This window comes from Rhinopithecus roxellana, chromosome 12 (genome assembly GCF_007565055.1).
Source record: "Rhinopithecus roxellana isolate Shanxi Qingling chromosome 12, ASM756505v1, whole genome shotgun sequence".
Taxonomy (NCBI): Eukaryota; Metazoa; Chordata; class Mammalia; order Primates; family Cercopithecidae; genus Rhinopithecus; species Rhinopithecus roxellana.
This window is the reverse complement of record NC_044560.1, coordinates 115,333,094-115,468,410: the sequence shown is the minus strand read 5'-3', so window position 1 is coordinate 115,468,410 and position 135,317 is coordinate 115,333,094. Positions and strand designations below refer to the sequence as shown.

At 56.0% G+C, this 135,317-nt stretch overlaps 11 protein-coding genes across 15 annotated transcripts; 8 read left to right on the top strand and 3 right to left on the bottom strand.

The window, feature by feature from the left end:
• Positions 1-2,632: 2,632 nt before the first annotated feature.
• Positions 2,633-11,870, top strand: ISOC2 (isochorismatase domain containing 2). Its single transcript, XM_010379195.2, has 6 exons — positions 2,633-2,908; positions 8,120-8,260; positions 8,995-9,204; positions 9,510-9,580; positions 9,739-9,856; positions 11,464-11,870. Exons 2-6 carry the CDS (start codon positions 8,123-8,125, stop codon positions 11,542-11,544), a joined length of 618 nt encoding a protein of 205 aa, XP_010377497.1. The 5' UTR covers positions 2,633-2,908; positions 8,120-8,122; the 3' UTR covers positions 11,545-11,870.
• Positions 11,871-21,406: 9,536 nt separating this feature from the next.
• On the top strand, positions 21,407-30,869 carry SHISA7 (shisa family member 7). Its single transcript, XM_030913760.1, has 4 exons — positions 21,407-22,077; positions 23,518-23,672; positions 26,761-26,910; positions 30,229-30,869. Exons 1-4 carry the CDS (start codon positions 21,407-21,409, stop codon positions 30,867-30,869), a joined length of 1,617 nt encoding a protein of 538 aa, XP_030769620.1.
• Positions 30,870-31,135: 266 nt separating this feature from the next.
• Positions 31,136-31,837, top strand: LOC104674772. Its single transcript, XM_010379193.2, has one exon. It carries the CDS (start codon positions 31,136-31,138, stop codon positions 31,835-31,837), a length of 702 nt encoding a protein of 233 aa, XP_010377495.1.
• Positions 31,838-56,741: 24,904 nt separating this feature from the next.
• Positions 56,742-63,613, top strand: UBE2S (ubiquitin conjugating enzyme E2 S). The gene is made up of 4 exons (XM_010379192.2): positions 56,742-57,303; positions 57,927-58,074; positions 60,354-60,544; positions 63,136-63,613. Exons 1-4 carry the CDS (start codon positions 57,301-57,303, stop codon positions 63,460-63,462), a joined length of 669 nt encoding a protein of 222 aa, XP_010377494.1. The 5' UTR covers positions 56,742-57,300; the 3' UTR covers positions 63,463-63,613.
• Positions 63,614-76,944: 13,331 nt separating this feature from the next.
• Positions 76,945-79,372, bottom strand: RPL28 (ribosomal protein L28). 2 transcript variants are annotated; one of them, XM_010379191.2, is made up of 5 exons: positions 79,331-79,372; positions 78,863-78,951; positions 78,609-78,732; positions 77,279-77,397; positions 76,945-77,081 (listed from the first exon to the last, which is right to left on the bottom strand). In XM_010379191.2, the coding sequence occupies exons 2-5, from the start codon at positions 78,941-78,943 to the stop codon at positions 76,992-76,994; spliced, it is 414 nt and encodes a 137-aa protein (XP_010377493.1). In that variant the 5' UTR covers positions 78,944-78,951; positions 79,331-79,372; the 3' UTR covers positions 76,945-76,991. The 2 variants fall into 2 exon arrangements, with proteins under 2 accessions (XP_010377493.1, XP_030798066.1); XM_030942206.1 differs by having other exon boundaries at positions 76,945-77,397.
• Positions 79,373-80,985: 1,613 nt separating this feature from the next.
• Positions 80,986-85,851, top strand: TMEM238 (transmembrane protein 238). Its single transcript, XM_030942205.1, has 2 exons — positions 80,986-81,571; positions 85,730-85,851. Exon 1 carries the CDS (start codon positions 81,037-81,039, stop codon positions 81,562-81,564), a length of 528 nt encoding a protein of 175 aa, XP_030798065.1. The 5' UTR covers positions 80,986-81,036; the 3' UTR covers positions 81,565-81,571; positions 85,730-85,851.
• Positions 85,852-86,891: 1,040 nt separating this feature from the next.
• Positions 86,892-88,124, bottom strand: TMEM190 (transmembrane protein 190). The gene is made up of 5 exons (XM_010379190.2): positions 88,067-88,124; positions 87,954-87,989; positions 87,377-87,502; positions 87,209-87,293; positions 86,892-87,120 (listed from the first exon to the last, which is right to left on the bottom strand). Exons 1-5 carry the CDS (start codon positions 88,122-88,124, stop codon positions 86,892-86,894), a joined length of 534 nt encoding a protein of 177 aa, XP_010377492.1.
• Positions 88,125-93,779: 5,655 nt separating this feature from the next.
• On the top strand, positions 93,780-100,019 carry IL11 (interleukin 11). Of its 3 annotated transcripts, none has more exons than XM_030942202.1 (5): positions 93,780-94,040; positions 95,627-95,799; positions 96,000-96,086; positions 96,207-96,368; positions 98,249-100,019. In XM_030942202.1, exons 1-5 carry the CDS (start codon positions 94,034-94,036, stop codon positions 98,417-98,419), a joined length of 600 nt encoding a protein of 199 aa, XP_030798062.1. In that variant the 5' UTR covers positions 93,780-94,033; the 3' UTR covers positions 98,420-100,019. The 3 variants fall into 3 exon arrangements, with proteins under 3 accessions (XP_030798062.1, XP_030798063.1, XP_030798064.1); XM_030942203.1 differs by lacking the exon at positions 93,780-94,040 and adding an exon at positions 94,328-94,868; XM_030942204.1 differs by lacking the exon at positions 93,780-94,040 and adding an exon at positions 94,378-94,464.
• Positions 100,020-100,945: 926 nt separating this feature from the next.
• On the top strand, positions 100,946-108,806 carry FAM71E2 (family with sequence similarity 71 member E2). The gene is made up of 11 exons (XM_010379189.2): positions 100,946-101,286; positions 101,470-101,624; positions 101,698-101,956; positions 102,793-102,817; positions 102,994-103,064; positions 103,135-103,238; positions 103,338-103,390; positions 103,474-103,550; positions 103,717-105,467; positions 108,372-108,458; positions 108,614-108,806. The coding sequence occupies exons 1-10, from the start codon at positions 101,137-101,139 to the stop codon at positions 108,397-108,399; spliced, it is 2,673 nt and encodes an 890-aa protein (XP_010377491.1). The 5' UTR covers positions 100,946-101,136; the 3' UTR covers positions 108,400-108,458; positions 108,614-108,806.
• Positions 108,807-108,911: 105 nt separating this feature from the next.
• Positions 108,912-110,204, top strand: LOC104682113 (cytochrome c oxidase subunit 6B2). Its single transcript, XM_030913427.1, has 4 exons — positions 108,912-109,049; positions 109,172-109,284; positions 109,836-109,936; positions 110,028-110,204. The coding sequence occupies exons 2-4, from the start codon at positions 109,173-109,175 to the stop codon at positions 110,079-110,081; spliced, it is 267 nt and encodes an 88-aa protein (XP_030769287.1). The 5' UTR covers positions 108,912-109,049; position 109,172; the 3' UTR covers positions 110,082-110,204.
• A 5,904-nt stretch (positions 110,205-116,108) lies between these two features.
• KMT5C (lysine methyltransferase 5C) lies at positions 116,109-124,351 on the bottom strand. 2 transcript variants are annotated; one of them, XM_010379188.1, is made up of 9 exons: positions 124,241-124,351; positions 122,154-122,408; positions 121,820-121,985; positions 121,348-121,457; positions 120,366-120,529; positions 120,230-120,249; positions 117,876-118,012; positions 117,543-117,727; positions 116,109-117,273 (listed from the first exon to the last, which is right to left on the bottom strand). In XM_010379188.1, exons 2-9 carry the CDS (start codon positions 122,261-122,263, stop codon positions 116,780-116,782), a joined length of 1,386 nt encoding a protein of 461 aa, XP_010377490.1. In that variant the 5' UTR covers positions 122,264-122,408; positions 124,241-124,351; the 3' UTR covers positions 116,109-116,779. The 2 variants fall into 2 exon arrangements, with proteins under 2 accessions (XP_010377490.1, XP_030769071.1); XM_030913211.1 differs by lacking the exons at positions 122,154-122,408; positions 124,241-124,351 and having other exon boundaries at positions 121,552-121,952.
• Positions 124,352-135,317: the final 10,966 nt, after the last annotated feature.

Sequence of the window (135,317 nt, the reverse complement as noted above, 5' to 3'; positions counted from 1 at the left end):
CCACAGAAGGTTTCTGCACAACCAGATCTGCAGGTGAGGGGCCGGTGGGAAGGTGGGAACAGGATGGGGAGGAGGAGGACGAGCAACCAGCACCCTTGGCTGGGGGAGACCAGGCACAGACAGAGGAGTAGCCCCCAGGGCTGGATGCCAGCAACAGTCAACATGCATTTATTGAGTGCCTACTGTGTGCCAGGCCAGTTAGCAAAGCAGCTAAAGTTCCTTGCTGTCGTGGAGGTTGTGTTTTCATGGGGGTGGCAGACGGTCAGGACTCACCAAAATAAATAACTAGCATGGTGTGATGCGACCACATGGGTGAACCTTGCAAACATGATGCTGGCCGGGGGTGGTGGCTCAAGCCTGCAATCCCAGCACCTTGAAAAGCTGAGGCAGGAGGATCACTTGAGTTCAGGCGTTAAGAGACCAGCCTGCTCACATCTGTCTTTACAGGCAGTTCACCAAGATTGAGGCCGCCACCCAGCGCCTGGCCCTCTCCATCCTGTCCCAGGAGGCACCTCCCCAGAGACCGTCGCTCCAAAAGCCACCCCCGCCGCCTCCATCCCCCTTCCTGGGAGTGGCCTGTGCTGTGGCCCCCACTGAGGCTCCCCACACCAGCGCCAGCCTGAGTCTCGCTGCCCTGGACACCTCTACCCTCGACCTCTTTGACAACATTGTGCTCACCCCAGAGAGTACCTTAGTGCCATGGGACCCCTCCTCTGGTCCTACTCCCCTGCCAGTGCCGGGTCTGTCCTATCGCGACCTGGGCCAGCCGGACCTGAGGCAGATCCCACGTTTCTGCGGCCCCCTGCCCCTTCCCCAGGATGCCCTGGGGGAAGAGGCTGATCTTGTGGCTCCCAACTGGGGTTGGGTGGACTGGTGGGAGGTGCCTCGTGCCTGGCATTCTCAGGGGATCCCTGAAGGTTGGGGGACCAGCTCCCCATAAGGCCAATCACAATCCAGCTCAGAACCCAGGACAAGCCAGAGGCCCCTCCATGACGGCTCTCCAGCCCTCTCCAGGAGCCCCCAACCTGTCCACTCCCTTCCTGGCAGCCCCTGGTAAGATAAACCAACCCAGACCCCCTCCTCAGACCACTGCCTCAGGGGTCTCCTCCAGGGCCCAGGGGCCCCACCTCCACCTCTTCTGGAGGCCCCATTCTTGCTTTCTCGCCTTCCCCCTTCCTTCTTCCTTGCCCCATCTTGGCATCCACCCCTCGCTCTCAGCCGGACTTACCTCTGCCTAATGTCTGCTGTCCTCTCATTTATTCCCAAAGATGTATGGAGCGCCTGCTAGGGGCCAGGCCCAGGTCTAGGATTTGAGGATTCAGCAGTGATTCCGACGGGATCCCTGCCTCAGGGAGCTCCCTGTTCTGTGTGCATGTGTGTGTTTTGGCGGGGAACTGACAATAAAAGAGTATATCCATGCATTTTTCAAAAAGCAAGATTCATTTCCAATTCAGATTGGAGTTAGCGCTGAAAAGAAAATAAAACACAAGGCCGGGTGCGGCGGCTCACACCTGTAATCCCAGCACTTTGGGAGGCCAAGGCAGGCGGATCACTTGAGCCCAGGAGTTCAAGACCAGCCTGGGCAACAGAGTGAGACCTCCGTCTTTACAACAAAATTAAAAAATTAGTCAGGTGTGGTGGCGCATACCAGTGGTCCCAGCTACTAGGGAGGCTGAGGTGGGAGGATCGCTTGAGCCCGGGAGGTTGAGGCTGCAGCGAGCTGTGATCTTACCAAGGTACTCCAGCCTGGTTGATAGAACAATTTTTTTTTTTTTTGATGTTTCAAAAAAATTAAAAACAGCGATCTGATGGAGAGGCTACCTGACACCAGGTGGTCAGGAAAGGCTTTGAAAGCCTGGAAGGCTGGGCCATGGGAAGTCCTAGGATTCCAGGCTGAGGAAGCACATGTGCAAAGGCCCTGCGGTGGGACATTGAGGGAACAGCAAGGGGAGACCCATGTGGCTGGAGCGGAGTGAGCAGGGGGAGTGGTGAGAAGCGAGGTCTGCGGGAACCAGGAAGGCCAACCACGAATTGGGAGGAGTTTGGGTTTATTCCAAGTCAGTTAGGAAATTCCCTCTTTCTCTCAACCACCATTTCCAAGCACAGAGTCTAAATTATTCTGAACACCACTCGAGGAGGCAGGTGCTGTACAGATGGGGAAACTGAGGCATCGCATAGCACAAAGGACAGGGGGGCGTCAAATTCCTCACTTGATCGCTCCCTCAGTCAGCCCCTTCCTGGAAAGTGCTTGGGTATCTTTGTAAGCCTCCGTTTCTTGACAAAGGGCCAGGATTCGAACCGCAGACATGCCTCTACTCTAGGTAAGACCCCTCTCTCTCTCTCTCCCGGCCTCGGCGACCTGTTCTGTGCAATGGGGTCGGCCCAGAAGCCCTCTCTCCAGCCAGGATCTGAGCCTTCGGAAACCACCGCGCGACTCTGCCCCGTCGGCCGCCACTCACGCCCTCTACGGCTCTCCATTGGCCGGACGCGCTGCTGCCCCGCCCCCACCGCGACTTTGCTAGCTAATCATTTTCTCGAGACTGACAGCCTTGCCGGCGCCCCCCCCGGGGCGGGAGCAAAGCAGCGGCATATGCGGATTGGTTGAGAAGCAGGGGGCGGGGAGAGTTGGTGAGCGCTGATTGCGGGCAGAGGCAGTGGCACATGCGGATTGGCCGGAGGAGGGGGCGAGGCAGCGCATGATGAGTGTCGATTGGACGGCTCGACCCAAGTGGGCGGAACAAGGACGGTGCAGGGAGTGGGCCACGTGTCCAGGCCTAACGAAACGGTAACCCGTCCCGAGAAGCCCGCAAAAGGCCTCAGCGGCGGCCCTCCGAGCGCCGAGAGGTGAGGGTGCCCCCGGCCTCACCTGCGGAGGGGCCGTTCCGGGCTCGAACCCGGCACCTTCCGGGTAAGTCCTCTCTCACTGCTGGCGCTATTTGGAGATCGACCTTCCCGCCTAACAGATGGGGAAACTGAGGCTCTGCCTGGTCGTCCCGGGCCAAGGTCACAGGACCAGAAGGAGGACTCCACCTGGCCCCGTCAGAATTGGCTGGCCAGAGACTCGAAGCGTCCCCGGGTCGCACCTGCCGCCTGTGTAACAGCGCTGCAGGGTGGGCGGGTTTAATCCCCATTTCTTTGACGAGAAAACTGAGGCTAAGACAAAGAGAAACTTGCCCAAGGTCACACAACCAGGAAGTCCCGGCTCCAAGGCCGGGTTTCCGAGACCGCGAGACCGCGTGGGGAAATCCACAGCCCTACCCCGCCCCCTGTTGCCGCCCACCACCAGCCACGCCCCCTTTGGCCTTGGGTACCCTCCACTCAGGCTGAATCTCTCCTCGTTCCCCGGGACACGCCCAACCCTCTCCAGCCCAGACCTCCCCTCCACATCTCTCTGGCTCACACACACATCCACTCTCACCCCAGTTTTTCATCTCCCAAAAACCAGTTCCCCTCCCCGGGATCTCCTATGAGTCTTCAGGTCATGCCCCTCACTCGACCAGAAACGGGGGGCCTTTCTCACCGACTTTCCCCACCGTCCCAGCTGTCCCTTCCTGTCTCTCCCCTGTCCCACTGGGCCCCAGCCCCGACCTCCTCCTCCCTGGCCTTTGCCTCCAGTTCAACCGCACAGCGGGGCCGTGAAGCCATCTTTGTATTTTGCATTTTGAACACTTTTTCTGGCATAATACCACATACGCAGAAAATCATACAGTTTGCAAATACACAGCTCAAATAAATATTTATAAAGGGAGCACCCTGGTGTAAACAAGTACCCAAAGAAAAAAGTCAAGCATGCGCCACATCCCAGGATCCCCGCCGTCGGGTTTCCGTCACAGTGGTCCAAGGGCAATCACTGTCCTGGCTTCTGACACCATAGATCAGTTTTGCTGGGTTTTGGCTTCAAGTAAACCCTTTATTGTATATAGTATTGACTAGACAACCTGTTGCACATTGTCCAGAATTCAGAAGAAACAGAGTAGGACCTAGTGAAAAGGCTCCTACACGCTTCCCCAGTGCCTGGTTCATCCGTCTGAGTCTCCCGTTTCTTGCTCGTTTGCCAGAGATAGCAGATATAGATATATGCAACACAGATACACTTTCTCTCCCTTTTTCCTTTGGCACAAAAAGGAGCATTCCACACACACTGTTCTGCTGCTTTTTCACTTCTCTCAAACATGTTTTCGTATTGTTACTTAAAGAGCTTCCTCGTCATTTTTTCTGGCTGCGAGGAATAACAGAGTATAGTTACGGCATAACCAGACTGGTTATTACATAACCGGTATACCCTCCTTGTGGACATTGATACTTACTTCTGCTCCTTTGCTCTGGGGAAGAGTCCGGTAATGAATAACCCTGTGTCGTGTCACATGAATGTCTGTAGGATAAATGGTTAGGAGCAGCTTTTGAGGTCAGAGGATTTGTGTATCCATCATTCTGAGAAGTGCAGCTGCTCGGCTGTCCCTAGGAGATGTTACAACCCACACTCCTGTCAGGCCAGAGGGGAGTTCCTGGGTGCTACAGATGCCTGTCCTAGGCTTTTGGACATGCTGGCCCCCAGATGCGCCCCTCCATGGCTCCCCACTGCCCTCAGCAGAGAGACTCCAGGGCCCTTGTGACCCACCTGTCAGCTCTCCAGCTCCTGGTTCCCTCAGAACCATCCCTTGGGGCCTGAGTGTCCCAGGTCCTGCCTCCTGCTCAGGGGAGGAAGAGTTAGCACATGAGTGGGTATGAGAGGGTCACTCCAGGGGGAGGAAACCGCAAGGGCTGTTTGAGAGGAAGGAGTGTCTGGGCTGAGGCTGAGGGTCTTCAGAGCGGTGCCGGGGAAGTGGGGGAAGGGGCGTCTGTATCTTAGTCCTGAGGACAGAGAGAATCCACGGGGGTCAGGGGACAGTTTGAGACGGGGGAGTAATAGTCAGCTTTGTGTTTTCTGAAAAGATCGTTTTTCTGTCTTCACTGCCTCTGGGAGAACACTGCGGCCCCTGCCAAGCTTGATCTGGCTCCCTCCAAATCCCAGCACTTATCACTGTTGTAATTATGGGATTAATTCACTGGTATTGTTTCAGAGGGAGTTTCCATTCAATTTTATTTAATGAGATAAAATTTGCACAACATAAAATTCACTATTTTAACCACTAATTCATTTTTAAACTTGAGATATGATGCACATAGAAAACATTTGCTATGGTGGATGGATTTTGTTCAAAGAATAATAGGCCAGGTGTGGTGGCTCACGCTTGCAATCCCAGCACGTTTCGAGGCTGAGGTGGGAGGATTGCTTAAACCCAGGAGTTGGAGACCAGCCTGGGCAACATAGCAAGACCCTGTCTCTAAAAATACAAAAATACAAAAATTAGCCAAGTGTGGTGGCATACACCTGTAGCTCTAGCTGCTTGGGAGGCTGAGGTGGGACGATCACTTGAGCCCAGGAGGTTAAGGATGCAGTGTGCTATGACTGCGCCACTGTACTCCAACCTAGATGACACTATGAGACCCTGTCTCAAAAAGAAAAAATGGTACAAGGAGGCCAAGGCAGGAGGGTTGCTTGAGGCCAGGACGAGAGAGAGAAAGAAAGAAAGACAATGAACAGCAGTGTCCTCACTACCCAGCTTTGAAAATAGCAGCTCCAGGCCAGGTGCGGTGGCTCACACCTGTAATCCCAGCACTTTGGGAGGCCGAGCCAGGTGGATCACGAGGTCAGAAGTTCAAGACCAGCCTGGCCAAGGTGGTGAAACCCCATCTCTACTAAAAATACAAAAATTAGCCAGGCATGGTGGCGCAAGCCTGTAATCCCAGCTACTCGGGAGGCTGAGGCAGGAGAATCCTTGAACCCGGGAGGCAGAGGTTGCAGTGAGCCGAGATTGTGCCACAGCACTCCAGCCTGGGTGACAGAGCAAGAATCCATCTCAAAAAAAAAAAAAGAAAAGAAAAGAAAAAGAAAATAGCAGCTTCTCATTGAGTGCCCTGCCTCCCTCAGCTCCCCAGAACACCTTCTGTCTTGCTTCCAATGAGCCTCCAGGGTCTCCCATTTCCCTGGTGAGTTAATGAATAAATGAGTTCAGTACAAATTGTACACACAGACGGGGAGAGAGCTGCAGACAAAGCGTAGCCCAAACCCTCAGTTGTGCAGCAAACTCGGGGACCCAAAAACACCAGCCTCCCAGGGACACAGTCCAAGACATGCTGAGACGGGGCCCCTGCGGTATAGACGCTGTGACCGAGTGGAAGTCAGGTGTGCCCTGCGTGGCTGCAGGACCTAGGACAGGTGAACGGGCTCTCTGGGTCGAGGTTTCCTCCCCTGCAAAATAATCGCTGGCCAGGTGGCTTCACTAGCCTGTCCTTTTTTTCTTTTTCTTTTTCTTTTTTTTTTTGTGGTAAAATGCACTTAACATAAAACTTACCCTTTCAGCCATTTGAAAATGCACAGTGGAGTGGCTTTCACAGAGTCACGCTGTTGTGCCACCGTCACCACCAAGCCCCAGAGTATTTTCAGCATCCCAGACGGAAACCCTACACCCCTTAGCGGTCACCCTGAATTCCTCGCAGCCACAAGCCCCTGGCAGCCACCCATCTGCTTTTTTTTTTTTTTTTTTTTTTTTTTTTGAGATGGAGTTTTGCTCTTATTGCCCAGGCTGGACTGGCAGTGGCACCATCTCTGCTCACCGCAACCTCCGCCTCCCGGGTTCAAGCAATTCTCCTGCCTCAGCCTCCTGAGTAGCTGGGACAACAGGTGTGTGCCACCACACCCGGCTGATTTTTTGTGTATTTTTAGTAGATACGGGGTTTCACTATGTTGGCCAGGCTGGTCTCAAACCCCTGACCGCAGATGATCCGCCCGCCTCAGCCTCCCAAAGTCCTGGGATTATAGGCGTGCACCATGGAGCCCAGTCTCCTTTTTTTTTTTTTGAGACAGAGTCTTGCTCAGTCGCCCAGGCTGGAGTGCAGTGGTATAATCTCGGCTCACTACAACCTCTGCCTCCTGGGTTTCAAGAGATCTTCTGCCTCAGCCTCCCAAGTAGCTGGGTTACAGACGCCCACCACTGCCTGGCTAATTTTTGTATTTTTAGTAGAGATGGGTTTTCGCCATGTTAGCCAGGCTGGTCTCAAACTCCTGACCTCAGGTGATCCGCCCGCCTCAGCCTCCCAAAGTGCTGGGATTGCAGGCGTGAACCACTGTGCTTGGCCCCATCTGCTTTCTGTCTGCGGATTTGCCTGTTCTGGGCATTTCAGGTAAACAGGATCTCACACTCCATGGCTTTTGTGTTGAGGTCTGTCCACACTATGGCTTGTTCAGGGGCCCCCTTCCTTCCTATGGCTGAAGAATATGGCCTCAGTTTCCTCTTGGAGCAGGGTGAGGATCAGGTGGGCCATTCAGGAGGCCCTGGGGAGTGGGCTGGCCCAACATAGGATGCCCAGCAGAGCCTCCATTTTGGGGCTGATGGTAACTGGAGCTGATGGTAACTGGGGCGGATGGTAACCAGGGCTGATGGTAACTGGGATCTGATAGTAACCAGGGCTGATGGTAACTGGGGCGTATGGTAACTGGAATCTGATAGTAACCAGGGCTGATGGTAACCGGGGCTGATCGTGACTGGGGCAGATGGTAACTGGGGCTAATGGTAACCAGGGCTGATGGTAACCCGGATCTATTGGTAACCGGGATCTGATAGTAACCAGGGCTGACGGTACTGGGGCTGATGGTAACTGGGATCTGATAGTAACCAGGGCGGGTGGTAACCAGGGCAGATGATAACCAGGGCGGATGGTGACCGGGGCGGATGGTAACCAGGGCAAATGGTAACCGGGATCATGAAACACTCCTTGACATTATACACAGTCCTCAGCAAGGAGAACACGGGGGCCGGGAGGGGGACACCTGGAGCCACATGTGGACGTGGCCCAGAAGGCTTCCCAAGGAAGTCACCTCCCTGCCGAATAGGACAGAAATAAGAAAGAAGCCCGTTCCAGGCTCAGGGAACAGCAGATGCAGAGACCTGGAGGTGGGAAGAAGGTTGGCAAGGTGCCCTGGGCCCTGCAAGGCTCTGTGTGCAAGGACCTGGATGCCAGCTGGAGACACTGAGAGGAGTCCTCGGGCCTGACCCAGCGCCCCTCTGCCCACCCCCAGAAAATGGCGGCTGCCAGGCCCATCCTGGGCCGAGTCCTTCCAGGATCCTCTATCCTGTTCCTGTGTGACATGCAGGAAAAGTTCCGCCACAACATCGCCTACTTCCCACAGATCGTCTCAGTAGCAGCCCGCATGCTCAAGGTATGACCTCAGCCCTCCACCCTCAGACCCGGGATCCAGGCTCAGCCCCCCACCCTCAGACCCAGGATCCAGGCTCAGCCCCCCACCCTCAGACCCAGGATCCAGGCTCAGCCCCCCACCCTCAGACCCAGGATCCAGGCTCAGCCCCCCACCCTCAGACCCAGCATCCACGCTCAGCCCCCTACCCTCAGACCCAGGATCCAGGCTCAGCACCCCCACCCTCAGACCCAGGATCCAGGCTCAGCCCTCCACCCTCAGACCTAGGATCCAGGCTCAGCCCCCCACCCTCAGACCCAGCATCCAGGCTCAGCTTCCTACCCTCAGACCCAGGATCCAGGCTCAGCCCCCCCACCCTCAGACCCAGGATCCAGGCTCAGCCCTCCACCCTCAGACCCAGGATCCAGGCTCAGCCCTCCACCCTCAGACCCAGGATCCAGGCTCAGCCCTCCACCCTCAGACCCAGGAGTCCAGGCCCAACTCTTCCTCCTTCAGATTCAGGAGTCCAGGCCCACTTCCTCTTCCCTCAGACCCAGGATTCCAGGCCCAGCTCCTCCTCCCTCAGACCCAGGAGTCCAGGCATAGCCCTTCCTCCCTCAGATGCAGGAGTCCAGGCCCAGCTCCTCCTCCCTCAGACCCAAGAGTCCAGGCCCAGCCCCTCCTCCCTCAGACCCAGGAGTCCAGGCCCAGCTCCTCCTCCCTCAGACCCTGACCTTTCTTCCCCATCACTGGCACAGGTGGCCCGGCTGCTGGAGGTGCCAGTCTTGCTGACGGAACAGTACCCACAAGGCCTGGGCCCCACAGTGCCTGAGCTGGGGGCTGAGGGCCTTCGGCCGCTGACCAAGACCTGCTTCAGCATGGTGCCCGCCCTGCAGCAGGAGCTGGACAGCCGGCCCCAGCTGCGTTCTGTGCTGCTCTGTGGCATTGAAGCACAAGCCTGCATCTTGGTGAGATGCTGACTGACCCCAGGGGTCCCTCATTCTCACCTGGGACCCCCATCCTAAATAGAACCTCCTTCCCTGACTGGAAACCTCCACTTCCCTGTAGGACCCACATCCTGACCTGGGCCCTGTCTTCTCACATGCGGTCCCCATCCTATCTTGGATCCCCTTCTGACCTGGGGGCCCCCTGCTCTGATCCAAGCCTCCCTCCTCCCCATTCTGGGCCCCTAATTCTGACTCAGCATCCCCAGTTCCTTACCCAGGACCCCTGTTCTTATCCGGGATTGGCTCTGACCTCTCTCTACCCACAGAACACAACCCTGGACCTCCTGGACCGGGGGCTGCAGGTCCACGTGGTGGTGGACGCCTGCTCCTCACGCAGGTGAGAGCGCCCTCCCTGGGTGGGTGCACTTGGGGGCCATCAGGGGCTCCCAGGAAGGGCCACAGGCGGCATTCTCATTCCCATCAGGGTGCCAGCATGTCTGGCTGTCTAGGCCGTGGCATCCACACCAACCTTCCCTCCCTCCCTCCTATTCACAGCCAGGTGGACCGGCTGGTGGCGCTGGCCCGCATGAGACAGAGTGGTGCCTTCCTCTCCACCAGCGAAGGGCTCATTCTGCAGCTGGTGGGTGATGCCGCCCACCCGCAGTTCAAGGAGGTAATGCCCTCGCGGCCGCCCCCACCTCCCCTGCATCTGACAAAGGTCTTGTCTTTGGGCTCTGGGAATACATTCCGGCACCACCAGGCTGCCGCCTCCAGGGGGAGCCAGGTTCTTGGAGGGGAGGCTGCTGGTCACTGTCGCCGCCATAAATCCATGAAAGGAGCCTACAGATGGACCACGAGGACCACAAAGAACGATGAAATGGGGGAGGCGATCCAGAGGGTCAGGGCACGGAGGAGGGGGTTTGTATTGGAGGGTCTGGGGGGCGTCCTGGAGCAGGTGACTTTAGAATGAACTGAAGGAGGGAAGGACCAGGCAGACACTGGGAAAGAACAGGTCAGCAGAGACCCTGTAGATAGAAACCCCTTGACCTGTCCACACCTATCCCCAACTCTCCATCTCCTCCGCCTCTGCCCCTTCCGGCCCGGGTGCCCCTTCTCCAGTTTCTCAGACTCCACACCCACCCCCGAGTGGCCGCCCTGCTACCAGGGTCAGCCAGGTACTGGGCCCCCCTGCTTCAAGCCCTTGGCCCTCAGGATGCTGGAGAGGCCCCAGACCTTGACATTCCCAGGCCCTCCCAGGTCTGCTCCTTGCCTGCCTTCTAGTTCAGCTCTGTGAAACATTCACTGAGCACCTACTCCATGCCAGCCACTGTGGTGAGCCCTGGAGTCTGCATCAATCCATGTTCAATCACACATTGTGACCCCCAGCTGAGGCGGGAGTTGCAGAGGGATGAGCGAGAGTGGCGGGGTGGCCCTGAATTCTGACCTGCAGGAGAAGGGAACATCAGGCTCTCAGTGTTCCCAGGGGAGGGGGACTGAGCTTTCTTTGTCCAAAGAGCTGTAGCAGGCCACGGTGAGCACTGGGCAGGAGGAGCCAGCACCCTGTCTTCACACAGGAGCCACAGCCCAAAGGTTTGGGATTTCAGCCATGAGCAGCCATCAGGGTTTGGTGCAGGGGAGCTGGCCATATCAGATTGGCAGTTTACAAAGTTCATTCCGGCACTGTGTGACCAATGGATTAGGGAGTGTGGCATAGAGGGGAGGAGGGAGACCTGTCAGTAAGGAGGTTAATTTGGGCACCCAGGCAAGCGGTGATGAGGCAGTGGGGATGCAGGCTTTTTTTTTTTTTTTCTTTGTTATTATTATTTTTATTTTCTGGAGGTAAACTTGCTGGGACTTGCTGATGGATGAAATGCGGTTGGTTGCTCATGTCTATCTAAGAGGCAGTTGGATAGATGAGTCTGGAGTTCAGGGGCAAAGTCCAGGCTGGATTTGGGAGTTGAGGGCCCAGAAAAGGAATGGGAGAGATGAGGTTACCTAAGAAGAGGAAGGTGTAGATAAGAAGCCCTGGCACAGAGCTGTCCACCCTTAGTGGTCCAAGCCAGCAAAGCAGACCAAGATGGTGGACAGTTAGGAGCTCAACCAGTCATGTGTAATGAAAGGGAGGCCCCAGAAAAAGTCTTGAGAAGAGGGAGTGTTGTCTTGGGCAGCTGCTGGCCATAAGATCTCAGAGATGAAGACGGAGAGGTGTCCCTCAGATTTGTCATCCATGGAGATCAGGACCCTAGACTCTTCCTGTCCCATCTCCCTCTGCCCCTACAGATCCAGAAGCTCATCAAGGAGCCCGCCCCAGACAGCGGACTGCTGGGCCTCTTCCAAGGCCAGAACCCCCTCCTCCACTGAACTCCAACCCTGCCTTGAGGGAAGACCACCCTCCTGTCGCCAGGACCTCAGTGGAAGCGCGTTCCCCCCATTCCTGGATCCCAAGAGTGGTGCGATCCACCAGGAGTGCCGCCCCCTTGAGGGGGGAAGTAGGGTGCTGCCCTTCCATTGGACAGCTGCTCCCGGAAATGCAAATAAGACTCCTGAAAGCTGGGTGGGAATTGGCTGAGCCGAGATGGAGGCGGGGCTCGGCCCCGGGCCACTTCACGGGGCGGGAAGGGGAGGGGAAGAAGAGTCTCAAACTGTGGGACACGGACTCGCAGAATAAACATACATGTGGCTGTGGACCAAACCATTCTTGGGTTGGGGGGGATCCCGGGGGCGACTGGGGGCTGCATGAGGGAGAAAGCGGGGTCCCCAGCAGGTGGGGAGGGGGAGGTGCCTCTTCTCGGCTCGAATCCGGCGCGAGGCAAAGGCGAGGGCTGGCGGCTGACACATCTGCACGGACGCGGCGCATCTGCCCGGAGGAGAACTGCGGCCGGGGTCGCCCCCAGCCGGCGCGTGCACGCCCAGCCCAGCTGCCGGCAGACACGCGCTCCGCGGCTGCCTCCGGCCGCCCCCCACGCCGCCGCCCCCGGCTCCCCAAGGGTCCCGCATCCGGAAAGCGAGGTGAGCGAGACCGCACCCCGGTGCAGGGGGAAACTGAGGCACGGGGACATGGAGACGGGGAGAAAGGAAGAGACAGCCATGTGGATGGGTGGATGGATGGACGGACGGAAGGAAGGGCTGAAAGCTTCAGCCTTGTAGTCCCGGCTCCCCCAGACGCAGGAGTTCCGAGACCCACATGGGGGCTCCCAGAATTCTGCAGATCTGGGAGTTGGAACTCTACAGACCCCCAGGGAGAGCTCCCCCGTTCCAGATTTGCAGCCCCTGCCTCTTCCCCAACCTTAGGGAGCTGAGAGGCCACCCGTGAGTCCTCAGGGACACCGGCGTCAGAGCTGTCAGCGAGCCCGCCCCGCGTTAGGCAATCGGAGCCCCCACTGCCGACCCTGGGAGCCCAGACCTCTCCAAGAAGGTCCGGTCCCCTGGCCCCCAGCGTCAGAGCGCCCAGCACCCCTCTCCCCAGGGATCTAGGAGGAGCCCCTGGGACCGGGCTGCGGCGCCCCCGGCCCCCGCCTTCCGGATCCAGGTGTCCCCCCTCCTCACCCCCAAGCCCGAAGCCTCGCGTCTCGGAGGCCCCGCGCGCGTCGCCATGGCAACGAGAGTCTATTTTGCGCTGGGAACACACAGCTCCCGCCGCAGCGCCCCCCCACCCCACCAACCCGGGCCTGAATGGGAGTGGGGGACCCGGGAGGGGGCTCGGGGGTCCGGGTCGGGGGTGAGTGGAGACACAGACACTCGGACAGAGATCCGACGACAGCAAACCTGGGACAGAGACCAAGACAGAGACGTGGAGCCAGGGAGGAGAGACAAGCGGAATGTGGAGACAGAGGGGAGACGGAGATCGGGCGGGGGAAGGAGGGAAATGGAGGCGCGCAGGGAACTGAGGCTAGGAGCTGGGGAGAGCCCGGGACAGAGGCGCCGGGACGGAGAGAGACGCGGAGAGAGACGCCGAGATGCACGGAGACCCACAGCGAGAGACGAGGACTGAGACCCCCCCTAGAGACAGAGACGGGCGGGGGAGGCGGGGGTCCGGGCGGAGGCGTGGACGGGGCGCCCCGGGACGCGGAGATGCAGAGACCCAGAGACCCAGAGACAGGCACGCAGACCCGGCGGCGCAGGGATCTGGGCAGGGGCGCAGGCACCGGCCGCCGCCTGGGCTGCGGATCGGGGAAGGGTCCTCCTCCTTCGCTCGGTCCCTGCCTTCCCCGCGGCCAGCGAGGCACGGCGCCCCCGCGCAGCCCCCCAGGGTCTCCCCGCCCCACCGCCCCCGGCGCCCGGAACTGGGGTCCCCGCGCCCTCCAGCAGGAGCCCGCCCCTTCTCTCTGGGCTTTCCCCACCCGCCCGGCCCGCCACATCCCTACCCCAAACCTACCTGTCAGCCCCACAGGAGCCCCACCGTTCGCACTCGGACCCCGCGCCCGCCTGGCCCAGCCCCGGCCTCTCTCTCCATACCCACTAGCCCCTCAGCCCCCCACCCACCCCTGTGGACCTCACTCCAGCCCAGCTCCCGAGACCCCAGAGGAGCCGGCTCTCGGGCGTCTGTCCCCTCTGTAGGCCATGTCGTCCTCTCTCTGGCTATCTCATCTCAGAGTCAACGAACCCCACTTCTCTAGGACTCTGCATCCCCTCTGAGCATTTGTCTCCCGCCCCGCGTCCGTCTCTTTTGCCTCTCTCTGGGTCTCTGTCCCCTCTCTGGGTCTCTGCCCCCCTCTCTCTGGGTCTGTGTCCCCCCTCTCCCTGGGTCTCTGTCCCCCTGTCTCTGGGTCTCTGTCCCCTCTCTCTCTGGGTCTGTGTCCCCCCTCTCCCTGGGTCTCTGTCCCCATGTCCCTGGGTCTCTGTCCCCCTCTCTCCCTGGGTCTCTGTCCCCCTGTCTCTCTGGGTCTCTGTCTTCTCTTTCTCTGGGTCTCTGTCCCCCTCTCTCCCTGGGTCTCTGACCCCCTGTCTCTGGGTCTCTGTCCCCCTCTCTCCCTGGGTCTCTGTCCCCCTGTCTCTGGGTCTCTGTCCCCCTCTCTCTCTGGCTCTGGGTCTCTGTCCCCCTGTCTCTGGGTCTCTGTCCCCCTCTCTCCCTGGGTCTCTGTCCCCCTGTCTCTGGGTCTCTGTCCCCCTCTCTCTCTGGGTCTCTGACCCCTCTCTGGGTCTCTGTCTCCTTCTCTCTGGGTCTCTGTCCCCCTCTCTCTCACTCAGGGTGTCTGTCCCCCTCTGGGTCTCTGTCCCCCTCTTTCTCTGAGTCTCTGTCTGCCTCTCTCTCTCTCTCTCTCTCTCTGAGTCTCTGCTCCCTATCTCTCTAGGTCTCTGTCACCCTCTCTCTCTCTGGGTCTCTGTCCCCTGTCTGAGTTTCTGTCCCCTTGTCTCTCTGGGTCTCTGTCCCCCTCTCTCTTTGGGTCTCTGTCTTCTCTTTCTCTGGATCTCTGTCCCCCTCTCTCTCTGTGTCTCTGTCCCCCTGTCTCTGGGTCTCCGTCCCCCATCTCTCTGTGTCTCTATCCCCCTGTCTCTCTGAATCTCTGTCCCCTCCCTCTGGGTCTCTGTCCCCCATCTCTCTGTGTCTCTGTCCCCTTGTCTCTGGATTTCTGTCCCCCTGTCTCTCTAGTCTCTGTCCCTCTGTCTCTCTGGGTCTCTGTCCCCCTCTCTCTGGGTCTCTGTACTCCCTTCTCTCTCAAACACACACAATCTGCCCTGCCTCTGGCTCTCTGTCCCCTCTCCTGGGACCTCTGTTTCCCCTTTAGTGTCTCTGTCCCTTTCTCTGAGCTTCTGGATGCCCTGGCCCCCAGCCCCCAGGCAAGAGGGTTGGGAGGGGATGCAGCAGGTGGAGCGTGCAGCACAGAGCTGGGCAGGGGGCTGGTGGGGGTGGGGGAGGAGCTCCCAGAAGCCCAGGGACCCTGCCCCAGGCTGGCTCTCTGACCTGTGTCCCCACATCTGTGTCTGTCAGGTCCTGAGCTGGGGTGCAGGGGGGCATGGAAGGTGCAGACGTGAAGCCTGGGGTCCCGGGCCCCTTCCCCCTCAGCTGTGGAGGAGGAGAGCGCCGCTGTGTGCGTGAGAGCCAAGGTGGGGGCGGGTGTGGGGCGGAGGTGTCACATGGCTCCTTCCAGACTCTCCATTGTTGGTGAGGGTGTGTTTGCACACGTGTGTGCACCCCTGAGGTTGCGTGGCTGTGAGCTGTGATGTGTGTGGTCGTGGACCCACATGGAGCCAGGTGGGGCAGGTCCCTGGCCCTGTCCCAGAGCTGTAAGTGGTCCGTCCCAGTGTGTAGGGGTCGAAATGTGCAGAAGCCCATGTTTGTGTTGTGTGTCCATGTGGAGAGGTGTGTATGTGTGTCCGTGTGCTGGGAGGAGGCCACAGGTGTGCCACCAGGTCCTTTCATGTTGTATCTGGGACTGTCTGGGTGCCCTGTGCTCTGGGTCAGCGTGTGTGGCAGTGTGTCTCTGCACAGCTTTGTGTGAGGTCAGGGAAGAATTCATCCTGTGTCTGGATAGGGCCGCTGTGTCTGCAGGTACACGTCCTCTCTCCACCTACCTATAGGTGCTGCCCTGACCAGGAGGGGTAGAGAAGTTGTGTGTGGTGTGTGTGTGAGTTGTGTGTGTGTGGTGTGTGTGTGATGTGTGGTTTGTGTGTGGTGTGTGTATGGTGTATGTGTGGTGTCTGTGTGGTGTGTGGTGTGTGTGTGGTGTGTGTGTGGTATATGGTGTGTGTGTGGTGTGTGTGGTATGTGTGTGGTTTGTGGTGTATGGTGTGTGTGGTGTATGTGTGTGGTGTGTGTGGTGTGTGGTGTGTGGTGTGTGTGTGTGGTGTGTGTGTATGTGTGGTGTGCGTGTGGTGTGTGGTTTGTGCAGTGTGTGTGGTGTGTGGAGTGTATGGTGTGGAGTGTGTGGTGTGTGTGTATGTGTGGTGTGTGGTGTGTGTGTGGTGTGTGTGGTATGTGTGGTGTGTGCAGTGTGTGCAGTGTCTGGGGTGTGTGTGTGGTGTGTGTGTGGTGTGTGAGTGTGGTATGTGTGGTGTGTGGTGTGTGCAGTGTGTGGGGGGTATGTGGTGTGTGTGGTGTGTGTGTGCATGGTGTGTGGTGTGTGTGGTGTGTGGTGTATACAGTGTGTGTGGTGTGTGGTTTGTGGGGTGTGGGGGGTATGTACATCTATGGTGTGTGTGTCATGTGTGTGTTGTGTGGTGCGTGTGTGGTGCGTGTGTGGTGTATGTGTGTGGTGTGTGTGTGGTGTGTGGTGTATGGGAGGTGTGTGCATCTATGGTGTGTGTTGTGTTGTGTGTGTGTGGTGCCTGTATGGTATATGTGTGTGCTGTGTGGTGTCTGTGTTGTGTGTGTTTTGTGTGTGTGTGGTGTGTGTATATGTGGTCTGTGTGGTGTGTGTGTGCGGTGTGTATGTGTGTATGTGTGGTCTGTGTGTGGTGTGTCTGCATGTATCACTGAGTTTGAGGGAAGGTGTGCCACTGCTCCTGCTCTCCCTCCCTGTTCCCCTGCTGGAGTTGTCAATGGCCTGGAACTGTGTCTCTCTGGGTGTGTGCACCACGTGCATGCGGTTGGAGGAGCCAGTGGGACTCTGTCAGCAGAGGGAGAAATAGTGTCCACGGAGCCCAGCGGAGGCTTGGCACAGAATGGGGAGTGAGCAGAACTGCCAGCCCATACAGCAGCCTCTGTGCAGATGAGACAAAAGCACCCCCCACCTTGCCTAATCAGCTCTCCCAGGTCTGTGGTTTGGCAGGCAGATGGCACCCTGGTGTGAGTTTGAAAGGGGCACTCCTTACCCCAAATGGATGCAGCCCCACTAGCACACGCCCTGGGGAGGACAGCCCAGCAGGATTTCAGCCTCTCAGCCAGACCCCCTTGTGCAGTGCACGACCTGCCCAACCCTACATGGCAGCCCTCAATGAATGAAGGAATCCACAGTGCTGTATGCATGTGCCACTTCCGGAAGGGATGTGTCTCTGTGTGGGGGACAAAGGCATCCATGCTGTACAGGTCACAGTGCTCAGAGACCTGAGTTCAAAGCCCAGCCCCACTCTTTGGGCACCTTAGGGCACAGGCAAATGATGGGACCTCTTGGAACCTCAGAGTCCTCATCTGAAATGAGTGTGTCAATACATATATATGTGGCCCGCAGAGATGACAGCTAGGAAAGTTGCAAAGCAAGTGAGGAAATGGGAGCATGTCTGGGGCTGCTGTTACTGCTAGGACAGAGAGTCTGGCTGTAATGACATGCCAGGGACACCCTGAAGGAAGGGAGAAAGGAGGCAGGCCAGACCAGGATCTGGTCTTCCCAGAGGAAGGAAACAGCAGGTGCACAGGCAGGAAGGTGGAGTGTCTTGAGGATGAACTTGGAAGGTATGAAGGGAAAAGGAAAGGATGAGAAGAGGAGCTCCTGGCAGAGTTGGGGTTTTATTCCAGGTGTGACGACACGGAACCAGAGTGTGGACAGGGGAGTGGTTGATGCCATTTGAACTGTTTCCTTTTTTTTTTTTTTTTTTTGAAATGGAGTCTCACTCTGTCACCCAGGCTGGAGTGCAGTGGTGCGATCTCAGCTCACTGCAACCTCAGCCTCCTAGGTTCAAGCAATTCTCCTGCCTCAGCTTCCCGAGTAGCTGGAATTACAGGTATTTTTGTATTTTTAGTAGTGACAGGGTTTCACCATGTTTGCCAGGCTGGTCTTGAACTCCTGACCTCGAGTGATCCGCCTGCCTCAGTCTCCCAAAGTACTGTGATTACAGGCATGAGCCACCATGCCAGTCCCTATTACCTTTTTAATTGTGGGAAATACACCATTTAACCATTCTTAAAGTGTCTGATTTGGTGGCATTAGCATATCTGTGAGGTTGTGCAGCCATGGCCATTATCTAGTTCCAGGGTATTTTCCTCACCACATGAGGAAGACTGGCACCCATGAGTGGTCACTCCCATCCCCCTGTCCCCAGCTCCGGGAATTATTAATCGGCTTTCTGTCTCTGTGGATTTGACTATTGTGACATATCATATTAGTGAAATCATACACTAAGTGAGCTTTATGGCTGGACTTTTCCACTGAACGTCATGTCTTCAAAGTTCGTGCATGCTGTGGTTTGTATCTCAGCTTTTGATACCTGTCACGGTTTGTTGGGCGCTTACATTGTTTCCAGTGTTTGGCTGTTGTGCAAGGTGCTGTCATGAACATTCAAGGATAAGTTTTTGTGTGGACACATGTTTTGAATTATTTGGGGTAGACACGACAGAGTGGAAGTGCATGGTAATTCTAGATAACTTTGTTTTATTGTTTGTTTGTTTGTTTGTTTGTTTTTGAGATGGAGTCTCACTCTGTTGCCCAGGCTGGAGTGCAATGGCATAATCTCAGCTCACTGCAACCTCCACTTCCCGAGTTCGAGAGATTCTCCTGCTTCAGCCTCGTGAGTAGCTGGGACTACAGGTGCACACCACCATGCCCAGCTAATTTTTTTTTTTTTTTTTTTTTTTTTTTTTTTTGTATTTTTAGTAGAGACGGGGTTTCATCATATTGGCCAGACTGGTCTTGAACTCCTGACCTCAAGTGATCCGCCCGCCTTGGCCTCCCAAAATGCTGGGATTACAGGCGTGAGCCACCGCGCCTGGCCCAATTCTAGTTAACTTTTTAAGGGAGCGCCAAACTCTGTCCCACAGTGTGGGTCAAGCCATTTCTAAGACTCCCATTAAACACCCAAGTGGACATGTCCAGTGGGCAGTGGGGTATTCTAGCACCGAGTCAGGGGAGGGGTCCAAGCTGGAGCTGAAAAGGAAAGCTGAGGCCCCATGCAGGAGGGCGATGGAGCTCACTGATGCTCTGGAAGGTTCACCTCCCAACCCTCTGCCCATCCCCACCAGCAGCAATGTTGTCGACAGTGGTGTGGTCCCTAGACACACACGATAAAAGAGACGTATAATAGAAAATAACACCGAGTGATATGTATTGACTCAATCCCATCCACCCCCTCCATCCCTTTATGCTGCTTTCATTTCTTCACGGCTTCCTTCATCGTTCCCTTATATTTCTTCACAATTGGCGTCAACATGTGTCCCATTCATTTGTGTCCATCTGCTGACTGTCCCCCCTCACTAGCACATAAACCCCCGTAAAGGCAGGAACCCTGTGGGCTTATTCACTGCTGCATCCTCAGCCCAGGGAGGCTGATTAGGAGACATTTATTGAGTGAAGATGTGCAGAACGAATGCACGTCCCGCGCATCATGCCGGCTCCTGGGACGCTCTATGGCAGCCTCTGGACAGCTCGCTCAGGGCAGGCGCTGTTCAGATCAGGTTCTTGCAGACAGGAAACGTAAGACTCCGTGAGTAGTCACCCCAGACCCCTAGGTTGTTCCTCCTGCAGGTAGAGCGCAGATGTTTCCTTCTCCCAGAACCCGAGGCCAGGCATCCTTCCCACCCCTGTCATCTCTCTAGGTCCACGGGGGTGGGGGGTGTGTCTGGGACTTGGCTGGACTGTTGCCATAGAAACAGCTGGAAGACCTGCCCACCACCACCACCACCACCAACTCCCACTTCTCTTCTCCATCACCTTTTCTCTGTCTTTTGAGACAGGGTCTCACTCTGTCAACCCAGGCTGGAGTGTGGTGGTGCAATCACAGCTCCCTGCAGCCTTGATCTCTGGGGTTCAAGTTATCCTCCCACCTCAGCCCCCTGAGTAGTAGCTGGGACTATAGGTGCGCACCACCACGCGCGGCTAATTTTTTATTTTTTTATTATTTTATTTTATTTTATTTTTTGTAAAGACAGGGTTTTGCTGTGTTGGCGAGGCTGGCTGGTCTCTTGCTTGAGCCATCTGCCCACCTTGGCCTCCCAAAGTGCTGAGATGTACAGGCGTGAGCCACCGCACCCGGACAACCCTTTCTCAGCCTGTATCTCCCTTCTGAAATAGTTAGCAGCAGCAGCAAACACTTTCTTATCTCACCTGCAATACGCCAGGCACTGTTCTAAGCTCTTTACACATATTTACTCAGTTCATCCTCCTGACCATTCAGAGATAACCATCCTCATCCCCCTTTGACAGATGGGGGAACTGGGACACAGGTAGCTGAGATAAGAACCTGTCAGTGTCAGGCAGCCGGCAGGAGGTCCAGCCGGGTGATGAACCACCCTGCTGTGGTTGTGGTTCAGCTGTGGAGACACTTCAAACCTGACGCCATAAGCATGGTGTGTGTGAGTGTGCGTGTGTGAGAGAGGAACGAGACAGAGAGAGGAGAGAGAGCACGCGAGAGAGCACCTGAGATCCCTTGATTACCAGATCTAAATAAAGGAGAGAAATTGGCATTTGGGGGCACTGAGGACCATATGGTGTAAGTCAGTGGTTCTCCACGGGGGCCTCCTCGATACAGGGGGACTTTTGGCAATGCCTGGAAGCATCTTACATTGTCACAACTCGGGGGAATGTGGTGCTCCTGGCATCGAGAGGGCGCTGCTAAACATCCTACAGTGCTCAGGACAGGCTCTCACCACAAAGCAGCATCGGTCCCGGAATGTCAGTGATGAAAAACCGTGCACTGCCTCTTCCCACTTGCCTGGTCTATAAACTCAAATTCTCAACTTCTCTCTCTCCTCCTCCCTCCCTCTCCTCCCCCTTCTCCTCCTCCCCTTCTTTTCTCCCTCCTTCCTCCTCTCCCTGACTCCTCCTTTCCCACCCACCCCTCATCTGTCTCCCTTCCCTCCCCGGCCTCCACTCCCCTCGACACCCTCTCTTCCCCTCCCCTCCCCTCCCTTCCCCTCGCCACCCTTCCCTCCCCTCCCCGCGCCTCCCTTCGGCTGCCTCCCCTGCCCTCTCCTCTTCTCCGCCCCCGTTTCTTCTCCTTACATCGCGCCTCGCCTCGCTTCTCGTCCTAATGTCTGCACACCCCTCTGGTGTCTGTCGACCCTCCCAATCGCTTCTCCCGCATTCATCTCTCGCTTGATCCCGGTTCTGTCCGCCCATGCTCATTTCTCTCCCCCAGCCGTGCCCAGGCGCGTTTCCATTGCTCTCCCATCGTCGCCCACCGCGCGTGGGGCGGCCAGCTTGGGCCCACGCAGCTCAGCTCCCTCCGCCCTTCCTGCCTCCTGGAGCCTGTTGCTCCCCACACTCTGCCGCCCCCCGCCCGCCCTCCCCAGCCTCTCTGCCCACCCTTCTCCACGCTTCTCACCCTCTGACCGTCTCTCTCCCGCCCAGCGCTCCAACCTCTGCTCTCGTTCTCCCCGCAGCCTGGCGACCCGGTACGACCCCCTGCACGCCCCATGCCGGCCCTCCTGCTCCTCGTACTCCTGGCCTCTAGCGCCGGCCAGGCCGGGGCGCGCCCGTCCAACGCCACGAGCACTGAGTCCGCGGGCCCGCTGCCCGCCCTGCTGGCGCACCTGCGGCGCCTGACCGGGGCGCTGACGGGTGGCGGGGGCGCAGCGAGCCCGGGCGCCAACGGCACGAGGACCGGCCCCGCGAGCGGGACGGGCGCGGCGGCCCGGGCGCCCCCTCCCGCCGAGCTCTGCCACGGCTACTACGATGTCATGGGCCAGTACGACGCCACCTTCAACTGCAGCACCGGCTCCTACCGCTTCTGCTGCGGCACCTGCCACTACCGCTTCTGCTGCGAGCACCGTCACATGCGCCTGGCGCAGGCCTCCTGCTCCAACTACGACACGCCGCGCTGGGCCACCACGCCGCCGCCGCTAGCCGGGGGCGCCGGGGGCGCTGGGGGTGCGGGCGGGGGGCCAGGGCCCGGCCAGGCCGGGTGGTTGGAAGGGGGCCGGACGGGGGGTGCCGGGGGCCGTGGGGGCGAGGGCCCCGGTGGCAGCACAGCCTACGTCGTGTGCGGGGTCATCAGCTTCGCCCTGGCCGTGGGCGTCGGCGCCAAAGTGGCCTTCAGCAAGGCGTCCCGTGCGCCCCGGGCGCATCGGGAGATCAACGTGCCCAGGTGCGTGTGCTCTGGGGCGGGAGGACTGCGAGCCTGGGGCGGGGCCCAGCAAGGGAGGTGGAGCCACCCGAGGAGGAGGGGCTACAGGGATAGGGCGTCGTCAGAGACCCAGGTGGCGGCCTCCGGCAGAGCTGAAGGTGGGCAGGGGCTGAGAAAGCCGCGCCAGAGCCGACCCGGCTATTGCGGAGTGATGCAGGGAGCGGGAGAAGCTCAGGCTCTCATTCATTCGACATATATTTCTTGAGTATCTTCTGTGGTCCAGGAGCTGGGGATACAGGAGTGAACAAAACAAGATCTCTGCCGAGGTGGAAAAGCCTAACTTCCAAATCCAAGTTCACGGCCTACAGGCTGTGTGACAGTGGACGGGTTACTTAACCTCTCTGTGCCTCAATTTCCCGTCCGCACAATGAGACTAATCATCGTCCCCACCTATTCGGATTGTAATTAACTGAGTTGATTCGTGCAGAGTCCTGGCACACCGTAAGTGCTCATTAAATATCAGTGGCCCAGTCCGTAAGCTGGCAAATGCATGTGCTGTATAATTTTAGATGACTGCTGTGAAGAAAATCAGCGGAAAGTGTTGAGGGAGAGGGCGCTGGATTAGAGGAAGTGATCCGAAAAGGCCTCTGAGCAGAGACCCAAAGGGAGGGAGCGAGCCACGCAGGGATCTGTGGGCGAGAGGTTTGGGGCAGGGGAACTGCGTGCAAAGGCCCTCGGTGGCCTGCAGGGCAGGGAAGTGCCAGGGCAGCTGGGGGCGGTGGGCAGCAGGAGGTGAGGAGAAGCAGGTGCGCCCGGGTTTATTCTGACTGTGATGGGGCCACTGCAGGGTCCTGAGCTCAGGCGTGATGCCGTCTGTCCATTTTAAAATTATGCGAGCTGCGCGTGAGACGGGGTTGTACGGAACTAGGGTGGGAGGGGGGAGACCCGTGAAGGGGCTGTTGCAATGATCCAGGTGAGAGATTTCAGAGGTGGTGAGTAGTGGTCCGATTCGGGATATGTTTTGGAGGTTCGATCCGTAGGATTACTGAAAGGTATGAAGTGGGAGGAACAAAGAAGAGTCCAGGTGATTTAATGTTTGAGGGCCGCATCACTGGGTAAATGGAGCACCCTTTGTTGCCATGGGGAAGGCTGCAAAAGGAATGGGAATGGGGTCCCAGATTCAGGGTGGGGTGAGCCCACAGGGAAGTGAGAGGGACCACAGAAGCGGTGGGATCCACCGAGTTAAGGCAGCAGCGCTTTAAACAGAAGAGTGGCCCGAGAAAGGGGGTCGTTCGAGGGGGCGTGGCCAATGAGAAAGGGGCGAGGCCAATGGCGAAAAAAGCAGGCTGAGTGACAGGTTACCCAAGGGCGCGAGCAGGGAGTGGAAAGAAGCCTGGACCCTCCCTGTACCCCTGCCACCCCCAGACTCCAGGCCGCTGACCACCTCTCTGCCACCTTTAGAGCTCTGGTGGACATTCTGAGACATCAGGCGGGGCCTGGGACCCGCCCGGACCGGGCCCGAAGCAGCTCCCTGACCCCGGGGATCGGCGGTCCCGACAGCATGGCCCCCAGGACGCCCAAGAACCTCTACAACACCGTGAAGACCCCCAACCTCGGTGAGTGGAATGTGGGATCCGGCGCAGCCTCCGTCTCTGGCCACGCCCCCTCATCCTGTAGCCCCGCCCTCCGTGGCGGCTCCACCCCCATCACCCCGGACCCGCCCTCACCCCCTACGCCCGCCACGCACCGCCGAGTCCTGCGAAAGGCGGACAGGGGGCTGGGAACTCCGTAGAGAGCCAGACCTTCTCCTTGCCCTCCTGTGGGCTCCCGTGGGTGGGCTCCATGGGCACCTTGGTGATGTAGGTTTAGACATTCTCAAGCCCCCGCGCTCAGTGTCAGACCACTCAACAGCCAACTACACACAAAGGCTCAACTACCAAATTCGAATTTGTCAAGAGCCAGACCGACTGGGTTTGAATCCTGACTCTGCCACTGTGTGACCTGGGTCAAGTGACTTCACCTCTGTGGGCCTCAGTTTCTCCATCCGTAAAATGAGAAGCATAACGGTACTCACTTGATGGGGTTATTGTGAAGAGCAAATGAATTGGTGAGACAGATGTTTAGAATAATGTGTAACACAGACAAAAATACCATGTTAAGTGTGGGCTATTGCTGTTGTTAAATAGATATAATTATATCTTTAAAATATGATATATCATATTTAATATATATTACTTAAATATTATCTATATCATTATAATTTATGATGAGTGCATCAGTGGAGAAGTCCAAGGAGCTGTCAGGGGGACCGAGAAGATGTGGTCTGGTTTGGGGGCAGGAGGGCTTCTCCGAGGGAGAGGTATTTGAGCAAAGGCCTGGAGGAGGAGAGGAGTTACTGGGGCTGGGACGCTCTGGGTAGCAGAGCTTGTGAGGTGGCCAGACTTGAGGCCAGGGAGAGGGTGGTTGGTGACCTCAAAGAGGGCCTTGACTGCCAGGCTGGGCTGAGGAGCTCTGCCTCTGTCCTGAGGGTGATGGAGAGCTGCAGAGGAGTTCGAGCAGAGGAGCAACACAGTCAGCAGTGGGTGGAAGAACTGGTCCTCTGGAACCCATGCGAAGGGGAGAGATGAGAGGAAAGAGGCCCAGGAGGAGGCTGGGAAGATGGTCCAGGCAGCAAGAGGACGAGGACGGAGCTGGGGTCAGGGGTGGAGAGGAGAAGAGACATTTGAGCTGGATCTTGAGGCAGATGGGAAGAAGGGCTTCAAGGCAGTGAGAACAGCATGGTGGCATGTGCAAAGGCCCTGTGGCCAGACCACACTAGGCTCACTGGAAAGAGCAATGTGGCTTGAGGGAAGTGATGGGACATGGGGCTGCAGACATTCAGTGGGTCCAGGTTTTGAAGCCCCAAACACCATTCCTGGGTTCAACTTTGTCCCGTGGGTGATGGCGAGCCATGGGAAGGCTCTTGAGCAGTGGTAGGGCAGTTACTTCGGTGAGGCTGATCATGGAGATGGATGGGCTGGATGGCCAGAGGCTGCTTTGGCGATCCAGGAGGGAGAGGACACATCAGGGCAGAGATTCGGATGTCAGGAGGAACCAAGAGGACATGAGTGGGAGGTGAAGGGAGGTAGCAAGGTGACCCCCTCAGATCTCTAGCCTGGGCACCAGGAAGGGGGTGCTAGGAGCTTGGGACAGACCACTTACCCATCCCTGAGCCTGTGCCCACTCTTTCCGCCTTCAAGACCCCCAGCCTCAGTTCATGTGGCCAATGGCATGGGTTGATCTGTGGAGCTCTAACGAGGTCCTGCATGTGGGGCCAACCTTGGGGCCAGAGTCCTTCCCAGAGATCAGGGCCGCAGTGCCAGCTGGGAGTCAGCGATGGCAGTGACGTCACCTCCCTTCTCGGTCCCCCCAGATAATCTGCACCACAACTACCTGCACCTCAACGTCAACAGCCCCAAGCACCACGCCGCCACACTGGGTACGGATGAGGGGCTGGCTGCGGGGAAGAGCAGGGCTCCTTCCCTTCCCCCTTTGTGTTGGGCCAGCCGTGCCAGGTGCCCAGTATAGAGCAGGAGCAAGACCGCTGTGAGCTCAGTCCTCATGGCGCTCATGGTCTGGCCAGGTCACCAAGTGAGCCTGTCTCCTCGTGTGGACGCCGAAAGTGGTCATCTCTCTCCCACATCGTTGAGGAGAAGGTGCATGGACCCTGGGGCCAGGCACTCAGTGAATGCTGACACATGCCCAGTGCCCCCCTCTCGGGGCCCTCTTCCCCAGCATCAAGCCTGTCTCCTGGAGAGGAGGGGGTGGGGTGAGAAGAGGGGGCTTGAACTGCTGGAATTATGATGGGCTACAATCTCAGATTTCTAACTGCCCAAAGAACTGCTGGGTCTGAGGGAGGAGGGGCTGGGGGCCTGGACTCCTGGGTCTGAGGGAGGAGGGGCTGGATGCCTGTTCTCCTGAGTCTGAGGGAGGAGGGAGCTGGGGCCTATACTCCTGGGTATGAGGTAGGAAGGGCTGGGAGCCTGGACTCCTGGGTCTTAGGGAGGAGGAGTTAAGGCCTGGATTCCCGGGTCTGAGGGAGGAGGGACTGGGGCCTGGACTCCTGGGTCTGAAGCAAGAGAGGCTGGGGTTCTGGACTCCTGGTCTGATGGAAGAGGGCCTGGGAGCCTGGATGCCTGGGTCTGAGGGAGGAGGGGCTGGGGGCCTAGACTCCTGGGTCTGAGGGAGGACGGACTGAGGCCTGGATTCCTGGGTCTGAGGGTGGAGGGGCTGGGGGCCTGGACGCCTGGGTCTGAGGGAGGAGGGGCTGGGGGCCTGGATTCCTGGGTCTGAGAGAGGAGGGGCTGAGGCCTGGATTCCTGGGTCTGAGGGTGGAGGGGCTAGGGGCCTGGACTCCTGGGTCTGAGGGTAGAGGGGCTGGGGGCCTGGACGCCTGGGTCTGAGGGAGGAGGGCCTGGGGACCTGGACACCTGGGTCTGAGGGAGGAGGGGCTGGGGCCCTGGACTCCTGGGTCTGAGGGAGAAGGGGCTGAGGCCTGGATTCCTGGGTCTGAGGGTGGAGGGGCTGGGGCCTGGACTCCTGGGTCTGAAGGAAGAGGGGCTGGGTTTCTGGACTCCTATGTCTGATGGAGGAGGGGCTGGGAGCCTGGACTCCTGGGTCTGAGGGAGGAAGCTGACTGACCCTGGCCCTGCCCCTCTAACCCAGACTGGCGAGCCTTGCCGCCGCCCAGCCCCTCCTTGCACTACTCCACGCTGTCCTGCTCTCGGTCCTTCCACAACCTCTCGCATCTGCCCCCGTCCTACGAGGCTGCTGTGAAGTCCGAGCTGAACCGCTACTCCTCCCTCAAGAGGCTGGGTGAGTCCTCCTAGCAAGGGCAGCGGGGCGGTGAAGGGGAGGGGGCGGGGCCAGAGTCTGGGTTCAGGACCATGGACAGTGGCCCAAGCGCCTTCCAGTGGTTTAGATTCTCCCCCAGGTTTTAACTAACCAAGTTCGTTCTAGAATTACCTGAGGTGCTTTTGTATCAGAATCACCTCTGGTTTGTTTCTTTTAAGTGCAACCTTCTGGTCTCCCCTCCCAGGACTTATTATTGTATTCATCGGAACTTGGACTTGCAATTAATAGAAATACAACTTAAGTTAAAGGAAAAAAAAATACATTGTCTTGATCTTGGAAAGTCTACAGGTCGCCAGATTGCGATGTAGCTGCTGTGGGGGCCCAGGAGCTGTCTCTTAGCTCTCTACGCAACCGGCGGGCCTCGTTTTCAGACAGTCTCCCCTTGTGGTGGAAACGATCGCCCTGCAGATGTTCAGGCTGCTGTTCTACCAGCTCAGGGACCCTGGCAGAAAAGAGTCTCTCGCAACAATTCTGGCAAAAAAAATCCCAGGCCTGGATGCCACTGGTGCAAGTTGGGCCACAGGCCCATCCCTGAACCCATTCCTGTGACTCTCAGGGACATTTTGCAGTCTGTGGCCCATCTCTGGCAGTGGAGCAGCCTTCAAACATCTTAAACTGAGAGCCTCACTAGGAAACACTTTTTTTTCTTTGTTACCATTATGTTTTCAAGACAGGGTCTCTGTCACCCAGGCTGGGATGTAGTGGCATGATCATAGCTCACTGCAGCCTCTACCTCCCCAGGTTCAAGCGTGATCCTTCCATGTCAGCCTCCCGGGTAGCTGGAACTAAGAGCTTGTGCTGCCATGCCTGGTTAATTTTTGTATTTTTTGTAGAGATGGGGTTTTACTGTGTTGCCCAGGCTGGCCTCAAACTCCTGGGCTTAAGCAAGCCACCCACCTCAGCCTCTCAAAGTGCTGAGATTACAGGCATGAGCCACCATACCCAGCCAGAAACCATTTCTTTTTCTTTTTTCTTTTTTTCTTTTTTTTTTTTTTTGAGACAGAGTCTCTCTCTGTCGCTCCGGCTGGAGTGCAGTCGCATGATCTCAGCTCATGGCAACCTCCGCCTCCTGAGTTCAAGTGATTCTCCTGCCTTAGCCTCCTGAGTAGCTGCGATTACAGGTGCATGCCACCACATCTGGCTAATTTTTGTATTTTTAGTAGAGATGGGGTTTCACCATGTTAGTGAGGCTGGTCTCAAAGCCCTAACTTTGTGATCTGCCTGCCTCGGCCTCCCAAAGTGCTGGGATTACAGGCATGAGCCACTGTGCCCGGCGTTTTTTGTTTTGTTTCATTTGTTTTTTTGTTTTTTTGAGATGGAGTTTCACTCTTGTTGCCCAGGCTGGAGTGCAATGGTACCATCTCAGCTCATTGCAACCTCTGCCTCCTGGATTCAAGTGATTCTCCTGCCTCAGTCTCCAGAGTAGCTGGGATTACAGGCATGCACCAATCCCGGCTAATTTTTGTATTTTTAATAGAGATGGGGTTTCACCATGTTGGCCAGGCTGGTCTCGAACTCCTGACCTCAGATGACCCACCTGCCTCGGCTTCCCTAAGTGCCGGGATTACAGGCGTGAGCCACTGTGCTCGGCCCAGAAACGGTTTTCATATTGTGACCCGTGAGACACACACACACATATATGTATATATTTTTAATTACAGGAAAGCTTTGAAATTTTTTATTACAGACATTTGCAAACATACATGCAAGTAGAAAATATTACAAAATGAGCCCCATGTTCCAATCACTCAGCCTTAATAATTAGCCACATTTTGTTAACCTATACTCCTTCCACCCTACTTTTTGGTGGATTTTTTTTTTTTTTTTTTTTAAGAGACAAGATCTCACTCTTTTGCCCAGGCTGGAGTGCAGTGGTGCAGTCATGGCTCACTGCAGCCTCAACTTTCTGGACTCAGGCAATCCTCTGACGTCAGCCTCCCAAGTAACTGGGACTACAGGCATGAGCCACCATGCTTTAGCTAATTTTTTTTTTTTTTTTTTTTTTTGAGGCGGAGTCTCGCTCTGTCGCCGGGACTGGAGTGCAGTGGCCAGATCTCAGCTCACTGCAAGCTCCGCCTCCCGGGTTTACGCCATTCTCCTGCCTCAGCCTCCTGAGTAGCTGGGACTACAGGCGCCCGCCACCTCGCCCTGCTAGTTTTTGTATTTTTAGTAGAGACGGGGTTTCACCATGTTAGCCAGGATGGTCTTGATCTCCTGACCTTGTGATCCGCCCGTCTCGGCCTCCCAAAGTGCTGGGATTACAGGCTTGAGCCACCGCGCCCGGCCGATTTTTTTTTTTTTTTTTTTTTGAGACGGAGTCTCTCTCTGTCGCCCAGGCTGGAGTGCAGTGGCCGGATCTCGGCTCACTGCAAGCTCCACCTCCCCGGTTTACACCATTCTCCTGCCTCAGCCTCCCAAGTAGCTGGCACTACCGCCGCCCGCCACCTCGCCCAGCTAGTTTTTTTGTATTTTTTAGTAGAGACGGGGTTTCACCATGTTAGCCAGGATGGTCTCCATCTCCTGACCTTGTGATCCGCCCACCTCAGCCTCCCAAAGTGCTGGGATTACAGGCTTGAGCCACCGCGCCTGGCCTAGCTAATGTTTTTTTTTTTTGCTTGTTTGTTTGTTTTTGTAGAGATGGAGTCTCACTATATTGCCCAGGTCGGTCCTGAACTCCTGGGCTCAAGAGACCCTCCTGTTCAATCACCCAAAGTGCTGGGATTACAGGAGTGAGCCACCTCGCCTGACCTTGGCGGATTCTTTTAAACTAAATCTCATCCTTTAATATTTCAATCACACACACACCCCTGAAGTAAGAATTTTATGAACCAACACTTACCCCTGATTCCCTTATTACGTAAGCACTTTCTGATAGTTTTCTCTTCTGGTCTATTTGATTTCATTTTTCAAAATGCTGCTCACTACCCGCAAAATCAACTTCACAACGTAACAGGTCACAACTCCAAGTGTGAGTCACATTGCTCCAGGATGAGAGGGGATCAGTGGTTCCCCAAAAGCAAGAGCTGGGTTGGGTTCTACTCCCAAAAGAAGGGATAGGCAGAGGCGGTGGGGGGAAGAAGAAGAAGTCCTTCACATCTACTGACCCAGCATTGTGGGCTGGGCCTGGGAATCTGCATTTTGGCCACACAGCTAACCTGATGCCTGGGATCCTTGTGGGGCGACAGACCTGCATGGGAGCGGGGTGTGAGGAGGTGGGAGGGGGAGGGCTCTGGATGCGCAGGGGACCCACCGCTGTGGCTTTTCCCCCTCTCCCCGCAGCCGAGAAGGATCTGGACGAGGCCTACCTGAAGCGCCGGCCCGTGGAGTTGCCCCGGGGCACGCTGCCCCTGCACGCGCTGCGGCGGCCGGGCACCGGGGGCGGCTACCGCATGGAGGCCTGGGGCGGCCCTGAGGAGCTGGGCCTGGCGCCCGCGCCCAACCCCCGGCGGGTCATGTCCCAGGAGCACCTGCTGGGCGATGGCGGCCGTTCGCGCTACGAGTTCACGCTGCCGCGGGCGCGCCTCGTGTCGCAGGAACACCTGCTGCTGTCCTCGCCCGAGGCCCTGCGCCAGAGTCGCGAGCACCTGCTGTCGCCCCCGCGCAGCCCCGCGCTGCCCCCCGACCCCACCGCCCGGGCCAGCCTGGCCGCCTCGCACTCCAACCTGCTGCTGGGGCCCGGGGGGCCCCCAACACCTCTGCGCGGGCTGCCGCCACCGTCCAGCCTGCACGCCCACCACCACCACGCCCTGCACGGCTCGCCGCAGCCCGCCTGGATGTCCGACGCCGGCGGGGGCGGGGGCACGCTGGCCCGCAGGCCGCCCTTCCAGCGCCAGGGCACGCTGGAGCAGCTGCAGTTCATCCCGGGCCACCACCTGCCCCAGCACCTGCGCACGGCCAGCAAGAACGAGGTGACTGTCTGAGGCCAGGGCCGGGGCTGGGGGGCTGCGGCCTCCCGGGCCCCCGTCCCAGCCTGGATCCCCCGACACAGGCGCACACACGCCAGGGGCCTGGGGCCCAGATCGGCCCTTGGACAGGAGTCAAAGCCTCCTTCCGGGATGTCCTGGCAGACAAGATTCCTCCTCCTATTACGTCACTGCTTGAGCCAAGGCCTCCTTCCCATGATGTCATCCCAGAGGAAGAGGCCGGCCCATGAGGTCATCGCTAGCAAAAATGTCTGTGTTCTGTGATGTCATCACAGGCACAAAGCCTCCTTCCCATGAGGTCATCACAGAGGAAGAGGCCAGCCCGTGAGGTCCTCGCTGGAGGCCATGTCCATGTTCTATGGTGTCCTCAGAGGCTTCCTTCTTGTGGTGTAATAACAGAGATGATGCCTTGTTCCATGACATTCGATCCTGTGGTGTCACTGCAGAGACAATCTCACCTGGATGATGTCACCTCTAACTCCAAGGCCTCTTTTGGCATCATCGCCATGGGGAAGATATTTTCTCCCTGTGTCTTTGCAGCAGAGAAGATGCCTCTGTCCTATGATGTCATCATTACAGACAAAGCCATCTTCCTGGGACACGTCGCAGGGGAAAATGCCTCACCAATTGTGTCCTCACTAGACCTAAGGTCTCCTTTTCACCACATCATCACAGGGACCCTGCCTCCTTCCTGTGATGCCATCACCAGAGAAGGTGCCTTGCCCTATGACGTCATCAGAGGGACCGTGCCTCTTCCTGTGATGTCATCACCAGAGATGACCACCCACTCTGGGACCTCTCCAGGAGGAGGCCCCTTCTGCACTCTCGCCCAGAGGCTATGTGCTCTGAGATGGCACGAGGAGAGGCCTCCATTGCTGCCACCATGTTGTAGAAGGCAGGGCAGGCCCAGAGTCCAGGACAACCCCAGGGAAGATGCCAGAGAGCAGAGAGGAGCCCTGTCCTGAGATGTTGTCTGAAGGAAGCATGGCTGGGGAGCCGCCCATGTGGAGGGCCTCCTCCAGAGATGATGGTTGGTGTAGGCCATTGGCAGTGAACCCCCTACCCCAGTGCTGTGATGGCATCACCAGAGCTTCCTCCTCAGAGGCACTGCCCACTCTGGGAGGCCATCGGTATTGATGGTGTCGCCAGAGTTACTGCCTTGTCCCACCATGACTTAGCTTGGTTGCTCCCTCCCCAAACCCAAGGGACATGCCCAGCAGGATCTCTGCTAGACTCTCTGAGAGGAAATGGGGCCTTGGATCCCATACCTGTGCTATGACTCCTGGGAGACAGAACCTCCAGATGCCCTTCTGCTCCCAGGAGGCCACTCTGGATCCCCAGGATCCTGGAGTCCTGGCACTCACAGGTGTCCTGTAGCCTGGCCTCACTCTTCGTTCTGCCATATCTAGAGACAATCACCTCTGTCAACAAAGTCCTAGCCTTCTACTGGGGGGAGGTGCTTGAGGTACACCTACTCTTGCCCTCACTGACACTGTCAGCACCACACAATACCCGCCACTCATGATGGCACTGCACCCGGGGTCAAGAGTTACCCATGTCTGAGGATGGAATCCTTTCCCAGGATTCCCTATGACCCCCAACTATGGTAACATCTTCTTCCAGGATTTACCATGACTAATGGTGTCACCATCTCCCAAGACTCTCCATAGCCAACGGTGTCACCACCCTCCATGATTCCTCACAACCACGGTGTCATCATCTTTCAGGAGCCACCACAGCTGACGATGTCATCATTTCCTAGATCCCGCCATGACCAATGATGACATTACCTTCCAGAATCCACTATGCCTGACAAAGACATCCTCTACTGAAATCCACTAGGACTGATGATGCCACCATTTCCCATAATCCCTCATGATTTTGGTGTCATCGCCTCCCACAACAGAACCATGGTGTCATGCTCCCAGGATCCACTTCAACCATGGTGTCATCATATCCCAGAATTCATTACACCCAATAGTGTCATGATGTCATCACCTGCCAGATCCACTTTGTGTGTCTTCATGTCCCAGGAGTCACCATAGCTATTATATTATCAGTTCTCAGGATCCACTCCAACCATGATGTCATTATCTCCCAGGATCCATGAGATCCAATGCTGTCACCACCCACTAGGATCCACCATAACCCTGGTGTCATCATCTCCCAGGATCCATTAGGTCCAGTGCTGTCACCACCCACTAAGATCCACTTCAACCCTGGTGTCATCATCTCCCAGGATCCATGGGATCCAGTGCTGTCACCACCCACTAGGATCCACCATAACCCTGGTGTCATAATCTCCTGTGATCCATGAGGTCCAATGTTGTCACCATCCACTAGGATCCACCATAGCCCTGGTGTCATCATCTCCTGTGATCCATGAGATCCAACGTTGTCATCACCCACTAGGATCCACCATAACCCTGGTGTCATCATCTCCCAGGATCCATGAGATCCAACGTTGTCACCATCCACTAGGATTCACCATAACCCTGGTGTCATCATCTCCCAGGATCCATGAGATCCAATGCTGTCACCACCCACTAGGATCCACCATAGCCCTGGTGTCATCATCTCCTGTGATCCATGAGATCCAACGTTGTCACCACCCACTAGGATCCACCATAACCCTGGTGTCATCATCTCCCAGGATCCATGAGGTCCAATGTTGTCACCATCCACTAGGATTCACCATAACCCTGGTGTCATCATCTCCCAGGATCCATGAGATCCAACGTTGTCACCACCCACTAGGATCCACCATAACCTTGGTGTCATCATCTCCCAGGATCCATGAGGTCCAATGTTGTCACCATCCACTAGGATCCACCATAACCCTGTGTCATCATCTCCTGTGATCCATGAGGTCCAATGTTGTCACCATCCACTAGGATCCACCATAACCCTGGTGTCATCAGTTCCTGTGATCCATGAGATCCAACGTTGTCACCACCCACTAGGATCCACCATAACCCTGGTGTCATCATCTCCTGTGATCCATGAGGTCCAATGTTGTCACCATCCACTAGGATCCACCATAACCCTGGTGTCATCATCTCCTGTGATCCATGAGGTCCAATGTTGTCACCATCCACTAGGATCCACCATAACCCTGGTGTCATCATCTCCTGTGATCCATGAGGTCCAATGTTGTCACCATCCACTAGGATCCACCATAACCCTGGTGTCATCATCTCCTGTGATCCATGAGGTCCAATGTTGTCACCATCCACTAGGATTCACCATAACCCTGGTGTCATCATCTCCCAGGATCCATGAGATCTAGTGCTGTCACCACCCACTAGGATCCACCATAACCCTGGTGTCATCCCAGAGTCCACTGCAACCATGTGCCATCACCCCCCAAGAGCCATCATCTTAGGAGCCAAGTACCATGACGGGTTGTATTTCAGTTGTCCTCTGGGGCCGCATGGTACTTACAGTAAGTTGTTCATTTAAGGGGAACCAGCATAACAGGCCATATTCCCGTTTCCACAAAAAGGACAGGGGCGGGGCCAGCTGCCCCCCTCTGATGACTTCACCCCCACTCTGGCCCTCCTTATGTCACTGCCTCACTCCTGACTGAGGATGTTGCCTGGATCAACCCCACCACAGATGTGGCCTCAGCCAACCTCACCTTACCCCCCGGTGAGGCACCCAGGCCCCTCCTGACAGCAGCGCTGCCTCTCACCCAGCCATCTGACTGGTGACAAGGTCAACCCAGAAACCTCTCATCATCACCAGAGGGGAAGCATTTCAACCCTCAGGTGACACCACTGCCCCCTGCCCAGTCCCTGTCACTTGGGCCCCTACCAGGATCAGCTCTCTGCTGGTCCCGGCCAAATTCTCCTCAGATATCCCTGACCCCCGGAGGATGGGCCAAAGCTGGTGGCCGACCTGGGCCTTCAGGGCTGTCTTCTGCTGGCCTCATCCTGCAGCAGGGACACTGGAGAGCAACGGTCCCTGCCAGCACATCTGCAGGGGCCAGGGGTGCTCCTTCACCTCCCTCCCTAACACCCTAACACCGGGGGAGCCTCCAGGGGCGGCAGGAAGTCCCCAGCACCCCCTGCACAATCCGCCCTCAATTCTCTTTGTACATAGCCATGTTGCGGGGGCGGCCATTCCCCCACTCTTAAAGGGCTACACGCCCCTCCCCCAGCCCCTAGGGCAAGGTGGGGGGGGTCTCTTCTTCCTCCCCTGGGCCGTCCCCCTCCCTCTTATGTCTCCCCGAAAACACTGGCACCTCACCCTCCTTCTTGTCGGGAGCTCGGGGCAGAGAGCTGGGCCTTGGCTCACACCACACCGAAGAAACGGGGCAGTTACCCAAATCTACCTAGGCCCTGGTGCCAGTTCTTCAACCCCACAGCTTCTAGCTGCTCTGAGGAGCTCCTCCCATCCCTTCCGGGGCCTCCCCAGCCCGACACCGCTCAGGCCGACTGTGACTTCCCCAGAAAGGAGCCAGCTTGAGCGCCCGCCCCCTCCCAGCCCCCTCCCCTCTGCTCCACACCTCCGCGGAACACTCAGCTTTCTCCAGCCGCCAGGATTTGGGGGTTCTGGCCTTTCAGCTTTTGTATCCCCCCTCCACTAGCTCTAGCCCAGCCTGGATTCCAGGAATCCCGCCCCCAGCCCTGTCCCCATTCAGTCGGCACAGGCTGCCTGACCCTGGGGCCTTGATTTGACCTCAAATAAGCCATAGAGGGGAGAAGTCTTGAGCGGGGGGAGCCGGTGTGTACTGACAATTACCCTCCAAGTGTCCTGGCCTGGGACCTCGTCATCTGAGACTTCCCCATGCCCCAACACATGCCAATGCACACAAATCCATGCATACACAAGCACGCACGCGCGCGCGCGCGCACACACACACACACACACACACACACACACACACACAGGCATCTCCCCTTCTGGCTGGGGGAGCATGGGAGGGGGCGGTTCACAGGGAGAAGATAAAGAGTTCCACACCTGAAGACCCTCCAACAGCTTCTGCCTCCCTCCTCATCCCTTCCTTTCTCCACTCCCCTCTCCAACACTGGCCCCTTCCCCGAATTGATTCCCTGGTGAGGACAGCCAGAGGAGCTGTGACTTGGTATTTTTTGGAATAAATAGACATTTTCCTGATCGAAGTTCTCAAGGCTTACTGTGGAGAAATGATGGATTTCCATCCATGTTTGTGGGTCACAGGGGAGGCCCCCTGGCCTCGAATGTGTAGCTGGGTGTAGCAGGTGGGCAATTTGCCAAAGGATGGGCTTCTAAGCATTTGTTCCCAGGCCAGGGTCCACCACCAAGCGGAGGGGTCAGGTATTGGAGGTGGGGGTGCACTGTAGGGTGCTTCTAAGTTCTGGATTTTGTTCTAAGAAGCCCTCTGTCATGCCGGGCGCGGTGGCTCACGCCTCTAATCCCAGCACTTTGGGAGGCCGAGACAGGCGGATCACAAGGTCAGGAGATCGAGACCATCCTGGCTAACACGGTGAAACCCCATCTCTACTAAAAATACAAAAAAAAAAAAAAAAAAAAAAAAAATTAGCCAGGCGTGGTGGCGGGCGCCTGTAGTCCCAGCTACTCCAGAGGCTGAGGCAGGAGAATGGCGTAAACCCGGGAGGCGGAGCTTGCAGTGAGACAAGATCGGGCCACTGCACTCCAGCCCGGGTGACAGAGTGAGACTCCGTCTCAAAAACAAACAAATGACAACAACCAAAAAAAACACCTTATGGCTCACAGTTCTGGAGGCTGGAAGTCCAACATGAAGGAGGTAGCAGGCCGGCCAGACGCGGTGGCTCACGCCTGTGATCCCAGCACGTTGGGAAGCCCAGGCAGGCAGATCACCTGAGGTCAAGAGTTTGAGATCAGCCTGGCCAACATGGCAAAACCCCATCTCTACTAAAAATACAAAAAAAAGTTATCTGGGTGTGGTGGCAGGCACTCGTAATTCCAGCTATCCAGGAGGCTGAAGCAGGAGAATTGCTTGAGCTTGGGAAGCAGAGGTTGCAGTGAGCTGAAATCCCATCACTGCACTCCAGCCTGGGCAACATAATGAGACTTTGTCTGAAAAAAAAAAAAAAAGTAAAAAGGAGGTGGCAGGGCTGGTTCCTTCTTCCTCAAGAGGGGATCTGCTCAGGCCTCTCTCTCAGGCCTGGTGCTTGGCTGGTACTTTAGGCATCCCTTGGTTTGTACCTGCGGTTCTCCCTGTCTTCACAGTCTTCCCTCTGTGTGTGTCTGTCTCTGTATCAAAATGCCACCCCCCACTTTTTGCTTTTGGGGTTTTTTTTGAGATGGAGTCTCTCTCTGTCACCCAGGCTGGAGTGGTACGATCTCAGCTCACTGCAACCTCTGCTTCCCAGGTTCAAATAAGTCTCCTGCCTCAGCCTCCCGAGTAGCTGGGACTACAGGCGCGCACCACCACGCCCAGCTAATTTTTGTATTTTTAGTAGAGAAGGGGTTTCACCATATTGGTCAGGCTGGTCTTGAGCTCCTGACCTCGCGATCTGCCCACATTGGCCTCCCAAACTGGTGGGATTACAGGCGTGAGCCACCGCGCCCGGCCCAAACTCCCCTTTATATGATGACACTGGCGATGTTAGATGAGGAGCCTCCCAGGTAACTTCAGCTTAACTCGTTCATCCGCAAAGACCCTCTCTCCAAACGAGGTCACGACCACAGGGACGGGGTAGTCAGGACTCAAACGTCTTTTTTGAGAGACATAATCCGGCCCATAAGAGGAGGCGTGGCCTGGTGCTGTCCACTGAAGTGTTCTTTTTTTTTTTTTTTTTTTTTTTTTTGAGACGGAGTCTCGCTCTGTCACCCAGGGTGGAGTGCAGTGGCCAGATCTCAGCTCACTGCAAGCTCCGCCTCCCGGGTTCCCGCCATTCTCCTGCCTCAGCCTCCCGAGTAGCTGGGACTACAGGCGCCCGCCACCTCGCCCGACTAGTTTTTTGTATTTTTTAGTAGAGACGGGGTTTCACCGTATTAGCCAGGATGGTCTCGATCTCCTGACCTCGTGATCCGCCCGTCTCAGCCTCCCAAAGTGCTGGGATTACAGGCTTGAGCCACCGCGCCCGGCCTTTTTTTTTTTTTTTTTTTTTTGAGACGGAGTCTCGCTCTGTCGCCAGGGCTGGAGTGCAGTGGCCGGATCTCAGCTCACTGCAAGCTCCGCCTCCCGGGTTCCCGCCATTCTCCTGCCTCAGCCTCCCGAGTAGCTGGGACTACAGGCGCCCGCCACCTCGCCCGGCTAGATTTTTGTATTTTTTTGGTAGAGACGGGGTTTCACCGTGTTAGCCAGGATGGTCTCGATCTCCTGACCTCATGATCCACCCGTCTCGGCCTCCCAAAGTGCTGGGATTACAGGCTTGAGCCACCGTGCCCGGCCGAAGTGTTCATTTTTATGATAATTAGGAAGCATTTTCCAACTGGACATGGTGGCCCACCACCATAATCCTAGCACTTTGTGAGGCTGAGGTGAGAGGATTGTTGAGGCCAGGAGTTCAAGACCAGCCTGGGCAACATAGCAAGACCTCATCTCTTCTAAAAATTTAAAAATTGGCCAGGTGTGGTGGCTCACGCATGTAATCCCAGCACTTTGGGAGGCCAAGGAAGGTGGATCGCCTGAGGTCAGGAGTTTGAGGCTACAGTGAGCTATGATTGCACCACTACACTCCAGCCTGGGCAACAGAGCGAGACCCTGTCTCAAAAGTAAAAAATAGCCAGGCACGGTGGCTCACGCCTGTAACCCCAGCACTGTGGGAGGCTAAGGCGGGTGGATTACTTGAGGTCAGGAGTTTGAGATGAGCCTGGACAACGTGGTGAAACCTTGTCTCTATGAAAAACAAAAATCAGCTGGACGTGGTGGCGTGCACCTGTAGTCCCAGCTATTCGGGAGGCTGAGGCAGGAGAATCACTTGAACCCGGGAGGCAGAGGTTGCAGTGAGCTGAGATCGCGCCACTCCAGCCTGGGTGACAGAGCAAGACTGTCTCAAAAATAAAAAATACGAAAAGGAAGCATTCTCCCTGCCTGCTTCCCTCTCCCACCCAGTGCATTAGAACATTTGCCCAGTGAGGACTCGAGTTGTCTCCTTGCCTTAGTGCTTGGGTGCAGACCCTGGCCAAGAGGGGAGGTTCCTCTGTGTACCACTTTTATGAACTTCAGGAAAATTCTCCCTAGATGCAACTAGATGTTTGTCTCTAAGCTACAGGCTTTCACCTTGAATCTCAGGGTTTGTTTGCACATCACCCTGGAAAGAGAATTGGAGAGACACACATAAAAGAGAGGTAGAAAAATACCACGAGGCAGCAACTTACCCATCCCCAGTTTGAGACTCCAAGGGGCACCGTTGAATTTCATTTTCTGCTATGCCAGTTCACTAATTCAGTCAACAAAATACAGTGAACGGCACAAACAAGGTCCTTGTTCTTGAGGAACAAGTGAATCCATGGAAGTCCCTCAGTTCTCCCACAAACCTCTCTTGGCTTCTGTTCCTGGCAACCAAATGCACCCTGACAATGACAGTGATTGTAATAGGGGAAAAAATTAGAAAATCCAGAGAAACAAGGAGAGAACAAAATGGAGATCTCCTGATTTCTTGCTGCTCAGAGTCAAATGCTGTTTGCATTAGCTATGTTTTCTTCTAGAAATTTCCTCATGAATTTTTTTTTCAAATCAGCCTTCCTATATATAGACTGCTCTGTAACCTCTTTTTTCTTTTATTTCTTTTTAAATTTTGTTTTGTTTTTTGAGACAGAGTAGCGTTCTGTCACCCAGGCTGGAGTGCAGTGGCGCGATCTCGGCTCACTGCAACCCCCGCCTCCCAAGTTCAAGCGATTCTCCTGCCTCAGCCTCCCAGTAACTGGGACTATAGGTACGCACCACCACGCCTTGCTAATTTTTGTATTTTTAGTAGAGATGGGGTTTCACCATATTAGCCAGGCTGGTCTCGAACTCCTGACCTTGTGATCCACCTGCCTCAGCCTCCCGAAGTGCTGGGATTACAGGCATCAGCCACCGTGCCTGGCCCTTTTTTTTTTTTTTTTGAGACAGAGTCTCGCCCTGTCTCCCAGGCTGGAGTGCAATGGTGTGATCTCCGCTCGCTGCAACCTCCGCCTCTCGGATTCAAGCAATTCTCGTACCTCAGCCTCCTGAGTAGCTGGAACTACAGGCGTGCGCCACCACGCCCAGCTAATTTTTGTATTTTTAGTAGAGACCGGGTTTCATCATGTTCACCAGGCTGGTCTCAAACTCCTGACCTCAGGTGATTCTCCTGCCTTGGCCTCCCAAAGTGCTGGGATTACAGGCATCAGCCAGCGCACCTGGCCCCTGCTTTTTTCATCTAATAATAGAAGGACATCATGCCATACGTATAGTTAACTTATCTGCACCCAACTGTATATATAGAAAGAGAAATAGGAATTTAATAGTGCAAGTAAGCTGTATAAAAGAGAGGGAGGATGCCTTGGATGTGGCCCACATCACCCAGTGTGAAATAATCTCCAAGGTTTATTGTTAAGGAAGAAAGCAAGATACAGAATAGTGTGCCTGTATGCTACCATTTGTTTAAAAGGAGGGAGGGACAGAATCTGTATATAAATTTGCTGCCCCAGATATTTCCAATTCTCCTCCTGGGCACGTGGTAGGATTCTATTTCCCTGCCCCCCGAAGTTAGCTGTGCCCATGCGACTTGCCTTGGCCTGTGACGTGTGGGCAGAAGTACCTTTCCAGGCAGCAGCTTCTGAGAGCCAGGGTGTGGTTCTCCCATGCTCCGTCTTTTCCCTCCTCTGTGGGCACTGGCATGTTTCAGGTCATAGCTGCTCTGTTGGCCTGAGTCCCAAGCAGATCAACCAGGACCTCAGAGTAAGGCTGATGCCAAACAGGGGCTCCACCAGCCGCAGATGCACATGTAGCATGAATAAGAAATAAACCCTTGGCCGGGCGCGGTGGCTCAAGCCTGTAATCCCAGCACTTTGGGAGGCCGAGACGGGTGGATCATGAGGTCAGGAGATCGAGACCATCCTGGCTAACACAGTGAAACCCCATCTCTACTAAAAATACAAAAAACTAGCCGGGCGAGGTGGCGGGAGCCTGTAGTCCCAGCTACTCGGGAGGCTGAGGCAGGAGAATGGCATAAACCCGGGAGGCGGAGCTTGCAGTGAGCTGAGATCCGGCCACTGCACTCCAGCCCGGGCAATCAAGCAAGACTCCGTCTCAAAAAAAAAAAAAAAGAAAGAAAGAAAGAAATAAACCCTTGTTGCTTTAACAACCAGGGCTTGGGGGCTACTTGTTACTGCAGCCTAGCACAGTCCATTCGGGCTGACAGGGTTGCTTATGGAGAGGGGAACTCGATGGCTGGGACTTTTTACTTCTAAATGCCCTTTTGCACTTCCAGATTTTTGTATCAGCAAGTGTGTTGTCTACTTTGTTTTGTTTTTTTAGACAGGGTTTTGCTCTGTTACCTAGGCTGGAGTGCAGTGGTGCAATCTCAACTCACTGCAGCCTTGATTCCCCAAGCGATCCTCAGCCTCCTGAGTAGCTGGGACTACAGGTGCTCACCAGCACACCCCCAGCTAATTTTTGTATTTTTGGTAGAGACAGGGTTTCGCCACATTGGCCAGGCTGGTCTCAAACTCCTGACCTCAGGTGATCTGCCCACCTCAGCCTCCCAAAGTGCTGGGATTACAGGTGTGAGCCACCATGCCTGGCTCTACTTTTTTTTTTTTTTTTTTTTTTTTTTTTTTTTTGACAGAATTTTTAAATTCTGCAGTAGAAGAATCGCTTGAACTCGGGAGGAGGAGGTTGCAGTGAGCCAAGATCGCTGAGATCGCCGAGATCATGCCACTACACTCCAGCCTGGCTGGCAGAGTGGGAAAAAAAAGAAAAGAAAAGAAAAGAAAAAAGAAGAAGCAGAAGCAGAAGCAGAAGAAGAAGAAGCGGACATAGAAGTGGAAGTGGAAGTGGAAAGCAGAAGAGGAAGAGGAAGAGAAAGAAAAAGAAAAAAAATTTTTAAATGTAGAGATGGGAATCGGGCTATGCTGACCAGGCTGGTCTTGAACTCCTGGCCTCGAGGGATCCTCCCACCTCAGCCTCCGACAGTGTAATTTAAATGCAAATGGTGCAGACTTTGCCTGCCATTCCCCTCACTAAGCATATGCCAAGGCACGCGCCGAGATGGGCGACTGGAGTGTCATTCCTCTCTCGCGGAGGGTGATGAGCTTCCCACTCTGAATCAGAACTCCAGTGCTTCAGCGTATGTATTTTCACTCCTCACGGACGCCGCATGCCAGCCAACAGCTTCATTTGTGTTCCACAAGAGAAGAGCAATCTGTTCCACACCCACTGTGTGCAGGGCAGGCAAGTCAAGGATAAGATCTGACATGAGCATTCTGCCTCCAAGGTTCGCCTTTGTAACCTAACACTCGCTCAACTGGCAACCCCTCCGTGCCAATAAAGGCAGCCTCTCGGCAGCTATTCTTTTTTTTTTTTTTTTTTTTTTTTTTTTAGTATTTTTTAGTAGAGACGGGGTTTCACCGTGTTAGCCAGGTTGGTCTCGATCTCCTGACCTCATGATCCACCCGTCTCGGCCTCCCAAAGTGCTGGGATTACAGGCTTGAGCCACTGCGCCCGGCCTCTCGGCAGCTATTCTTAACCCGCATCTGACGGGTGGGCTTGGGAACGTCTCCAGTCTGTGCCAGATGTTGTGTGCAGGCTTTTTCGTTTCACTTTGCTTTACTTTATATTTTGAAATAATTTCAGACTTACAGAACAGTTACAAGAATAAGTCAAAGAACTTCTGTGTCATTTTCACCAACTCACCATTTGTTACCATTATATGACATCACTGTATGATTTTCTTTCCATATAACATCACTGTATGGTTTTCTTTCTATATAAATATTCACCTCGGCTGGGCACGGTGGCTCATACCTGTAATCCCAACACTTTGCGAGGCAGGGGCAGGTGGATTGCTTAAGCTCAGGACTTCGAGACCGGACTGGGCAACATAGTGAAACCTCATCTCTACAAAAAACAAAATAAAATAAATACAAAAAAATTAGCCGGGCATGTTGGCCTGCACCTGTAGTTTCAGCTACTCAGGAGGCTGAGGTGGGAAGATCACTTGAGCCCAGGAGGTGGAGGTTGCAGTCAGCCAAGATCACACCACTGCACTCCAGCCTGGACCACAAAGCCAGAACCTGTCTCAAAAAAAAAAAAAAAAAAAAGCCAGACATGGTGGCTCATGCTTGTAATCCCAGCACTTTGGGAGGCTGAGGAGGATGATCACCTGAGGTCAGGAGTTCGAGACCAGCCTGGCCAACATAGTGAAACCCTGTCTCTACTAAAAATACAAAAAATTAGCCGGGCATGGTGGCAGGTGCCTGTAGTCCCAGATACTCGGGAGGCTGAGGCAGGAGAATCTCTTGAACCCAGGAGGTGGAGGTTGCAGTAAGCTGAGATCGCGCCACTGCACTCCAGCCCAGGCGACAGAGCAGAGCAAGACTCCGTCTCAAAAAAAAAAAAATGTTTTTTTCTATGGAGACATTTGGGAGTAAGCTGCATCCATCACATCCCTTTCCCCCAGAGGCCATTCTGAAGAACAAGGCTGCTCTCTTACACATCTACAGCATAACTACCACACTCGAGAATTTCACATCGGCCAAGTCCATGTTTGAGTTTCATCAAGTGTCCTTCAGAGCAGCTTTCGGTATGTGACACTCCAGGATTGGGTGCTGGATCCAGCTATTGTGCTTCTTGAATTGCCTTCAATCTTAAACAGTTACTCATTATTTGTCTTTCTTCTGTATTTTCAATTTTTATTCTTGCACACAACTCACGCAGAGATTAAGGAGACTTTTTTTTAAGAGATGGGGTCTCACTATGTTACCCAGGCTGGAACTCCTGGGCTCAAGCGATCCTCCTGCCTCAGCCTCCCAAAGTACTGGGATTACAGGTGGCAGCCACCACGCCCAGCCCAGTCTTTGTCTTTGATGCTCAAAGAAGTTTGAGTTGAACGGCAATCTTCAGATGATAATTTTCCAACCTCATTATTCTTTTCACATGTATTAGTTAGCATTTGTACTTGTTTTTTCAGGGAAATGGATCCTGTACTTTCATCAGATTCTTTGAGACACCAATGATTCAAAGAACAACAAATCCTCCCTCATTTTCAGTGGCTATAGCATATTCTGTCATATGGATGCAGCATAATTTTTTCCCAGTTCCTACTGTTACAGGGTCTTTGGGGTGTCGATTTTCTTCCCCCCTGGAAACCTCTGTTGCCAATGGCGCCTTTGCCTGAGTTCTTGTCCTGAGTCCAGGAAGAATGAGGTATGCAGACAAGCGAAGGGTGAAGAAGACAAGGATGAGCTTGATTTAGTGTCACAACAGCTCAGAAGACCCACAGTGGGTAGCTCCTCTCTGTAGGCAGGTCATCTGTTGAGTGTTCAGTTCTCAGCAGAGAGGAGGTTCTGGAGAGGGTAGCTCCTCTCTGCAACTGGTCATCCTAATGTCTGCAATTCTCAGCAGAGAGGAGGCCTTGGTGGGGGTGGCGCCTCTCTGCCAGCAGGTCGTCTCTGCAGATAGCTCCTCTCTGCAGCTGATCTGCCAGTCACCTCTCCTCCCTCTTCCTTCTCTGGCTGTCCTCTGCCCTGCTCTGGCTGAGCCCAGGGCTTTTATGGACCTCAGAGGGGAGGAAATGCATGCTGATTGGTCCATGGGCAGCCACTGGGGGCCCAGAAGAGGCACCGCGTGTCCCCACTCTGGTCCTCGGGACTGGCAGCCCGGCCCCCGCCTTCAGACCCTCCCTAGGACCCTCCCCCTTCTGCCCAGGCCTCCCACTGCCATTCACAGGCCCCGGGCTCTGCCCTAACCACTCATCTGAGATGGGAGCAGGAGCCAGGAGCGGTGAGAAGCCAGTTGGTGGGAACAGGCACCCCTGAGACTGAAGGGATGGAGGGGGTCCTTCCTGGGGACCCCAAGGGTGCAGGCTGCAGAGACTGCACCCAGGAGCTCCCACCCCACCAACTCAGAAGGGCCCGGGCTCCCAATTGTCCCGGCTGCTATCTGCTCTGTGGAGCTGGAGGCCTAGATCTACAGTGTTGGGTCTGGTGGCTGCAGCTGCACCCAGAAGGGCAGATCCCGCCTGTTCCCGGCACGCCACCACCCCCAAGAGCACAGGGAGGCTCAGATCCACAGCCATAGTCTGGGTGACTGCAGGGACACCCGGGGAGCTCCCTCCCCAACTCAGAAGCGGCGGGGCTCCCACGGGCTCCATGAAATGTGCACCCCCAGCTACATCTCCCTGCTGCAGCTGACATGATGGCAGCAGCCCTGCCATCACTACCAATAGATGTTTGGGTTTTCCCTAGGTTTTACTACGCTAAACAGTACTTGAGGAACATCTTTTTGTACACCACTTGGTGCGCTCCCTTAATTTTCTTTTTCTTTTCTTTTCTTTTTTTTTTTTTTTGAGACGGAGTCTTGCTCTGTCACCCAGGCTAGAGTGCAGTGGTGCATCTTGGCTCACTGCAACCTCCAACTCCCTAGTTCAAGCAATTCTCCTGCCTCAGCCTCCGGAGTAGCTGGGATTACAGGCACGCCCACCACATCCAGCTAATTTTTGTATTTTTAGTAGAGACAGGATTTCGCCATGTTGGCCAGGCTGGTCTCAATCACCTGACCTCGTAATCTGCCCACCTTGGCCTCCCAAAGTGCTGGGATTACAGGTGTGAACCACTGCGCCTGGCCATTCCCTTAAATTTTCTTTAGGATGAGCTCTCGGAAGGTGAGTGACAGGTGCATTTCGAGGGCTTTTGCTAGACAATGCCAACTACAACTCAGCGGACCTGTGCCAAGTCCACGTATGTGAGGATGTCCGTGTGCTCCCACCCTCCCCAGCACCGGGCATTTTTCTGTTTAAGCTTCATGTGCATCACCAGTGTCGGTTGTACAGTCATTACAGGAAATTCCTAGTGCACTCAAGAAGTCTCTGCGTTGTGCTCAGGGATTTGCGAAGCAGGATTGACCCAGGCAATGCATTTAACTACTGGTGTGTCTGTCACTAGAGGGAGCACCCGATCCACTTAAGGGCCTATGTTCGCATTGGTAAGGGCCTCTCTCTCCCACCCAGGAGAGTTCCAACTTCAGCTCCAGAGGCACAGAGGAAAGTAGTTCTTGTCAATTACCTATCCCAGCGTGTGCAGACACCTCCAGCTGGGAAGGTCACAAGTGTCTGCTCAGAAGTATTCAGGCACTAAGGAGCAGAGAACCTGCTACCAACCACAGACCACCAGACTCAGAAACTCAGGAAAGGATGCTCAAACTCACTGGGAAGAAAGGAGATGCAAATAAAAGCCGGGACACCCTTGACTTGCCCATGATGCTGAACTTTTTGAAGACTGCTCATCTTCAGGCTCACTCCTGTGAGGGGACTTTGACACTGGCGGTTTCCTCTGCCTGGAATGGCCTTTCTCTGGATTCCCACAAAACGTGCTCTCTTACTTCCTTTAAATTATTATTATTATTTTAAACAAAGTCTCGCCCTGTCACCCAGGCTAAAGTGCAGTGGCATGATCTCAGCTCACTACCACCTCCACCTCCGCTTCCCGGGTTCAAGTGATTTTCTTGCCTTGGTCTCCCAAGTAGCTGGGACTACAGGCACGAATCACCACGCCCTGCTGATTTTTGTATTTTTAGTAAAGATGAGGTTTCACCATGTTGGCCAGGCTGGTCTCGAACTCCTCTTCAAGTGACCCGCCCGCTTCAGCTCCCCAAAGTGCTGGGATCTGGGTTTACAGGCATAAGCCACTGTGCCTGGCCACTTCCTTTAAATCTTTATTCAGAGATTACCTTCTCTAGTAAAATTAGTTCTACCCTATTTAAAACTGTTCCCCTTGGCCGGGTGCAGCGGCTCACGCCTGTAATCCCAACACTTTGGGAGGCCGAGGCGGGCAGATCACGAGGTCAGGAGTTCGAGACCAGCCTGGCCAACATAGTAAAACCCCATCTCTACTAAAAATACAGAAATTAGCAGGGCATGGTGGTGCGCACCTGTAATCCCAGCTACTCGGGAGGCTGAGACAGGAGAATCGCTTGAACCTGGGAGGAAGAGGTTGCAGTGAGCAGAGACGGCACCACTGCACTCCAGCCTGGGCAAAAGAGCAAGACTCTGTCCAAAAAAAAAACAAAACCTGTCCCCCCCCCCAACATTCCTGAACCTCCTTAGCCTACACTAATATTTACAGCAATTAATATCTTTATTCTACTTTTCAGATAGGGTTACCCAGGCTGGAACGCCATAGCGTGATCACAGCTCACTGCAGCCTCAACCTCCTGGGCTCAAGCAATCCTTCTGCCTCAGTCCTCCCAAGTAGCTAGGACTATAGGCATGTGCCACCACTCCTAGCTAATTTTTAAATTTTTTGTAGACACAGGGTCCTGCTATGTTGCCCAGGCTGATCTCAAACTCTTGAGCTCAAGTGATCCTCCTGCCTTAGCCTCCCAAAGTGCTGGGATTGCAGGCATGAGCCACTGTGCATTGCCAATATCTTTTAAAACCACCAACTTGACTTACCTATGAGCCCAGGACTTTCCCAGGGTGAGCATGCAAAGGCCTGCATCCTGGGCTGCCACTCAGTCCCAGGAAGACTTTTAGTCTCCCCACTGGAATGGAAGCCCAGAAGGGCAGGGATTTTGCTTCCTATCTTGTTCTCGGATGTGTCCCAAGCACCCGGAACAGTGCCCGGTGTATATCCGGTGCTAAATAAATATAAGTTAAAGGAGCAAGTCAAATCTTGGGAATCCAAATAAGGAGAACCCTGCTGAGCGCCACTAGGCAGAACGGCAAGCACGCACACGCTTTGATCTTGGAAATTTCTCTAAGAGTTTGTCCTTCAGAAATGCTCACGGCAGCACCCAAAGATAAACAGATGAGGGAGGATGCTCATGGCAGTGTCTAGCCATGCACTGGGCTCAGCCTTAATGCCCATCAGTCAGAGAGTATGAAGAAACTGCAGTGTGATCTTCGACATTTTTTGTTGTTTTTTGAGGGTTTTTGTTTTCGTTTGGCAACAGGGTCTTCCCATGTCACCCAGGTTGGAATGCAGTGGCGTGAACACAGTTCACTGCAGCCTCAACCTCCTCAGCTCAAGTGATTCTCCCATCTCAGCCTCCCAAGTAGCTGGGACTACAGGTATGCACCACCAAGCCTGGCTAACTTTTTTTTGTTTTAATTTTAATTTCAGCCAGGCACGGTGGCTCACGCTTATAATGCCAGCACTCTGGGAGGCCGAGGCAGGTGGATCATCTGAGGTCAGGAGTTTGAGACCAGCTTGGCCAACATGGTGAAACCCTGTCTCTACTATAAATACAAAAATTAGCTGGGCATGGTGGCGCATGCCTATAATCCCAGTTACTTTGGAGGCTGAGGCAGGAGAATTGCTTGAACCTGGGAGGCGGAGGTTGCAGTGAGCTGAGATCACGCCATTGCACTCCAGCCTGGGCAACACGGTGAGACTCTCTCTAAATAAAATAAAATAAAATAAATAAATTTAATTTCTTTTTTTTTATAAAGACATGGTCACCCTATGTTGCCCAGGCTGGTCTTCAACTCTTGGGTTCAAATGATCTTCTCTCTGAGGCCTCCCACAGTACGAGGATTGCAAGCATGAGCCACTGCACCTGCTCTGTAATTGATTGTATTGAGGACACTTGCTGTGCGGCAGTTTAATTGAAGGCTACTGATCGATGTGGACTGGAAGTGCTGGGGAAAGAAGTGTGGACATGGAGGGGAGGAGGGGAAGGAGGGCTAGAGCAGCACCTCCAGCCTTCATTTCCCATGCCTCAGTAACTCTGTGGATTTCCCTCCAAACATGTATTTCTTTTGTAATCTAATACAGATGGACAGAAATGGAGATTAATCTCTGAAGCTAGAATTCAAACCAAAGGGACAATTTAGGTTTCACTGAACAAAAGTAAATTCTTTTGAGACAGAGTCTCACTCTGCTGCCCAGGCTGGAGTGCAGTGGCGCGATCTCAGATCACTGCAACCTCAGCCTCCCAGATTCAAGGGAGTCTCCTGCCTCAGCCTCCTGAGTAGCTGGGATCACAGGCGTGTACCACCATGCCAGGATAATTTTTGTATTTTTAGTAGAAACAGGGTTTCACCTTGTTGGCCAGGCTGGTCTTGAACTCCTGACCCCAGGTGATCCATCCGCCTAGGCCTCCCAAAGTGCTGGGATTACAGGCATGAGCCACCGCGACTGGCCCTGAACAAAAGTGAGTTCATGGGTTACTAGTACTTAGCAAAGAAAGGGCACCCCTTCCCCATCCTATCCTCTGACAATTCCTGTCTCCCAAAGGATTTGGAAGGCTGCCCATCATTCAACCACCTCCTGATTAGTTCTCATATCTGCTCCCTTCTCTCCACCCCTTCCCCAGAAGGCTGGCACCCTCGCCAAGCCACAGTTCACTTGCTGCTGGATTTTCTGCTTCCACTCTGGACCCTCCAGTCCAGTCTCTACCAGCAACCCTGAGCTACTGTCCCAATATGAGCACCAAATCCAGTCATTCCTCTGCCCAAAACTCTTCAATAGCTCCCTAGAGCTCACCCACACTCTTCACGGTGGCCTTCTGGAGTCTGCAGAGTCTAGCCCTTCCTGGTCACCTTTCCCAGCTTGGAACACTGTCTCTCAGATCTCTCTCTTTCTCCCAGCCCTCTGACTTTCTTTGAGTTTCCCCCATCACAGTAATTGTTTAAATTCTTACCAAAAAAAAAAAAATGCTTAGGTCAGGTGCAGTGCCTCATACCTGTAATCCCAGCATTTTGGGAGACTGAGGCAGGTGGATTGCTTGAGACCAGGAGTTTGAGACCAGCATGGGCAACAGGGAGAAAACCAATCTCGACAAAAAGCACAAAAATTAGCCTGGTGTGTTGGTGCACCCTTGTAGTCCCAGCTACTTGTGAGGCTGAGGTGCGAGGATTGCTTGAGCCTGGGAGATGGAGGTGGCAGTGAGATGAGATCACGTCACTGCGCCACAGCCTGGATGACAGAGTAAGACCCTGTCTCAAAAAAAAAAAAAAAAAGAAAAAGAAAAAAAAAAGCTTGAGATGTAATTCACATATTATAGAATTCACCCATTTAAACTACATAAGTCGCCGGGCGCGGTGGCTCAAGCCTGTAATCCCAGCACTTTGGGAGGCCAAGGCGGGCGGATCACGAGGTCAGGAGATCAAGACCATCCTGGCTAACATGGTGAAACCCCGTCTCTACTAAAAAAATACAAAAAACTAGCCGGGCGAGGTGGCGGGCGCCTGTAGTCCCAGCTACTCGGGAGGCTGAGGCAGGAGAATGGCGTAAACCCGGGAGGCGGAGCTTGCAGTGAGCTGAGATCCGGCCACTGCACTCCAGCCTGGGTGACAGAGCGAGACTCCGTCTCAAAAAAAATAAAAATAAAAAAATAATAAATAAACTACATAAGTCAATGTTTTTAGTATACATCCACAAAGTCCTGCGACCATCACTACAATTTTAATTGTTTATATTTCAATAGTTTTGGAGATGCAGGTGGTTTTTGGTCACATGGACAAGTTCTTCGGTGGTGATTTTGGACATTTTGGTGCACCCATCACCTGCGCAGTGTACACTGTATCCAGCATGTAGTATTTTATCCCTCACCCCCTCCCAACCTTACCCTCCAGTCCCCAAAGTCCATTGTATTTTTTTTTTCTTTTTTTTTTTTTTTGAGATGGAATCTTGCTCTGTGGCCCAGGCTGGAGTGCAGTGGCATAATCTCGGCTCACTGCAACCTCCATCTCTCAAGTTAAGGTGATTATCCTGCCTCAGCCTCCTGAGTAGCTGGGATTACAGGTGCCCACCAACATGTACGGTTTTTGTATTTTTAGTAGAGACGGGGTTTCACCATGTTGTCCAAGCTGGTCTCAAACTCCTGACCACAAATGATCTGCCTGCCTTGGCCTCCCAAAGTGTTGGGATTACTACAGGCATGAGCCACAATGGCTGGCCCCATTGTATCATTCTTATGTCTTTCCGTCCTCATAGCTTAGCTCCCACTTGTAAGTGAGAACACAGGGTATTTGGTTTTCCATTCCTGCGTTACTTCACTTAGAATAATGGCCTTCAGGACTGGGTGCAGTGGCTCGTGCCTGTAATCCCAGCACTTTGGGAGGCTGAGGTGGGTGAATCACTTGAGGTCAGGAGTTGGAGACCAGCCTGGCCAACATGGTGAAACACCATCTCTACTAAAAATACAAAAAATTAGCTGGGCCTGGTTGTGGGCGCCTGTAATCCCAGCTATTCAGGAGGCTGAGGCAGGAGAATTGCTTGAACCCAGGAGGCGGAGGTTGCAGTGAGCTGAGATCGCACCATGCACTCCAGCCTGGGTGACAGTGCGAGACTCCATCTCAAAAAAAGAAAATAATAATAATAATAATGGCCATCCAAGTTGCTGCGAATGCCACTATTTCATTCTGTTTTATGGCTGAGTAGTATTCCATGTTGTATATATACCATATTTTCTTTTTTTTTTTTTTGAGACGGAGTCTCGCTCTGTCGCCCAGGCTGGAGTGCAGTGGCCAGATCTCAGCTCACTGCAAGCTCCACCTCCAGGGTTTACGCCATTCTCTGCCTCAGCCTCCCGAGTAGCTGGGACTACAGGCGCCCGCCACCTCGCCCGGCTAGTTTTTTGTATTTTTTTTAGTAGAGACGGGGTTTCACCGTGTTAGCCAGGATGGTCTCGACCTCCTGACCTCATGATCCACCCGTCTCGGCCTCCCAAAGTGCTGGGATTACAGGCTTGAGCCACCGCGCCCGGCCTATATACCATATTTTCTTTATCCACTCGTTGAGTGATGATGAGCATTTGGATTGGTTCTGTATTTTTGCAAATGCAAACTGTGCTTCTATAAACATGCATGTGTATGTGTCTTTTGCATAGAATGACTTCTTTTCCCCTGGGTAGATACCCAGTAGTGGGATTGCTGGATCGAATGGTAGATCTACTTTTAGCTCTTTGAGGAATCCCCACACTGGTTTCCACAGTGGTTGGACTAGTTTACATTCCCACCAACACTATAAAAGTGCTCCCTTTTTACCACATCCATGCTAACATCTATTATTTTTTATTTTATTTATTTATTTTTTTTGAGACGGAGTCTCGCTCTGTCGCCCAGGCTGGAGGGCAGTGACAGAATCTTGGCTCACTGCAAGCTCCGCCTCCCGGGTTCACGCCATTCTCCTGCCTCAGCCTCCCGAGTAGCTGGGACTACAGGTGCCCGTTACCACGCCCGGCGATTTTTTTTTTTTTTTTTTTAGTAGAGATGGGGTTTCACCGTGTTAGCCAGGATGGTCTCTATCTCCCGACCTCATGATCTGCCCGTCTCGGCCTCCCAAAGTGCTGGGATTAGAGGCTTGAGCCACCGCGCCCGGCCTTATTTTTTAATTATGGTCATTCTCACAGGAGTAAGGTATTATCTCATTGTGGTTTTAATTCACATTTCCCTGATAATGAGTGATGCTGAGCAGTTTTCATATGTTTGTGGGCTGTTTGTAATATGTTCTGTTGAAAGAATTGTTTCTTCATGTCCTTTGCCTACTTTGTCATTGGATCATTTTTTTTCTTGCTGATTTGTTAGAGCTCCTTGGAAATTCTGGGTATCAGTCCTTCGTCAGATGCATAGCTTGCAAGTATTAAAATAATGGCAAAAACCTCCATTTCTTTTGCACCAACCTTAATATAAGGTGAGCGACGAGGATCCAGTTTCATTTTTCTACATGTGACTTGCCAGTTTCCCAGCACCATTTATTGACTAGGGTGTCCTTTCCCCATTTTATGTTTTTGTATGTTTTGTGGAAGATTAGTTGATGATTGTGGCGTGAGGGCAGAGGGAAAACATGGCTAACAGAGAGTTTTCCCTACCTACCACAACATGTAGTTCCTTCTGAAAGACCATGTTTCCCTTATTCATTATGTTTTATTTTTGGTTCTGTCTTCCTCAACTACAGTAAGCCCTTGGTCTATCTGTTCTCTGATGCATCCCAAGGGCAAAGATCTTTGTCTATCTGGTCTCTGATAAATCCCAAGCACCCAGATTGGTGCCTGGCACATAGTAGGTGCTCAATAAATACCAGTCGAATGTATAACATTTTCAGTCTGTCAGGCGCCCTGCTAGGGACTGAGGACAAGATCCCTGCTCTGCTGGGGCTAATCTTCTAGTTGGGAAGAGTCACACAGGCAAGCAGGCAAATAACTGCAAATCCTGATAGACCATGAAGTTCAAAGAGGATGAAGCAAAGAGAGCATGGGAGGGGAGGAAAGAGGAGAGAAGCTGCTGTGAAGGGGCAAGGAGTTGGGGTAAACCCAGGAGACGAGAAGAATAAGGTGCGGTGAAGCACAACCGGCGCAGGGAACTGCCTGTCCAACTGTCCTCAGAGTAAAAAGCTTGGCCTATTCCAGCCGGGTGAGGTGGCTCATGCCTGTAATCCCAGCCCTTTGGGAGGCCGAGATGGGTGGATCACGAGGTCATGAGATCGAGACCATCCTGGCTAACACGGTGAAACCCCGTCTCTACTGAAAATACAAAAACATTACCCGGGCATAATGGCGGGTGCCTGTAGTCCCAGCTACTCGGGAGGCTGAGGCAGGAGAATGGCGTAAACCTGGGAGGCGGAGCTTGCAGTGAGCCGATATCGGGCCACTGCACTCCAGCCTGGGCGACAGAGTGAGACTCCGTCTCAAAAAAAAAAACAAAAGCTTGGCCTATTCCAGAAACAAACAAAAAGGCAAGGGAGCCTCAGGAGATGGTGCAAGGGCTTCTGGGTTTTCGGGGAGTCTGGGGTTTATGCAAAATGTAGTGGGGAGGAGGACTCTTGAGTTTTCAGCTGAGGTGGGGCATGTGGGATTTGTGTAAAGCTGGGAGCAAACTACAGCTCAAGGGCCTACTTTGGCCACTGCCTGTTTTTGGAAACACACCCATTAGTTTTCTTCTCAGGAGCTACAAAGGCAGAGTTTAGTGAGTTGGACCAGAGACCAATGGACCACAGCATCGGAAAACCTTTTTGGAAAAGGTCTGCCAGCCCGGTTTTCAGGCGATTATTCAGGGTACAGGTGATCCCTCCCGCTCCCTCACCCCAGGTCCAATCGATACCAGTTCCTGTTGACATCATCTCATCACTTCCCCCCATTCCTAATGCCACCAATCCTGCTTGGAGCCACCATCATCCCACCTGAACAAATGTAATCACCTCCTCATTGGCCTCCCTGTTTCTGTTCATAAGTCTGACGGAGTCATTCTCTGCTCAAAGCCACCAATGCCTCTCCATTGCTCAAAAAACAGACAGATTTTTCACCATGGCCTAGGAGGCCCCCTAGCACCCCTTCACCTCTCTGACCTCAGATCCCTCTACTTGCTCTGCCTCACTCCAACCCAGCGTCACTGGCCTCCTAATGTTCCCTAAAAGCACCAAGCACAATCTCCTTGGCACCTGCTGTTCCCTTTGCTCAAAATACTTTTCCCATAGACCCTCCCACAGCCCCAATGACCTTTCCTCAGACAGATTTTCCCTGCCCAGTCAAGGTAAAATGGCAGCCCCATCCCTCCCCCTCGAACCTCCCCCTCCCATTGATTGTTCATCTTTATCACTTGCTGACATGATGGTATAGACTTACTTGCTATCTGGCTCCCACACCAGGAGGTAGGATCCATGAAAGTCGAGGTTTTGTCCCTTTTATTCTCTGCTGTATCCCATAGCATCCTGCCAGCTATAGTGTAGATGCTAATAAAGAAGAACAAATGTATTGAATAAATGCAGGTGTACAGAGGGGGATCATAATAATTAATAAGATCCACCCATCATGGTTGTTACAAGGATTAAATGACATCAAGCATGTAAAGAAACTAGAACAGGGTCTGGCACACAGCAAATAATAAATAATAACCATTAGCATGAGCATCATTATTGTTATGTCTTTTGGGTAGATTTTTGAGATCAAGACAAGTTTAGCCACCAGCTTTGCCTTATTCCAGCTGGGGTACCCCGAGCAAGTCACTTTACCTCCTGCTCCTTCAGTTTCCTTGTCTGTGAATTGGGCTGGAATCCTCCACACCCAGCAGGCTAAAACTGAAGATCAGCAAAATGCTGATTGGCAAAATGGGATGACGGTGACTCTAAGCAGGATTGGTGGCATAGGGGATGGGGGGAAGTGATGAGATTCAGTAGATGACATCAACAGGAACTGGTATAGATTGGACCTGGAGTGAGGGAGCAGGAAGGGATCACCTGTAGCCGCCATTTCTCCACAAACTAGTTATGGTGATGACTTTTTATGCTGTAGCTGTTTTTTCTGTTGTTTTGGGGTTTTTTGGGTTTTGTTTTTTGTTTTATACATATTGGCAGAGGTCTCTCACTACGTTGCCCAGGCTGATCTCAAGCTCCTGGGCTCAAGTGATCCACCTACCTTGGCCTCCCAAAGTGCTGGGATTACGGGCGTGAGTCACTGTATCCGACCATGAAGGTTTTTTGTTTTGTTTTGCTTTGTTTTGTTTTCTGAGGCAGGGTCTTGCTGTGTTGCCCAGGCTGGGGTGCAGTGGCAAGATCTCAGCTCACTGCAACCTCCACCTCCCGGCTTTTAACTGATTCTCCCATTTCAGTCTCACAAGCAGCTGGGATTACAGAGCTGCATCAACACACCTGGCTAATTTTTGTATTTTCAGTACAGATGGGGTTTCACCATGTTGCCCAGGCTGGTCTCCAACTCCTGACCTCAAGTGATCCGCCAGCCTCAGCCTCCCAAAGTGCTGGGATTACAGGCGTGAGCCACCATGCCTGGCCTTGGCCATGTAGATTTCTTTCACACCTTCCTTATTCCTTCTTCAGAAACCGAGGCCCCATGAGGGGAAGCTGGTAGCCAGGGTCTTTTCAGGTACCTGTGGCCAAATTAGGCCCAGATGTTAATGCTCTCATCCACAGCTGAAAAGCCCAAGAAACTAAGAAGAGCTGTGGACGCACAGACCGGCAGAGACACCAAGAAGGCACTGCAACCGCACTGTACAGATTAGCAAAGGGAGGCAACTTCAGCATTCCCTCCTCCTCTCTAAGCACCTCCAAAAGGCCTGCTCAGGGAGCTCTGGCCACCGTTCTCAGGCAACCGCGTAACGTTTTTACCGACACTGAGGGCTGGAGACGGTCCCCTTTCCAGGCAGCTATGTGTCCATTTCCTAGAGAGGGAAACTGAGTCCCAGAGAAGGTGGGTGTGGCTGGAGGTCATGGGTCAGGCACAGGCAGAACCATACCCTGAATTAACGTCTTGGGACTCTCTGACTTCTTTCCCTGACATCACAACGGAACCCAGTGCCCATTTGTCACATAAGGAAACTGAGGCTGGGGTCTCCGATGAAGCCTGGCAGGGGTCGGGGTCACACACGGAGGGCAAGGCTGTCCAAGCCTTCAAGGTCATTCTGACTGATCTTTGAGCCCTCGCAATACAGGACGTGGGCCCAAGACCATTTCCAGCACAAAATGGCGCCTCGTAGAAAAATGTAGCCGGAGTTTCAGCGCCCACCTCCACCATGGTTCAGAGGAGGGGGCGCGGGCTGCTGCGCACCCCTCATTTGCATGTATAAAAAATCAGCGGATTTCGTTGGCTGGGAGCGGTTTGATCTGCACGAAACTGGGTCTGTATTGGTCGCTATCCATTCCTGCCCGCCCTCTGACCGATCTGTCAGCCATTGGCCCATGAGAGTCTCGTGACACACCAGTCACGAAGGCGCATCCCTATTGGCCCCAGCGCCTTCCATCACGCGTTTAAAACCCCGAGTCCCGCCTCTTCTCGCCACGCTCCAGCCTCCAGGAAGACCGTTAGTCGCGTGCGCGACTTCCTCGGCGTTAGGGCGCGCGCGCGCGCGTAGGCCGGGCCGTGGCGGCGTCTCATTCAAACGGCCCAATCAGCGACCGCGTCGCCTTCCCCGTCCCCTTCCTCTCTACTTCCCCTTTTCAGCCTCTCTGTTCTTTGAGAACCCTCCCCGACCCCCGCGGGCCCCCATTGGCCGGCCCGCTACCCAGCCCTCTCCGCCACTTCCCTGGCTTCTGACCATAGTTTGCGGGGAAGGGAGCGAGCGCGTCGAACACCAAGGAACGTGCGCGCTGACGTCACGGTTGAAGCTCGGGGGCTGAGGGGCCGCGGAGGGCGTGGCCTGCGGGCGGCTATAAAGAGGCGGTGGTGCGCGCGCGGTTGGCTCAGTGCTGCCGGGCACCGGGGCGGCGGGTTGGTGAAGGCTGTTCGCGGCGGACGTCGGAGGCAGCGGGGAGCGGAGCGGGGCCGCCGGGGCCTCTCCAGGGCCGCAGCGGCAGCAGTTGGGCCCCCCGCCCCGGCCGGCGGACCGAAGAACGCAGGAAGGGGGCCGGGGGGACCCGCCCCCGGCCGGCCGCAGCCATGGTAAGCGCGGACGGTGAGGCCCAGGAGGGTGGTCGGGGGTGTCCCTGAGGGAGGAGGTGGAGCCTCAGGGGCCTCACGATGGGCGGCCTTGAGGGATTTGAGGGCCAGCCTGGGGGTCCCTGACCCGGGATGGGCCCGAGGGCCTTCCTGCAGGCAGAGCAGGAGCTCGGGCGGCCCCCAGTCTTCCTGGCGGCGAGGGCTCCGGGCGCTTTGCGGCCCGCCCATGGGTGTTACCAGGAGCAAGGACGCCCCGCCGCCATCTCCAGACCTGAGCCGGGGTTTCAAGGATGCTCTAACCAAAAATGAGTGGATAAGGGGGAGAGAGTAGATCTCTGGCCTACGTGGAACCACTGGAGCCCAAGCAGGATTAGGAGCGGGCTTTGGGGGTTTCTGGGGTGGGTGGAGTTATGTGCAAGCCCCCCCGCGGGAACCCGCCCCCATTTCTGTTGGAAACTCTGCCTGGGCTGGTGACCTGAAGCATTCTGGGTGAGGGTCTGGGAGTTCAAGGGTGACTGACAGCCGGGGGCCACTGTGTCAAGACTTGGGCAGTCTCCGCATCTTTCGGCCCTGAGGGAAGCCCAGCTCTTAACACCCGCTCACCCTGCTCTCCCATCCGTGCCCAGAACTCCAACGTGGAGAACCTGCCCCCGCACATCATCCGCCTGGTGTACAAGGAGGTGACGACACTGACCGCAGACCCACCCGACGGCATCAAGGTCTTTCCCAACGAGGAGGACCTCACCGACCTCCAGGTCACCATCGAGGGCCCTGGTGAGTTTGGAAGGAAAGAGGGAAGGGGCTGCTGCTTAGATCCTCCATCACCCCACAGGGAAGTACCTGTTACAGGCTGGCCTTGTGTCAGGTGCTGGGGATGCAGTCGTGGACAGAGCAGGACGCCACAAATGACAATTACGTACTTTTTTCCCGTTAAGAGTTGAGAAATACCTGTATGGAACAGTACTCTAGATTTGAAGCAAGGCTTTCAGACATGGCTTCCCTGGGCCTGAGGGTGGGTAGGAATTAAGTAGGAATGGCAAGAGAGTTCCAGGTGGTGGGGATGGTGTCAGCAAAGGCCTGGGAGGGTGGGCCAAATGATCTCAAACTCCATCCTGCTGTGAGTGTCAGGGCTGAGGAACCAAGGAGATGCAGATGGTGGGGAGACAGGTCATAAATACCCACATGCTTTGCGGAGTGATTTAGAATACTGTTTCATGCAAGCTACATCTCTGTTATCACCAGAATGCCTACAAAGTCGGGATTTGAGCAGAGCCTGTGAAGTGTGAAGGAACAGTCTAGTCCGCTGTGGTAACGGTGGTAGGTGGTCAGGGCAGACCTGAAAGTGGTGACAGTTGAGGGCCCTTCATGCCTTGCTGCAGGGGGCATGGGATCATGAGAATGGGAAGGCTCCCAGGAAGGCCCTGGAGCAGGTGAAGCTGGGTGCATGGTAAAAATACATGAAGAAAGTTGATGGTGAAGCTGCCGAGGTCTTTTAGGGCTTCTAGGCCCCTGCAAGGAGTTTGTAGAGGAAGCTGGTGGAAGGTTTAAAGCAGGGGTGTGACAGATCACTCCAAAGTTCCTATCTGACTATAGTGAGGAGAGCCGGCCTGGAAAGGGGAAGAACTCAGAGGCCAGCCAGGAAGCTAGCCTTGGAAATGGGATGAGATTCAGGGGAGGACCTAGTGGGCCATGCTCAGACTGCTGATGGGCCAGCGGAGGGACACTATTTTGACCCATGCAAGTGGGTGAGCGGGAGAAGCGTTGACTGAGGTGGGAGACTGTGGAGTTGATAGACAGTTGGATCCTTGATCTGAAAGGCATATAAGTGGGCATCTTATAGGAAGATAAGTGCGTACTCGGGTTCCTGCCACCTGGGAACGGCCTGTGACTGGAGTGGTCACTTGGGCTGAGAAAGGGTATCCAGGGGAGTGCAGACGAGCTCGATAGTGACACAGGTGGGGGCTGCAAGTTGGGCATCATCTGTGAGGTTCTGGGGGAGGTCCTGTGGCCCCCTAGGAACCCAGCCTTTCTTGTTGTTTTTTGTTTTGTTTTTTTTTTCCCCTCGTAACAGAGTCTTGCTCTGTCACCCAGGCTGGAGTGCCATGCGCAATCTCTGCTCACTGCAACCTCCGCCTCCTGGGTTCAAGCAATTCTCCTGCCTCGGCCTCCTGAGTAGCTGGGATTACAGGTGTGCACCACCACGCCCAGCTAATTGTTTGTGTCTTTAGTAGAGAGGGGATTTCACCATGTTGGCCAGGCTGGTTTCGAACTCCTGACCTTGTGATCTGCCCGCCTCAGCCTCCCAAAGTGCTAGGATTACAGGCGTGAGCCACCGCACTTGGCTTTTTTTTTTAAACAGAGTTTTGCTCTTGTTGCCCATGCTGGAGTGCAATGGTGCGATCTCGGCTGATTGCAACCTCTGCCTCCCGGTTTCAAGGGATTCTTCTGCCTCAGCCTTCCGAGTAGCTGGGATTACAGGCATGCACCACCATGCCTGACTAATTTTCTATTTTTAGTAGAGACAGGGTTTCTCCATGTTGATCAGGCTGGTTTTGATCTCCTGACCTCAGTTGACCCGCCTGCCTCAGCCTCCCAAAGTGCTGGTATTACAGGCATGAGCCACCATGCCCAGCCTCTTGCTCTTAAGAATTCTACAGCCTGACTGAGCGTAGTGGTTCCCGCCTGTAATCCCAGCACTTTGGGAGGCTGAGGGGAACAAATTGCTTGAGCTTAGGAGTGCAAGACCAGCTTGGGCAACATAGTGAGACCCACCAGGCCTGGAGGCTGTAGTCCCAGCTACTTGGCAGGCTGAGATGGGAGGAACACCTGAGCTCAGGAATTGCAGGCAGCAATGAACTGAGATTGTGCCACTGCAGTCCAGCCTGGGTGACACAAGAGACCCTATTTCAAAAAAAAGAATCCTCCAGTCTGATGACAGAGCTGGCAGGGCATCCACCTGCATTACAGCCGGACTGTGGAGACTGGACTTTGGGGTGTTGAGGTGCCTTGGGAGTCCTGAGTGCCCTGACCCTATGCCCCTCCCTCCACTCCAGAGGGGACCCCATATGCTGGAGGTCTGTTCCGCATGAAACTCCTGCTGGGGAAGGACTTCCCTGCCTCCCCACCCAAGGGCTACTTCCTGACCAAGATCTTCCACCCAAATGTGGGCGCCAATGGCGAGATCTGCGTCAACGTGCTCAAGAGGGACTGGACGGCTGAGCTGGGCATCCGACACGTACTGCTGGTGAGTTCTGGGCTGGGGCTGGGCCTCCTGCCTCCTGACTGTGGAGGTCCACTGGTGTCTCAGCCATAGCGCTTTGTTGAGTTTTTCTGAATCCACTCTGAAGTGGTTGAAGGTTTCCACATAAAAATCCAGGTTGCTAGCTTTCCTGGAAAGATGGACAGTGCCAGACCCAGGACACCAAGTACTGTTGAGAAGTGCCCAAGGGCACCTTGCTATGCAACGAGTGGTGAGTTTGTATTGTAGGATGGTTTTTCTCTTCTCTCTCTTTTTATTTTTTTTATTTTTTTTTTTGAGACGGAGTCTCGCTCTGTCCCCCTGGCTGGAGTGTGTGCAGTGGCGTGATCTCGGCTCACTGCAAGCTCCGCCTCCCAGGTTCCTGCCATTCTCCTGCCTCAGCCTCCCAAGTAGCTGGGACTATAGGCGCCCGCCACCGCGCCCGGCTAGTTTTTTTTTTTTTTTTTTTTTTGTATTTTTAGTAGAGACGGGGTTTCACCATGGTCTCGATCTCCTGACCTTGTGATCCGCCCCCCTCGGCCTCCCAAAGTGCTGGGATTACAGGCGTGAGCCACCGTGCCCAGCCTCTTTTTAAAAACAAGGATAGGGTAGGCCAGGTGCAGTGGATCACTTGCGGTCAGGAGTTCAAGACCAGCCTGGCCAACATGGTGAAACCCTGTCTCTACTAAAAATACAAAATTTAGCCGGGCGAGGTGGTGGGCACCTGTAGTCCCAGCTACTCGGGAGGCTGAGGCAGGAGAATTGCTTGAGCCTGGGAGGCGGAGATTGCAGTGAGCCAAGATTGCGCCACCACACTCCAGCCTGGGCAACAGAGTGAGAGTCAAGGGTCTAGTTACAAGCTTTTCTTTCTTTCCTTCCTTCCTTTTTTTTTTTTTTTTTTTTTTTTAAAGATACAGGCTCTTTGTTGCCCAGGCTGGAGTGCAGTGGCGCAATCATAGCTCACTGTAGCCTTGAATTCCTGGGCTCAGGTGATCTTCCTGCCTCAGCTTCCTGAATGGCTGGTATTACAGGCATGCACCATCATACTTAGTTTTTATATTTGTGTGGTTTGCAGAGATGGGGTCTCATTAGAAGCTAAAGCTGAGTTTACATGTCGTACAACTCACTGTTCCAAAGTATCAGTTCAGTGGTTTTTTAATAGCGATAGGGTCCATAAACCAGTGTTTCAAAGCCAGAGGTGATTGTGCCCCCCAAGGGGTATTATGCAGTCAGGAGACCAAAAAGGTTGTCACAACTCGGGGGTGCCGCTGGCATCTAGTGGGTGGAGGCCAAGGGTGCGGCCCAAATCCTGCAGTGCACGAGATGGCTCCATAACACGGAATGACCTGGCTGCGGTATTGCCGAGGTGGAGGCATCCTGGTCTAGGCTGGTGCTCCAAGGTCTCCACAGGCTGCTTACAGCCTGCTGCCTCCCCACCCTTCCCACAAGCAGAAAAAAAATTAACCAAATTTCTAATGAGTCCCTGGGGTACCTGGCAGAGAGGGTGGGGAATTGGGGTTTCCTGCCATGCACAGGGAGAGGATTGAGCTCCAAGGTAAACAGACCCCAAACCTTTCCCTCCCACGTGCATCGCCTCCCTTCCCCTGGGGTGTCATTGGAGGCTGCTGGGAACACTGGCACTGAGCTCCAGGCCTACTTGCTGCTAGGTCGACATCTGGGCCTGTCAGGGGCTCAGCCAGCAAGAGAGCCGCAAGAAGGGCAGCTAGACCTGCAGTTTGGGTGCAGTGATGAGAAATAGGGTGGGAACCTGTATCCTGGTCACCATCAGTGATATCCGCTGAGCATCTGCTGAGGCAGGTACTGTGTGTGTGTCATAGTGGCCACAGAGAGCAAACTGCTGTAGCCAGTTTGCCCAGACCCACTTCAGAGGATCCAGCAGGGGCTGCCGGTCACACCTCTGCACTCCAATTTACCCCTCAGGATGGGCTGATGAAGGGTGTTAAGAGGAATCTCTGGACCACCCTTGAAATGCACCTCAGGCCACCAGTCCTCGTGTCTTGCCCTCTTGTGTATGGTCCAACCCATCTAGAGTCTTAGGCTGTGAACTTGGGATTTCTGATAAAAGACAGTGAGAGGTCAGGATTTATGCTGGATCTGGAAAGATGGGGAGCTTCCGAGTCCAACACACAGGTGTGAGTTCCTCACATCCTGAGGCCCTGGGGAAGTCTTTTTCCTCTGTCCAGACTCCAGGCCTCATTGAACCAGAGGGCCTCTGAGGTCATGCTGAACTGCACGGAGGCAAATTCAAAACCATGATAGGACTCAAGTCTGGGGCTCAGGCAAGTAATGGACTCCTGAGAGGGGTTCCACCGAGGACTCGGGACATTTCAAACCACTGGGTCTGTGGTATCGTGTCCTTTTGGGAACATGAACTGTAGGCAGGTCACAGGAAAGTGGGCCCTGAGGGAGACAGGGAGCAAGGATGAGGGAGGATGCAGCGTAGCATAGGTGGGGCCTGGATCTGCAGCTGAGTTGGGAGCAGAAGGAACAGCCAGCGCGGAGGCCACCCTCTTGTGGGGGCCTGGGGGTCCCTGTAGGTTGCCCGACCCTCCGTGACCCTGGGCCTCTTCCCACAGACCATCAAGTGCCTGCTGATCCACCCTAACCCCGAGTCTGCACTCAACGAGGAGGCGGGCCGCCTGCTCTTGGAGAACTACGAGGAGTATGCGGCTCGGGCCCGGCTGCTCACGGAGATCCACGGGGGCGCTGGCGGGCCCAGCGGCAGGGCCGAAGCTGGTCGGGCCCTGGCCAGTGGCACTGCAGCCTCCTCTACCGACCCTGGGGCCCCAGGGGGCCCGGGAGGGGCTGAGGGTCCCATGGCCAAGAAGCATGCTGGCGAGCGCGATAAGAAGCTAGCGGCCAAGAAAAAGACGGACAAGAAGCGGGCGCTGCGGCGGCTGTAGTGGGCTCTCTTCCTCCTTCCGCCGTGACCCCAACCTCTCCTGTCCCCTCCCTCCAACTCTGTCTAAGTTATTTAAATTATGGCTGGGGTCGGGGAGGGTACAGGGGGCACTGGGACCTGGATTTGTTTTTCTAAATAAAGTTGGAAAAGCAGCTTCTGTGTCTCACAAATGCCCCAGGACGCTGCATTTGCCACGTGTCTCTGGGAGATTGGCTCCCCTGCACAGGCCCTGGGTCCTTATACAGCCTCCCGGTCTGCAGCAGTAGGTCCATCTAGCTCACCAGCCCTCCTGTTTGAGGATTGGGTCCACCTCTTTGTTCTGTGGGGGTAGAGCAGTCACAACCCCTCTTTGGAGTCAGATTTCCAATCTAAAGTGGGGTGGGGACCTGGAGGCTGCTCCTGGTGGCCGGAGTGGCACTGCCCTATATTTCTCCCTCTAGAATAATGGACACGTTGGTATGGCAGTGGTATTCCTGCTCAGGATGGCCAGGTGCGAGCAGTCTGGCATGAGGCTCGCCTCGTCTGTCTGGTTCTGGACTGGGTCAAGGTTCAGTCCCCTTGAATCAACTGATCCCGCTTTGCGCTAAAGATTGGTTTTTCCCTTGTGGGCAGCAAAGCCTGTTCCCACGTGTGTTTCTGCACTACAGATCACAAAGACAGTGGCTTAAAACAACACCCACTTCAGACTTTGTTGGAAGTCTGGACACAGCTGAGCTAGTCCCTGCTTAGTGCTTTGCAGGCTAAAATGGAGGTATTGGTTGTTCATGTTCTTTAGTCTGGGTCCTCTTCCATCCAAGCTCATGGTTGGCTGATTTCAGTTCTTGTAGAGCTAGGGTCTTGGCTCCAAGAAGCTGCCCCTCCTCGGGCCCTGGCAGGCCTGATTTACGGGCCCCATTCCCTTTGAAGTGCTCACCAATTAGGTCAGGCCCATCCAGATACTTAAATGATAATGACTGAATCACAGGGGTAAGATCCCAGCTTAGCCTTAGTTTCTGCCCTCAAGGGGAAGGGATTGTCCTGGGTGTGCACGTCAGAGGGTGGGGAAACTTCTCATTCTGTTAATGGGTTTAGGTTATTTAGACCAATGTCTCATTAATTTAAAAAAAAAAAGGCCGGGCACAATGGCTCACACCTGTAATCCCAACTTTAAGAGGTGAAAAGATCACTTGAGGCCAGGAGTTAGAGACCAGCTTGGGCAACACAGTGAGATCCCATCTCTACAAAAAGTAAAATACATTTAGGATAAAAATGACAAGTTCCAACCCATAGGAGGGTGGAAAGCTCAAGGGCTGCTTTTGTCCTGAAGGAATTTGCCTATTCTAATAAAACTGAAGTTGAAACCTAGAACTCAGCCTCTGAAAGGGGTCTGACCCTTCCTTGAGCCCTTGCCTCCAGTGAAGGTCCCCCAAGCTAAGGGAGAAAAGGAACCAAAAGTCTGCACTCCTCCCTACCTCTAGCGGTGCTGGGAGCAAAGGAAAGACAAGAAAACCTTTCAGATTTTCAGACCAAATTCACATCACTGACCGTCCAAGAAATCTTAAGCTCTGCATTTATCGTCAAGCATTTCTGCATGAGAGAAGCAAACAGTCCTTGCTGAAGGCAGCTGCCTGCATCCCGGGCCTCGGGGAACCCACTGAAATAATTTAACGAAGTACATAATAAAAATCATATTTGCTCTTATCCCCTGACAGAGTTCCTAAATCCCTTGGAATCTCCTGGGTATTAATAGGAGCAGTCTTTGTTCTAATGAAGTCATCTGTGATGGGCCCCTGCGTAGCTTCAGGAGGGGGGTGGTCATTAGAAATACCAAGACAGGGCTGGGCGCGGTGGCTCACGCCTGTAATCCCAGCACTTTGGGAGGCTGAGGTGGCCAGATCATGAGGTCAGGAGATCGAGACCTTCCTGGCTAACATGGTGAAACCCTGTCTCTACTAAAAATACAAAAAATTAGCCGGGCGTGGTGGTGGGCACCTGTGGTCCCAGCTACTTGGAAGGCTGAGGCAGGAGAATGGCGTGAACCCGGGAGGCGGAGCTTGCAGTGAGCTGAGATGGCGCCACTGCACTCCAGCTTGGGCGACAGAGCGAGACTCCGTCTCAAAAAATAAAAAAAAGGCTGGGCATGGTGGCTCACGCCTGTAATCCCAGCACTTTGCGAGGCCAAGGCAGGTGGATCACAAGGTCGGGAGATCGAGACCACAGTGAAACCCCGTCTCTACTAAAAGTACAAAAAAATTAGCCAGGCGCTGTGGCGGGCGCCTGTAGTCCCAGCTACTCAGGAGGCTGAGGCAGGAGAATGGTGTGAACCCGGGAGGCGGAGCTTGCAGTGAGCCGAGATTGCACCACTGCATTCCAGCCTGGGTAACAGAGCGAGACTCCATCTCAAAAAATATATATATATATCAAGACAGAATTAGACAGTTGGGAATTTCAGCCCCACCCACCCCTACCAACCTCTGGGAAGAGAGGAGCTGAAGGTTGAGGTCAATGACCAATAGTCAATGATTTGTCTAATATGCACATGTAATGAAACCTCCATTAAAACACTAAACGGGGCTGGACACAGTGGCTCATGCCTGTAATCCCAGCACTTTGGAAGGTTGAGGCAGGCAGGTCACCTGAGGTCAGGAGTTCAAGACCAGCCTGGACAACATGGTGAAACCCCATCTCTACTAAAAATAAAAAAATCAGCTGGACATGGTGGTGCATGTCTAATCCCAGCTACTCAGAAGGCTGAGGCAGGAGAATCACTTGAACTTGGGACGCGGAGGTTTCAGTGAGCCGAGATTGCACCACTGCACTCCAGCCTGGGTGACAGAGCAAGACTCCGTTGAAAAGAAAAGGAAAGGATGGGCCGGGCGCTGTGGCTCAAGCCTGTAATCCCAGCACTTTGGGAGGCCGAGACGGGCAGATCACGAGGTTAGGAGATCGAGACCCTCCTGGCTAACCCGGTGAAACCCCGTCTCTACTAAAAAATACAAAAAACTAGCCGGGCGAGGTGGTGGGACCCTGTAGTCCCAGCTACTCGGGAGGCTGAGGCAGGAGAATGGCATGAACCCGGGAGGCGGAGCTTGCAGTGAGCCGAGATCCCGCCACTGCACTCCAGCCCCAGCGACAGAGCGAGACTCCATCTCAAAAAAAAAAAAAAAAAAAGAAAGAAAGGAAAGGAAAAAGGAAAGGAAAGAATTGGCCAGGCATGGTAGTGTGCGCCTGTAATCTCAGCTCTTCCGGGGGCAGAGATGTGAGGGTCACTTGAGATGGGCATGTTGACGCTGCAGTGAGCTATGATCGTGCCACTGCACTCCAGCCTAGGTGACAGAGGGAAACCCTTCCTCAAAACAAACCGGGCACGGTGGTTCACCTGTAATCCCAGCATTTTGGGAGGCCAAGGCTGGTGGACCACTTCACGTCGGGAGTTCAAGAGCAGCCTGCCCAACGTGGCGAAACCTCGTCTCAACTAAAAATACAAAAATCAGCCAGGCATTGTGTGCATGCCCGAAGCCTCAGCTATTCAGGTCGTTGAGGCATGAGAATTACTTGAACCCAGGAGGCGTAGATTGCAGTGAGCCTAGATTGCACCACTGTACTCCAGTCTGGGCAAAAGAGTGAGACTCTGTCTTAACACCCCTGCCACTCCCCCGAACACACAACAAAATGTATAACGAGTTCCTACAAATGAATAAGAAAAAAACACAAAAAATGAAAGAAAAATTGGCAAAAACACTTAAGCACGTCACAACACAGGAAATCCACATGGTTACTCAACACATGTAAAGGTACTCAACATCATTAGTAATTGGAAAAATGCAAATGTAAACCAAGATTGAGGCCATTCCACTCCTAGATGAACAACAATTAAATCTGAGAATACCAAGTGTTGACAAGGTGGCAGAGCACTGGGAACTCCTACAGACTCCAGTTGGAAGAGTGAGATGGTAAAGCCTGTTTTGAGACTTTGTAGTAAAGTCAAAACAACTCAACTTATTACTCAACAATCTTTTTTGTTTTGGTTTGGTTTTCATTTACATCGAGGTTCCGTTTGTTTCTATTTCTTCACAACCATCCATGCGGGGGTAGCTCCCTCCTGTGTCTCAAGCCCAAATCCCACTCTAGAAATTCACATTCCCATTTCTTTCTTTTTGTTTCTTTGAGACAGATTTTCACTACGTCACCCAGCCTGGGGTGCAATGGCGCAATCTCAGCTCATTGCAACCTCTGCCTCACGGGTTTCAAGTGATTTCATGCCTCAGACTCCCGAGTAGCTGGGATTACAGGCGTGCACCACCAAGCTGGGCTAATTTTTGTATTTTTAGTACAGACAGGGTTTCACCATGTTGACCAGGCTGGTCTTGAACTCCTGGCCTCAAGTGATCGGCCTGCCTCAGCCTCCCAAAGTGCTGGGATTACAGGCATGAGCCGCTGTGCCCAGCCTCACATTCCCATTTCTGACTCTACAGGGCACCGGTTGTTTTCTGTAAAAAGATGGGGTATCACTATGCTGTCCAAGATGGCCTCAAACTCGCGGGCTCAACTGATCCTCCCACCTCCCACCTCAGCCTCCCTAGTAGCTGGGACTATAGGCACGCACCACCATGCCCAGCTCTCATACATTTGAAAATACACAACAGATTTAAAACATTTGTCCCGATTACAAAAAGTGTAAACATAGTTGTATATTCAAGAAACAATACCATACAGCACAAACGTAATCAAAACTAAGCAAGTCACAAAAGATACTACAGCTTGAATGCCTTCATACACAATTCATAAATAGGCAAAAATAAATTCTCCTGCTGAACATACATATGTTGGTGGTAAACTATAAAACTGTAAGAGAAAACAAGGAGGTTGAGTGTAGTGGCTCCTGCCTGTAATCCTAACACTTTGGGAGGCTGAGGCAGGCAGATGGCTTGAGCTCACCGGTTTGAGACCAGCCTGGGCAACATGGCGAAACCGTGTCTGTACAAAAAAACACAAAAATTTTCTGGACACCGTAATGTGCACCTATAGTCCCAGCTATTCAGGAGGCTGAGGTGGGAGGATGGCTTCAGCCTGGCAGGCAGAGGTTGCAGTGAGCCAAGATCGTGCCACTGCACTGTAGCCTGGGCGATAGAGCCAGAGCTTGCTTCAGAAAAGAAACAGGAGGAGGACCGGGCACCGTGGCTCATGCCTGTAATCCCAGCACTCTGGGAGGCCAAGGTGGGCAGATCACGAGGTCAGGAGATGGAGACCATCCTGGCTAACACGGTGAAAACCCATCTCTACTAAAAATATAAAACTTTAGCTGGGCATGGTGGCGGGCACCTGTAGTCCCAGCTACTCGGGAGGCTGAGGCAGGAGAATGGTGTGAACCCGGGAGGCGGAGCTTGCAGTGAGCCGAGATTGGGCCACTGCCCTCCAACCTGGGCCACAGAGTGAGACACCGAGATACCGTCTCAAAAAATTAAATTAAAAAAAAAAAGAAAGAAAAGAAAGGGGAGGGGAAGGGAAGGGAGGGGAGGGAAGGGGAGGGCAGGGCAGGGCAGGGCAGGACTTTCCTAAAAGTGAGAATACTGTTTACCTCCAGCCAGGGTTGCAAACTTCGGTGGTTTTGAGGGTTTGGTAGTCTTCCATTTCCTGACCTGGGTATTGGTTACATAGGTGTTTTATGATTTATTTTTATTTTTTTATTTTTTGAGACGGAATCTCGCTCTGTCGCTGGGGCTGGAGTGCAGTGGCCGGATCTCAGCTCACTGCAAGCTCCGCCTCCCGGGTTCACGCCATTCTCCTGCCTCAGCCTCCCGAGTAGCTGGGACTACAGGTGCCGCCACCGCGCCCGGCTAGTTTTTTGTATTTTTAGTAGAGACGAGGTTTCACCGTGTTATCCAGGAGGGTCTCGATCTCCTGACCTCGTGATCCGCCCATCTTGGCCTCCCAAAGTGCTGGGATTACAGGCTTGAGCCACCGCGCCCGGCCATTATGATTTTTTTAAGTGTATAAATACATTTTATGCACTTTTCTGTGTATATGCTATATTTCAGAATTTTTAATTTTAAAGTTTTTTATTTTTACAAGGTTACATTCTTGTTGCTCAGGCTGGAGTGCAGTGGTGCCAACATAGCTCACTGCGACCTCAAACCCCCCCCGGGCTCAAGTGATCGTCCGATCTCAGCCTCCCAAGGAACTAGAACTACGTGTACACTACCACGTCCAGCTCATTGTTTTTGTACAGATAGAATCTCACTATGTTGGCCAGGCTGGTCTCAAACTCCTGGGTTCAAGGGATCCTCGCATCTCAGCCTCCCAAAGTGCAAGGATAACAGGCGTGTGCCACCGCGTTCAGCTGAAGGTTACCGTTGAGTCAAAACAGCAGGTGCAATACGCCTTGCATGGGACACTACCAGCCATGTAAAGAAGTGGGGGCAAAAGAATACATATATACATTTCCCTGCATTTGCATAGCGTTTCTCCAGAAAAATACACAAGAACCTGCTAACATTGGGTGTCCCTGATCAAGGGAACTGGTTGTCCCAGACACGAGAATGAGAGGGAGCCATTTCATTGTAGAAATTTTGATTTTTTTTTTTTTTTGAGACGGAGTCTCGCTCTGTCGCCCAGGCTGGAGTGCAATGGCACAATCTCCGCTCACTGCAAGCTCCGCCTCCCAGGTTCACGCCATTCTCCTGCCTCCGCCTCCCTAGAAGCTGGGACTACAGGCGTCTGCCACCACGCCTGGCTAATTTTTTTTTTTTTTTTTTGAGACGGAGTCTCGCTCTGTCACCCAGGCTGGAGTGCAGTGGCCAGATCTCAGCTCACTGCAAGCTCCGCCTCCCGGGTTTACGCCATTCTCCTGCCTCAGCCTCCCGAGTAGCTGGGACTACAGGCACCTGCCACCTCACCCGGCTAGTTTTTTGTATTTTTTAGTAGAGACGGGGTTTCACTGTGTTAGCCAGGATGGTCTCAATCTCCTGACCTCGTGATCCGCCCGTCTCGGCCTCCCAAAGTGCTGGGATTACAGGCTTGAGCCACTGCACCCAGCCTGGCTAATTTTTTTGTATTTTTAGTAGAGACGGGGTTTCACCATGTTCGCCAGGATGGTCTCGATCTCCTGACCTCGTGATCCGCCTGCCTCGGCCTCCCAAAGTGCTGGGATTACAGGCATGAGCCACCGCGCCCAGCCAGAAATTTTGATCTTTAAAATGAGAAAAAGAAGGCCAGGTGCAGTGGCTCACACCTGTAATTCTAGCACTTTGGGAGGCCAAGATGGGTGGATCTCTTGAAGTCAGGAGTTCGAGACCAGCCTGGCCAATGTGGTGAAACCCTGTTTCCACTTAAAACACAAAATTAGCTGGGCATGGTGGTGCATGCCTGTAATCCTAACTACTTGGGAGGCTGAGGCAGAAGACTCGCTTGAACCCAGGGGTAGAGGTTGTAGCGAGCCGAGATCACACCACTGGACTCCAGCCTGGGCGACAAGAGTGAAACTCCGTCTCAAAAAAAAAAAAAAAAGGCTAATATTCATCACGTGGTACTCCAACTCTCCTTCCTTGAGACAAATGATGTTTGTATACTGTGACTATCTAGACGCATTAGATGCATATGCAAGCAAATACACATGCATCTTGTTGTTTAAATATTTTAGGCCAGGCACGGTGGTTCACACCTGTAATCCCAGCACTTTGGGAAGCTGAGGCAGGTGGATCACAAGGTCAGGAGATGGAGACCATCCTGGCTAACACAGTGAAACCCTGTCTCTACTAAAAATACAAAAAAAAATTAGCTGGGCGTTGTGGTGGGCACCTGTAGTCTCAGCTACTTGGGAGGCTGAGCCAGGAGAATGGCGTGAACCCGGGAGGCGGAGCTTGCAGTGAACTGAGATCGCACCACTGCACTCCAGCCTGGGCGACAGAGCGAGACTGTCTCAAAAAAAAAAAAAAAAAAAAAAAAAAAAAAAAAAAAAAAAAACTTAGCTGGGTGTGGCGGCACACACCTGTCGTCCCAGCCGCTCTGGAGACTGACGTGCAAGGACTGTTTCAGCCCAGGAGTTCAAGGCTAGACAGAGCCATGATCTCGCCACAGCACTCCAGCCTGGGAAACAGGGTGAGATTCTTTTTTCTTTTTTTCTTTTTTTTTTTTTAGACGGAGTCTCACTCTGTCACACAGGCTGGAGTGCAGTGGCATGATCTTGGCTCACTGCAACCTCTGCCTCCTGGGTTCAAACAATTCTCCTGCCTCAGCCTCCCGAGTAACTGGGACTACAGGTGCCTGCCACCACGCCCGGCTAATTTTTTGTATTTTCAGTACAGACAGGGTTTCGCTGTGTTAGCCAGGATTGTCTTGATCTGACCTTGTGATCCGCCTGCCTCGACCTCCCAAGGTTCTGGGATTACAGGCATGAGCCACTAGCTGAGACCCGGTCTCTTAAAAACAAAATAGATTTGTGGCTGGGCACGGTGGCTCACACCTGTAATCCCAGCATTTTGGGAGGCCAACGCAAGTGGATCACTGGAGGTCAGGAGTTCAAGACCAGCCTGGCCAACACGGTGAAACCCCATCTCTACTAAAAATACAAAAATTAGCTGGGCGTGGTGGCAGGCGCCTGTAATCCCAGCTACTTGAGGGGCTGAGGCAGGAGAATCGCTTGAACCCAGGAGGCGAAGGTTGCAGTGAGCTGAGGTCAGAGTGTGCTGAGGTCATGCCATTGTACTCCAGCCTGGGCAACAGAGCAAAACTCTTGTCTTAAAAAAAAAAAAAAAGGTTGGCGATTGCCAGGGGCTAGAGGGAACATGAGTAGGAGTAGCTGCTTTATGGATACTGGGTGTCTATTCGGGATGACGAAATGTTCTGGAATAAGATAGGGGTTGTGGTTGCAAAGCTTTGTGAAAACTAAAAATCACTGAATTGTGCACTATAAAAGCATGGACTTTATGTTATGTGAATTACATCTTTTTTTTTTTTTTTTTTTTGGAGACAGTCTTAATCTGAGCCTAGGGACCAGCTAGGAGCTTCAGGGAGGAGAGAGGCCTCAGAGATTGCAGCCTGAGGAGGCTGGGGAGACTGGACAGGGCCAGATCCAAGGCCTTGCTGGCCCTAGAGAAGGGTTTGGGCTTTTATTCCTCATGGAGGGGGGCGTTGGCCAAGGAGGATGACACGTCTGATTTATCATTTGTAAAGATCAATTTGCTCCTGTGTAGAGAACAGCCTGGAGGGACAGCAGGAGAGCGGGCGGGTGTGGGAGGCCGGTGGGAGCAGGGGCCGCTGGAGGTGTGATGCGGACATGCTAGGGATGGCTGGGCCTGGAGGAGGGCCAGGTGTTCAAGAGGAACAGAGGAGAGGGGTGCTGGGGAGCCTCTGGGGGATTAGCTATTGAGGGGTGTGTTTAAATAAATGGCTTCGTCAATGCAGCACATACGCTGAGAGCCACCGAAAGGGGCCTGCAGCCTGTGTGTGCTGACGAGAGACAGCCCAGTGCATGAGGGAAAAGGAGCAAGGTGGAGGTTCTCGTTGCCATGCTCCAAGCTGTGTAGGACATTAAAAGATGAAGGTGCGGTGGCTCACGCTTGTAATCCCAACACTTTGGGAGGCCGAGGCAGGAGGATTGCTTGCGCCCAGGACGTCAAGACCAGCCTGGGCAACAAAGTTAGATTCTGTCTCTACAAAATATCTTTATAAATTAGTCAGGCGTGCTGCTGCACACCTTAGTCCCAGCTACACAAGAGGCTGAGGCCGGACAACTGAGAGAGCCCAGGAGTTGGAGGCTGCGGTGAGCCGTGATTGCGCCACTGCACTCCAGCCCAGGCAACAGTGAGACACTGTCTCTTGAACAAAAAGATGAGATCTGCATGCACATGCGTGAAGTTTCCGGAAAGGAGACGCACAGGTGGCTGACTTAGGGGCTGGGATTCTGAGAGTTTCTTCCCCTGCATACTCCTCTTTCATTTGCAGTTTTTCAAGACCACATGCATATTTCACAATGAAAGATTTTAAAGTAGATGATTTTATTCCAGTAACTGGCTACAAGAAAAACAAAGGGGAATCAGACAATTCCTGGGCAGAGCCAAACAGCCTGGGCTGGAAACGCAGCCGAGGACAGAATGATACTCACAAACACAGGCGGGAGGCTGGGAAAGCTCATGGCCCCACAGGACGGCGGGGCAGACCTGGAGCCACCAGGCATTACTGCACATGGATCTGGTGTCTTCCAGGGGCGCGGGAAACACGAGCATTAGTTTGTGTGCAAATGCGTCATAGGCATGTGAAGACATTTGTGATCCTCTAAGTCCATCTGATCAAAATATTTATAAAAAGTCATTAATTTATTCCTACAATCAAGATTTGTGGGCACAGTGAAGCAGGTTCTGCACATTTAATCTTCTCATCAACCCTGAGTAGTAAGGTCTATTGACACGCATGTTACAGATGAGGGTACGAAGACACAGAGAGGTTGAGGAACTTGTACAAGGTTGCACAGCCACAGCAACGGAGCCCTGACACAGTAGATGCCAGCATGTCCTGCGAACAGAGCACACCTCAGTCCCGAGTCTCTGCTGCTGTGGGGAGTCTGGAGTCTGCAGCGCTCTGCACAACCTTGGGCTTGGCAGCCTTCCCGGGTGCGCCCAAGGTTCACTCACCGTGCAGTTACCAGACTAAGCTGGAGACAGCAGTGAACAGAGTCACCTGCCTTATGCAGGTCTGTGAAAGGCACTCGAAACGGCCTTTTATTTATGGGAAACTGAGGCATGGAACTACTAAATGAGCTGCCCAAGCCCCCACAGCTGGGCACAACTGGGACTGGACCCCGGGCAGTTTGATTCCTGGCTTCCATGAACCATGAGCCCTGAGCTGGGAATGCTGGCAACATCACTCCTGGGGACAGGATGACCTGGGAGGTCTTCAGCACTCTGGGGATGTTCCCGCTGCCTGGGCCTGTTGTTTCTGATGAGGGCAGCTACTAACTTTATCGGGGACCTTCCATACGTGACAAGACGCTTTCCTTCTGTTCTCCAAATTGTGTCTTTGGCTTTCAGCATTTTTACTATGGTGAGCCTGCCTGCTTATTTTAATATCACGTTTTTGGTTTAACCTGTTTTCCAATTCCCAGGCCAACAGATGTGATTTGTGTGAATAAAGCTTCAATAGATGGCCCCATCCAACATCTCCCTCTCCAAGACGAGGTCTGGAGGAGGGAAACGGTGCATCCACGTTTGCTCAGCACACTGGGGACTCCCAACTCCCCGGGGCTGAGACCAGCTCTGTCCCTCCAGCCCTCTCCTGGTTCCTCCACCCCAACCCACCAGTAGCATTCAGGTGCCAGACATAGCCTCCCCAGCCCAGCCACACAGATGGGCTGGCCACCCACAGGAACAGAGGCCCACCAAGCTGGGCTGTGTTACGGATGAGACCAGGGGAGGCCACACAGCAGGAGGATTCAGACAGGGATGGAGGCAGCCAGCAGGACTCCACAGGGGGCTGGGCCGAGAGGGGCAAGGCTCCAGGGCAGGCAAGGAGGCAGTTAAAGGACAAGACCACCTGAGCAGCAGCAGCCACATCAGAAAGACTCAGGCACCTGTCATCCCAGCACTTTGGGAGGCCAAGGCAGCTGGGTCATTTGAAGTCAGAAGTTCCAAACCAGCCCGGGCAAAATGGTGAAATCGTCTCTACTAAAAATACAATACTGAATTGGGTGTGGTGACACCCACCCGTAGTCCCAGCTCCTCAGGAGGCTGAGGCAGGAGAATCGCTTGAACCCAGGAGGTGGAGGTTGTAGTAAGCCGAGATCGTGCCACTGCACTCCAGCCTCGCCAACGCAGTGAGACTCCATTTCCAAAAAGTCTCCAGCGAGCAAACTCTCAGGACCGGTGGGCCTCAGGCCTTATTCAATGTCCCCCATTCATTCAGCGCCTATCGTATGCTGGTGTGCTAGACAAACCCCTTGCCCACCAACACACAAAACATGACAGACACACCTGCCAGCTTGTTGGCTGGAAATCAGCGCTGTGGAGGACAAGTGAAGCAGGTGGGAGGGGGGAGGCCTCACGAGAAGGTGCCATCCACTAAGGTGAGCAGTGAGCGCTCCTTATGAAGGTGGAGTCCCAGTGGAGTGAGGCAAGCCATAGGTGGGCCTGAGACAGCAGGGGTCCTGAGCAGGTACCAAGTCACCCAACTCAGTTCTACAGCAACCCTTCAGAGTTAACAGACCCGACTCAGGGAAGGACAGAGAATATGGTAATCCACAGTAGACAGAGGCTGGCAAGAAGTGGTCAGATTTGCTCTCCTTCAAGCTGGGCAAGGCTGGAGCAGATAGGGCTGAGGTCGGAAGGGCAGCTGTCTGCCCCAAAAGGCAGGGTTCCCAGCCCTCTATGACCCCAACCAATGGCAAGTCAAGGCCGACAGTCCCTTTACTCTCAGTCACAAGGCCGTGGGTAGTCTCAGACAGGAAATAGAGTCCTTCTCTGAATCGGGTACCCCAGGATGGCCAGAACCAGGGGTGTCCTGGATTCTGGATCCTCAGACCCTGGCAGTGGCTTACAGGTGCCTAGAAAACATGTCAGGATCAACAGCATGACTCTTTCCCCATCCAAGCCTCACTCTCTTGAGTGTCATGCTGTCTTCCAGGCTGGAGTGCAGTAGTGGGCTCATGGGCTCAAGTGCCCCCGCCCACCTCAGCCTCTACTCAACCACTGAGGAGCTAGGACCACAGGCAGCACACCAGTGCACCCAGGTAGTTTTGAGAGACTGTGTCTCACTATGTTGCCTAGGATGGTCTCAAACTCCTGGCCTCACAAGCTGTCATATTACAGTAGGGAGCAAACAGGACAAAGGAAACAGGACTGGGCAATCATGAAAGCTTGGGTGACAGGGCGGCCCAGGAGCAGCCAGAGCTGATACCTGAGTGACAAGAGCCAGCTCAGAGAGACTGGGGAGGGATGGGGACAGCTGGAGGGCTGGGAGTAGGGCGACGATGCTAAGGCTGTTCAACGTCCGCTGGCTGTACCCTGGGGTTGCCAGCTCCCTTACGGGTATGAGTCACTACCCAGCAAGCTGCCCATCTCAGAGACAAGGCTGCATCAAGTAAAGCTCATCCCCTCCACGCGTGGCTGTGCCCTCTCTGCATGTGAAAGTCACCTTCCTCACGTGATGCCTGTCGTCCCCAAGTCCCCAAACCCTGCTGCAGCACCAGGGCCCAGCCCTCAGCCCGCACCCTTCTGGGTTAGAAAACGCCTTTCTTCTTCTGAATGGAAGCCACTGCCCCAGCTGGGATTCTTCAGGCCACCTCACAATGGGACAGTAGGTCTCCATCACAAGTCAGCAAGCTTTTTCCATGAAGACAATGACCCTTGACCCAACCAGGGCCAAGGCAGCCACCCCACCTCTCCTCCATGGCCAGCCATTGATGTCACCTCCAGATGGACAAGATGACATGCAGAGTTTTGATAACATGGCCTGAATGACAACACACAGGGCCAGAGCTCCCCAGAGCGCTTCACAATGGGAGGCCCAGTCCAGGCAGGTGAGAAAGCCAGCTGACTCTTTATTGCTTTCGGGGCAAGGGGCTCAGGAGCTCTTGGTGGGGCGTGTCCGCTTCCTCTTCACCATCACAGGCTTCTGGCTGCGCAGGATGGCGCTGGCCCTGCGGATGGCTGCCTGGAGGGGGTTGGGGTGGGGGCAGAGCAAGGCTCAGCTCACACACTCCACAAGCTGTCCCCTAGGCCCATGCTGGGGGTAGGGAGTAGGTTGAAAGCAAGAATCCATCCCTCTCCAGCCCATATGCAACCAGTAGTAGGAGGCCCTTCCCCATAGCACGGGCCACCCCCCAGCCTGACCCCCAAACCCCAGCTCACCATGCGCAGGTCGGGGCGGTACTTGTTCTTGCGGATCATGTGTCTGATGCTGCTGAGCGTGGCGCGAGCGTTCTTGTTGATGGTGGTCCGCACGTAGGAGGTGGCAGGCTTCCGCTGGCCTAGTTGGGGGTCAGGGAGGTCCTGGGGTCAGTCCACCTAACCTCACCTTTAGCGCAACTCGCAGGTGTGGACAGCCTCACACTGAGAAGCTGAGCACCCTGGGCCCATGGCAGGCGCCTGGGCAGGCCAGCAGGTAGCTGTTTCCCCACCTGTCCATTTAACAGAGGCTCACTCATCACAGATTACTGAGGACACAGCTTGTCACACTCATAGCCCAATTCTGTCCACCACGAAAACACTCCTTTCTCATGCCAGGAAGTTGCTGCTTCAGTCAGGATCTGATCGAGGTCTGGCCAGAGCCCACGCTCCTGGCAATGGGTGTGAACAACTTCCCAGGAACCCCAGGCCCATCCCCACAGCAGTGGTTCAACATCAGCTTGGCTGAGAGGCCCAGCCTCACTCAATCTAGCAAGGGCCACCCATGTATTCAGCAATCCAAGAGGGGAAAGCTTTCAGGACACCCCAAAACGGGGTCCCCAGGTGCCAAGCAACTGCCTGCTCCCTGGACTACGTGTCCCTGAGGCAGGAGGATCACTAGCCAAGACTGTGTTTGCTGCTGCCATTGAATCAATGGACCCTTGGCTCTGAAGCAGTTCCAATCAAGGACCTGAGAAAAACTCACTCTAAAAAAAGAAAACACAGCCCTGGCAAGAACACATGTGAAGTTGGACTCCTCCTTCAGTCGCCCCCGACTCCCATGAACACTCAGGGAATCCCCCAAAAAGGCCTGCACCTGACAGCAGAACGTAGGGAGTGGGGTCCTCAAGGCCTCTTCTCTAACCTTTCCTTCTCTAACAGGCGGAATGGGAGTCAAATGGCTGCGACCAACCCAGCCTAAGTGTGGTAGCGAGGGCCCCTCCCCTATTGTGCCTCACTTTTCCCACCTGCGGGATGAAGCCATCCACCGCCACCCTGACTTGCTTTGAGGATTTCATCTGAAAACATCAACCCCGTGCCTTCACTCTCAACCACCACCGGGGAAGTTCAGGTCCTTTTTCGTTTCTCCACTTTACAGGTGAGGACACAGGCTCAGACGCGCGCGGCGCACAATGAGTCGGCCGAGAGGGAAGCCCGTTCCCAGACCAACACCCTGGCGCCAGGGATGCCCGCCACAATGGCAGTTATCACTCTTCCTGCCCGAGAGGAAAAAATCACAGCTCCCTGCCCCGGGAAAGGGGCCGCTCTCCGGCCCAAACCAGACAAAACTCACCGGATCTCCGCTTAATGACCACCACGACACCTTTGCCGTCGGCTGCCGGTTCCACGCCCACGGTCTTGCGGTGAATCAGCCCGTTGTAGCGGAAGGAATTGCGGGCCTTCAAGTTATTGGGCTCCTGGGACGGAGGCGGCACAAGGAATCGTGAAGATGGGATCCGGAAACATGCTAAGGTCCCGCCCGCTGACCCAGGGTCAGGGACCCAGGACGCTCCTGCCGCAGGAGCCACGCATCGGGGCCCCACTTACAGTACTGTAGGTCTGCTTATTCCTCTTGATCAGGAAACTGGAGCAGTTCCGCACGACCATCCATTGCAGATGCGCAGACATGGCGGCAGCTGCGGGGAAACGGGCACGTGGAAAAGCGTCAGGCGCCGAGAACTAAACGGCGTTGGGCCTGGGGCCCCGCTAGGGCAGCAGAGGAAGACAGCGACTGGGAACTTGGGTGAATGGGAGACCCCTGAAGGCAGACAGCGACCTAGAACTCTGTCAGGCGGGGCTAAGTGACCTAAGGCGGCGGGACCGAACTCAGGCAGCCGAGACTAACTTCCGGGAGAGTGAGGGGGAAATAACTTGAGAATTCACAACGACTTCAGGGGGTGGGGCTGGGGTCCGCCAAGGACCCTTGAGGCGCAAGGGGAGAAGGCAGGCACAGGGCTGCGAGGGAGTGGGCGGCGGGCGCGAGATGGCGGCCACACCAAGAGGACAGACGCTCACCTCCTCTCGCAGAGGCGACCTGAGACGGAAAGAGGTTGGGAGGGGGCGGGACGACGCCTTTAATACAGCACACGCATTTCCGCTTCCTCTCTGGGCGGGCGCAACGGGAGGTGTGGGTCCCCACCTCCGAGGCGGCTCGATGATGGTCGGCTACTTCCGCTGACCAATCGCTCAACGCTCGGGAATATTCGGAACTCTTCGGTTAGAGAGCCGAGAGCGTGTTCCGAGGACCGTTCGGAAGTTTTCGGAACTCTACCGCCGGATTTCTGAGTGGCTCCAATTCAAGAGGTCCTGGGACCCATGCCTCATCGTTGTCTCTCCGGTATTGCTCACCCAGCGCTTGTCACTGTGATTGGCATATGATGGGCGCTCAACAAACGTTTGTTTTATGAACGAACTGGTGAATGCGTGAACTGTTAAAGCCTAGCCCCGGCACCTTTGCATATTTCGGGTCTTCGTAAGCCCTCGCGGTGATGGCCAATGAGGGCGCCGAGGCCCGCTCGGGCATTTTCGGAACCCTCCGGAAACGCTGTTCGGAGAGGTGTGTCTGTTCGGAAACACTCCGTCTTCATTCGGAATTCCTCGGCTAATCTCGGCAGCCCCCTTGCAGTTCGCCCTCCCCAGAGTTTTCTTGAAATAAAACTTTTAAACTGTTTAAGCCTGGGGAGAACCTACACGGAAACTTCTCGCAGACTGCCACCCCAGGGGAGCGCGGATGCCCTCTAAGGGAGAGTTGTTTGCAGGGAGGGAGATTTGCATGTGGCTGCTGTTGGCTCCCCTTAGGATTCTATAGATTTGCCAGTCCTCTTCCCTGCCCTCCACCTGTGCCTCCAGCCTGCAGTGTGCCTGTCACACCCCATCAGCTCCCTAGGAGGTTATGATCCGTTGTCAGGGCCACCCTAAAGGGGCAGGAGCCTCGTCTGCTATCTCTCTGTGTCCTCGACCTCACCCACGCGGCATGGTGCTGGGGAGGCCTCAGAGACTCCTGCTGAACAAAAGTAATGAGGGTTCCTGTGTCACCTCCCTAGGGCTCCTTAATTTGTGGTTACACCTGGGAACTCTTTGGGGCAGGGGCCTTGTCTGGTCCGTAGGACTATCCATAGGACAGTCGGGGTTCGCCCAGCCTCCTCCACGGGTGCGCTCTGGACCTGATGGGTCTCGTCCGTCTTTGTGCTCTTGGCTTCATTCGCCGGGCATACAGGAGACTCCATAAAACACGCTCCGAGTAAAGGAAACTCAGCTTCCGCTGAGCCCCGAGCTTCCCCTCTTAGACCATCCCGACTGCTGGTTCTCGCGTCCCAGAGCTCCTTGGCGTCTAAGGGCCTTGTCTGATCTGCACTGTCTGATCTGCACTGGCTTCGGGAGGCGGACACTGAGCAGAAACAACGCCACGCCCGGCTCCGAGTGTCCCACGCTGCCACCACTGAAATGCCCTGATTTTTGGCCGTGTGTGACCTCCCTGGGTGGCACGGCCCCTGAGGCACCCGTGGCTGTGCGCCTGGCTACCACCGGCGCAGGCCTCTCAGCAATAGCCCCTGCACGGAAACCACGGCCGGGGTAACCCCGGCCGGGCCGGTTTGCGCCCAACCGGGCTCAGGTGACCAGGCGGGAGCTTGGCACACCTGGCGCCGTCCCCTGACCCCGCCCCGGGCCGGGCCGCACCCCAGAACTCTCTCTCTGGACGCCAGCAGCGGCAGTGCAGGGCCATGGCGGCGGCGCCAGCGGTGTGCACCTCGCAGGGGACCCCGCCGGGTGCACCGTCCGCGCCGGCGGTCGCGCCCGCACCCGCGGCTGGCCTGGGCCGCTGCCGGATGGCGCTGCTGCTGGCCGTGGCGCTGGACGTGGCAGGCATGGCGGCGCTGTTGACTGGAGTGTTCGCGCAGCTGCAGGTGCGCGGCCGCGACTTCGGGGACCTGCTCATCTACTCGGGCGCGCTGCTGGTGTTCCTGAGCCTGCTGGGCTGGATCCTCTGGTACACCGGCAACATCGAGATCTCGCGCCAGGAGCTGGAGCGCGACTACGGCCTGCGGCCCTCGGCGCTCGCCCGCCTGGCGCGCAAGCTCTCCCGCCGCTGGTCGGCGCCCGCCGCCGCGGGCCAGCGCCCCGCGCCCGGCTCCCGGAGCGTGCGCCGAGCCGCCCGCGCGCCCCCGCCGCCCGCAGGCTCCCGCCGCGTGCGCCTGCAGCTCGCCACGCTCGAGGCCGGGCCCGGGGCGGCGGGCGCGGGCAGCGAGTGAGGCCCAGGTGAGGGACGGGCGGGGCAGTGCGGGGAGACGGAGGGACCGAGGGAGGGACGGGAATGGAGACAGACGGGGGAGCGATGGACAGATGGAGACAGAGAGCGGCCATGGGGAAGTAGAGTCCCAGGGCGGGGTGGAGACCGGGACGGGCAGACTCTGGCGGAGAACCGCAGAGACAGCAGGCACAGGTGCAGACGTGGGGAAAGCTGTGAGACCCTGCCCCTGGAGATGGGAAGTGTGGGGGCCGAGTCACACAGGCCCCCCGCACGGGGAGAGCCACACTTGCCCCAGCCTCCAGGTGCACCAGGCCCCATTTTTTTGTTTTGTTTTGTTGTTGTCGTTTGGGGTTGTGTTGAGACAGGATCTCTTACTGTCACTCAGGCTGGAGTGCAGTGGTGTGATCTCAGCTCACGGCAGCCTCGACCTCCTAGGCTCAAGCAATCCTCCCACCTCAGCCTCCCAAATAGCTGGGAGTACAGGCGTGCACCACCTTGCCGGGCTAATTTTTGTATTTTTAGAAGAGACGGGGTTTTACCATGTGGGCCAGGCTGGTCTTGAACTCCTGAACTCATGCAATCTGTTCTCCTCAGCCTCCCAAAGTGCTGAGATTACAGGCGTGAGCCACCGAGCCCAGCCCAGGCCCCGTTTAATCCTCTCGATGTAACTGGGTCTCCGAGGTCACTGCTATTACCATCCCCATTCTGCAGTGGAGGAAACTGAAGCTCAGAAAGGCTCCACTTTTGCCCAAGGCCGCACAACATGTAGGTGGAGGAGCTGGGATTCTCCTGACCTGTAGTCCTAGGAAAGGAGGAGTAAGAAGGACCAACTGAGGCAGGAGAAGTGAAGCCACAACACATTCACTCACCTTTCCCCTCTACCTTCTATCTCTTTCCTAAACACACCTTTCCAGTTAGCCTGCCTCTGCTCAAAGACCTACTGTGGCTCCCTCTTCACTTTCGGTTAAACTGAAGCACTCACTGGCCTGTGGACCCCCCATATTTTGGCCCTATTTCTCCTGCCTCTCTGCACTAATGATGTCTCTCAGTCCACAGATGGCCAGTTGGTCCCTGTTCCTGCTCTTCTCTTTACCAGGAGTGCCCTTGGCTAGCTCCACACGGCCCAGAAAACTTCTCACGTGTTTAAGATTTAACTCAATTTCTCTGGCCTTCTCTGGGTCTTCATATTGTCTGAGCGACCTCTCTTGCTGCTTGTATGACCATGTGCTGTGTCTACGTTGTTACTGTCTCTCCCACCGGACAGGGAGTGCCTTGAGGGTAAGACCTAGGTCCCTAGTGTCCTTGTTCCTAGCGTTGCCCACCAAAAAGTGTGAAATCAGGAAAGGTTGGTGGTTGAGTAGGGAGGTGGAAGGATGGATGGATACATGGATGGAAGAATGGATGGCTGGATGGGTGGATGAGTAGATGGATGGGTGGATGGATGGATGGATGAGTTGGTTGGTGGATGGATGGGTGAATGGGTAGATGGGTGGATGGGTAGATTGATGGATGGGTGGATGGATGAGTTGTTTGATGGATGGATGGGTGAACGGATAGATGGATGGGTGGATGGATGAGTTGTTTGATGGATGGATGGGTGAACGGATAGATGGGTGGGTGGATGGATGGGTGAATGGATAGATGGGTGGGCGGTGGATGGGTGAATGCATGGGTTGGTTGATGCTGAGCTGTGGTTGGATTGATGGCTGGATGGGTTGTTTAATGGGTAGATGTGGGTAGGTGGTGGATTGGTGAATGGACCGTGAATGGATATGGTTGGGGAGGGTAGCCTTGCCTGATAAAGGGACAAGAGCCTTTCCTGTTATTTCTGTGTCCTCGGCCTCACCCATGCAGCATGGTACTGGGGAGGTCTCAGAGACTCCTACTGAACAAAAGGAATGAGGGTGCCTGTGTCACTTCCCCAGGGCACCTTAACTTGGTGCCCTTAACTTGTAACTGTGGTTACACTTGGGAACTCCTTGGGGCAGGGGTGTCGGCTGGTCCATAGGACTATCCATAGGACAGTCGGGGTTCGCCCAGCTTGTGCGTGCTCTCTGGGTAGATAGGTAGATGATGAATGGGTGGTTGGACAGATGGTTGAGGCTGAGTGATATGTACACAGATGAGTGGATGAATGCATTTATTGGCACATGGATGGATGGGTGACTGAATCCGTCTCTCAAATGGGGGTTTGGTAAAAGAATTAAACTCTACTATCTTAGGACATTTTATGTAGGTAAATAATTAACTTTTTTTTTTTTTGAGATGGAGTTTCACTCTTGTTACCCAGGCTGGAGTGCAATGGCACAATCTCAGCTCACTGCAACCTCTGCCTCCCGAGTTCAAGCAATTCTCTTGCCTCAGTCTCCCAAGTAGCTGGGATTACGGGCATGCGCCACCACACTCGGCTAATTTTGTATTTTCAGTAGAGACGGGGTTTCTCCATGTTGGTCAGGCTGGTCTCGAACTCCCAACCTCAGGTGATCCACCAGCTTCAGCCACCAAAAGTGCTGGGATTACAGGCATGAACCACCACACCCAGCTAGAATTAACTTTTCTCCTATGCATCCAGAATGCTTCCAGTTATATATTATTCTTTGTGAGATTTGAAGAAGTAGTCACCCCAATCATATGCTACATGCTGTGGTTCAGTGGAGGAACTGGTGTAAGAAAGCATGAACATCTATTTGCACGGGTGAAGCGTGAGCTAACATGAAGCTTGGCTATGCCAAGTAAGCACCTGTAGTTACTGTTACCTTCGGAAATCCTGGCTGAGCACCGTGGCTCATGTCTGTAATCCCAGCACTTTGGGAGGCTGAAGTGGGAGAACTGCTTGAACCTGGGAGGCAGAGGCTGCAGAGAGCCAAGATCACACCACTGCACTCCAGCCTGAGCAACAGAGCGAGACCCCACCTCAAAAAAGAAAAGAAAAGAAAATCCTTTATGAGGTCAGGCACGGTGGCTCACACCTGTAATTCCAGCACTTTAGGAGGTCAAGGCAGGTGGATCACCTGAGGTCAGGAGTTCGAGACCAACCTGGCAACCATGGCGAAACCCCATCTCTACTAAAAATACAAAAATTAGCCAGGCGAGGTGGCGGACACCTGTAATCCCAGCTACTAGGGAGGCTGAGGCAGGAGAATCACTTGAACCTGGGAGGCAGGGGTTGCAGTGAACCAAGATCGTGCCACTGCATTCCAGCTTGGGCAACGGAGCGAGACTCCATCTCAAAAAAAGAGAAAAGAAAATCCTTTACGTGGCTTAAACATCTAGCACAGCTGCACAGGCCTCCACTCTTGGAGCCTCCACCAAAGACTCAGACCACACTGACTCGAACGTAGGCCCCACTTACAAGGAAAATGGGCCTATTGAAAACCAAAACTTGCTTACTGGGGAGAATGAGCAGCTTCCAGCACATGAAAGACAGAGAATCTGAATTTGAGCAGAGGGACCCACAGGTTCTAGCTCTGGTAGCCCCCACAACCTCTGAGACCACCATGAGTAGCCAGGCAGAGCCACCCCCATTGCTCTGTTGTCCAGGCTGGAGTGCAGTGGTACAATCACAGCTCACTGCAGCCTTGACCTCCTGGGCTCAAGCGATCCTCCCACCTCAGCCTCCCAAGGAGCTGGGACTACAGGTACCAGAGATGGGGTCTTCCTATGTTACCCAGGCTGGTGTCAAACTCCTGGGCTCAAATGATCCTCCTGCCTGCAGCCAAAGTGCTGGGGTGAGGGTCTGAGATGAGGGCCACCATGCCTGGCCTCCCTCTGCCTCTGTCTTCTCTGTGTCTGCCTGTCTCCCTCTCTCTCACTCTTTGTCTCTGTGTCTATGTCTCCCAGGTCTCTTTCTTTGTCCCTGTGCTTCTGTCTTTCCCCTTCTGCATGTCTGCTTCTCCCTCTCTCTTTTGCGTCTCCCCGCTTCTGCCTCTCCCTGGCTTGCATTCCCAGTCTTCTACCCATGGATTCCAGTGCGTTAAAGGCACACACGCATGCACACTCTTAGCAAATGGGGGCATGCAGGGACGAAGGAACAAGTGTGTGAGTCCATGTGAGGGGCAAGGGTGGGTGGACGGGGCTCCCTGCCTCTGTCCCCCAGGCAGAGAGCCCGGAACACAGGGAAGGGAGGGGTTCCTGAGCTGTCACTCACTCCACCCTCCCTCCTGCAGACAACCCCTCGGCTCCAGCTGTCAGGACCGGACTGCAGTGTGCAGCTGCCTCTATATCCGTGGCCAGCAGGACGCTCCCTGTCCGCCCTCCCTCCTTACTTGGATAAAAAGCAGATTTGCCTCAGCGCTGCATGTTTGTCTGGGAGAGGGACCGTGCTGGGGTGGGAACGGAGACAAGATGGCTTGCTTTCTTCTAGCACCCAGGTGGGCCTGGCCACACCTGAGGTGAGGCTGCCCCTGCCCTGGGGAGACCGGGAGCCCTGGGGATGTAGGAGCCCAGCCTTATACTGGCCCCTTCTCAGAGGGGACCAGGGAGGGGCCTGGGGGATAAGGATCTCAGCCCAGACCCCTCCACTCTACCCCGACATCGCTGTATGAGTTTGGGTTCTCTGAGAAGCAGACACGGAGACAAATTGGACTTGCAAGATATTTATTGGGAAACACTTTTGAAGGGTAGCTTGGTGCAGGGAGAGGGAGGGAGGGATGGGTAGGACGAGTGTTAGACTGTAGCGCACCTCCAGGAAAATTGCCACTGGCCACTGGGGAGTTGGGAGCTGAAGTCATCGTCCATGAGGGAGGCCTTTGCCCTTTGAGAAGGCGCCTGTGCCCGGACCCCCCACCCCTTGCCTCGCCATGCTGTTACTGGTGGAGAGCAGCCCATGGTAATCTAGGTGCATCTGGGGTGGTGGCCGGGGGGTACTGTCGGTCACTGGCACTCCATGGAGGAGACTGAGGGGCATGTTTCCATGGCTGTGGCATGCTCCTGCCCCCGCCCAGTCCAAGCACCCCTCAGACCCCACCACCCCCACATATCCCCAACTCCCTCATTTCAGACCCGCACTTCAGCACTCGTACACCTCTATCCCCTCAGTCCAGGGCTCCCATGATCACAGCCCAGGACACCCCCATGAGCGCAGATCCCCCTCAGCTCAGATCCTCCCCACTTACCTCCCAGATCTCTCTCATTCCAGGGTCCCCCTCAGCTCACACCCCCATGGCCACAGCCTGGGGCCCCCTGAGCTTCCATCCCCAAACCCCCTCCAGCCCCCACCTGTTACCCTCGCCTCTGTGTGCACCATGCCCCCTGCTCCCCACAGCTCTCAGAGAAGAGAACACGCATCCGTCCACCATATCTGTATTGAGCAGTCCCCCGGGGACGCCCCTAATCCTCGTCTTCCTCGCCCTCCGTCTCCTCACCCTCTTCTGTCCCTTCCCCCTCGGTGGCCCCCTCCGCATCCTTGGACTCTTTGGACAGGGCGACCGGCGCGCTGCCCACGGACGGCGTCTTCTTGGTCCCTCGGTGCTTGGAGAGCAGCGAGACTGACTTGGACAGGTCGCACTGACCCGCCAGGAAGCCAGGCATATGCAGCACGTCCCGGCGCTTGGCCCACCTGCAGGGAGCAGACGGCTCAGCCCCTGCCGGCGGCCGGACCCTCCCCTTGGGGGTGCAGGCGCCCGCCCCATCCCAGGCCCACTCGCCAGAACAAGCAGATGCTGCAGCTCAGGAGGAGGAGACCGCCACAGGCCCAGCCCAGCGCCCACATGTGCTTCCTCCGCATGTTTTCTGGACAAGGGAGGCAGGGTTAAGACCTGGGGCTCCCGGCCACCACACCCATGCCCCAAGGACCTGGGACCAGGAGCCCTCACCATCTGGACGCTGGTGGTAGCAGACCCCATCACGGTAGCAGCACCGGAGGCGCAGGCAGAGGTTGGGGCTCTCGATGGCTGCCTGGCCCCCACAGCTCTCCCGGTCCCATATGTCACCCTCACAGCCTGGAGACCAACCGCCAGTGGCTTCATCACCGTGCTCCGCTCCGAAGCCCTCACACACGGGATGCCCATGCTCCTGGGCGCCTTCCTGGTGCTTACTCTGTGCAGGACCCCAGGGGTCCAGGCCCAGCCCCTCCTCCCTCAGACCCAGGAGTCCAGGACCCCAGCCCCTCCTCCCTCAGACCCAGAAGTCCGGGACCCCAGCCCCTCCTCCCTCAGACCCAGGAATCCCTCAGACCCAGGGGTCCAGGACCCCAGCCCCTCCTCCCTCAGACCCAGAAGTCCGGGACCCCCCAGCCCCTCGAGGCTCCCTTAGACCTAGGAGTCCAGACCCACTCCCTCAGTGGAGTGGGTCCAGGCCTCAGAGTCCAGGCCCAGCCCCTCCTCCCTCAGATCCAGGGATCTGATCTGGGCTCCTCTCCCTGGGTGACCCCGTATTTCAGCCGCTGCTCACTCCATGGATAGAAGAATCCCTGGAGTCCATTTCCGTCTGCGAGAGGAAGGGCAGTGTTAGGGCTGTGTAGGGCCGGGCGCCCCCCCCAGCTCCCCGCCTCACCAGCCCCTCACCTGCCGAGCCTTGCAGGAGCAGAAGCAGGCCCAGCGCTGGGATCCCAGAGCTCAACATGTCGCCTCCCCAGACCCCTGGGGCCGCTGTGGGAAGAGGCCTTACAGGACATCACCCCAGCAACCGGCCCCGCCCGCCTGCCCGCCAGGCCCCAGGATTCCGAGTTCTGTTGCTAGGGAGTCCCCGCAGCAATGGGAATGAAGCGGGGTGGGGGGCTTCATACCAGCCTGGCCATGCCTGGTCTAGGGTGTTGATTCTTTAGGTACCTGGTGGGAGGGGGGGGCATCTCAGGTTTAGAAGAGCCTCCTTGGCAACTTATGGCGGGAAAGAGAAGTCTGGGAGGGCGTGGGGGTCTGGGGTGTGTCTCCATATCACCCAGGGTGCCCTGAGGGGTGGGGAACTGGGAGGTCTTGCTAGGGAATTCCTTTCCTTAGGAAAGTGATACCTGAGAAGGTGGATTCGGTGGCCCAAAGGCTCAGGAAACCCCGTTGCTAGGGAGTCTTTCGCCTTAGCAACCAGGGGAAGGGGGGCTGGGAGACACAGAGGCCTCACTGAGCCCCATTGTTGGGGAAGGTCCCCCCCACCCCGGCAACAAGGAGACCCTGGAAGGGGATGAGACAATGGGGGTCGGAGCCTAAGTCCAGGGGACCCCAAGAGGCTTTTTGTCTCAGGCACTCCAGGCCTGCTGTCTAGGGAATGTTTAGCAGGAAAGGTGATAGGGCTGGGCGCGGTGGCTCATGCCTATAACCCCAGCATTTTGGGAGGCCGAGGCAGGCGGATCACCTGAGGTCAGGAGTTCGAGACCAGCCTGGCCAACATGGGGAAACCCTGTCCCTACTAAAAATACAAAAATTAGCTGGGCGTGGTGGTTACTTGCCTATAATCCCAGCTGCTTGGGTGACTGAGGCAGGAGAATTGCTTGAACCCAGGAGGTGGAGGTTGCAGCGAAGGAGTGAGACTCTGTATCCAAAAAAACCAAAACACACATACATACACACACACACACACACACACACACACAAACAAAAACAGGGAAGGGGACAGGCCATGTGGCCCCTGCTGAGATTTGAGGGCCTGGTGGGCGGGAGCTGCTCGGAGACCGTGATGGTGGCTCCTAGGCAGGGAGCCTCCATGTCCCTCCTAGATCTGTTTCCCCATCTGTGGACAGAGGTTAGAGAGTGGAGAGAGGGAGTCAGCCAAATGGAGATCCTGAAGCTTCCACATTGATTCCCACCCTCCGCTCCCCAGTGACTGGGAGGAAACTTGGCTTCCAAGAGGAGGAAGCCAGACTGAGGGACTGGGTTGGGACCATAATCCCTAGTGCACCCCAAATCGTCCAGTCAGCTTTGCAGCACAGTGAGGAGGGAGTCTCAGCTTCCCTGGGACAGTCTCTGGGCTAGAACTCCTGCATCTGAGGGAAAAGGGGGTTGGAAACTCAGACACCTGCATTAAAGGGAGAAGGGGCTGGGGCCTGGACTCCTGGGTCTGAGGGAAGTGGGGCTGGGGGCCGGGACTCCTGGGTCTGAGGGAGCCTCGAGGGACTGGCAGGTCCCAGACTCCTGGGTCTTAAGGAGGAGGGGCTGAGGGTCTGGACTCCTGGGTCTGAGGGAGGAAGGGCTGGGGGTCTGGACTCCTGGGTCTGAGGGAGGAGGGGCTGGGGGTCCCAGACTTCTGGGTCTGAGGGAGGAGGGGTTGGGGGTCCCAGACTTCTGAGTCTGAAGTAGGAGGGGCTGAGTGCTGGACTCCCAGGTCTGAAGGATGGGGCTGGGAGCCAGAATTGGGTCTGAGGGGGGAAGGCCTGGGGACCTGGACTCCTGGGTCTGAGGGAGGAGGGGCTGGGGGCCTGAACTTGTGGGTCTGTGCGGATGGTCCAGGAGCCAGACCCATTTCTCAGGAAGCCCCGTGGGATGACTCCCTGTGTTACCCATCTCTCCTGTAAACATCCTGGTGGGTACTGAGTAGGCCCGGGCTGCCTTCGTCAGAGATGACACAGGTTAGAGGGGTCTCTGCAGGGGGCCAGGGGTGGGGGTCAGAGGGGTTGTGGGGCTGAGGCCCGGCAGCTGCTGACCGTTTCCTGTGTCAACATCATCTGGACCCACTTCCCAATTCCCGGGATTCCTCAGGGATCAAGGAGGGGGTGGGGGGTGGGGCCGCCTGGCCTTGGACCGCGGCTTGGGACTGGGGGGGCCCCCGCCGTCACGGCCCTCACCGCTAATGACAGGTTTGGGCTGCCTCTGTGGCCGGCCTGCCCCGTCACCCCCCAGAGGCCAGACAGGACCCCCCAGGGACTGACAGACGGACACACACACAGCCTGGGACCTGCTGACCTCACACCCTGCCGGCTCAGCTTCCCCCCAGGGCCGCGCGGGAGCCAGGACTCCCTGGTCATCCCCCAAGTCCCCGTGGCTTCTCCCCAGTGGCTCTGACCACCCCAGGGTTTGTGCCCTGGCTGCCCAGTCTGTTTCCGAGCCTCCAAGCTGGTCTCTAGCTTCCCCTGGGTTCCACAGCCCTGGCTGCTTCCCGGGGCCTTTGTTGCCCCGTCTCTTCAGCTCTGTTTGTCTCTGTCATCTGTCACTTTCTTGGGATTCCCTAGTCCTGCCTCTGGATCTCTTTTCCGATCTTCATCTCTTTCTCTCTCCTCTTTCTCTTGTTTTCACAGAAGTAGCCCAATGTGTCCCACCCTGATCTGGGCAGACCCAGGAGGTGCCAATAACTCCCAGCCCCGCCACTCTGCACCCGCCCCGTCTACCTGTACCTCCTGCAGCCACACTGTGGGGATGGAGTCTGAGCCCACAACCCGGGGCTGGGGACCCAGACGAGACAGGAAACTGGCAGCAGCTGGGACCCCGGATTTGTCCCAGACCCATGACCTTCCCCATACATGCTCCCCAAAGTGGAGAAGGGCCACAAGATTCTCCTCTACCTTTCTGGAACTAGAATTTAGGGCCCAGACTCCTGGGTCTGAGGGAGGAGGGCCTGGGGCCTGGACTCCTGGGTCTGAGGGAGGAGGGACTGGGGCCTGGACTCCTGGGTCTGAGGGAGGAGGGGCTGAGGCCTGGACTCCTGGGTCTGAAGGAGGAAGGTTTGGGGACCTGGACTCCTGGGTCTGAGGGAGGAGGGGCTGGGGCCTGGACTCCTGGGTCTGAAGGAGGAAGGTTTGGGGACCTGGACTCCTGGGTCTGAGGGAGGAGGGGCTGGGGCCTGGACTCCTGGGTCTGAGGGAGGAGGGGCTGGGGCCTGGACTCCTGGGTCTGAGGGAGGAGGGGCTGGGGCCTGGACTCCTGGGTCTGAGGGAGGAGGGGCTGGGGCCTGGACTCCTGGGTCTGAGGGAGGAGGGTTTGGGGACCTGGACTCCTGGGTCTGAGGGAGGAGGGCCTGGGGGCCTGGACTCTGGGGTCTGAGGGAGGAGGGCCTGGGGGCCTGGACTCTGGGGTCTGAGGGACGAGGGGCAGGGGATTGGGCTCTGGTCCCTGTAGGGGGACGGGGCTGGCATTACCAGAGCCCTGTTCTTGCTCCCCAGCTGGCCCCAAGCCAGTCCCCTATCCCCTCAGGCTAGTCCATCCCCCAAGCTGGTGGCCTGAGTCACCTTGGCTGGCCCCGCCGGTCTGAGGGGGGGTCTACGTCAGCTCTCCCCTCACTGACGCAGACTTGGGCCCCCCACACTGACTCAGCCGGAAGCAGGCCCCCTGAGGGGCGGAGACCCAGTGGTCAGAGGCCTGGGTCCCAGCAGGAGCCGGTGCTGGGGAGGGCCCCTGGGGGGCCCTGGAAGGGGTGGCTGTGACAGGCCAGAGAGAGGGAAAGAGAGCTCTTACCTGAGGCGATGAGGTCATGCCTCCACCGTGGTGGCATTGCTGCCTCCACCCTGGCCTGCGGGTCCCCTCCCCCCTGCACACCTCTCCCGCCTCCACCTCTGTGCAGCGACGTCCAGGGCTCTGGCCCCTGGCCCCAGTTCTGGCCACTGTCTCAGTGTCCCCACTGTCCCGTCTTCACCCCACCTTGCTCCTGCCTCTCCCTCATCCTCCCCGTCTCTCTCGAAGGCAACATCTTTTTCTCTGTGTCCCTGATGTGTTCATAAAAACTAACGAGGGGAATAAGGATGGTTAGCACTGACTTTGTGCTTCACGTGAATGAGCTCACTTTATCCTCATCGTGGCGTTTAGAGGGCTGGGGGTGCTCATTAACCCCCTCTTCACAGATGAGGAAACTAAGGCACAGAGGGGGAGAGTCGCACATGGAGGTCTCGCCTCTACGGAGTGTCTCAGCGCCTCTTTCTCCTGGTCCTCCGTCTCCATCTCTCTTCCTCCTTCCTGTCTCCACCTGCCTCTTCGAGAAAGGCTTTTCTGGCCAGTCGTGGTGGTTCACACCCGTAATCCCAGCACTTTGGGAGGCTGAGGCGGGCGGATGACCTGAGCTCAGGAGTTTGAGATCAGCCTGGGCAACATGGCAAAACCCTATCTCTATTAAAAATACAAAAATTAGCCAGGAGTGGTGGCGGGTGCCTGTAATCCCAGCTACTCAGGCGGCTGAGGCATGAGAGTCACTTGAACCTGGGAGGCAGAGGTTACAGTGAGCTGAGATCACACCATTGCACCCCAGCCTGGGCAACAGAGCGAGACTCTGTCTCAAAAAAAACAAAAACGAGGCCGGGCACTGTGGCTCACACCTGTAATCCCAGCACTTTGGGAGGCCGAGGCAGGTGGATCATGAGGTCAGGAGATCGAGACCAGCCTGGCCAACATGGTGAAACCCCATCTCTACTAAAAATACAAAATTAGCCGGGTGTGGTGGCGCACACCTGTAATCCCAGCTACTCGGGAGGCTGAGGCAGGAGAATCACTTGAACCCGGGAAGCGGAGGTTGCAATGAGCTGAGATTGCGCCATTGATCACACCATTGCACTCCAGCCTGGGCGACAGAGCAAGATTCAGTCCCAAACAACAAACAAAAAAATGAGAAAGGCTTTTACTCTCTGCCCCCATTGCTGAGTCCCCAACATCTCAGCGTCTCTGTCTTTCTAATATCTGTCTCCCCATCTCTGTGAATGGGGCCTCTCCGTCCCTGTTACTCTGCCCCATATCTCTTTGCCTGGTGCCTTCAGCTGCTGCGTCCTCTCTCTCAGAGTCTTGGTGTCTCTGTTCCTTTTCCCTCAGGGTTTCCCCGGTCTCCCCAAGTCCCTCCTGCTGTCTTCCTCCCGCTGTCTGATCTCGGACTCCCAGAACCTCTCCCTTTGTCTCTAGGACTGGCCCTCTGATCCTCTCTGCTTCTCTGGTGTGTCTCTCTGGCTGCCTCCATCTCTGTGGATCTGGGTCTCCCCGTCTCTGTCTCAGTCTCTCCTTCACTCTGTGTGTGTGTCTCTGTCTCTCCGTCCCTTCGACTCCCTCTTCCTCCTGCCTCCACCTCTCCAGGCCCCTGTCCTGTCCCTCCGTCCAGCCTCTCTCTGCCTTTCCGTCCTCCTGCCTCCCCATCTCTCTCTGCCAGTCCTGGTCCAGCCGGACCCCCACCCACAGTCGGGCCCCAGCGCTTGAGCCTGAGTGTCTGCTCTGGCCCATGGAGGTGGAGGGAGGGGACGCCAATGACCTCACCAGCCCCTCTCCGACCACCCCCCCCTTTCCCTTTTCAACTTTTCCAACTTTTCCTTCCGTGCCCTCCTCCGAGCGCGGCGGCGTGAGCCCTGCAAGGCAGCCGCTCCGTCTGAATGGAAAAGGCAGGCAGGGAGGGTGAGTCAGGATGTGTCAGGCCGCCCTCCCCTGCCGCCTGCCCCCCGCCCGCCCGCCCCAGCCCCCTATATAACCCCCCAGGCGTCCACACTCCCTCACTGCCTCGGCCCTGCTGCTGACGGGCACATGCCTCCCCTCCCCAGGCCGCGGCCCAGCTGACCCCCAGGGCTCCCCCGGCAGCGGACAGGGAAGGGTTAAAGGACCCCCGGCTCCCTGCCCCCTGCCCTGGGGAACCCTTGGCCCTGCGGGGACATGAACTGTAAGTTGGTTCATGGGGTGGGTGGAGGGGACAGGGAGGCAGGGAGGAGAGGGACCCACGGCGGGGGTGGGGGCAGACCCCGCCGAGTCGCACGGAGAGGGACCCGGAGAGAGGCAGCCGGGGAGTCAGAGACGGGGAGGAGAGCAGCTTCGGAGACAGGAGGAGGCCGAGAGGAGATGGGCAGAGAGAGACACAGACAGGCGCGGATGGAGGCAGCCAATCAGAGGCGCCGCGGGAGGGACGGGCCAGACAGGGCCCCGAGAGGGAGCGAGACGCGGAGACCGAGCAGGGGCAGGGACGGAGGGACTGGTGCCGGGAGGGAGGTGACCCCCATCGGCCCAGGCCCCAGAGAGCCCGCGGGGACCGGGAGACGCAGACTCCCTGGGATCCCGGCAGAGAGGCTCCGGAGGGAAACTGAGGCAGGGTCCGTGGAGACCACAGCAAGCCAGGGAGCAGCGACCCCAGGCAGGGGGAGGAGAGAGGCTGGGCGCGGGCGGAAAGCGAGGAGAGCCGGGCAGATGCGGCCGACGGACGCACCGACAGACCGACGGCTGGCAGGGCCAGGGGGCGGGCAGGGGGTGTGCGAGGCGCGGGCGGCCCGGGAGCGCTGATTGGCTGGCGAGTGGCCGGGTGGGCGGGGCGGCCGGGGTGGGCTGCGGGGAGCGAGTCCCGGACCCCCGGGCTCCCCGCCGCCGGGTCTCCCGCTCCCGCGGCCCAGCTGGGCCCGTGGCTCTGCCCCTCTCCGCCCAGGTGCGCTGCGGCCCGGCTTCGTGCGGCCCACCCGGCGGGGCTCCTGGGAGGGCGTCTAAGGGGTCTCCCGTGGGAGAGGTCCGTGTCTCCGGGGCTCCGTCCTGGCCTCTGGCTCCTTCCCCTGCTCCCAGCCAGCTCGGGCTCCCGCGGCCCGGGGAGGGGGCAGGTTCTGGCCTGTGTCTCCCCCCCCATGCCCCGCCCCGGGGCCCAGATTCCGGCGTCCGGGGGCGGATGGGAGACGCCCGGCCGGTCTACCCGCCCCGGGCCGCGTCTGCTCCGACGGGCGGGGCAGCCAGAGCCAGGGAGGGAGAGGGAAGCCCGCCCGGCCCTGCGACCTGCCCGCGGGCGTTCCACCCTGGGACTTAAGACCTCCAACTCCCTCCTCCTTAAGGCCGGGAGTCCAGGCCCCAGCCTCTTCCTCCCTTAGTCCCAGGAGTCCAGGCCCCAGCCCCTCCTCCCTCAGACCCAGGAGTCCAGGCCCAGCCTCTCCTCGCTCAGACCCAGGAGTCCAGACCCCAGCCTCCCCCTCCCTCGGTCCCAGGAGTCCAGGCCCCAGCCCCTCCTCCCTCAGACCCAGGAGTCCAGGTCCCCAGCCCCTCCTCCTTAAGACCCAGGAGTCCAGGACCCCCCAGCCCCTCGAGGCTCCCTTAGACCCAGGAGTCCAGGTCCCAGCCCCTTCTCCTTCAAACCCAGAAGTCCAGGCCCCCAGCCCCTTCTCCCTCAGACCCGGAGTCCAGGCCCCAGTTCCTCCTCCCTCAGACCCAGAGTCCAGGCCCAGCCCCTCCTCCCGCAGACCCGGAGTCCAGCCTGAGCTCTCTGTCTTATCCTGCCCTCAGGTGTTTGCCGCCTGGTCCTGGTCGTGCTGAGCCTGTGGCCAGATACAGCTGTTGCCCCTGGGCCACCACCTGGCTCCCCTCGAGCTTCCCCAGACCCTCGGGCCGAGCTGGACAGCACCGTGCTCCTGACCCGCTCTCTCCTGGAGGACACGCGGCAGCTGACTATACAGCTGGTAGGAGAGACTGGGCTGGGGCCAGCACAGGAGGGAGAGGCAGAGAGGAAGGGAGAGGTGTCTGTGGGCAGGCCACTTGAAGGGTTCTGGGCTCTCGGGTGGCAGAGTGAGGGAGAGGAAGAGTTGGGGGCCTGGCGGGGGGGATGGAGGGAGCCCCTAGGCTGGGCAGGGGTCCCCTCACAGCCTTTTTTCCCTACCAGAAGGACAATTTCCCAGCTGACGGGGACCACAACCTGGATTCCCTGCCCACCCTGGCCATGAGTGCGGGGGCACTGGGAGCTCTACAGGTAAGGGCAGGGGAGTGGGCTGGGGACAAGGCGGGAGGCAGGCAGTAAAGGGGGTGGGGAGGATGAGGGGCACAGCGGGCACTGGCCGGGTGTTCTCTGATGTCCTGGCTCTGTCCCCAGCTCCCGAGTGTGCTGACAAGGCTGCGAGCAGACTTACTGTCCTACCTGCGGCATGTGCAGTGGCTGCGCCGGGCAATGGGCTCTTCCCTGAAGGCCCTGGAGCCCGAGCTGGGCACCCTGCAGACCCGGCTGGACCGGCTGCTGCGCCGGCTGCAGCTCCTGGTATGTCCTGTTCCCAAGACCTGACACCCCAGACCCCCACCCCGGCCCCAAGATCCTGTGGCCCTGAGACCTTGAGGCCCTAGACCCCCAAATCCCATGCAGCAACTCCAAATCCTCACCCCAAGACCCTGAGACTCCATCATCCATGACCTCAAAGTCCCCATATCCCAGCCCCTAAGACCCAAGACCCCACCCTGAAGCCCAAAGACTTGGGAATTCAAATCCTCAACTCAAGACTTGGAGACCCTGGCCCCATGGCGTTGAAAACCACGGACCTGGCCAGGCGCGGTGGCTCACGCCTGTAATCCCAGCACTTTGGGGGAGGCCGAGGCGGGTGGATCACCCTAGGTTGGGAGTTCGAGACCAGCCAGACCAACATGGCGAAACCCCGTCTCTACTAAAAATACAAAATTAGCCAGGTGTGGTGATGTATGCCTGTAGTCCCTGCTACTTGGGAGGCTGAGGCAGGAGAATTGCTTGAACTTGGGAGGCAGAGGTTGCAGTGAGCTGAGATCACGCCATTGCACTCCAGCCTGGGCAACAAGAGTGAAACTCCCCCTCTCAAAAAAAGAAAAAAAAAGAAGAAAGAAAGAGAGAGAGAAAGAAAGAAAGAAAAGAAAACCATGGACCTCCAGACCCTGAGACCCCAGGCCCTGGACCTGAGATCCTGACACCTTAAAGATCCCAGACCCTAAGATACAAGACCCTGACCCAAAGCCAGCCTTGGGACCCTGGCTCTACAAACCCAAGACCTCAAGGCCCTAGACCCTGAGCCCTGGGGCCCTGTGTCTCACTCCCAACATCTAAAACCCCGAGACCCCAGATCCTGAGCCTGTGCCTGTACAACCCCAAGACCCTCACTTCCAAAGCCAGTCCCAAAGCCCTGAACCCAGAGGCCTTCAAACCCTGGTTCCTGGGCCTAGCTCCAAAGACCGTGGATCTCAAATTCCAACTTCTAGCTCTGAGACTCCAGCCCTCACCCATGAGTTCCTGAACTGGAACCCAGAGACCCCACCTCTAAGACTTCAGCCCTGAGATCCAGGGCCTGACTCTACACTGGAGCCCGCAGACCCCAGACACCCTCTAAAACCCCAGCCCTGGCCAGGCGCAGTGGCTCACTCCTGTAATCCCAAGGCATGGGAGGCCAAGGCAGAAGGACCTCTTGAGGCCATGAGTTTGAGACAGCCTGGGCAACATAGCAAGACTCTGTCTCTTAATTATTATTATTATTTATTTATTTATTTATTTATTTATTTATTTATTTATTTTTGGGAGACAGAGTCTCGTGCTCTGTTGCTTAGGCTGGAGTGCAATGGCACCATTTCGGCTCACTGCAACCTCCGCCTCCCGGGCTCAAGCGATTCTCCTGCCTCAGCCTCCTGAGTAGCTGGGACCACAGGCCCATGCTGCCATGCCCAGCTAATTTTTTTTCTATTTTAGTAGAGACCGGATTGCCTGAGCTCAGGCAATCCACCCGCCTCGGCCTCCCAAAGTACTAGGATTACAGGCGTGAGGGTTAATTTTTTTAAAACCAACAACAACAAAAACCCAGCGCTGAGATTCTAGCCCCGGCAACCCTCACAACCCCCAGGCCTGACCCCTCACCTGCAACTAAGATGCCAGCCCTGACTCCCCGGACTTCGCCCCCAGCCCCCACACTTAGCTCTGGAAGCCCATCCTGACCCCAGCCTCAATTTTCTGAACCCCACACCCTGAAGAGCTCCCAGCCTAAACACTTCACCCCACACACCACAGTCCCCCTGTGAATATGCAGCCTGGACGTCCCCCAGCCCCGATTTAGCTGCAGCTCCACATCACCCCTGCCCTGCACCCCCGCGGCACCGTCTACCTGTGGCTCACCTTCTCTCCTCTCCCCACAGATGTCCCGCCTGGCCCTGCCCCAGCTGCCCCCAGACCCACCGGTGCCCCCGCTGGCGCCCCCCTCCTCAACCTGGGGGGGCGTCAGGGCCGCCCACGCCATCCTGGGGGGGCTGCACCTGACACTTGACTGGGCCGTGAGGGGGCTACTGCTGCTGAAGACTCGGCTGTGACCCGAGGCCCAAAGCCACCACCATCCTTCCAAAGCCACATCTTATTTATTTATTTATTTCGGTACTGGGGGCGAAACAGCCAGGTGATCCCCTGCCTTTATCTCCCCCTAGTTAGAGACAGTCCTTCCGTGAGGCCTGGGGGGCATCTGTGCCTTATTTATACTTATTTATTTCAGGAGCGGGGTTGGGAAGCAGGTGGACTCCTGGGTCCCTGAGGAGGAGGGAGCTGGGGTCCCAGATTCTTGTGTCTCCGAGAAGTCTGTCCACAGACTTCTGCCCTGGCTCCTCCCCCTCGAGGCCTGGGCAGGAATACATACTATTTATTTAAGCAATTACTTTTCATGTTGGGGTGGAGAGGGAGGGGAAAGGGAAGCCAGGGTTTTTGTACAAAAATGTGAGAAACCTTTGTGAGACGGAGAACAAGGAATTAAATGTGTCATACATATCCACTTGAGGGCGCTTTGTCTGAGAGCTGGGGCTGGATGCTCAGTAACTGGGGCAGGGCAGGTGGAGGTCCCGAGTGGGCGGGGCAGGGACTGGGAGACGGGTCAGTCACCCAGACAGCTCTGTGGAGGCAGAGTCTGAGCCTCCCCTGGGGCCCCGCACTGCATAGGGCTCTTTGTTTTTGAGATAGAGACTCTCTCTGTTGCCTAGGTTGGAGTGCAGTGTCGCAATCTAAGCTCACTGCAACCTCCACCTCCCGGGTTTAATCGATTCTCCTGCCTCAGCCTCCCGATTAGCTGGGATCACAAGCGTGCACCACTGCGCCCGGCTAATTATTTATTTCTTTTGTATTTTTAGTAGAGACAGGGTTTCAGCATGTTGACCAGGCTGGTTTCGAACTCCTGACCTCAGGTGATCCTCCTGCCTTGGCTTCCCAAAGTGCTGGGATTATAGGTGTGAGCCACCACACCTGACCTATATAGGTCTTCAATAAATATTTAATGGAAGGTTCCAGAAGTCACCCTGTGATTAACAGTACCCGTATGTGACAAAGCTGCAAGGTCAGGATGGTTCATTATGGCTGTGTGTACCATAGCACATTGGAAACAATCCAGAGATCCAACAGGTGCGGGTTAAGCAACATGGTGCACTGGTGGATGGAATGCCACCTGGCCACCCAGAGCAGGTACTAGCATTCAGGGAGGCTAAGGAGAGAGGCCTGCTTTGGATATCGAAAGATATCCTGACATTGGCCGGGCATGGTGGTCACGCCTGTAATCCTAGCACTCCGGGAGGATGAAGTGAGTGGAATACTGAAGTCCAAGAGTTCGAGACCAGCCTGGGAGACATGGCAAAACCCTGTCTCAAAAAAGAAAAAACGATGTCCTGACATGAAACAGCTACACAACCACTGCATGATGCAATCCCAATTTTTGTGTTTTTCTGTCTATATATGGATTAAAAAAAAAAACAAAAACCCTAAAGGGAAATAAGGCAAATGTTGACAATGACTGTCTCCAGGTCAAAGGAGAGAGGTGGGATTGTGGGTGACTTTTGATGTTTATGATTGTCTGTATTTTACAGAATTTCTGCCATGACTGTGTATTTTGCATGACACATTTTAAAAATAATAAACGCTCTTTTTAGAAGAACAGAATAGCAGCCTCCTCCCCTCCAAAAATAAGCCCTCAGGAGGGGACAAAGTTGACCGCTGATTGGGCGTCTCAGGGCTGTGCACTAAGTGTGGGCTTTTTACTTACACAAATCTCCGGACCCTTGAATATGCCCTGTTTTACAGGCGAGGGAAACTGAGTCTCAGACAAGGAGTAGGGACTCTGTTGCACAGTCACACAGCTAGGGAGAGGTGGAAGTGGGATTCTGAGCCACGTCTGGCTGTTTCCCAAAGCTCTCTTTGCAACCTGGTGTTGAGGAACCCTTGCAACAGGCACACACACGAGATACGGAAAAACAGGTTCAGTAGGGATTTGGGTCTTACCCAGGGCCTAGAAAAGGGTCAATGGCAGAGTAGGGACGATAATTCAAACCCTTTAGTTAATTTTCCCTTTACAATAACCCAGACAGACTTCCAGGGGCCCCGTGTTGTCACTAGTTTGAGTCTGCGGTTGGGGGGGCCCATCCTGGGCCCGGAGTTTTGATTCACCCATCTCAGCCCTCAAGACTCCAGGCTGGCCAGGTGCGGTGGCTCACGCCTGTAATCCCAGCACTTTGGGAGGCTGAGGCGGGTGGATCACTTAAGGTCGGGAGTTCAAGGCCAGCCTGACCAACATGGAGAAACGCTGTCTCTACTAAAAATACAATCCAGCCACTGGGAAGGCTGAGGCAGGAGAATCGCTTGAACCCAGGAGGCAGGGGCTGCGGTGAGCCGAGATCGCGCCATTGCACTCCAGCCTGGGCAACAAGAGTGAAACTCCCTCTCAAAAAACAAAACAAACGAACAAAAAAAACTCCAGGCTGTATCCCTGGAGGAGAAGAGAGCCCACGGTCCCCGGAGAGTTCCTGGAAGAGGCCCCTGTGTGTCTGATGAGGTCACAAAGCCCCTCCACCAGAGGCTCCTCCCCCGGGCCCCTGCTGTCCACCCTGGCAGGGCCATGGCCGAGGCCCGAGTCTCCCAGCTTGGGGCATCTCCACGCTCTGTAACTCTGAGCTCCAGGCACCCGTGAAGCCCCAGGGGCCAAGGCTGGTGGGCCGGGGCTGGGAGGCCTGCACACCTGGGTTCTGGGTCCCTAAACCAGTACCCATCTACCACCGCCACCATGATCTGGCTTCGAAACAGGAGGCGCCTTGAGCCGCTCCAGGGCACCCCGAAGTGGGTCCCTGTTCAGGGGGAGCTGCAAAAGACCCTTCAGAAGGGCGAATACCTGCCCCTCTGTCCACTGCCCATGTTCGAGAGTAACTTTGTTCAGGTCTCCAGCTCCCAGGGCCCCGGGGCTGAGAGGGGCAGAGGGGAAGCGAGGCCACCTGGGCAGGGGGATTTTGAGAGGGAATGGGATTTAGCCGTCCCTGTGTAGGGGACAATCAGGAGGGAGGCTCAGGCCGCGGGTGCTGGAGGAAGGAGTGGTTCCAGCCCCTCTCCCTGACTGCCCCAGGTGACCCATCAAGGGGGCCCAGTGTTCGTGAATCACAGAACCAACCGGCTGGCCATGGGCGTGGCTGCCTCCCTGCCAGGCCTGGTGTTGCCCGACATCTTGCTGATCGGCCAGCCTGCCGAGGACAGGGACTGCTCAGGCCTCGTGCTGACCAGGTGCCGCATCCCCCAACCCCTTGGCCGCCCCCTCCGCCCCTCCTGCTCTAGACGCTCCCTTCCCCTCTCCCAGGATGATCCCCCTGGACCTCGTCCACCTCTGCGTCCATGACCTCTCTGCCTGGCGCCTGAAGCTGCGCCTGGTCTCGGGCCGCCAGTACTACCTGGCCCTGGACGCCCCCGACAACGAGGCGGGCTTCCTGTTCCACTGTTGGATCCGCCTCATCAACCTGCTTCAGGAGCCGCCTCCCACCTGGGCCCCCAGGACTATGCGCACGGCCTCCCTGGATGTGCCCCTGGCCAAAGCGCCTGCCTCCACCTGGCACCTGCAGGTGGGACCCCAGCTCCACAGACCAGGGCGTGGCAGGCCCTAGGAACTCCCCGGCCAGATCCAGAGGGGACTGGGACCAAGAGCCCAAAGTCTAGGTCGGGGGCCTGGACCCCTGAGTCAAGGGAGGAGGGACTGGGTCTGGACCCCTGAGTCGAGGGAGGAGGGCCTGGGGGTCTGGACTCCTGGGTCTGAGGGAGGAGGGCCTGGGGGTCTGGACTCCTGGGTCTGAGGGAGAAGGGGCTGGGGGACTCCTGGGTCTGAGGGAGGAGGGCCTGGGGGTCTGGACTCCTGGGTCTGAGGGAGGAGGGGCTGGGGGACTCCTGGGCCTGAGGGAGGAGGGGCTGGGGTCCTGGACCCCTGAGTCGAGGGAGGAGGGGCTGGGGGTCTGGACTCCTGGATCTGAGGGAAGAGGGGCTGGGGGACTCCTGGGTCTGAGGGAGGAGGGGTTGGGGGACTCCTGGGTCTGAGGGAGGAGTGGCTGGGGTCCTGGAATCCTGGATCTGAGGGAGGAGGGACTGGAGGCCTGGACCCCTGAGTCAAGGGAGGAGGGGCTGGAACCCTGGACCCCTGGGTCTGAGGGAGGAGGGGCTGGGGTCCTGGAATCCTGGATCTGAGGCAGGAGGGACTGGGGCCTGGACCCCTGAGTCGAGGGAGGAGGGGCTAGAGCCCTGGACTCCTGGGTCCGAGGGAGGAGGAGCTGGGCCTGGACTCCTGGGTCTAAGGGAGGAGGAGCTGGATCGCCAGGTCCTGGGAGCAGGAGGGTGCCTAGACCTCTGGCTGGGTATGTTATGGAGATGTGGAAGCCCAGGCCCCTCCTGCCTCCTTCTGTCTCCGCAGGACCAGCCCGTCAGCAGACATGCAGGTGAGCAGGCCCTGCTGTTCTTCAGGACCTCTGGGTGTCAGGTTCTCCCCCGGCAGGGACAAGCTGCACCCTTTGGCTCTTCCCCCTCCCTTGGTCGGGCCCTCCACAAGCTCCCAGGGTAGGTCCTGGTCCCCTCCCCTGGGGTCCCTGATCCAGGATGTTTCCTCTCTTCCCAGTCAGGGTTGCTGAGCACAACTCTCCTTATAAGAAGTCTCTGGTGGCCACTCGGAGACAGAGGAAGGCCAAGGTGAGCTGGCGGGGCGGTGCAGGCTCTAGGGGCTGCCCCTGTCTAACCGTCCCTTCCTCACCCATGCCAGGCACTCAAGCGCAGTTTCAAGTCTCAGGCCGTGGGCGACTCCGTGCCCCTCATCTGGTCGCAGCTGGAGCATGCCGACGTCAGGAAGAAACCTGCAGAAAAGAAGTGGGCATGGGGTCTTGTTGCCAGTGGGTGGAGGGGGTGGGAGAAGGTGGGAGACCCCAGCCCAGATGCCACCAAAGTCCCACGGTATTGCTCCTGCAGGTCCCACCCAGACTCCCGCCCCGACAGAACTCACACCCAAGTCCACTTTTCTGGTAAGATCAACCGACCCCACCCCCTGCCACACTGCGTGGCTCTGGTTCCCGCCCCAAAGGGCTCAGACTGCTCCCCCATCCAGAGAACACCAGCATCACCATCTGGACCATCTTCAGCATCATTTCCAGCACGACCAACCAGGCACAGTCGTCTCCAAAGGCCAGCCTTATACCCGGGGCGGGGCCCAGGCCCCAGAGCTGAGGGAGGAGGGGCTGGGGGCCTGGACTCCTGAGTCTGAGGGAGGAGGGAGCAGGGGTCTGCCCTCCCGGGTCTGGGGTCTCCATGCATCCGGACCATGCATCCTCTCCCCTCTGTCCATCTACAGGCCTGCACATCTGCAGCTGATGAGGCCACAGGCCAGGGACATGTGGTTGAGAGTCCTTCGTGCTGTGTCTCAGCTGACAGCCCTGATTGCTTCTTTCTGGGCTCCTGCAGCTCCCTGGACCCGTGCCTGTGGCATCAGGACATGGAAGACCTCATGGATTCTGAGAGCAGCACTTTGTCATCTGCTGCCTCTGGCCTGGCTCCCTATCCCCCGGCTGCCTGCCTCTCCACACCCTACTCTTCCATCCCCAGGGGCAGGGAAAAGGCCAGGCCTATGGGATCCCACGAGGGGCCGGGGCCACCACCCTGCCAGAAGGCCCCAGCTGCCCCTGTCACATCTTGCAAGGCACCATTCCTCGTTGACCAGTCCCAGAAGCTCCCAGCTGCACCTGCTTCATCGTGGAAGCCCCCACCTGGATTGGCTCCTCCCCAGAAGGTCCCAGCTGCATCAGCTCCTCCCTGGAAGGCCCCAGCCGTACCTGCTGCATCCCAGAAGGCCCCAGCTGCATCAGCTCCTCCCTGGAAGGCCTCAGCCGTACCTGCCCCACCCCAGAAGACCCCACCCCCATCTCAGAAGGCCCCATCTGTACCTACCATTCCCCAGAAGGCTGTGTCCCCCACTGCTCCAAAGAGGAAATCTCTGCTTCTCCCTGCCCCATCGCAAAAGGCTCTGCCGACCTCGCCTCCCCAATACCAGATGGCACTGGGCTCGCCTGCCTCATGGGGGAGGCTCCCTGGTGACTTTGGCGTATTGCCAACAGGAATTCCTGCAAGAGCTGTGCTGGAAAGAAGCCAGTCTGGAGGGAAACCGGAGCCAGTGGTGACGGCAGGCACCCAGGGGACAGACGTGGTGGAGATGACGACTCAGGTCAAGTCCCTGGAGTCGCCCTTCACCATGACCAAGAAGGAGTCCAAGGACATCCTGATTAGCAAAACCCAGGAGGTGACCCTGGAGGCCTTCAGGGGCCAGGGGAAGTTGGAGGACCCGGCCCACTTGGCGAAGCTTGAAGAAAGGTCCCTGGACCTGCCTGGCGTGAGATCCAAGGAGTTGGAGCAGCAGAAGAGATGGGTCAAGACAAAGGAGCTGGCCGTCGAGGGCCCCTCCCAGGAGCACAGCAGGCCCTTCTCCGTGGAAGCGCTCACCCCCGCCAAGCTCACGATCATGGCCAACTCCAAAGACCAGCGCGTGAAACCCGCTCTGGTCTCACTTCCCTCCTGGCTCTTGGTGACTTCGCAGGCATCTGCCACGTCAATGATGGCTTCCATGCCCTTCCACCCAGGCCAGCTGTCCTCACCGGAGGGGAAGCCAGTGGTGGTCAGAGAACAGCCAAAGTCGCACACTTGGGTGAAGGAGGGCAAGCGGCAATGGTGCGACAGTAAAGGGTCACCCTGGGACCCCGAGGGGCCGCCCAAGGTGCCCCTTCGCTCCAAGCCCACCTCTGCCAGTCCGAAGAGGGAAGGAATCTCCCAGCCGCCTATCCCCCTGCCCGCCTCACGGTGGGAGGGCTTACTGCCATCCCCCCTCTCGGAGACCCCCATCTCAAAAACGGAGGCCACAGCCAAGGCGTCCCAGCAGCCCAAGAGACTGTCGCAGGAGCCCGTAAAGATGCCAGCCCAGCACCCCCTGGCCACTGTGGGGTCGTCTTCAGAAATTCTTTTGCCCATGCTCTTAGAACTTGAAACTGTGAGGAACACGGCCACCAAGGCAGAGGAAATTCAGGAGGAATCGGGTGTCTTAAACCTTCCGCCCAGGTAGCGAGGGTTAGCAGCTAGCATTTACTGTGAGCTCTGCTATTTATGAGATAGAGACGATCACTCCCTCCTTTCACTTTTTTTTTTTTTTGACAGGGTCTCACTCTGTCACCCAGGCTGGAGTGCAGTGGTATGATCTTGGCTCACTGCAACCTCTGCCTCCTGGCATCCTGCGTAGCTGGGATTACAGGCGTGTGTCACCACGCTCGGCTAATTTTTGTATTTTTAGTAGAGACACGGGGTTTCACCATGTTGGCCAGGCTCGTCTTGAACTCCTGACCTCAAGTGATCCGCCCGCCTTGGCCTCCCAAAGTGCTGGGATTACAGGCATGAGCCACCACGCTCGGCCCCCTTTCACTCTGATACATAGTGAGTGCCGACTCGGTGCCAGGCATTGTTCTAGGCAGTGGGGATACAGCGTCCGACCATGGGGCTGGTGGTGGTGGGATGTGCTCCTGGCTTCTAGCAGGTAGAGACCAGGGATACCGCTCAGCATCCTGTAGTGCACAGGACAGCCCCCACCACAGCCCAGGTGGTCTAGGGAGGCCTCATTGAGCTGGAGTGGTTTGTGTGAAGACCTGGAGGAGAGGACGGAGGAAGCCAGGAGGCCATCTGCAGGGAAAGCATCCCAGCGGAGGGAACGGCCACTGCAAAGTCCCTGAGGCAGGAGTGTTTGTAATGTGTTGGACCACGGGGATCCCAGGGTGGGAAACTCAGTCAGAGGTGCGGCGGGGGGACGCCCCTCGTGGAGGACTTTGCAGACAATTTTAGGAACTTTGGCTTTGACTCTGAGCGAGCTGGAGGGTTTGGAGCAGAAGCATAATGGGGACTGATTTATGTGTGAAGAGGCTGCCTGTGGCTGGGGCGTGGAGGATGTAGAGGGGGCAAGAGTGGGCACCTGGAGGACAGGGTGGAGGCGGCTGCAGGAACCCAGGTAGGAGATGATGGTGGCTTGCATAAGAGGGGAGATGATGGGGGTGTGGAGAAGCGGGGGACTCTGGAGATGCTTTGAAGAGTGAGACAATAGATTGCTTCATGGATTGGGGTTAGTGATGTGAGAGAAAGGCTGACTTGAAGATGGCTGGGAGGATGTGGGTTCGAGATGCCCGGAGGAGGCGGCGGCAGTGCAGGGGAGCAGGTTCTGGAAGGCGCTCAGGAACACCTCTCTTTCAGACACCTTGATTCTGAGGTGTCAGGGAAGATGCAGGGTAAGCAGTTGGACACGAGTCTGGAGCTCAGGGGAAGCAATTTGGGGAGTCACTGGTGCACAGACAGGTTAGCTCAGGCTGTGAGATTGGAGCAATTCACCACCGAGTGAGTGGAGATGGAGAAAAGTCTGAGGTGTTTGGGCAAAGAGGAGCCAGAGTCAGGGAGAGCAGAGCAGCCAGAGATAGGGGCATCTCAGCACCGTGTGGAGACAGCGACAAGGTGGGGAGGGAACGTCGGTGTCAAACACTGTGGTGAGGTGAAGGAAGCGGGGCCTGGGGTCAGACCTCTGGATTTACCAGTGTGGAAGTGATGTGGGGGTTGGGGTTGAAGTCCTGATGGGAGCAGTCAGGAGAGTGTCGAGAGAGGGGCGTCTCTAGGCCGCAACACCTCAGAAACACCATGCCAAGTGAAAGGGGCCAGACACAAAAGGCCACAAAAGGCATTTCCATGAAATGCCCAGAACAGGCAAACCCGTAGAGACAGAAAGTGAAGGGTTGGAGGCCAGGGGCCTGGTGTGGAGGAAGGGGAGTGGCTACTCATGGGTTGGAGGCGAGCTCTACCGCCAGGCTAGAGTGCAGTCAGTCTCTCTAGAGACAGTCTCTTGCTCTCTCTCCCAGGCTAGAGTGCAGTGGTGTGATCATGGCTCATAGCAGCCTCAATCTTCCTGGGCTCAAGTGATCCTCCTGCCTCAGCCTCCAAAAGCCCAGCCGAGTTTTTGATTTTTTGTAGAAAGGAGGTCTCTGGGGCCAGGCACAGCGGCTCACGCCTGTAATCCCAGCACTTTAGGAGGCTGAGGCGGGCGGATCACAAGGTCAGGAGATTGAGAGCATCCTGGCTAACACGGTGAAACCCTGTCTCTACTAAAAATACAAAATATTAGCCGGGCATGGTGGCGGACGCCTGTAGTCCCAGCTATTCGGGAGGCTGAGGCAGGAGAATGGCGGGAACCCTGGAGGCGGAGCTTGCAGTGAGCGAAGATGGTGCCACTGCACTTCAGACTGGGAGAGAGAGTGAGACTGGGTCTCAAAAAAAAAAAAAAAAAAACAAAAAAACCCAAACCCGAGGTCTCACATGTTGCCCAGGCTGAAGTGCAGTGATGCCATCACAGCTCACTGCAGCCTCAACCTACCCAGGCTCAGGTGATTTTCCTGCCTCAGCCTCCTGAGTAGCTGGAACCACGGGCACGCGCCAACACGCCTGGCTAACTTTGGTATTTTTTGTAGAGATAGGGTTTCACCATGTTGTCCAGGCTAGTCTCAAACTCCTGGGCTCAAGCAATCCTCCCGCCTCCGCCCCACATACTGCTAGGATTACAGGGATGAGCCACCGCACCTGGCCGGGATTCTTAATTCGTACATTTGGCTGTCAGTGTGACCAATCCTGAGTCAGGCCTGATATTAACCAGGCAGGAGGGAGAGAAGCTTAGCAGGGTTCTAGAGGTGAAACCACCTGCCCAGATTCCAGTTACATGCCTGCCCCTAGAGCCAGGACTCACTGATTCCACCTCGGATTTATTGTGCATTTACTACTGCCAGGCTCTGCCCCAGGCAGATACAACAGTGAACCAAACACACAGCAAAACCCGCCCTGGGGGACGCTCTCCTAAGCCAGGCATCTGCAGCTCTTAAAGCCCTGGGTACCCCTCTCTCCCTACCCTGTCCCCCAAAGTTCTCTCTGGTTGCTTTCTCCCGGCAGCCTGCAGCACTCCCAGCACTTTGAGTAGCCGGATGCGGGGGGCTCAACCCCAGTCAGAAACTGTCCAGAGGAGCCCAGCGCTGCCAGGTACCCTTTAAGACCCTGGAGGTAGGGGGTAAGGGGGGACCCAGAGGAGGAGGAGGGGGAGGGCGGAGGGGAGGAACAGGGGGAGGACGAAGGGGGAGTGCGGGGGGTCTCAGGAGCCCTGACCCCACCGCCACTCTTTCCTCTTAACTTCACAGGCCCCCAGGGTTCTGTGCGCACCGACTGTAAGAAGCGGAATGTTGAAAGGCCGCTTGGGGGGATTCGCCCCGTCTGGTAGATACCAGAACTATCGATATGCCTTTATATATTGGGGGGCGGGGGCGGGGCGAGCCCATGGAGCCGCCCAACTTCGCAGAGATTAAAGCTTGAGTCTGAGACTCAGCAAGTCGCACCTCAGTGCCTGTGCGCGCGCGGGTCCCCGAGGGGGCGTCAGGGAGCGAGGGGTGGGTGGGGGCGCCACTACCAGCCCCGCGGCGCACGACTGCTCCCATTGGCTGGGGCTCGGGCGTCCAAGCCGATCTGGCCGCGGGTGCGTTACTCCTGAGCCGGGTGGGACCGCACCCCGCGGACTCAGAAGCCAGCAGCACCCGGGACCGTCGTACAGAAGATCCAGTGGTCGCCGACATCAGGCAGGTGAGGGCACGACGGGTGGGGTTGAGGGGCGGGGGTCAGGATGGCAGGACGGGTCAGAGCGAGGGCGCCCCCTCGGCCCCACGGAGTCCCCGTCCCGTCCCGCAGAAGTTGCCTCCTCCTAGGATGTTGGATGTGGAAGCCCAGGAGCCCCACAAGGGGAAATGGTCGACGCCGCCCTTCGACCCGCGCTTCCCCAACCAGAACCAGACCCGTAACTGCTACCAGAACTTCCTGGGTGAGACCTGCTCAGCCAGGTTATGGGGGGTGCAGGGTGTGAGGAGGGAAGGCGGGGAGGGGCACTCCCACCCGAAGTCCCGTGGAGACCGTTAGGGTGGGAGGCAGGGCGGGCCTGGGTTGGTGGAGGCGGGGCCTGGCCGAGAAACGGCGGGGCTGAGCTGGGAGGGGCGGGGAGAGGTTGGTAGGGGCGGGGCCGGGCCGAAAACAGGCGAAGCTGAGCCGGGAGGGGCGGGGAGGTTGATAGGGGCGGGGCCGGGCCGAGAAAAGGCGGGGCTGAGCAGGGAGGGGCGGGGCGGGGCGGGGCGAGGTTGGTAGGCGCAAGGCCTGATTTGGAAGGTGTGGGGCGAGGTAGGTAGGGGCAGGATCTGGCTAGGAGGAGCAGTGTGAGGGAGGTAGGGGTTGGGGCCTGGCTGGGAGGGGCGGGACGGAGGCCTCGGGGGTAGAGGGAGGCGGGGCGAAGCAGGGAAGAACTGGGAGGAACCGAGTAGTGGAAGGGCGGGACCTGTCCTGGAATGGGCGTGGCTTGCCGTGTGACCCCGCCCCCCACAGACTACCACCGCTGCCTCAAGACCAGGACCCGCCGTGGGAAGAGCACGCAGCCCTGCGAGTACTATTACCGCGTGTACCACTCGCTGTGCCCCACCAGCTGGGTGAGTCGGCAGAGGGGGCGCCGGGCCAGGCGTGGGGAGGGCTCGGCTGAGGCTGAGCCGGCGTCCCGCTCCCTGCCTTTCTGCTACCCAGGTGGAGAGCTGGAATGAGCAGATCAAGAACGGGACTTTCGCGGGCAAAATCTGACTGCCCCAGCGCGGCTTCCTCTGAAGATGCAGTGACCCTGCATCTTTTTGTCTCGTGGAGGGCTGGCCTCGGTTATCCACCCCTACCTCCCAGTGTTTAAGCCACGAATAATGTTATGCTGTTGCTGATGTTTCTTCTTCATGCCCAGCCAGCGGTGCGTCGTGGTGGTGGTGGGGATCCTCCCTATGCCTGTGTCTGGGCTAACACTGCTTTTTCTAATAAGGGGCAGGTGAAGGACTGCTGCTCTATCAGGCAGAGATGGCAGTCAGGGCCCTAAGATAGGAAGCCGAGTGCCTCCTGTCCTTCTCCCTCTCCATTCCAGCAGGTAGATGCCTCATGTTGACAGCTATGAGCCAACTCAGGGTCCCCAATTCTCAACACTGTCCCACCTAGATGGCTCCAAGGTGTTCCTGCCTCTCAATCACCACACCTACCTCTCATCTCAGTCTTTTCCCCCACTCCCTTCCTGCCTGCACCATCTCCCCAGGCTCCTTCCCCATCCCACCCCCACCCATCCCATCTGGGGTCCTGAGGGGTCTTCTTTGTATCACCCAAAGCTGACTCCATCCCTCCCTCCCCCACTCTCTGGACTCTCCACCACTCTCCATCACGACTCCCTTCCCACCTGGCTCATTTCCCTCCCAGAACATCGAGATCCCCGTCATGTGAGCCAGCTTATTCCCAACAGAGTCCCCTGGTGTCCATCCTTTTGCCACCCACCCCCACAGCCAGGAGTAGCAGCCTGCTCAGTTCTCCAGTGCATTAGGCTCACCCCGCACCCCCACCCCACAGAGGCCGCTGTCAGTCTCTCCTACGACACATATCGCCGCAATTTCTCCCGTGACCCCCGCCAGACTGCCAGCACCCAGAGGACGCTCAGAGCTCCCTCGGAAACATTATTTACTCCTTCCCCATCCTGGCACAGAGCCCTAGGGTTCTAGCCTGGTCCTGCTGAGGGAGCTGTGAGAGCAGTCAGCCTGGGGTGCTGGTTTTCCCAACTGGCGCTCCCTGAACTATCAGCCTCCCAAAGGGGCTCTTAGGAGGGGGAAGTCCCAACCTCTGACTGAAGCAGTCCTCTGAGGCCCCTGTTCAACCCCAGGGTTCAAAGGTGACTACAACTAATCATGACAACTTGCAGGGTGACCCTAGACAAGCTTCTTGACCTGTGTGAACCCAAGGTTCCCCAAGGCAAACTAAGATGGCTCAGGACCCCATTATCAGACGAGGTGGAGCTGGGTGAGCTCAGAGGACTGACTCCATCCTGCTCCCTGCTCCATGATGACCTGTCCATCACCTGCCCTCCACACTGCCCAGGACACACCCTAGGCGGGCCATCCCCCAGGATGATGCCACCTCTGAGATCTTGGCCTCCTGACTTCGTCTCTGACCACAACCCGAGAATGGGGTGAGGGTACAGGGTGTGGACTCAGCTACAGGAGGGCTTCCTGTTCATGCAATGTGCCCAGAGCCTTGCCGCAGGCACAGAGGCGCTGGTAGAACCACAGGGGTAGGACCCCTCTCTGAGTCACAGAATGGAACTAAGTTTGTGAGGTCACCCAGGTAACATCCTAAGCACAGGGCACCACACCTGTGCAGCCCCAACAGCCTCGTGACCTCCCCAGAGCCGTGTCTAGAACCCATTTTTGCGCTGTTGACCAGCCTTCCTCCTTCCTCCTCCTCCCATCTTCTCTTCACTGCTTCCAGACCTCATCTCAGCACATTCTCACACTCCCGACCCCTTCTGCGGCTGCCACTGCCCCACTGATGCCTGAGCCAGGGGCAGGGGCAGACCTGCCCAGCCTGGCCTACAGCCTGGTGGACCATCACATGTGCAAACTCTGAACACCTCCAACATGCGCTCCGGCTGGCTTTCCCTGGTGTCTAGTAGCTGCGTCCTGAGACCCCCAGTGCCAGCCTCACAGTCTCAGCAACCTCCCAGGTCAGAGAAAACTGAGGCCATTCCACTTATTCCTACCCCCACCCAGAACACCTGCATCGTTGTTCGCTCAACCTCCTCCTCCCCACTTCTTTCTCCTCCTCCAGCCCCATCTCTTCGATCCTTCCATCATCCACTTTCCCCTTCCTCTGCAGTTCTTCCCTCAGAACCTGCTCTATCCTCCCAGCCTCCAGATCATGGATCCTGAAGGCCACCTGCTCTGCCTCTCCTACTCACTGTCCCTTGGCTCCTAGGGGCACAGCTTCACCTCCTCTCTCTGGGTTTCCCTCTTCCCCATCCTGAAGGTGGCAGAGCCCGAACGGCTCTGAAAATGAGTTCAGTCTAGGCCCTGAAGCTTACTAACCATGTGGCCTGGGACAAGTTCACTAGCCCCTCCGCACTGCTGTCTTTTCATCTGAAATATGGTAACAATGACATAATAATGACACCTCCACTTCCTAGGGTTGTGGGGAGGACGGCGATGTGAAAACATACAAAGCAGAAGAGTGTCTGGCCCTGCTCTTCTCAGTGTGTGGGGTCTCTAGCCAGAGAGACGATTTGAGTCACTCAAATGAGCATGTCGGCTCAATTCTGGTGCCCCATCTTGTACTGGACAGAGGGACTGATCGACTGGACAGACAGCCCAGGGATGACCCCAGAAACCGGTGCTGGAGCTCTTGGAGGCATCTGGTTGACTAGCTTGCAGTTAGAGAGCGCCCGCCCGCACAGGGAGACACGGGGTCAGGGTGGGGAGTCCTTGGCTAGGGCCCTGCCTGCCTGCCAGCCAAATGCTGAGAGCAGTTCTAGTGCCACACACCCAGGTCAGCCCTGGTTGTCAGTGTTCCCTGTTTCATTAAACTTCCTTCCACCTTCACCTACAGCCACCAGCCTCCGAGTTCCTTGTTTCCCTTGCTCTGGCCTCCAAGTGTATGATGGGGTTCTCAGGCCCAGGCTTCGACCAGGGGACCCTCTGCCACCACCGTTTCTTCCCGTCCTTGAGCTACCTTGGTGAACTCATGACCCCTGGCCCCGGCTCCACCAGGATGCCCCCAGGTCCTGCCAGCTGGGAAGTGCCAGCATGAATTCCTCAAACTTCGTGGAAGCCAGGGTCCCCTGCAGCTGAGGGACCCCAAGCAGAACACCTACCCTCCCCAGGCCAGCTCCTGTCTGTATGGGCGACATGACTCAGAGCACCCAACCCCCTAAGGCTGTCCTGACCATCCACGCTGCAACAAGGATAGGCAATGATCACGGTGGCCCTGGCGTCTCCCCTCCCCCACCACTCCCCAAGCACCACTTGAGCTGCTGCCCAGCTCATGCCAGAAGCTGACTTTGGCCCCCATGGGGACATCAGGCAAAGTCCGGAGACATTTTTGGTTGGGACGGAGGGATGTTCCTGGCATCTAGTGGGTGAAGACTAGGGAAGCTGCCCAACATCCTGCAATGCAGAGGACACGCCCTGCCCAGAAACACCAGCTCAGCACGGCAGCAGCGTGGAGGCCGGGAAACCCTGATCGCCAGTTTCTCAAAGCCCTCCGCCTGCTGAGTTCAAATGATTCTCCTGCCTCAGCCTCCCGAGTAGCTGGGATGACAGGCATCTGCAACCACGCCCACCTCAGCTTGTATTTTTAGTAGAGATGAGGTTTCTCCGTGTTGGTCAGGCTGGTCTCCAACTCCCAATCTCAGCCAATCCGCCCGCCTTGGCTTCCCAAAGTGCTGGGATTACAGGTGTGAGCCACTGCACCCGGCTTGCCCCTGGGTTTTAACCCTTTTTGTTGGGGGTGGGGTGGGGTGGGGCGGATATAGAAACTTGTGAGAATGTGATGAACACTCTGAACCCCCTGTAAAAAACGTGCATATGAGTATGTACTCTCAACACTGAAGATTTCTGAAAGTTCCTGGAAGTTCCAATGTCCACCCATGAGTCCTCAGCTAAGACCCCCTGCTCTGCTGTCCTCTTTTTCTTTTTTTTTTTTTTTTGAGACGGAGTCTCGCTCTGTGGCCTAGGCTGGAGTGCAGTGGCCGGATCTCAGCTCACTGCAAGCTCCGCCTCCCGGGTTCACGGCATTCTCCTGCCTCAGCCTCCCGAGTAGCTGGGACTACAGGCACCCGCCACCTCGCCCGGCTAGTTTTTTTTTTGTATTTTTTAGTAGAGACGGGGTTTCACCATGTTAGCCAGGATGGTCTCGATCTCCTTGACCTCGTGATCTGCCCGTCTCGGCCTCCCAAAGTGCTGGGATTACAGGCTTGAGCCACTGCGACCGGCCCTGTCCTCTTTTTCTTCTTCTTTTTTTTTTTTTTGAGACAGAGTCTCGCTCTGTCGCCCAGGCTGGAGTGCAGTGGCCGGATCTCAGCTCACTGCAAGCTCCGCCTCCCAGGTTTACGCCATTCTCCTGCCTCAGCCTCCCGAGTAGCTGGGACTACAGGCGCCCGCCACCTCGCCCGGCTAGTTTTTTTTTTGTATTTTTTAGTAGAGACGGGGTTTCACCGTGTTAGCCAGGATGGTCTCGATCTCCTGACCTCGTGATCCGCCCGTCTCGGCCTCCCAAAGTGCTGGGATTACAGGCTTGAGCCACTGCGACCGGCCAATAGTTGCAACAGCACCTGAATTTCAGAAACAAAAGGCCGGGCGCAGTGGCTCACACCTGTAATCCTAGCACTTAGGGAGGCGGAGGCAGGAGGATTGCTTGAGCTCAGGAGTTTGAGACCAGCCTGAGCAACACAGTGAGACACAATCGCTACAAAAAATTTTAAAAATCAGCTTGATGGGGTGGCGTGCGCCTATGGTTCCAGCCACTCGGGAGGCTGAGGCCGGAGAATTGCTTGAATCCAGGAGACGAAGGTTGCAGTGAGCCGAGACGGCGCCACTGCATTCCAGCCTGGGCCACAGAGCGAGACCCTGTCTCAAAGAAAAAAAGGAAAGAAACGGACGGCATGGCTTCAGTTCATTATTCAGAGACAAATCCTTGGGGACTGCCACTGGAGCCATCTCTCTGCCGTTTGATGACCTGGAGCTCTCTCCATCCTTATTTTTAACATAAGAAAGGAAACAAACAGGGTTTAGCAGGATTTGCACTATAAGAAAGAGGAATTTTCTCCCTGCAAAAAAAATAGAACAGGCCATATTACCAAATGTATCTAACCGAGTTTTAAAGTAAACAAGGTTTGACCCGTTCTCAACTGCCCCCTTGTCCCCACCTCCCAGGGCCACTGCTGAGGTGCTCATATGGGTCTCGCTGTGGCCTCTCCTCCCCCGTTGCTCCCTCTCCACCAGGGCCAAGGAGAGTTTCCTGATACCTGCATCCTGGCCTCGTCCACCTCCACAGTAAGCTTGTTCAAGGCTGGCAGATGTGGAGGTGCACAGGGGGGTCCTGGAGCCAGCAGGTGACCTGTAGCTGCCCAAGTAAGACGGGCTCGGTGGCCCCAATGAGAAAAGCGTCTGTGAGAAGCTGGAGGTACCTGGGATCAGGGAGTGCTCACGGTCAGCCGCTGTTAGTCCTTTTGTAAAACAAGATTGCAGGGAGAGTTAAGACGCCCTGGCAAAATCCAGATTCTGGATTGGACCTGAAGAAACAAGATTCATCATCCTGGCCTCAGACACAGCAAAGTCCAAGATGCCACAGCTGAGGAAGGCCCTGTCAGCGCCGCCTCCCCCAGGCCTGGCTCTGGTGTCCTGGGCAGCCCCCACACCCCCACTCAGCCAGCCGCCACCAGTCTCTCTCTGTTTGGACTGAGTTGTGGGAGCGGCCTCTTACTGAGAAGTGCCAGAAGGGAGAACGAAGGACCCTCAAGTCCCCATGTGGCCTTGGCAAGTCACTCTGCTTGCTAAACCTTGTTGACCTCACCTGGAAAATGGGAGGACCCGCTCCTAGGAGAGGATGGGTCTGAAGGCATTTTTATAAGCACAGCCCGAGTGGGGATGGGGCTCCAGCCTCAGTCCCCCTAGTCCGTCACCCTCCCAAATCCCTCTCCCGACAGCTCTCAGGGCCGCAGGCCTGGGTTGCCTCTTCCCCTTCTCACCAGCACAGCTGAGGGTCTCACCCTCCCCATATCCCTTCAAAACATAAGCCAAAACAAAAAACTGCCAAGGGTGCTGCTTATAACAAGGTTTTAATAAAATAAAAAGTTCAAGTGCTTCCAATCCCCCAACATACCCCTTTCTGGTGTGGGGGAGGGGAGGGAGCCCCCCACCCCAATAGCACCAGGATAGCACCATGAGAAAGATGAGGTCGCACCCGGCCTCCCTGAGACCCATAGGGGGTGGTGAGGGGAACATGCCCCCAGATACCCCCCAACCTTCCCCCCACCGTAGACAGCTGCAGAGCTGAGAGCGAACCCAGTCCCCTCGTGAGGGCAGTCTCTGGAGCGCGCCACCCCTCTGTCAGTTCCACCTCCTCCTGAGGCCTGTACTTCCGGGGAGATGCTGTGGGCTGGCCCCTGCCCCTTATGGCTTTGCTCCCTGGGGAGGAAGGGGCTGAGGGAGGCGGATGGCTCCTGCAGTCCTGAGGCTGGGGCAGGGGTGGGAAGGGCAGCAAATGGCCAGGGCTCCCTGTGGGAGTGGGGGTGGCTCAGGGGTCAGCAGTCACAAAGGGTCAGGGGTCACATCCCTGGGGGTGTCCAAACCAACCCCGTTCCAGGGTCGGAGCTATGCTGGAGTCAAGGGTCAGCTCCCTCCCAGAGGTCCAAGGACTCCTTCTGGAGGTCCTGGGGAGTAGCCAGGAGAGAGACCCCCTCTCCCTGCTGCGCCTCCCCGTCTGGCCTGTCACAGCTCTTCACCGTCGACATCTAGGTCGATGGAACCGTGGCTGACCACCAGCCGTAGGCGCTTGGGTGGGGAGAAGGGGGCGAAGGCGAGGGCCTGCTTCGGGATCAGGATGGGGCCTGGGGTCCCAGCAGGGTCTGGGGTGGCTGGTGGGGCTGGGGCCAGGCGACGAAGGTCCACCCGCACCACGTAAGGCAGCCCATAGCGCCGGGCCCAGTGCCAGTCCTGCTGGGGGACCCAGCGGGCGCGGGGGGGCTGGCCCAGGGCCACCAGGGCCTCTCCTCGCAGGCGGCAGTGGGGGCCACAGCCTCCCCATCGGTGCAGGGAGATGCGGGCGGCATGGTGGGTGGAGAGCACTGGGGCCCTCCGGGGCCGGGGGCGTCGGCGCTTCCGGGACCGCACTCGGGGCTGGGGCTGAGGCAGCCACTGGAGCCAGAGGGGTGAGGTGTCTGGGCGGGCACTACAGGCTGGCAGGCGCAGGGGTTGGCAGGCGGCTGTGAAGGTCCAGGTGGCAGGGAGAGGAGAAACAAAGGAGAGGTGAAGTCAGTGCAAGCTGGGCCGGTCCTCCTCTGGACAAGGAGGCGGCTCTGCCCTGCACTCCCCAGAGGAACGATGTAGGCAGAACTGCCCAACAGAGAGGCCTGCCAGGAGCTGAGGGTGGGAGGCAGGGTGCCAGGCTAGGCAGAGAGCTCAGAAGAAAGGAGACAGATGACCAGGAGCACACAGGGTAGGGGCTGCCGGGATGGCAGGGAGGGGTGCTCACCACAGAACGGGTCCCGGCGCAGTGGGGACGGGTGCACGCAGACCCGAGGGCCCAGCAGGCCCTGTCGGCCGCCGCTGTCCAGGCCTTGCAGCCGCCGCTTGGTCTCACGTAGCTGGTACTTGTCCAGGGGCCGTGGTGGCAACGCAGGCTCCCTAGGTCTCGTTCGGAAAGCTCCTTCGCCTCTCCTGGGAGATCGGGTGGAGGGGAGATGAGAGGCTGGGGCCGGACACGCTCAGGGATGGGCCCCGAGGGTGCGTTTCTGGGCTCAAGAAGCCCAGACGCCCGGGGCAGCCAGCCTGTCCTGAACCCACCCGCCTCTTGCCTGGTCCCCACCTCTCACAGGTGTAGCATTCACAGTGCTCATTCTTCTCCCCGAAGAAGCCCTCACCGTAGAAGCACGTCACCTCGTCCCCAGGCTCGATGTCCCGGAGCACCTTGACACAGGCGGCGTTCCCATCTGCAGGCACAAACTGAGGGCAAAGCCCGCTCAGCGCCCTGGCCCAGGGCACAGGGGAGGGCTCACCCATCCCCACGCCTGGCCAGACACCCTGGCCCTGAGCGTCCTCTTCTGGAATGGGGCAACAGCCGAGCCCCGAAAAGTGGCATTCTGAGGCGGCTGCCTTGTCCCGGGCCTGTCCTTTGCCTGTAGCCCCTGCACAATCCACCCACTGGCTGGTTTCTACCCCTCCCTGCAGGATGATGATCTAACCTGACCTTCTGGCAGCATGCAGCGCCAGCAGTGGTGACCGCTCCCTCCAGCCTCTGTGGCCTTGTGTCAAGCCCCACCTCTTCTGCCACACGCAAGCCCATCCCCTCCTGAGCTGCCTGCCCCCCACCAAACTGTTCCTTGGCAGCTGAGGTCTGAGCTCTGCCTGCCATGGGCTGCCCCCGCTTCTCTGAGGCCCGCCTCCACTCCACAGCCCAATCCGTGTGTGCTCTGGCCCTGCCTTTGGGATCATTCACCCAGGAGCTGCCCCGCAGGCTCCTCCCGGGCCCCACACAGCTGTGCCTCCCTCCCTGTTCCCCGTCTAGAAGGGGGCATGACCACTGTCCACCCAACTGTCCATTTATCCATCCACTGAAGACTGACATTTGCCGGGGAGTAGCCCTCGCCACCTGCCTGCCTGACGGCCCCCAGACCAACCGGCCACTACCTCCTAAGTGCGCCACCTCCCACATCCTCATCCTCCTTGCCTCCCTGAAACCCCTACTGGAGTCAGCCCCTCATCACCTCTCTGTGGCCACCCTGCCTCCAGCCTCTCCCCCTCCTGCCAAGCCTCTTGCACATGGGCCTCCAGGGTGACCTAAAAACCAAGCTTCCCATTATACGCCCTGGGGGGAGCTTCTGTGGCTCCCTGGCCCGGGCCACAAGGCCTTGCTGCCCGACCAAAGCCGTCATTGGGCACCCCCAGGCCTCCGGTATGCCGTGTCCTGCTAGACGCCCTCCTTTGCCCCTGATTTAACACCTAGGGAAATTCTGCCTTTCTGTCGATGCCCAGCATGGCATCGCTTCTGTGAAGCCAGATGGTTCTAGATCGCTGGCGAGTCGGCCGCCCTCTCCTGTGCTCAAGGTGGCTAGCGCACACTCGCCCTGCAGAGCCTCTCCAGGTACCACCTTTCGTTTCCATCCTACCCAGTGTCTGTGTGTGGTGCCAGATCAGGGCCGCGCATTCGCTGTCCAAAACCCTCTGGCACACCTGACCAGCCTGCAGAGTTCCTGGGCAACCAACCCCATCTGAGATGAAAAACCAAAGGCCAGGGGTAGCATAGCCAGGACCCCAACTCAGTTCTGACCCTGGAGCTGAAGATCTGGACCCCTTTGTCCTGCCTCCCGGGGCGCCCCTCCGAGGTCTGTGCTCCAGAGGGTCCACCCTCAATGCCTTCCTGGAGTCGACCCTCCTCATTCCTTCCGCTTCCCGGCTATAGGACAACCAGCGGCCTCTCCTCAGTATGTCTGGACAGCATCCTGAGTCCTGACCCCTGACCCCAGGGGCTCTCTGGCCTCCCTGCTCCTGACACCACAGCTGCCTGTGTTGCTCCCTGCAAGTCTGGGAGCTCCCACCACAGGGCCCTGCCTCACTGCCACACTCCCTGCCCAAATTGGCACAGCTCCCAGCTCAGTTTTCAGAGGAGAAAGATGGCCAGCAGCTGGCAACCAGTGTTCCAGCGCAACTTCACAAACAGCCAGGCAACACTGGCCAAGCTGGAGCCCCTTCCTCCTTTTTGGTAGCCTTGTGACCAAATACCCACTCTGCTCCTTCCAGGACCCGTGGGAAGCCGTGGAGACAGGGGGCAGCATTTGGCTCTTTTTTTGTTTTTATTTTTGAGAGAGTCTCGGTCTGTCGCCCAGGCTGGAGTGCAGTGGTGCAATCTCGGCTCACTGCAAGCTCCTCCTCCCAGGTTCTCGCCATTCTCCCGCCTCAGCCTCCCGAGTAGCTGGGACTACAGGTGGCCGCCACCACGCCCGACTAATTTTTCGTATTTTTAGTAGAGATGGGGTTTCACCGTGGTCTCGATCTCCTGACCTCATGATCCGCCTGCCTCGGCCTCCCAAAGTGCTGGGATTACAGGCGTGAGCCACCGCGCCTGGCCGGCGTTTGGCTCTTTACTGACCAAAAACCCTTTCCCCAGGCCGCAGGCACCCTTTCTTCCCACGTGGCCACTCCTCCCGAGTCCCAGGGCCTTACCTTGCAGTTGGGCTTGCAGTCTGGAGCCAGTTGGGGCAGGAGAGAGAAGACAGGTGGGTGAGCTCAGAGCTCAGTCGCCAAACCCTCCCACTACCTCCCTCCAGCTCTGCCTGGCCCCATCCCATCCCACCCTCACCATGGTTGATGAAGGCGGCTGGGCCCAGCCACAGCTGAGCACTTCGCTTGCGGGTTGAGTACATGATGCTGAAGTCATTCTCACCGGCCCTCAGCAGCCCCTCATCCGCCTCCCGCAGCTCTGCGATGCAGCCCACCAGCAGCTCCAGCTTCTCATTCTTTTTCCTGCCAAGAGGCCAGGGGGCGGAGCTATGGGCAATGCCTGGCCTCCTGCAGGTGCTCAGGGGACTCGGGCCTCTGGCACAGAGGCACCCAGGAAGCAGGGACTCCTGTGCGCTGGTGCTGGCTACTGGCGATCCGTCTTCCAGATCTTCCTCTTCCCCTCCCGCCTGGGTGGGCTTCCCTGCTCCAGCCCACAGCCTCACAGGACCCTGCTGCTGAAAGCCTTCAGGACAGCACGCACGCAGCAGATACAGCCCCCATTCTCTCCCCTCACTCTCATAGCACCTGCTCCCAATTCCCTCCTGTCTGGACTCCCCACTACTCGCCCCACCAGACCCTCAGGCTGGTGCTTCCCCTCTCAGTGTGAGCCTCGCCCTGGGAGCACTTGCTCATTCCTCGCAGCTCCCCTGCAGCATGTACCAGCCGGGACAGTGACTGCATGTTGACTTGTCTGCCACCCGCCTCCTCACCAGACTGTGAACCCCGCAGGGGCAGGGTCTCCTCACTGCACTCAGGGGTGTTTAACATGTGGTGGGGGCTCAGGTCACGATGAGGTAAGGACAGCGCACCCCTAAGCAGAAGCCTAGTTCTTTCCTGGAAGCCCCAAGAACCCTGGGGTCACATCTGGGGTCTCCCGCTCCAGCAGCACCCTGGTAGCCATAAAGGTCTTCCAGGATTAGCCCCACTACCTTCCTAGGAGGCCCGGAGGACCAGGCACCTCTCTTTTCCCCGGTTGGCCAGTCCATGAACAGAGGGTCTCTCTTGTCCCCTCTGAGCCCTGTCTCTTCCAAGGAGACCCGGAGGGAGTCCTGCCCTCTTACCAAGCACGAGTGGACACGATCTTGGCCCCGTTGGTCTCCATGGAGTAGCGCGTGCAGGGCAGGATAGTAAAGCCACTTTCCGGCAGGAAGGCACGGAGGTAGCGATAGACCTGGTGAGGGTGAGCGTGGGGGTGAGGAGGCGGGGCAGGGGCATCTTTGGCCCTCTCTCTCCAGGAATCTAGGCCTGCTCTGCCACTGACTCACTGTGTGGTCTTGGGGGCCTCGTGTTCCCTCTCGGGGCCTCAGTTTCCTCATCCGTCAAATGAAGAGGTTGGAGTACATCTCAGAGGGCCCCCCCCAACTCTCCTCTCCTAGGATTCTCTGAGCCTTGTCTCAGATGGTCCCAAGGGCTAGGAAGTCAGGGGGCCCCAGGGGCTGCGCTGAGGGACTCTAGAGCGTCTGCCAAGCAGGACCGAGCCCGGTGAGCAGGGAGGACACGCGGTGAGGACGGGGGAGGGGAGGGCGCCCTCACGTGGGTCTTGAGGGCAGCCTCCTGCCGCGGGCCCCGGCTCTGGAAGTAGTGGGCCGTCCAGCCTCCCACCGTCAGGGCCCGGTACGCAGCCTCCAGGTCCCGCTGCCTCAGGAAAGTTTCCAGCGCTGAGCGCAGGTGCTGCTGTCGCCGCAGTGGGGGCACAGGGCTGGGGGAGAGGGCATGCCTGGGTCCCAGGGCCTTCCCGGGCCCCGGCCCCAACCCCCACTTGGAGCTGAGGGGAGGACCAGGCTGAGGAGAGGGCTGAGGGGCGGCAGTGGTGCAAGGGGAGGGGTCCTGACCCCTCGGGCCCACCCTCGCCCCCAGGCCGCCTCACCTGACGTTCATCTTATGGGTGCGGAAACCGAGGTAGGGGTCCAGGACGAGGCTGGTGGCCAGGTCGTCGTTCTCACACAGTTCTCGTGCTGTCACTCTGTCCGGCCCCATGGTGCCCTGCGGACCATGCTGCCTCTGGCAGAGAGCAGGAACAGGTGAGAGGGCAAGGCAGGCGCGGGGAGCCTGGCGTGGTGCTGACTCCACTCCTGCGCTACTCAGAAGCCGTGGGGGATGCTGGTGAGCCCCACAATCTCATCTGCAAAATGGGGAGAAAAGCAGTGCTGACTTCACCGGGCTGCTGGCGAAGATGGAACGCAACAAGTACTTCTGAGAATAGGGAAACCCCAGAGCCATGTCAGCCATCACCTTAGCATCTCTATCCCCTCTTGCTCTGCAGGGCAGACACAGGCCCCGTAAACACACAACCCCCACGTGCACAGGCACACGGGCACCAGGCACACCCATGCACATTCAGAATGACACACACAGAGACCCCCCCCACACACACACCTCTGTGGGCCCAGGGAAAGCTGACTGGCAGCAGGGATCACCCTAAAGGCTTAGCAAGGCGGGGAGCCGCTTCACCTCTAGCCCTCAAGGAGGAAAAGTCAAAGCTTCCGGCCAGCCCGAGGTCCCGCCCTCCACCCCCCACGACCCAGCCTCGTCTCCGCCCCCTGCCTCCCCGGCAGCCTTCGGGAGTGGTCAGGAGGCTTCGGGTGAAGCCCCAGGCAGCCTGGAGGCGGGTGAGGGGAGGGAGGGCAGGGGAGGGATCCCAGCACCTGCTCCCTCTCCAAGGATTCCAGGGGAGGGGGGCTCAGAGGACAAAAGCAGGGGTGGGGTGGGGAGCAAAGGAAGACTATGGGGAGGCAGCACAGGTCAACATTTACAAAAACATGTTTTTAAAGCGGAGCCAGGAGAGAATGGAGAGATGAAGGAGACCATCCAAACCCCTAACCCGGACGGAGGGCCAGCCTCGTCCCCGCACCAGGGCGCCCCAGGCTCATCTGCGCCCGGGAGGGGAGGAGATGGGGCAGGGCAAGGAGCGGGAGCTGCAGAGACGGCTGTAGAGGGGTCGGGGACAGACTGGGAGGTTGCGGAAGAGAAAGAGGGGGCGCTGCGGAAGGGCACCAGGGACGGCGGGGAAGCTGGAGGCAAGGACAGAAACGCACAGCGGTGGGCACGGCAGGGGGCCGTGCCGGGGAGAAGGCTGCAGCCGGGCCTGGGGGTGCTCAGAGGGGTGTGAGGAAGGGAAGGGGGTGCCAGGGAGGGCAGAGAGCGGGGAAAGGCCTAGGGACCCAGGGAGGAGCCAGACGGGAGACCTGGGTGGGGGGGCGACCCAGGGACGGTGGAGAGGATCCTGGGTGTCCAGTGAGTGAGGGGACTGAGAGGGCCGACAGGGGCCTAGGGATCCAGACGGGGCTTGGTGGGGTCCTGGGGAATCCAGGAAAGGGAGACCCTAGGGAAGGGCCTGGGGGCCCAGGGAGGGGCCTGGGTAGGCGGTGAGAGCCCAGGGCAAGGGACCTGGAGGGTCAGAGGCCAACCTCAGGGTCCAGGGAGAGCCAGGAGAGGGGTCAGGGAGAGGTTCTAGGGCACAGAGAGACCTAGAAGGTCCAGGAGGAAGCCTGGAGGGTGACAGGATGTCAGGGATTGGCCCTGGGGGTGCAGGGAGGGCCCAGGGGTGAGAAAGGGGTCAGGGAGAGGCTCTGAGGGTGCAGGAAGAGGCCTAGGGGTGCAGGGAGAAGCCTGGAGGGTGAGGTCAGGGAAAGGCCCTGGGGGGTGCAGGAGGAGGCCTGAGGGTGCAGGGAGAGGCCTGCAGAGTGACAGGAGGTCAGGGAGAGGCCCTGAGGATGCAGGGAGGGCCGTGGACATAAGAAGGGGGTCAGGGCCCGGGTGAGGAAGCACAGGAAGGAGGCTGCGGTGCCGCGAAGCCCGAGGCCCGGCGAGGGGACGGGAGACTTGGGTGCCTGGACACGAGGAGGGGCCGGGCGGGGTGGGGGGCAGTCGGGGCAGGGGGCGACTGGGAGCCAAGGCGGCGCAGGGCTGGGGCCGTGAAGGGGCTCAGAGATCGGGCCCCGCGCCGCCCCTCACCCGCTTCTCCTCCTCCTCCTCCTCCTCAGGCGCCCGCGCCGCCGCCGCCAACACCTCCCACTGCCTCCTTCAGCTCTCGTCAAACACTGTCGCCGCACCTCCCATCTGCTCGCCGGGCCCGCCCCGCCAAGGCTACTGAGGCTTTCTATTGGTCACGGCTACCGCCACTCCTCCGTTGCTGCGAAGCTCCAGCGCTCCCATTGGTCAAGCCGCAGTCTTTCCCCGCCCGGTTCTCATCAGTACCCAGATAAAATCCCGCCACGCCCCCCACCCCCCCCCCCCCCGCCGTCAAACGCCGCGAACTGTTGTCAGTGGTTCACATCGCTGTCCCTCAGTCTCTGCCATAGAGACGTGTCCCGCCTCCTCTCCCACTGCGGCCTGAAATCGACGCACTCATTGGCCGAAAGCGCAGTCGCTCCGGGCGAAACTCGGGTTGGGTCGGGTTATTCAGGTCCAAGTGGAAAGAGGGCGGGCTCTGCCAGCACCAGTAGTCGTATATGACTGGCTGGCCTTGGGACAGCTCCTCTTTCCATTGGGTAAGGCATCCGTCCATCACCATAGAGTTGCGGCCTCTCTATTCTCTTTCTCCGAGGAACGCTTCAGCCGCAGGAGGGAGAAAGCCAGAGCGGGCGGGAGGAAGGCGGTGAATGTGTGCGCACCGCCATCCCTCTCCCCTCCCTCCCGGTGAAGCCTGCGGTTACTAAGGCGACGAAACTTTATTGACAGCTCTGCCTGGCTACAAAGGGCTCTTCAGTCTCTCTCCCTCCCAGACCACCGTCTCCCTCCCTCCCTCCCCGTTTACACTGCTGCGTTTCGGGAGTATCCACAGCCATTCTGTGGGACCTTCCCGCGATATGAACGGGGTCGGATGGAGGGGAGGCTGAGGGAGGAGTGGGGACTTTTGAGACAAGTCCTGACTCCTGGGGCGCTCCCCTGGGGCACCCCCTAATTGGGATCACCCCCTACCTCAATCCTGGAGGCAAACGTAACTAACAATTCATCATAATTACGCCCAGAGTAATAAGCTCCACACTCAGAACAGGCGGTCTTTGTTTGCTTGTTTGTTTGTTTCGCCACAGACATCCTTCGCCTAACGACACTGATACCATCTGGGCAGTGCGTGTTCAGGCGATGTCGTCATCCTGCCAACATCCTAGAGCAACATCACTCACACCTACGTGGCAGGGCTGCGGGCACCTGGGCTGTAAGGTGGCCGGCGGCTCCTGGGCCACACAGCTGTGCGTCAGGTTACTGTCCGGTAACACAATGTAGGCGCTTGTGTGTCTACTCATAGAAAAGGTACCGTAAAAATTCGGTATGTCAGTTTTATAGGATCACTGTCAGACATGCGGTTCACCTGTATAGCTATAAATAGTGGGCCTTTGGCCGGGCGCGGTGGCTCAAGCCTGTAATCCCAGCACTTTGGGAGGCCGAGACGGGCGGATCACGAGGTCTGGAGATCAAGACCATCCTGGCTAACACGGTGAAACCCCGTCTCTACTAAAAATACAAAAACTAGCCGGGCGAGGTGGCGGCGCCTGTAGTCCCAGCTACTCGGGAGGCTGAGGCAGGAGAATGGCGTAAACCCGGGAGGCGGAGCTTGCAGTGAGCTGAGATCCATCTGGCCATTGCACTCCAGCCTGGGCGACAGAGGGAGACTCCGTCTCAAAAAACAAAAACAAAAACAAACAAACAAACAAACAAACAAAAATAGTGGGCCCTTAAAACAATGCATGGCACAGAGTAGGTGCTGTTTTTGGGGGAGGTGTGTGTGTGTGTTTGAGACAGAGTATCGCTCTGTCGCCCAGGCTGGAGTGCAGTGGAGTGATCTCGGCTCACTGCAGTCTCCGCTTCCCAGGTTCAAACGATTCTCTTGCCTCAGTCTCGCAAGTAGCTGAGATTACAGGCATGCACTACCACACTCGGCATTTTTTTTTTTTTTTTTTTTTTTTGGAGACGGGCGTTTCACCATGTTGGTCAGGCTGCTCTCGAACTCCTGACCTCAGGTGATCCACCTGCCTCAGCCTCCCAAAGTGCTGGGATTACAGGTGTGAGGCACCGCGCCTGGCATGTATTGTGTTTTGAGACAGGGTCTTGCTCTGTCACCCAGGCTGGAGTGCAGTGGTGCAATGATGGCTCACTGCAGCCTTGACCTCCTGGGTTCAAGCAATCCTCTGCCTCAGCCTCCTGAGTAGCTGGGACCACAGACGCATGCCACCATGCCCAGCTAATTCTTTAATTTTTTGTAGAGACAGAGTCTCTCCGTGGGCTTATTCAAGTGATGCTCCCTTCTATCTCTCTCTTTTTTTTTTTTTGAGACAGGGTCTTGCTCTGTCACCCAGGCTGGAGTGCAGTGGTGTGATCTTGGCTCTCTGCCTCCCAGATTCAAGTGATTCTCCTGCCTCAGCCTCCTGAGTAGCTGGGATTACAGGTGCCCACCACCATGCCTGACTAATTTTTGTATTGTTAGTATAGGCGTGGTTTCACCATGTTGGCTAGGCTGGTCTTGAACTCCTCAGGTGATCCACCTGCCTCAGCCTCCCAAAGTGCTGGGATTACAGGTGTGAGCCACTGCGCCTGGCCTAGGCACTTTGTTAATATGTACGGAATGAATGTATGAATGACCAACCAATAAGGATGAAGCTGATAGTCTCTACGTTGCTCTGTGACTTTGAGGAAGTGACTTGCCATCTCTGGGCTTCGGGTTCCCATCTATAAAACAAAGACCATACACTTGTTTGGCTTTCAGCTTCCCACCCTTTGTTCATGCAATTTCTTCTCCAACGAGGACTATCCCTTAACCCCATGCTTTACCTCCCTAATCTCTCGTGAGCTCTGGAATACTCCCTAACTCAGGCAGGCACCACAACAGCTAAAGTCGACCACACCTTTCTCGGGACCATCACTTTGGCCAGGACCATGCTGGCAGAAGGGAACTGGGGCTGGGGACTTGCCATGGAGCAGCCAGAAGAGACAGAGGTGGACAGAGGTGGCCGTACAAGGGCAAGGTGATGCCTACTGTAACTCTCTGTTCATCAGTGGGGAGAGACAGGTGACCAGCTCCAGAAGAGAAAAGCAGCCTTACCCAGGGAGGGGGAAATGGCAAGCATAAAGGACTCCATAAAAACCTCAGCTAACTGGAAAAGTCGTATCAGTGTGTATGAAGTGCAGTCCTTCTACTAGTGGGTGGGCGTACACTCTAGAGAAACTCTCCAACTTGGAATAAAGAGATAAACGCCAGAATGCTCGCTATCCTGTTTGTAACAGTGAGGAACTGGAAATGGTCTCCGTGTCCGTCTCCTGAGCAATGGATACATGGGTCCTGGTATATTGATACAGGGGAACACCATAGGTCAGTGAAAGTAGATGCACCAGCATCCCATATATCACCAGAAGTCTACAATGGCATTGCGGAAGTCTACAATGCCATTGACACGAAGTTTTAAAACACATAAAATGGCCGGGCACGGCTGCTCACGCCTGTAATCCCAGCACTTTGGGAGGCCAAGGCAGGTAGATCACCTGAGGTCGGAAGTTCAAGACCAGCCTGGCCAACATGGTGAAACCCTGTCTCTACTAAAAATACAAAAACTTACCCAGGTATGGTGGTGGGCGCCTGTAATCCCAGCTACTTAGGAGGCTGAGGCAGGAGAATTGCTTGAACCTGGGAGGCAGAGGTTGAGGTGAGCTGGAGGTTGCAGTGAGCCGAGACTGCGCCACTATACTCCGGCCTGGACAACAAGAGCGAAATTCCATCTCAAAAAACAAAACAAAACAAAACAAAACAATGGTTGCATGTGGATACATGTTGCAAAAGGATACATACATGAAGGGCATGACTAACACAGGATGGGAGAGGGAAGCGGCGGCCCTTGAGGCGGAGAGGAAAGAATGCAGTTGGGAAAGCTACACACGACATTGGTATTTGTAAATTTTGTTTAAGCCCTGCGGTGGAATCCATGAGTTCATTATAATTTTCTTTTTTCTCTATTTTTTTAACCACACCTGTAACAAAACTGCATTTCTTTCTTTTTTCCTTCCTTTCTTTTTTTTTTTTTTTTTAAGGAGTCTTGCTCTGTCACGCAGGCTGGAGTGCAGTGGCGCAATCTGGGCTCACTGCAAGCTCCGCCTCCCGGGTTCAGGCCATTCTCCTGCCTCAGCCTCCCGAGTAGCTGGGACTACGGGCGCCCGCCACCAGGCCCAGCTAATTTTTGTATTTTTAGTAGAGATGGGGTTTCACCATGTTGGCCAGATTGGTCTCAAACTCCTGACCTCAGGCAATCTACCTGCCTTGGCCTCCCAAAGTGCTGGGATTACAGGTGTGAGCCACCGCGCCCGGCCTGCTATCTGTTCTTTTCTGTTTTTGTTTGTTTGTTTCTGTTTTTTTTTGTTTTTTTTGTATTTTTGTTTTTGAGACGGAGTCTCGCTCTGTCGCCCAGGCTGGAGTGCAGTGGCCGGATCTCAGCTCACTGCAAGCTCCGCCTCCTGGGTTTACGCCATTCTCCTGCCTCAGCCTCCCGAGTAGCTGGGACTACAGGCGCCGCCACCTCGCCCGGCTAGTTTTTGTATTTTTAGTAGAGACGGGGTTTCACCGTGTTAGCCAGGATGGTCTCGATCTCCTGACCTCGTGATCCGCCCGTCTCGGCCTCCCAAAGTGCTGGGATTACAGGCTTGAGCCACCGCACCCGGCCGTTTCTGTTTTTTTAAGAGAATGGCGTGAACCCGGGAGGCGGAGCTTGCAGTGAGCTGAGATCCAGCCACCGCACTCCAGCCTGGGCGACAGAGCCAGACTCCGTCTCAAAAAAAAAAAAAAAAAAAAAGATGGAGTCTTACTCTGTCACCCAGGCTGGAGTGCAGTGGCGTGATCTCAGCTCACTGCAACCTCCGCCTCCCGGATTCAAGCAATTCTCTGCCTCAGCCTCCCAAGTAGCTGGGATTATAGGTGCCCACCACCACGCCTGGCTCATTTTTTTGTATTTTGCATTTTTAATAGAGGTGGGGTTTCACCATCTTGGCCAGGCTGGTCTTGAACTCCTGACCTCGTGATCCACCTGCCTCAGCTTCCCAAAGTGCTGGGATTACAGGCATGAGCCACTGTGCCTGGCTACTGTCTGTTCTTTTCTACAAGTCAGAAATATTTCATAATACAAATAAAATTTGACACATCAATTCCACTTCCAGGGTTTTATTCTTTTTTGTTTTATTGAGACGTCTCATTCTGTTGTCCCGGTGAGCCAAGATGGTGCCATTGTACTCCAGCCTGGGTGATGACAGAGCAAGACTCTGTCTCAAAATAAATAAATAAATAAAATAAAATAAAATAAAACCTTCAGACCTCCTGAGAACTCACTCATTATGATGAGAACAGCATGGGGGTTCACCATGATTCAATTTCCTCCACCTCGTCCTGCCCTTGACATGTGGGGGTTATGGGGTTTCAAATTCAAGGTGAGATTTGGGTAGGGACCCAGAGCCAAATCATCTCGCTCAGCATTGTTTAAAAAACAGAAAAGTAGGTCGGGTGCGGTGGCTCATGCCTATAATCCCAACACTTCGGGAGGCCGAGGCGGGCGGATCTCCTGAGGTCAGGAGTTTGAGACCAGCTTGGCCAGCGTGGCGAAATGCTGTCTCTACTAAAAGTACAAAAGTTAGCCAGGCGTGGTGGGCGCCTGTAACCCACCTACTCAGGAGGCTGAGGCAGGACAATCATTTGAACCCGGGAGGCGGAGGTTGCAGTGAGGTGAGATCAAGCCATTGCCCTCCAGCCTGGGCAACAGAGCAAAATGTCTAAAAACAACAACAATAACAACAAAAGCCCAGAAAAGAGTGTCCAACAATAGGAGGTGGCTGAACCAATTCTAGCACATCTCACAACATGGGCTAATGTGAAAGCTATCACTGAACTTTTTTTTTTTTTTTTTTTTTTGAGACGGAGTCTCGCTCTGTCGCCCAGGCTGGAGTGCAGTGGCGTGATCTCGGCTCACTGCAAGCTCCACTTCCCGGGATCATGCCATTCTCCTGCCTCAGCCTCCTGAGTAGCTGGGACTACAGGCACCCGCCACCGCGCCCGGCTGATTTTTTTTGTATTTTTAGTAGAGACGAGGTTTCACTGTGGTCTCGAACTCCTGACCTTGTGATCCGCCCGCCTTGGCCTCCCAAAGTGCTGGGATTACAGGCGTGAGCCACCGCGCCCGGCCAGCTGTTACTGAACTCTTACCATACAGCAGCCACTTTGCAAATAGCCTCGTGAGGGAGGGGCTGTTAGAATGCTTATTTTACGGATAAGCAAAGTAAGGCTTACAGAGATGATGTAACTGGCCCAGAGTTAACATCCAAGTCACAGGACTCCAGAGTCTGGTGCACTTTGCACTCCTGATGTCCGGGCCGCGCTGCCCAGAAAGAAACCAGCTGCTGATAGTTGGCGGGGTGGGTCTCAGAATTCAGGTGGCATAATAAAATAAGAAGAAATGACTCATGCTGGGATGAGATGGCCCAGCATGGATAGTCCCGAGAACATCATGCTAGGCGAAGGGGGCCAGAGACGAAAGGCCACACTCGGTATGACGCCATTTCCATGAAATGTCCAGGATAGGTAAATCCATAGAGACACAAAGCAAATTCACAGTTGCGGAGGCTGGGACAAGTGACTGCTAACAGGTACGGGCTTTCCTTTTGGGATGATGAAGAAGTTCTGGAACTAGACAGTGGTGATGGTTGTACTGAATACCACTGAATTGTACACTTTAAAATAGTTAAAATGGGGCCGGGCATGGTGACTCATGCCTGTAATTCCAGCACTTTGGGAGGCTGAGGTGGTTGGATCACCTGGGGTCAGGAGTTTGAGACCAGCCTGACCAACATGGCAAAACCCCATCTCTACTAAAAATACAAAAAATTAGCCGGGCACAGTGGCAGGCACCTGTAATCTCAGCTATTCGGGAGGCTGAGGCAGAAGAATCGCTTGAACCCAAGAGGCAGAGGTTGCAGTGAGCCGAGATCACACCATTGCACTCCAGCCTGGGCAACAGAGAGAGACTGCCTCAAAAAAATAATAAAATAAGGCCGGGCGCGGTGGCTCAAGCCTGTAATTCCAGCACTTTGGGAGGCCGAGACGGGCGGATCACAAGGTCAGGAGATCGAGACCATCCTGGCTAACACGGTGAAACCCCGTCTCTACTAAAAAAAATACGAAAAAAACTAGCCGGGCAAGGTGGCGGGCGCCTGTAGTCCCAGCTACGCGGGAGGCTGAGGCAGAAGAATGGTGTGAACCCGGGAGGCGGAGCTTGCAGTGAGCTGAGATCCGGCCACTGCACTCCAGCCCGGGTGACAGAGTGAGACTCCGTCTCAAAAAAAAAAAAAAAAAAAAAAAAAAAAAAGTAAAATAAAATAGTTAAAATGGTCTATATATATATATATTTAGAGACATATATAAGTGTTTCTCTGTTACCCAGGTGGAAGTGCAGTGATGTGATCATAACTCATGGCATGGCCTCACGTCATTGTTCATGTACCTACCACTGAATTGTACACTTTAAAATAATTAAAATGAACATTTTAATCCATTAATTAATTTTCGAGACAGGGTTTCACTCTGGAGTGACACAATCATGGCTCACTGCAGCCTTGCTCTCCTGGGCTCAAGCAATTCTCCCACTTCAGCCTCCCAAGTAGCTGGGATTACCTGCACATGCCACCACACCCAGCTTATTTTTAAATTTTTTGTAGAGATGGGATTTCCCTATTCTGCCCAGGCCGGTCCGGAACTCCTGGCTTCAAGCAATCCTCCAGCTTCAGCCTCCCACACACTGGGATTATAGGTGTGAGCCACAGTGTCTGGCTGTAAAACGGTGAATTTTATGTTTTTTGTGTTGTACCACACACACAAAAAGAAAAAAAGGTGGGGTGTGGGGAGTCAAAATCACCTTGGGAATGTGATTAAAATACAGATTCCAAGGCTCAGCCTCAGGGGAGACCTGGTCAAATATTCAGTCTTTTTTTTTTTTTTTTTTTTTTTTTTTTTAAACAGGGTCTCACTCTGTCGCCCAGGCTAGAGTGCAGTGGTGTGATCCTAGCTCACTGCAGCCTTGACCTCCTGAGCTCAAGCCATCCTCCTGCCTCAGCCTTCTGAGTAGCTGGGACCACAGACATGCACTGCCACATCCGGCTAACTTTCTTATTTTTTGTAGAGATTAGGTCTTTCCATGTTGCACAGGCTGGTCTTGAACTCCTGTGCTTAAGCAATCCTACTGCCTCAGCCTCCCAAACTGCTGGGATTGCAGGCTGTATCTGGCCCTATAAGTATACTTATTGTATACTATGTATTAATTTATATACACACAAAGACCTATATAGCTATATCTATATACATATATGATTGCACAAACACACACACACACACCTCATCGTTTTCCTGCTCAAATTTTGCAATGAATTGATATTTTGTGGTAGCCAGCTCCCAATATTGTCCTCAATGACCCCTCAATCTCCACTTCTTCTTTTTTTTTTCTTGAGACAGAGTCTCGCTCTGTTGCCCAGGCTGGAGTGCAATGGTGCGATCTCTGCTCACTGCAACCTTTGCCTTGTGGGTTGAAGGGATTCTCCTCTCTCAGCCTCCTGAGTAGCTGGGATTACAGGCATGTGCCACCAAGCCCGGCTAATTCTTGAAGTTTTAGTAGAGATGGGGTTTCACCATTTTGGTCAGGCTGGTCTCAAACTCTTGGCCTTGTGATCCACCCACCTCAGCCTCCTGAAGTGCTAGGATTTACAGGCATGAGCCACCACGCCCGGTTCCCCATCCTCCACTTGTGGGATTCATATCCTTGTGTAGCTCTTTCCACCACAAATAGTGCTGAGCTGTGTAACCAACAGGATATTGCAAAAATGATGGTGTGTCAAAAGTTAGATCCTAAAAAAAACTCTGTGGCTTTCACTTTGCTCTCTCTGGGATGTCCATGTCAAGAGGACGTTGCAGGACTGGCACGGTGGCTCACACCTGTAATCCTAACACTTTGGGAGGCTGAGGTGGGTGGATCACCTGAGGTCAGGAGTTTGAGACCAGCCTGGCCAACATGGCAAAACCCTATCTCTACTAAAAATACAAAAAAAAAAAAAAAATAGCTGGGCATGGTGGCAGGTGCCAGTAATCCCAGCTACTTGGGAGCCTGAGGCAGGAGAATCATTGAACCCGGGGGGTGGAGGTTGCAGTGAGCCAAGATTGCGCCACTGCACTCCTGTCTGGGCCAAAGAGTGAAACGACGTCTCAAAAAAAATAATATAAAAAAAGAGGACACTGGAAGCTGCCCTGCAGAGAGGTCCATGTTTCGAGGAACTGAAGCCTCAGGCCAGCAGCCAGAGAGGAGCTGAGGCCTCCCGCTAGCTCGTCAGCCATGTGCTTGGGCCACCCCAGCAATAGGAGCTGAGGCCTCCCGCTAGCTCGTCAGCCATGTGCTTGGGCTACCCCGGCAATAATCCTCCGGTGTCTGTCAAGTCTCCAGGTGGCTGTGCAGCCCTGGCCCGTGTCTTGACTGCAACCTTCGAAGCACCCCAAAGCCAGAATCGCTCAGCTAAGCCGTTCCAAAATTTGTGACCCATAAAAACCAGGTGAAGTAAACGTTTATTGTTTTCTGGAGTTGCTGTGGTTAATTAGTACACACCTAGATCAAAATCTAACTTTCTAGGCTGGGCGCAGTGGCTCACGCCTGTAATCCCAGCACTTTGGGGGGCCAAGGCGGGCAAATCACGAGGTCAGGAGTTTGAAACCAGCCTGGCCAACACGGTGAAACCCCGTCTCTACCAAAAATACAAAAATTAGCCGGGTGTGGTGGCAGGCGCCTGTAATCCCAGCTACGTGGGAGGCTGAGGCAGGAAAATTGCTTGAACCCAGGAGGTGGAGGTTGCAGTGAGCCGAGATCATGCCAGTGCACTCCAGCCTGGGTGACAGAGCAAGACTCCATCTCAAAACAAGCAAGCAAACAAACAAACAAACAAAAAAAAACAATTATTAAGAATTTCATGCTGGGCACAGGGGCTCACGCGTGTAATCTCAGAACTTTGGGAGGCCAAGGCAGGCACATCACAAGGTCAGGAGTTCAAGACCAGCCTGACCAACATGGTGAAAGCCCGTCTCTACTAAAGATACAAAAATTAGCCACGCGTGGTGGTGCACGCCTGTAACCCCAGCTCCTTGGGAGGCTGAGGCAGGAGAATCGCTTGAATCCGGGAGGTGGAGGTTGCAGTGAGCTGAGATCGCACCACTGCACTCCAGCCTGGGTGACAGAGTGAGACTCCATCTCAAAACAAACAAACAAACATAAAAGAATGTCAGGGCTGGGCACAGTGGCACACTCCTGTAATCGCAGCACTTTGGGAAACTGAGGCAGGCGGCTCACTTTAGCTCAGGAGTTCTGAGACCAGTCTAGGCAGCTGATGAAACTGTCTCTACAAACATTAGCTGGGTATGGTGGCACGTTTGTAGTCCTAGCTACGGGGGAGACTGAAGTGTGAGGATGTCTTGTGCCCTGGAGGTTGAGGCTGCAGCGAGCCTGTTGATGTCACTGCACAGCAGCCTGGACGACACAGTGAGGCCTTGTCTCTAAAAAAGAAAAAAAAAGAAAGAAAGAAAAAAAAGAGTTTCAAGATGACGATAGCAGTTTTTTTTTTTGTTTTTTGGTTTATTTTGAGACAAAGTCTCGCTTGATAGCAGAGCTTTATTTATTTATTTATTTATTCATTTGCTTATTTAGTTATTTATTTTGAGATGGCGTCTCGCTCTGTCGCCAGGCTGGAGTGCAGTGGCACGATCTCGGCTCATTTCAACCTCCGCCTCCCGGGTTCAAGCAATTCCCCTGCCTCAGCCTCCCGAGTAGCTGAGATTTCAGGCACATGCCACCACGCCCGGCTAGTTTTTTGCATTTTAGTAGACATGGGGTTTCACCTTGTTGGCCAGGATGGTCTCAATCTGCTGACCTCGTCATCTGCCCGCCTCGGCCTGCCAAAGTGCTGGGATTACAGGTGTGAGCCACCGCACCCGGCCGATAGCAGAGCTTTAAATCGGAGCAAATCACTTCTGGGAATGGGA

Bases quoted from the DNA above. Each gene is read 5' to 3' on its own strand.
- RPL28 (XM_030942206.1), bottom strand. From the start codon at position 78,943: ATGTCTGCGCATCTGCAATGGATGGTCGTGCGGAACTGCTCCAGTTTC. The intron at 78,733-78,862 runs GTAAGTGGGGCC...CCTCCGTCCCAG, and splicing joins ATAAGCAGACCTACAGTACT to GAGCCCAATAACTTGAAGGC. The intron at 77,398-78,608 runs GTGAGTTTTGTC...ACCCCCAACTAG, and splicing joins GGTCATTAAGCGGAGATCCG to GCCAGCGGAAGCCTGCCACC.
- LOC104682113 (XM_030913427.1), top strand. From the start codon at position 109,173: ATGTTGGATGTGGAAGCCCAGGAGCCCCACAAGGGGAAATGGTCGACG. The intron at 109,285-109,835 runs GTGAGACCTGCT...CGCCCCCCACAG, and splicing joins CTGCTACCAGAACTTCCTGG to ACTACCACCGCTGCCTCAAG. The intron at 109,937-110,027 runs GTGAGTCGGCAG...TCTGCTACCCAG, and splicing joins CGCTGTGCCCCACCAGCTGG to GTGGAGAGCTGGAATGAGCA.
- IL11 (XM_030942202.1), top strand. The intron at 95,800-95,999 runs GTAGGAGAGACT...TTTCCCTACCAG, and splicing joins GGCAGCTGACTATACAGCTG to AAGGACAATTTCCCAGCTGA. The intron at 96,087-96,206 runs GTAAGGGCAGGG...CTCTGTCCCCAG, and splicing joins GGGCACTGGGAGCTCTACAG to CTCCCGAGTGTGCTGACAAG.
- FAM71E2 (XM_010379189.2), top strand. From the start codon at position 101,137: ATGATCTGGCTTCGAAACAGGAGGCGCCTTGAGCCGCTCCAGGGCACC. The intron at 101,957-102,792 runs GTGGGACCCCAG...CTGTCTCCGCAG, and splicing joins CCTCCACCTGGCACCTGCAG to GACCAGCCCGTCAGCAGACA. The intron at 103,065-103,134 runs GTGAGCTGGCGG...CACCCATGCCAG, and splicing joins GGAGACAGAGGAAGGCCAAG to GCACTCAAGCGCAGTTTCAA.
- TMEM190 (XM_010379190.2), bottom strand. From the start codon at position 88,124: ATGTTGAGCTCTGGGATCCCAGCGCTGGGCCTGCTTCTGCTCCTGCAA. The intron at 87,990-88,066 runs GTGAGGGGCTGG...TTCCTCTCGCAG, and splicing joins GCTCCTGCAAGGCTCGGCAG to ACGGAAATGGACTCCAGGGA. The intron at 87,294-87,376 runs GTGAGGGCTCCT...TCCCTTGTCCAG, and splicing joins CTACCACCAGCGTCCAGATG to AAAACATGCGGAGGAAGCAC.
- KMT5C (XM_010379188.1), bottom strand. From the start codon at position 122,263: ATGGGGCCGGACAGAGTGACAGCACGAGAACTGTGTGAGAACGACGAC. The intron at 121,986-122,153 runs GTGAGGCGGCCT...CCTCTCCCCCAG, and splicing joins ACCCATAAGATGAACGTCAG to CCCTGTGCCCCCACTGCGGC. The intron at 118,013-120,229 runs GTAAGGCCCTGG...CTTTGCCCTCAG, and splicing joins ACTGCAAGCCCAACTGCAAG to TTTGTGCCTGCAGATGGGAA.
- ISOC2 (XM_010379195.2), top strand. From the start codon at position 8,123: ATGGCGGCTGCCAGGCCCATCCTGGGCCGAGTCCTTCCAGGATCCTCT. The intron at 9,205-9,509 runs GTGAGATGCTGA...CTCTACCCACAG, and splicing joins AAGCACAAGCCTGCATCTTG to AACACAACCCTGGACCTCCT. The intron at 9,857-11,463 runs GTAATGCCCTCG...CTGCCCCTACAG, and splicing joins CCCACCCGCAGTTCAAGGAG to ATCCAGAAGCTCATCAAGGA.
- TMEM238 (XM_030942205.1), top strand. From the start codon at position 81,037: ATGGCGGCGGCGCCAGCGGTGTGCACCTCGCAGGGGACCCCGCCGGGT.
- LOC104674772 (XM_010379193.2), top strand. From the start codon at position 31,136: ATGTCATCACAGGCACAAAGCCTCCTTCCCATGAGGTCATCACAGAGG.
- UBE2S (XM_010379192.2), top strand. The intron at 58,075-60,353 runs GTGAGTTTGGAA...CCTCCACTCCAG, and splicing joins GGTCACCATCGAGGGCCCTG to AGGGGACCCCATATGCTGGA. The intron at 60,545-63,135 runs GTGAGTTCTGGG...CTCTTCCCACAG, and splicing joins GCATCCGACACGTACTGCTG to ACCATCAAGTGCCTGCTGAT.
- SHISA7 (XM_030913760.1), top strand. From the start codon at position 21,407: ATGCCGGCCCTCCTGCTCCTCGTACTCCTGGCCTCTAGCGCCGGCCAG. The intron at 22,078-23,517 runs GTGCGTGTGCTC...TGCCACCTTTAG, and splicing joins CGGGAGATCAACGTGCCCAG to AGCTCTGGTGGACATTCTGA. The intron at 23,673-26,760 runs GTGAGTGGAATG...CCTCTAACCCAG, and splicing joins CGTGAAGACCCCCAACCTCG to ACTGGCGAGCCTTGCCGCCG.